Here is a 137,400-nt window from a genome sequence, read left to right as displayed (position 1 = left end):
CACTGGAATTGAGTAGTGGTGATGCTTGCACACCTTTGTGAATGTACTAAAACCCTCTGAATTGCATACTTTGAAAAGGTGACTTTTCTGATATGTGAATTGATTTCAGTTAAAAATTGAAATAAACAAGCTCATACATTCTGTTTGCAAATCCATTTTGTGTCAATATTCTTTTGCTGCTATTTTATAGAGTCTCAGAGATGGAAGGGACCTAGGTCTTCATCTGGTCAATCCCAACCCAGGTGAAAAAAGTCTCCTCCATAATAGTTCTAGTTTTGTTTTTGTTTTCTCCCGGCTGGGTGGATCACAAAGTGAAACTTTTAAGACCCACAGGGAAAAACTCGGGTTCCTGCCTGGAACAAGTCCATATCCGATCTCATTTTAAGACTTCCACTGGCATTGTTCTCCCAACCTCTACCAGAACACACCACCCCTCGAGCCAAGCCCAGTACCAGGGTCATCCTGACAGGCTGGGATTTCCAGAGGTTCAAGCCTGAGAGTTCCGTATGTGTACTGTTCGTCTTAATTCCCCAGTGGATGGGAGCAACTCCAGCCAGCATGCCACAGCACGTAAACAGAAGGCTGAGCCCCTCCCTCCCTGCCTTCCACCTTTTTACCACGTTAATAATGAATCGCCCTATATTAGAACTACTCAACCTAGCTAATGCACACCCCCAGGCATCTCTTCAGCAGCCTGTTGTCTCACCTCGGCTTGAAGATGATTGTGTTCAGTATCTGAACTTGAAGTTGACCTGAAAATGCTTTTTGGGGATTCTGAGTCTGTTTGCTTTCCTCATCTCTCCTTCCAGGGCCTCCTTTCTATGACTTTTGTCAAAGGCTGGGATGACCCTGGCTGTCCCCCAAAGTGCACCTTTTTTGTGTGTGACAGAGACAGACAGACAGACAGACAGGAAGGGAGAGAGGTGAGAAGCATCAGTTCTTTGATGCAGCACCTTAGTTGTTCATTGACTGCTTTCTCATATGTGCCTTGACTGGGGTGAGGGTGGGAGGCTCCAGCAGATTGAGTGACCCCTTGCTCAAGCCAGGAACCTTGGGTTCAAGATGGTGAGCTGTGCTGAAACCAGATGAGCCTGCACTCAAGCCAACGACCTCAGGGTTTTGAACCTGGGTCCTCTGCATCCCAGTCTGATGCTCTATCCACTGTGCCACCGCCTGGTCAGGGCCAAAGTGGGCCTTTTATCTGCTTCTCTTAGAAGCTGTTGGCACTTTGCATAGTAGTGATAGTTGCTTATGAAACAGGAACTGGAGTGAGTAGGTGGGTGGATGGGGGTCTCTAATAGCTATCAAGTAACATCCCAGTGTTTTAACAAATTAATTGTTTATTTGCTTCAGTATTTCTAAACCAAGAAAACTTAGTACAGAGTGTCCCAGTATGGGGTGGGAGTGAAAAAGGACAATCTTCTCTTAGTTTGATTCCTGAAATCCTGAGACTGAGGAGTCAGATACCTAGTCAGCTCTGCCCCTGTGGCTCCTCTGCACTCATCCCCATTGCTCCAGATGCAGGGAGGTTGGACTGGGCATTATTTAATGCAGATACTGCCTGCAGGATTTCACTTGGTCATAGATGTTGCAGTTTTGGGGCACCCACCCATTCAACATGCTGCCGCAGACCAGCATGGCTAGTAATTATCCAGGTCCTGAGTGAGACCGGTGCGGAATGAAGAAACAAACTCAGAAAAAGGATGGGATTGGGAGGTCTCTTTGCAATGCCAAGATAGCTTGCAGAAAGCTGAGTCTCCACCCCCAAACCACTTTATTTATAGGGCAGAGCTATACAATACAAAGGAAGTCTCCAATACAAAGTCACATTTCCAAAACAACCCAAAATTCTCCCAAGTGCAGAAAACCCTCCACCAGGCATAACCGAAATCAACCAACATCAGAACAAACAAAGGATGAGAAGAAGGGTATGTAACTTGCTTCTAGCAACTTAAGCAAACAAGTGAAGTGGGAGGGGGGATGGGATGAATACAAATACTCAGCTTCATAGCCGATATGGAGGTGTTGGGGGAAGAACTTAACCTTTGGCTAAGCTTAAACTGGGAGGGCTTTGCCATCTTGCAGTCTCCCACATACACCAAGCTCTACTCTGCCAGATGCTATCTGTCAGATGCTATCTGTGCCAAAGGCCTTAACATGCCACTAAAGCCTCACACAATCCTATAAAATAGGCAATGGGGTTACCCCCCAACCCATTTTTTCAGATGAGGACATGGAAGTTGAGAGGTTTAGCAGGAAGTTCATCTGGACTCAGTTTCCCACGTGTCTACACTATGGCAAGAAAGGGGTCAAATTAAAAGCACATTTAATCCAACCTCGACTCTGGAAGAGGCCAGGACTCAGTTTCTTTGCTGCATCCGCCGAAACTGCTGCTCCATCACAGTGACACTGCTTCTCTTGATTGTGTCCCAGATGCCAGGCCATTTTGTTGTATCAGAACAGCGAGAAACAGACGTTTTGCCACACAATTAAGTAGTCAAATTAAGGAGCCTTTATTTTAAAGCTGGCGTCCGCAAGGAGACCTAAGTCATTCAAATCATGTGGCCTTAAACACATTTTAGGGCTAGCTTTTAAAGACAAAATTACAGTGATTGGGGAATGGGGAGGAGAGGAAGCCTAGCAGTAAAACAAGGCAGTGAAACAAGCTCTCTTACAATGCTTATCTATATGATTAACTCAGGGAGAAACATTCTGGGAACACCTGCAACCTTGCAAAACAAGCCGAAGGCCACAGCCTGGGAAACCAGCCTCAAGGCCAGGGGTAGGGAGTCTTTTAGAAGAATTAAGTTCTGCTAAAATTCTCTTTGTTGTAGAGAAAGTAAGTTCTGCTGAAAATTGCTTATGCCAAAAGCCTTTCTTTCCTACATTTCAATTTAAGAACTTAGATTTGGTTTGGCTGTTTTCTGGGTGTGAGGCTGACCTCTGGTGGCCACATGGTTAATTAACTAACTCAGATCATTGGTTTTTTAAAAAAAAAGGCTTAGAGTCTGGCTCAAGGGAAGTTGCAGGGACAGAGAAGTGAATGAGGTGGTCCCTGCCCTGCAGGAGCTCACAGTCTGGCAGAGAGACAACTACAGAACAGGTGAAAAGTGCTGATAAATGGAAGGGCAGAGGCCATGAGATCACAGGAAGAACAGTATTAAGCACCCGCGATGTTGATAAGGCATCACAACATTTATCTCATTTACTGATTACCCTCTGACACTTATTTTTTTTCTTAATTATTTTAAAGATATTTTTAGTTTTTCAATTATAGTTGACATACAGAATTATAGGTGTACAACATAATGATTACATATTTATATAACATATGAAGTGATCACCCCAATAAGTCTAGTACCCATCTGAAACCATACAGTTATTACAGTATTATTGACTATATTCCCTGTGCTGTCCTTTACACCCCCATGACTATTTGTAACTGCCAAGTCGTACTTCTTAATTCCTTCCACCCAGCCCTCCAACACCCCTCCCATCTGGCAACCATCAATTTGTTCTCTGTATCTATGAATTTGGTTGTTTTATTCATTTTTTTCAATTCCACAAGTAAAGGAAACCATATGATATTTGTCTTTTTCTATCTGACTTATTTCACTTAGCATAATACCCTCTAGGTCTATCCGTGCTCTCACAAATAGCAAGATTTCATTCTTTTTTTAATGGCTAATATTACATTGTATGTATGCATCACATCTTTCTTATCCATTCATCTACCAATGGACACCTTGATTGGTTCCATATCTTGACTATTATAAATAATGCTGCAATGAATATAGGGGTGCAGATATCTTTTCAAATTATTTTTTTGGATTTCTTAGGTAAATACCCAAAAGTGAGATTGCTGGATCATATGCTAGTTCAATTTTTTAATTTTGGGAGGAACCTCCATAGTGCTTTCCACAGTGGCTGCACCAATGTACAATACCATGAACAGTACACCAGGGTTGCCTTTTCTCCACACCTGTTTTAATATGATTCCACACTTGAGAAATGATTATGGTGGTCCAGAGATGTTCGGATAGTAAGTGGAGCCTGGGTGCACACTCAGGTCTCCTGACTACTGCACCCAGCTCAGTGTGAGGGAAAAGCCGGCGGGGAGGGAGACGGGACTCGACTGCATGAGAAGGAGGTATCCAGGCAGAGAGACGCAGGAAGGGTTCCTGGGAGAGGAAAGGGCATGAAGTCTGTGAAAAAGCATGGAGGGTGTGAAGAAATGATGTGAAGAAGGGAGAAGCAGGGAGGAAAGGCCCCGGAAGAGGCGGGGGCTGGCTTGTGAAGGGACTGTACCGCTGTGAGGAAGTCCGCACGTTGTCCCGCAATGGGAAACCACGCGAGTTTTGAAAGGAGACTGAAAGGATCATATTTGGATTTGTACAGCTGTCTCTGTTTCAGTGTGAGGATAGGTTGAGGGGACAACCTGAAGCTGGAGGCCACTCAGGACACTGCTGCCCATGCCAGTGATGCTAACCTGAACCAGGTGTGAGGACGGGTGGATTTGGGGAGCCAGGAGGGGACCCCGTGTTGCTGGCTGGGGTAACTAAGTGGGTGGTGGTCTCAGCACTGGGGAAAGGAAGCTAGCTGGAGGAGCAGATTTGGGAACAAGGTGGTGAGTTTATTCATTTATTCAACAGTGTTTATCAAGCGTGGACCCTTCAGCACCTATGGAAGCCTGGTACCTAGTAGGTGCTCTGCAGAGGTGTGTGGTGGACGGGTTTATGAATGGAGCTGAGAGATTTCTGCCCCCACCCCCACTGCTACTCCCACTTCCTAGTAATAGCAATTTGTACTCTTCCCTCGACTACCAACTGCTCCCTAATGCCGGCAGGGGGAGACTTCTGCATTTGGAGGCTGAACTCAGAGGCAGTCCCTTCTCGGGGAAAGTTCACACCCCAGGAAGGAGACGTCAGCCCCATGGAGCCCAGCGGGAAGTACAGGTATCCAATTCTGCCCTGGGTGATGGGTTCTGAGTCGTGAATTCATTATTGAGCTGCAGGTGCCAGGGCACTTTAGTTTCCCTTAATTAAAATATTGCATAATAATATTTCTCTGATTTAATGTTCAAGAGACCCTGGCAGAGGCTGGGAATGAGGAAATTCATTAGAGGGAATTGTTCACTGTCAACTAATTTGCTTGTTCTTATTAATTTTTCTTGCATCATCCATCCCTAAGGAGGAGAAGAGGGCAATGTTTTTGTTTTTGTTTTAAACATAGGATTAAATGCACCAAAAACCTGATGGTAAAGTCCATTTTGACTAAAATCAGACTTTTCTATTTAAGGTACAAAGTGGGTACATTAAAGATTGGACACTGCTTTTTGAATTATCTTCCTCAAGCCCAGTTATAAGACAGTTGACAATATGACTGAGATTCAGGCTGTCTGCTGCTTACAGAATCAAGTCCAACCTCCCCTGGTGGCATTTAGAGATGTGGCCTAAGCCCTTTCCTCCCTCAACTTGCCACTACAGCTCCCAGCAGCCCCACCGGTCACTACTTCCCATTCACAAACTAAGCTGCACCTCTCTCCCCCTGCTCCTTCACCTGCTGTTTCCCTAGCCAGGAAGCCCCCAGACCCACTCCAGTCTCCAGCTCAGATCCTCCTCTTCTCTTCCAGGAAGTCTTCCACAATCTTCCTCTACTCTGATCACCAAGCAGACATCTTGTGCTTCCCAGCAGGACAGTGACTTTGTCCCACTCATCCCTCCTTGAGTCTTCACAGAGTGTGGGGCCCAGGTCCCACGGCCATTCACATTGTCAGTGTCTGCGCCCTTCTGTCCTCTGGAGAATGCTACTCACATGCATGTGGAAGATGACAGAGGGCAGGTCCAGTGAGTGAATTAAATACTAGAATGTTTATACAGTGGGAGACCCAAGTTCAGGGGCAGCTAGAAGAATCAGGCTGGCAGCAGACAATCAGGACTGGTTAATAACTGCAAGCAAGGTGACCAGATGGGGCTGTGACTACAGCCCAGGTGAGAGGTAAGGAGGGTTCAGGCAAGCAAAAACCAGGCAAGAAGCATAAGGATGATGACGTCTCAGTGGGACCTGGACCACCCACAGCAGCATTCCAAAGACAGAGACCACAAAGACTGTCCTTAAAAACATTTATTTTCAGGGTGCAGGGGTCATGTGACATCATCGCATCTATGAAAATAGGGTAGAAAACACAGGCTCTGGAGGATCACGTTTCCAAAGTGATGACAGCTCACGCTGCCTCAGCCTCCGCAGAGGTCGTGGGCTCTTACCACTGAAAGGTCATCAGGTTGGGACAGTCATGTTCATCTCCATTTTTGGTTATGGCGAAAATTTCAGTCAGTAGCATTTATTATTATCTTTACACATGATTAGGATGCTAACCCCAGCCCGATGCAGTCTTCATGCTCAGCTCCATCATTACGAGGCTCTGTCCACCCTGCTCCGGGGTCTACATCCAGCTCTCTAATTTTGAATGGGTAAATTTGAGGGGATTCAACTGATTTTGTTAAATATGCTTATTAGCAGATGCATGCTATGCTACTACCTTCTCCAGGGCCTCCGCATCCCTATTCCCCCGAGTGTTTCATCACCCATTCGAATCACGGGAATTAACTGCAGACCTCGGATATGGAAATCATCGCAGTGGAGAGGGTGGGAGAGAGGTAGGTGGTGCTGGGCGGGGGATGTTTAACAGGTCTCCCAGCAGCCCCAACCTCCAACAGACAAGGAGAGCTTCCCGTTCGATCAGTTTTGATTTTTTTTTTTTTTTTTTAGGATTTTATTTACTGATTTTAGAGAGAGGACAGAGAAAGGTGGGGGTAGGGGTGAGGGGAATGGGAAGCATCCACTCATAGTAGTTGCTTCAATCTGTGCCTCAGCCAGGCAAGCCCAGGGTTTCGAACCAGTGATCTCAGTGTTCCAGGTCAACCTTTATCCACTGTGCCATGCAGGTCAGGCAGATCAGTTTCAATTCTAACTTTATTCAAAGAAGGTGGTTCCAGTATTTTAAAGTTGAAAACTACTCTTCGTATTCAAATGAAGAACCTGAGGGGCAGAAAGTGAAGGGGACTTGCTCAGGGTCACCAAGCAAGCCAGGGGTGAGGTCCCAAACGGACCTCGTGTCTCGGGATTCCCAGGCCAGTCTCCTGCTGTGTATTATGTCAGGGTGATGCCACCCCAATATTTCAGGTGTGGAATGGCCAGCCTTACAGGCAGAAAATGCAGTTCCAAAAAGGACTCCAAAATGTCATGCCCACTGTGGGCAGCCTGGGGTTGCACTTTAGAAGTTGAGGTGACCCTGGATAAGCACCCCTGAAACCCGTGGAAGTGGAAGCATCTTCCTTTACACAGTTATGAGATTATGCTGAGAATAGCACCACAGCGTGGAGAGTACCAAGAAGGGCCAGGCACCTGCATTCTGGCCCTTCGTGGAGGCCTTCAGGCCTTGGGCCGTGCTTTACTCTCGGAGCCTGGTTTCCTCATCTGTACAGTGGAAGGGACATTGCTACTCACCCTGCCTGCTATTCTGGAGTTGGGAAATGACCACAGATGGCTTCATGAACTCTAAGGACTATCTACATGTGAGATCCCAATTTTAAAAAATTTTAATTGCATAGGATGTTTTGTTTGGTTTTTTTCAGCCCATATATTATATATTCTCCTTTCTTTCTTCATTAAAGGAAAGATAGGAAGCCTCATTTCTGGGTGAGGCCAAAACTTCTCTAAGTAAAACATATTCTATCACACCCTCGTTCCACAGCCCAGAGACAGTATCTGACGCAGTTTTCACAATCTGATGTCCAGAAGCCAGGTCTCCGCTGCCCACCTGGTAAGAGAATGCTGGGCTTATTAATGAGAGGGCATTTTTATCCCCAGACACCAAGCCATAAGGCCTGAGTCTGGTAAAGTATTTCTTTTAAAAGGTAAAAGGGTAGGAACAGAAGAGTTACAGCCAGCTGTCCACAGCCTAGGATGAAGTAATAGCATCGGTTATTGAGGAAATGCCATTTTAGAAAGAATGCTAAGACCACACTATTTCCATAGGGCCCTCTGACTCTAGGATGGCAGGGCTCAAAGGGACACAGATAATGTCCAGTTCAAATGCCACATTCACAGGTAAAGAGACCAAGGCCCAGAGAGGAAAGGGACCTGTACAGGTCACATGGCAAGTTAGAGGTCAGGCAGAGGACAGGGGGACCCTCTTCCTTCCTCCCACAACCCACAGTGTCTGCGTCACAGAGCTCCACTAATCAGTTGTAGACAAATGAGGTAGAGTCCCAGCTGACACATGCCTGGCCCAGCCCTTCAGAGTTACAAATACACTACAACATGCTCTTCCCTGGGAGGGGCTAGTTAAAAAAAAACAACAAAAACTCTCCCAGAGCAATTCTTGTCAAAAGTATAAAAAACTACGTCTAGTCTGTTTCCCCAGGACGTGCCCTGCTAAAAACTACATCTGCACATGAATCTAGTTTGCATCTAGGTTTTAAAAGCATACAAAAGGGGTCATCTACAAACACCATTTTTCCAACTTGTCACAAAGCAAAATGATCCATGACTTGACTCTTCCATCATACTGTGGTCAACGTTTTTAAGACCCTAGAAGAAAAGAAGGAAGAGAGTTAGAGGAAAGAAGCCTGCTCTGTCACAGTCAACTATGTGCTAAATGGAAGGTGTGGGGAATGACCCTTAACTTTAGATCTCTCCCTGGTGAGGGGGGGTCCTGCTGGGGAGCAGAGGGGCCCTGCGGGGGCCCACGAACCACATGCACAGCCAATGGGAGGACATTTCAGGCAGATTCCAACTTAATATGAGAAGAACTTCCAACTATTGGGAAATCCAGAGACGGCTGTCTGGTGGTAGTGAGCGCCGTATCTCTGGAGGTATGCAAGCAAGAGCTGGCCAATAGTGCACAGTGCATGTTGCAGAGGGAACTCAAGAACTGTGCAGTGGCAACGGTCTTACAATTCCATGGTTCTCCATGGCTCCCTTTTGAAAACTCATCTATAATAGACTGTCTTCATATCCTGTTATCATTTGTTTTTTTAAAACAAATATACACATATTTATGCTTAAAAATTATATGCTTAAAACATGACACATATAGATACACACATACATATATATTTATGTACAACATATATACATATACTAGTATACAGGACAAAAGGTACATTTACAATAATAAAACAAAAAGTAAAGTATCAGGACTTTAAGAGCCATGTCCTAACTGAATTTCTGTTGGACGATTTTACACCTTATCATTTGTCCCTGTTCCTAGGAGCCCTAACTGCTTGCATCCACCCATCTTTCAATCCCACAGGAAACCGCAGTGAAATCTTCCTTCATTTCCCCAGGTGTACACAGCTTCTCTGGCCTCAAACTCACACACACCCCATATCTCCTCAATATTTATTGCATTCCCTGTAGTTCAGTGAGGTTCACTTTCCGGCTTTCTGTGCATCCCCTATGGACCTGATGGATGGCCTTGTACACAGAAAGTTCATAACAATAGTGTGTAATTACAAAATAATATGCATTATAACCACAGCAAAATCTCTGCTTCTCACAAACTATCAAACTTGTTTCTAATTGTTCCTGCTCTATGAAATACTTGTCACTAGGCCTTGGTGACAGTGCCTGTTCATGACTGTTCCTCTGATCCTGTAAGAGGGCCATGCCTCCCTGCCCTTGGCCTCCTGTGAGGGGGGCAGACATCCACCCCCCCCAACCCCAGTGGTGGGTATGGCCATGTGCCTTGTTTTGGCTAAAACTTAAGCAGATGTGACAAACGTTGCATCGGAGCAGAAACATGAAATGAGATCGTGCCCGGGGCGGGGCCTCTTGCTCTCTCCTCTGCCCCAAGGACTCATCCCACTCCGGGCTGCCCTTCCGCTGGGTCCCCATATAAGAAGACACGTGGAGTAGAGCCGCAGCCAACCCGTCACCTTGGCATGAAATGTGAGCAAGAGATGGATAAATGTTGGTGGCAGTGAACCAGAAAGGTTTGGAGATTGTTAAGCAGCAAAACCTGGTTAATAAGGAATTTGTTTCCTAAGTTCACAGTCCACCTGTTGGTAGGGGACCAGCTCTCACCCAGGTGACTCCGAGGACTCAGGCCCACCTGGCCCAGGGAGATGAGGTTCTCTGCAGATGTGCTGTTCAGAGGCACAGTGTCGGGGACAGGGGGGCACAGCCCGGAGATGGCAGAGCTGCCGACAAGGAGGAACCGGACACAGACAAATGAGGCGCGCGTTATCTTCCCTGCGGGCATGTTTTCACGTGGGTGCTGTCACAATGACAACGACTGCTCTCTCGGTGCCCTAAGAGCATCCGGAAGAAACAGTCCGTTCAGCCTCCGAAACAGAAAGAAACAACTGGTCTTTTTCAGCTTCTGGACGCCCGTAATGTTCACAGCTCTTGACTGGCATGCTAGGTGGGAAGGCCAGCGTGATGTGTATGTAGAACATGCTAGGGATACTACCTGTTAACTGTAGTACATTCCTACTCTTGTTTCATTCTGGTGTCCTTGATTTATGTGTTTTTCTTCTTTTTTTGTTTATCACAAACCATCTCAATCTCTTGTGACACAGGCACATAAATAAAGCGATTTAGAATGTGTACTTACTCCGTCACATGCGGTCATCTAGAGCTGGGAAGTGAGGGGCTCTGTACAGACTCAGATCGCTAACTGTCACCGTGCCGTGGGACTGGGCCTCCCCAAGCCCGTTGGCCGAATGGCACTGGTACACTCCCTCGTCTTCCTTTCTCAGAGGGTTGATCTAGAAATAAAGCAAGCAAGTTCATACAGCTCCGTATGGCACAGCAAAATCTCCTCCTTACTTAGTCTTGATGATACCGCTGAACCCTTACTCCTTTTCAAAGTGAGCTCAACAGAGCTCTCTCTTACGAGTCTTCTTGCCTTGGCTGCCAAGGAAGAATGAAGTTTCTTCCTCAGTACCTTCTATCATGGCTCCCATTTTAATGTTTCTCGTGCATTTCTGCCTTTTACTGTGAGCTACCCGGTCCTCTTATTGAAGGTAACAGGTATAGATTATATGGAAAACATTGCAAATTAAAGGAACAAAAACCTACTGCCCAAAGAATGGCCCACAAGGGTTCCCAATGGAGGCAGCATTCACAAATTAACACCAGAGAAAACTTTCTCCTCCATACCTCCTTGTAATAAAGTGTGGGCGCTTGGGTGCTGTCCAGTGTAAAGCCCTCTTTTTACAACTGTGGACACTGAGGCTCAGATTTTAAAAACATGGACCCAAATGCATTCTGAGTTTCCGATCTGGGTGCAGAAGGGTCACCAAACCTTGTAGAGATGGCAGCGAAGTGGGGGAGACAGGTGGAGGGCAGCCTGCTCTCCTGCCCCTCCGCGCAGGTCCACACCAGCTCTCTCCTCGCTTGCTTTCTCCTGTTAGAACCACCTCTGTCAACCGTGAGTCACTCTGTAGACTGGGGAGGATGCTAATCACCTTTATGTGCATCATCTCATCCTGAATCACGCCAATCGCAGGTGAAGTGGGAGCATCATTATTCTCATGTTACAGGAGACTCACAGGTAAGTCACAGACTGAGTCACCTGCTTCTTGGACACACTGTCCAATCTGAAGTCCTCTTTTTACAATTATGGACACTGCAGCTCAGAGCAGTAGAGCGACCTGGCCATCCCAGAGCCCTGTCTCGTCACTCCATTGCTCCTTCAAACATATGGCAATCCCTCATCTTAGCAAAACTGCTGCAAGTGGCACGGAGAGCCATGAGAGGACGCAGAAGTGCTGTCTTCCCTCCTCATCAGCCATGTGGTCCCGGGCAAGTGTATTAGTTCCCCATGGCTGCTATAACAAATTACCACACACTTAATGGCTTAAAACAACACAAACTTATTATCTACACTTCCTGAGGTCAGAAGTCTGAGTTGGTCTCGGTGGGCTAACATCAAGATGTCAGCAGCGCAACCTTCTTTCTCGAGGCCCTATGGGAAAATCCATTTCTCGCCTTTTCCAGTCTAGAGGCTGCCTGGATCCCCTGGCTTGTGGCCCCTTTCCTCCATCTTCAAAGCCAGCAATGTAAATAATAGGTCAGGTCTTCCTCACACTGTCATCTCTCTGGCTCTCTTTCTCTCCTGCTTCCCTCTCCACATTTAAAGGACTCTTGTGATTGCATTGGGCCCACCCAAATAATCTGGGGTAACTTACTTATAAAAGATAATTAGCAACCTTAATTCTATCTGCAACCCCCTCTTGCCATATAATAGAAAACATCTGCAGGTTCCAGGGATTAGGACATGGGCATCTTTCTGGGGCTATAATTCTGCCTACCACTGCAGATCACTTGGGCTCGCAGCAGTTATACTACCTGCCCTGTTTTCTTCACAGCTCATACAGGGTCCATTAGAAATGGATAAGAACAGTGTTGAAATGTGCAACATGTTATAGAAATATAAAGGGTGCTTTATAAGGGCCAGTCAGTAATAGCCAGTAGTCCTAAACAAACGAGCTACTCACCAAAATCCAGGCTATAGCCCCATGGGCAGAAGGGCCCCCTCGCACCTTGACGGCTATATTGATATGGTCCCCAGGCAGGTCCTCCAACACCTGGGTGCCCTCAGGAGACTGTGTGACCTAGAGGACAGGAAAACCAGGGGTGGTTTAGAAAAAGTGTTTCTGGATAGGTACCACCTCATAGTCATCCTCACTGTCTCCATCTGCCCACTGACTTGAAGGCTAATATCTTAGTAGCTTTATTAAAATGTCAGTCACTTTTAGAAACTTAAATATATGTACAGACAGCACACCCTGATGGACAGCAAAGATGTGGACAGCACCACAGCCTCGCAGAAGCAGTCCAGACCTTCACGGCCCTCCTGAGGGCTGCTGAGATAGAGGACAGCCTATGACGTCATTCATGCTGGCCTCTCAAAAACAGATCTGCAGAAAGATCTAGTTTTCGAATAGGACTGGGTTATCTGCCACCAGCCAGGTTTTTCTAAAACCCAAATCCAGTAAAGTAGTCTCTAACTTTGTTCCAGCTGATCTAGGCTAGATAAACAGCAGAACTTCCTGGAGAGCTAAGTGGCCAAGATAGCAAATGCCACTGGAAGGATGGCAACTGTCCTCTGGAGAGAGCTTTCAGGTAAAAGTTTTGCGGCACAAACCTGGAGGCAGAGGAATGCTATATAAGGTGTCCTTTTACAATAAAATCCTCTGATCCACATATGAAGGATATACACAGAAACATGCTTAAAAAAAAAAACACACACATTTACCCTGCCCTCCCCACACACACACACCCGTTCTTGGATATAAATACCTTCCTCCACGTGATGACTGGGGGAGGCACAGCTTTCACCTCACAGGACAGGTACACCTGTGCCCCAGTGACATTGTGAGCACTTCGGGGTGGAATGATGACCACAGGAGCTAGAAGAATAAGGGAACAAACCTTCACCCTCCAGGTGCCAAGGACCCACTTCTAGAATTCCCTGCCTGTGGAGAGCCTGCTGGGACAGTCTAACGTGGGGAGAGCAGGGGCAGACCAAAGGAATCGTGGAAGAGAGTTTGCCTTATTAGACCTGGAAGGATGCCTATGTGCCTTCTCACCCATCACTACTGTCCCACCAACGGGAAACAGGGATTCAGAGAGCAAAGGCAACTCCCTGAAGTCACTAGCATGTCTGCGGCAGAGCTCCTGTCTCCTTTCACTCCCTCCCGGAGCCCCAGCTGCCATCTGCTTTTGGCTCACAATAGGGCGGTTGGCTCCTGGAGGGGCTTGTGTTGCTTCACCAACAGCAGAGTCTTCTAACAGATGGGCTTTTCTCCTTCCACGTGGAGGGCATTTCAAAGAATAACGCCATGTAGGACAGCTGCATCCACCCAGAAGCTGAGACCCCCTGCAGTTCATTCAAGACGCTCATTTGCATATCATAGACTCACACTCATTTGCATATCACAGACTCTACACTTGGCCTCCCCCACCCCACACATCTCCCCATCCGTAGTGGCAAAACTGCTGGCCTGGAAGCCACATAGAGACTGAGAATCAGGCATTATGGATCTAGGCTGCCAGAACATTGCAGAAAGGAGAGGGAGGGTGTGGGTCCGCTGGATGGCACTAGAGAGCATGCCGGTATCTGAGTTAGAAATTCTTTTTTTTTTTTTTTTTTTTTTTGTATTTTTCTGAAGGTAGAAACGGGGAGAGACAGTCAGACAGACTCCCGCATGCGCCTGACCGGGATCCACCCGGCACGCCCACCAGGGGGCGATGCTCTGCCCCTCCGAGGCGTCGCTCTGTTGCGACCAAAGCCACTCTAGCGCCTGGGGCAGAGGCCAAGGAGCCATCCCCAGCGCCCGGGCCATCTTTGCTCCAATGGAGCCTTGGCTGCGGGAGGGAAGAGAGAGACAGAGAGGAAGGAGAGGGGGAGGGGTGGAGAAGCAAATGGGCGCTTCTCCTGTGTGCCCTGGCCGGGAATCGAACCCGGGACTTCTGCACGCTAGGCCGACGCTCTACCACTGAGCCAACCGGCCAGGGCCTGAGTTAGAAATTCTTAGCTGTGATACTCCACACTCTGCCCTTCTCTCTGTGCCTGGCATCTGCTCTGCTCACACTGGGGCTAAAAGAATCAAGGCCATTAGCCTTGGCCTTCAGGCCTTCCACTGGCCCCTCAATGTACCTGTCTCTGCATGGGATGGAACCCCTAGCTCCACAAGTGGACAGCTCCCCATCTGCAGGGCTGAGAAGGTGTGTGTTCTAGTCTAGGGCCAGGGTCTGCATCTCTTCGACCTGCTGAATCATAGCCTGCTTTGCAGTCCACGTGCTTTTACCTGGTCTCACCTGCATAAGAAAGCAAGCTTGGCCCACCCTTGTATCTGGCCCCATGGTGTCCTGGGCAAGGTGAAATGTGGTCCCTGGTGAAGAAAATGCTTTCTGCTTTCGTTTTTGTTTGTCTGTAAGATGCAGCAATACCCCCTGCTTCACAGGGCTGTCAACTGATCTTATCATGTAATGAACGTGCAAGTGGTGGTTTAAGTTAACACATAAGCAAGTGGAGGTCAGGAGCAGTTCTGGTAAACAGATGACGGCGCAAGAAACACAGGACAAATAAAAGAGCAAACGTTCATTCTCGTACCACCCAAGGGCAAAATGTATGGACTCCTGGGGCTTTCCTGGTCACTCCAGGACATCCGGCAAGGCAGCCTTGGAGGGAAAGAGGAGAACAAAGGGAGGGAGACGGAAGGCTGGAGGGAAAGGGGAGGGGGCAGGAGTGAAAGGATGCAGAAATGAGACTAGTCTGGCTCCTTCAGACTGGGAAGCAGACTCTGCAAGCTGGTTCTCAAAAAAAAAAACAAAAAAACCTCTGGGAAACTGTCTTAGAACCACAGAGTCTCAAATTAGAGGCAACCAACTCCCCAAGATTCGCTGCCTGGCCGTCTGTGATAAGCTCATCTAGCTTCCACTTGCATGCTTCTAGTGACAGAGAGCTCACTACCCTTCTGGCCAAAAAGCCAGGCCCTTCTCTCCTTGGAGAGTTCTGCTGGTAAGAAAGCTTGTCCTCACTAAAGCTAAAACTCACCTCCCTGCAACTCCCACCTGTTTCTCCCAGGGTTGCCCTCTGAAGTCCCATAGCCCCCTGGGTGCCACACGGGCCTCCAGTGAGTTGAATACAGACCCTGTCCTTGTCCCCCATAGGCTTTCTTCCCCCCTCAGCCTGATCAGCTCACTCCTTCAGCTCTGCCCACCTCACTACCCTCTAAGCACCAAACCCCTACCCACATCCCTGAGTATAATCAACGTTCCCCCCAGTGAGCCAAGGTCCTTAGCTTCTTACACGGCCCGATGCATCCCCAGCCACCTGCCTGGCTTCCACAAAGAACCACAACACCCCTGCTCCCTGGCAGGAGCCCCATCTGCACAGATGACAAAGAGTCTGATTTATTCACATCCTGCTGCCAGCATCGCCTCCCCCAGAGCCCAAATGCCCAAACCGGTCCTCGAATGGCTCACTGTGGGAACAATCGGAACCATGTCTTATTCCAAAGCCCTCAATGGATTCCAAAGGGACACTCAATCAACGTGTTTTACTTTCGTTCATGTAAAGTCATAAATTTTAAATGAGATTTCATCAATCCCTTTCAGGCCTAAATGAATAAACCAGTAAATCACATTTCATCTTTCTCTCCTCCCTGTACCCTCTCCCGTTCTTTCAATAACTATGTACAATTAAGAAAGACTGTTCTGGAAATACTGTCTTTGCCACTGATTTCACGGCAGAAAATTCCATTTCTTTTACAAAATAGCCCCCTGCTTTTGATGATAAAGTGACATTCAAATCTTTATTGTTAAATTTACATACAGTGCGTTCAGTCTTTCTGGCACACGGTTCTAAGTTCTGATAAATGCATGCAGTCGTGCACACACTGCCGCATCCGAGGCAGAGGACAGTTCTGCTATCTTGAAAATTTTCCTCATGTGTGTCTTTGTCACAACAATCTGTTTTGAATGTTAACATATCTGATTTTATTTTTTTAAAAGATTGATTTTAGAGAGAAGGGGAGGAGAGCAGAAGCATCAACTTGAAAACATATCTGATTTTCAATTGAAAATATTTTTATCCATAATAGCTCTTTACAATCTATCATTATCATTACCACCACCACCACCATCATCATCGTAATAATGGTAAGAATGCCACCGGCTAACCCTGAGGGCTTGCTGTGTGCTAGGCACTCTTCTGCTGGCAGGGATTATTAACCCGTTCTGATCTTTCCAGCAATCTCACCAGCTGCCAGCTCGGGAAGCTAGCCAGGGTCACCCAACCTTAAATGGTGGCGAGGCTGAGCCCAGGGGTTTGGCCTCAAGCTTTGTCCACACCATCTTGCCCTTTTCTTACACGGCACTGCCACGTACACTATTCTTGTCATCCTTACACCCACCTTGAACTTATCCCCATTTTACAAATGAGAAGACCGAAGCTCAAAAAGGTGAAGTGTCTGGAGGAGGAGGAACTCAAACCCAGGCACCCTGAGTCCATTAACTCCACACTGATTTTTAAAGTAAAAGTTTTTTTTTTTAAGTGACGCAAACAGAGAGAGACAGAGAGAGGGAGAGATAGGGACAGATAGACAGGAAAGGAGAGAGATGAGAAGCATCAATTCTTTGTTGCGGCACCTTAGTTGTTCATTGATTGCTTTCTGATATGTGCCTTGATTGGTGGGCTCCAGGAGAGCAAGTGACCCCTTGCTCAAGCCAGCGACCTTGGGCTCAAGCCAGCAACCTTGGGCTTCAAGCCACTGACCTTTGGGCTCAAGCCAGTGACCATGGGGTCATGTCTATAATCCAGTGGCCCTGTGCTCAAGCTGGTGAGCCTGTGCTCAAGCCAGCGACCTTGGGGTTTTGAACCTGGGTCCTCTACATCCCAGTCTGACGCTCTATCCATTGTGCCACCACCTGGTCAGGCAGTGAAACATTTGTTAATCTGTATGGATGACATTCCATTATAAGAAAGAATTCCTTAGGGATCGTGTTTGGGGTTCCCAAGACAACCCCCCCAGGTTCAATGACTTGCTAGGAGGATCACAGGACTCAGCACAGCTTTATTCACAGCTATGATTTATTGCAGTGAAAGGAGACAAAGCAAACGATCAGAGGAAGAGGCACAGGGGCGAACACCGGGGAAGCCAGGTGCGAGCTTCCAAGAGCCTCTCCCTGTGGAGTCACACAGGATGCGCCTAATTCCCCAGCAACGAATTGTGACATGTGCAAAATGCCATCTACCAGGGAAGCTCCCTAGACACTCAGTGCCTGCTGGCTTTATTTGGAGGCCAGTTACTCTGGCTCCCCCTGCCTACTGCACACCAAAATCCCAGGCTCCAGAGGGAAAGCAGGTGTGCAGCTACCCTTTGTTCCGTTTGGGCACAGTAAGCCACCATTATCAGTTCCGGGCATGGTGAGAACCCTCAGAAACCCAAGTTCCCAGACATCAGCCAAGGGACCCCTTGCCTGCAGGCCTGCCCAAGGACACACTGCTATGCTGACTCTTTTCTGCCCAGGAATGAAACCCTCCAGGCATCACCCCCAGGGAGCAGCTCTTGTGAAGATACCATTAACTGGGTGACACGTCCTTAATACTAGCAGGGTATTCCTAGTCCTACTATCCCCACACGTCCTTAATACTAGCAGGGTATTCCTAGTCCTACTATCCCCACACGTCCTTAATACTAGCAGGGTATTCCTAATCCTACTATCCCCAAGTGGCACTGGGATGCTCAATGTCATGACTACCACAGGCAGGAGGAACCCAGGTGCAAATCCTGTGTCTGCCACACCCCAGTGCTATGACTTGGCCTCAGCTTCTTCTTTCAAATAGACATGGGAGTCCATTCTCCCTCCCCTCCTGTGCCAACCCTCCCCCCCCCCTATGCTGTTGTGAGGGACAGTCACACGATCCCTTACAAAGTGTCAAGGCTTCCATGGAGGGACCTGAGGACTCAGCAGGTTGTGCTACCCTGAGGGTGGTCTCCTCGAAGATGCCTCTATTGGCCCCGGGGGAGTAGGCCTATGAGTGGGCCCTCAGGGTGGGCTCTCCCCCTTCCCCAGAGGCTCCAGAGGCCAGGCCCACAGCCCCGTGTCAGACGAGCCCAGGGCAAAGCCTTATGGTTGCCAGAGCCGCCACACTCCTGGAAGAGCCAGGGTTTCCCTTCCTACCTGCCTCTGACAAGAGTCATGTGCTTTCAAGAGCCAGGATGGGGCCCGGCTGGCCCAGTCTGTGAATGCGCCAGCTTTGTCTGTCTAGCCTTGCTCAATACTTGTTTCCTTCTGTTCATGCCAGCAACAGCCCCGGACATGCTGGGACAGCACAAATCTACCCATCAGGATACAGAAAATAGTTACCCAGGTGTGCCCAATGAAGGCAGCAGTGTGGTGGGCAAAATGGTACCAAGGGAGTCTCAAATACCCAGGAGTCCGGTCACCAACCACAGGAGCTTGGGCAAGTTGCTGACCATTTCTTCTTCATTTGCAAATGAGGATGAGGCCCCCATCCTCCAGGGCAAAGGGAGAGAATGAATGTGACTGCATTATTAAGCATGTGCATCTGTGCAAATGAAAGGGATCAATATTATTATTATAGTGTGTGGTGATCTGTTCCCCTCCCCACCTGTCAGCTATGTCCTTGATGGCCAGAGTGTAAGATCTTCCCAAATGCCTCTGAGATTTCTTTAAAATTCATGGTACTAGGGAAATAAAGAATATCAAAAGTCATCCCCCAGGACCCCATCTGCCTGTAGGAAAAAGCACACCACCAAAGAGTTTAATGATCAACAAACACACTGAACAGCCCTGATAATTTATGCTAACAGTCACCTTCCGATGCAGAATGAGGAACAGTTCATCCTGCTCCCTGCAGCCTGTGCCTCAAACCCCTCCCTCGGCATGAAAGGCTTTTGAGCATGAGGTGCCCCTTCTTTGTCCCTCTCACAAAGTGGCATTCGCTGCTCTCCTGGTTACCTGGTAACACATGCCTCGCAGAGACAGGTTTCTAAGTGAAGCTGGAATTTCAAGCGAGGTAAATTTTCTAAGATTCAGGATCTCAAGAGCTCACTGAGGCTGCAGGGGCTCAGTGTCCTGGTGGGCACTGGCATGGGACCATTTCTATCTAATTGGGCATTGAAAACAAGACATCAACCTGCTGTCTGCCGGGTCCCACTGCCTGCCAATGTTAGCAAATGGTCAGAGTGCATACAAGGAACAACACATCCTTTTAAAGTAATGATAGCCCCTGCAGCATAACGCCATGCTACCTTACAGTGGAGAAACAGAACCACTAATTTAGTACAGAATGAAGCTTCACCCCTCAGCCTGCCACTTAACACTTGCAAGGCCCCTGTCCTCAACTACTCTGGGCCTCACCTCCTTCCCCAACCGTCCCACTGGGTGGCTGCCCAGCAGGCCTGCCCACTGTTGACATTCACTGTTCACTCCGACCTCTGTGCCTCAGTTCATGCTGTACCTCCCCACCATCTTGGCCCAGGAATTTTCTACCCATCCTTCAAGACTCCTCTCATGTGCTTCCCCTTGTGTGAAGCTCCCCCTGCTCCTCTCAGGAGCCACCACCCAGTGCTAAACCGAGGAACCAGCATCAAGCCTCGGGTGTGGGGACTGGAAGATAGATCAGACTGAGAAAGCCTCAAGACCTGAGAGGAGCCAGTGTATGGCAGCTCCCTAATCAGGTTGCCAGTGTGCTAGAGATGCATGGCCCCATCTCTAAAAGGCCAGAGAAACCCAGGCTGTTGCCCCACCCCCGCTGGGAGCTAGCCAGGTAGCTCCAGGGAATTCCCTCCTGCATGCCCCGGATTTCCCTTCTGTTAAATGAGAGTGAGCCCCCGCCAGGGTAGTTGTAAAAAACGAGTAAGAAGATGGAATGTACATGTAAAAAGTTATTCCTATGTGGACACAATGGGTCTTCAACAAATCTGTGTTGTTGATCAGAGGACTACTCTTCTTATCAGGCATTTTGGGGCCTTCCGGAGCACAGGAGGAAAGGTAAACGTTTCGCCTGAACACTGTCTCCAAATGCTCCTGAGAGGCATGTGTAGAACCCCCCCCCCCATAGCCACGGTGGTGAACTTAATACATATTTACAAGGGCCTCATCCTGTTCAAGTCAGGAGCTTGCATATTGCAGGGCGTGGTGAGACGCTAAGGAGGGTGGCTTTCTCGCCAGTGTTGAAGCAGAACAGCTGCTGCTGTGACTCCTCTGCTTCCCTTCAAGCAGGGTCCCCAGGGGCATTGTTAGGAAGTGTTCCTGCTGTGTCCTTTGAATAGAGGCTAGCTTCAGCGCCGCACAGAGTGAGGGGTTTTTGCCTTAGTCACTAGCAAGGAAAGATCCCCCTGTCCACACTTTCATACTTCACCAGGACACAGGGCGGGGGCCACACAAACATCTCAGGACAGAAAGCCACAGGGAGACAGCACCTGGTGTGCAGCGGATGGCAATTACTAGTGGGAAGGAGAGGTAAATTCCGGGGAGGCCCGGTGCTATCACTAATGGGATCATTAAAAAAGCAGCTTCTGTGTTGCCTCCAGTTGGCTCCGCGAACATCTTCACGCCTGGGGCCCATGCCTGAAGTGCGCCTCAGAGCGCATAGATCAGAGTGGAGGGGCTGTCACATTTACTTGTCATTTGGTAATTTTCAGTGAATTAGGGGTATAGGGTTTCCATCTGCCATCTGGCCTCACTCTGGTAACCATGGCAACCACCACCTGCCTGACTTAACACTATCAAGTCCTGTCCCAAAAGAGCAGAGAAAAAGGGTGTAGGGGACCTGGGAGCTGGTCGGGCTTTACTGATCACCCTGGCCAGTCCCCTGGCCTCCTCCACCCGAGTCTCAGTCTTCTCCCCATAATAGCAGATTTGGTCTAAATATCTTAAAATATCTTCAAGGCATCTCTCTCTTGGGAACAAAACACCAACCACTCTAGGGAAAAATCATCCAAGACTATCCACAGGGGTAGATCCTGGGGACAGGGCCAGCATGTATACCTCCTGCCCAGGGAGTGAAAATCTTTCCTGTCTGGAGACAAAGAGAACTGCCTGTGAATGTAACTGCTGAGGAAAGCAGATCATCAGAGTGACAGGACTAGAAGAAGGAAGGAAAAGGGACTGTTTAGGTGCCATGGGGCAGAAACAAAGGGACCTCAACCATGGCTTCATAGGGGCAGACACAGCCCAGAAGGGGGAAGGGGCCGGCTCAAGGCCACTGAGGGAACCAGCAGCATGGGAAGTGCCAGCCAGCTCTCTTCTCCATGGGAGCCCCAACTAGGAATAGCTAACAGTGACGTTTCTGTGCCCCGGGAGGCTCAGCGGCCTCAAGGAGCTATGCATTGTTCTCATGTTTCCCAGACAGGGGCCTTCCTGCCGCATTTCCAACAACACCGGTCTGCTGGACATGCATCTACCTAGAATGCTTGGGGGGAAATAATAATAAAAATTTCCCAGTGCCCCCTGACTAGGTGGTGACACAGTAGATAGAGCATCAGACTGGGGCATGGAGGACCCAGGTTCGAGACCCTGAGGTCACCAGCTTGAGCGCGGGCTCATCTGGTTTGAGCAAGGTGGCTGGCTTGAGAAAGGGATGGCTCAGTCTGCTGTAACCCCCGTCAAGGCACACATGAGAAAGCAGTCAATGAACAACTAAGGAGCTGCAACGAAGAATTGATGGTTCTCATCTCTCCCTTCCTGTCTGTCTGCCCCTATCTGTCCCTCTCTCTGACTCTTTCTGTCTCTGTCACCACACACAAAAAACTGCAACAAAACAATAACAACAACAAAACAACTTCCCAGTGCCTGCGAAGGCCTTCTCCCACCCCCAAGGCTTCCTTGTTGGAGCTGAAGACATTCCACTGACTTAGGCATTTAGGTCTGGACTTGGTCTCCAGGCAGCATATTAAGAAACAGTTCTCCTAAACCTAATGGGCCCACAGGGGGCTTCTCTGGGCATCTCTTTACTACTGTTTTAGAGGTTTTTTGGGTTTTTTTTTGACAGATCCTGCCTCAGGATTATTTGTGCAAATAGCACAGGAGGACACCAGCTTCATGAAGACAGCAGCCCAGGGGGCATACCAGTTCTTCTGTCCTCACATCAGCAGCCAGTGATCTCTACCTGGAGTCTTCCTGGGGGGCTGGGCACCTTTTGGAACCTGAGCCTGAGCCTGAGCTGCAGCCTGGCGCTTGGTTTGGGCCTTGGCCATAGAGGGTGGCAGCAATTACACCCATAGACAACTTTACTGAATATTAATGAAGCTTAAGTTCTAGGACCCAAGTAATGATTAATTTTTTACTCCTTTACTTAAAGTGCGACCCTCCAAATTGTATAAGCCTTAGTTCCATAAAACCTGGGTCTGCTCCTGAAGGCACAATAATCTTTTCTCCAAACGTCTTACCTGTCCTGAATGGGAGCTCCCTTAGGACCCCCTAAGGTCCAAGCCCTGGTGCTTGGTCCGGTAACTCCCGAGTCTGGTCTGCAGCTTCTCCTCCTCTGGCATCTTTACCACCATCCCTCCCTCTCATTTCAAACAACCCATGAATACCTCCCACTCCCAAAATCCCAGTCTTAGGAAGGCAAACATGCCAGGCCTGAGAATATCTGCATTAGCAAGTACTTAAGTTCCAAAAGAGACAGCAGGCTCCCCAAATTCCGACCAGCTCACTGGCTGGTTTCTCCACGAGGCTGGTAAGGAAAGGTGCAGGCTGTGAATTCCTGCCCCAGTCTCTCTAAGCACCCTGCCAGGTAAGAAAAACTGCTCCTGAGAGAAAAACTGAGGCTTAGGCAGAGCTGTCTGTCCATCATGGTGCAAAGAGGTAGGGAGGAGCATCCTTTGCCCCACACCTTATTGAGTTAGAATCCCTCACTCCCGCCCCAGCGCTGTGGGGAGGAAGCCGGACTCACCAAATTCGCACGGGCCGTCGCGAGCCTTGCGCAGGTGGCCTGGATGCGTGTGGGACGCGTGCCGGGCGCGCAAGCGCAGTGCGCAGACGCTAGGGTAAGAGCGGCCGTCGGAGCCACAGACGGTGCCGCGCTGCGCGCACACACACAGCCCGGTGCCCTCGGGCGCCGCCCCCGCGGCGCGGCTCGCGCACACCAGCTCAGGGCCACAGCGCGCGCCGTCCCGACCCCCGCAGCTTGCGCCCTCGGCACCCAGGCAGCGCGCGCAGCAGCCGCACTCGTCGCGCGCCGGGATGCCGGGCGCGGGGCAGCGCGCGGGTGCTGGACAGCGCTCCAGCCGGCACGGACCGCACAATGGGCGCCGGCCACCGGCGCTGAGGAGCCCGAGGCCTGGCGCCAGCGGCGGCAGCAGCAGAAGCAGCAACGGGAAGAGCACGGGTGAGCGTGGCATGGTCCGCGTCCGGGACCACAGTGGTGCCTCTGTTTCGCTCTCTGCTCCGCGCGCGCAGCGCCGCCTCTCCGCCCGCCCGCCCCGCAGCCGCTGATTGGCCGGCGCTGCACCGCGGGGCGCCCGCAGACGGCTGCCCGGCCCGGGACCGATGCGTTAGAATGGGCGCCCGGCCGCTCTGGTTCGGAGCTCGAGGGATGTCCCAAGATCCGCAGTCTGACATCCAAGGGCTCCTGGGGATTCTGAGACACATTCCGGGCGGGAACTTGCCCGAAGTCGCTATGGTGGAGCCAGTATTGTATATACAATCTCCAGATCCAAGGCTGGCTCCAAATATTACGCCCCTAAATCCTCTCAAAGGGATGGGCCATTTTATTTTGCATTTTGTAGTTTTCAGGGTTTTATTTAAAAAAAGGAATATATATATATATATATATGTTAAAATTTCAGAGTTTAGAAATGGATGTAAGGAATAAAGGGTTTCCCTTCCACTTTGTGTTCCAATGTCCCAGTCCAGCCTCAAGAGGGCACTCGTTATCAGGTTCTTGGCGTATCTTTCTGGGATAGTTTGTATGCCTATGAAAGCACGTATGATTTTTTAGCCCCTCTCTGTAAACCCCCCCACACACATACACACACACACACACACACACACACACACACACTAGCATGTCTTGTACATTATTCTGCACTTGGTTTTTCCACCTATGGTATTTCCCACAATTTCCCCACCTCTTATCATCTCTGAAATCGGGCCTATTGTACAACCAGTTGGAGCACTGTTTAATTAGCTTTCCCTCCCTTTCCCCCCATCTCATGGCCAGGAGTGACTTGGATTATAATGAAATAAGGTGATCTAATATATTTTGGGTTGGTTTTGAACTTTTAAACTGCACAGCATTTACTTACACAAAAACTGCAATTACCAACCAGTTGTTTTTGATCCTTTGGCTACTGTAAATAATGTTGTGTTGGATGTCTTGGCACGCAAATGTCAGCAAATCTATGACTTAGTGAGGGGGTGCATGTTGGAAAGACACTGTGGATCAGGTTCTTTTTTTTTTTTTTTTTTTTTTTTTTTTTGCATTTATCTAATGATTAGTGATGTTGAACATTTTTTCACCTGCCTATTGACTATCTGTATAACCTCTTTGGCCCATTTTTTGCCCATTTTTTGATTGGATTGTTTATCTTCCTGGTGTTGAGTTTTACAAGTTCTTTATACATTTTGGTTATTAACCCCTTATTGGACGTAATGTTGAATATGTTCTCCCATTGTGTGGTTTGTCTTTTTATTTTGTTCATAGTCTTTTTTTTTTTTTTTTTTTTTTACAGAGACAGAGAGAGAGTCAGAGAGAGGGATAGACAGGGACAGACAGACAGGAATGGAGAAATGAGAAGCATCAATCATTACTTTTTCGTTGCGCATTGCGACACCTTAGGTATTCATTGATTGCTTTCTCATATGTGCCTTGACCGCAGGCCTTCAGCAGACCGAGTAACCCCTTGCTCGAGCCAGTGACCTTGGGTCCAAGCTGGTGAGCTTTTGCTCAAACCAGATGAGCCCGCGCTCAAGCTGGCAAGCTCGGGGTCTCGAACCTGGGTCCTCGGCATCCCAGTCAGACGCTCTATCCACTGCGCCACCACCTGGTCAGGCTGTATCAGGTTCTTGAGGCCACTTATTGATTCATGCGGTCCCCATGCCCGCTTAGCTAAGCCAGGTTCTGTCCACCTGGTCCTGGCAGAGGACCCAGACAAGAAATCCAGTGGGGTCTTGATTGCTAGAATTTGATGTGTGGCCAAGTGAAGACAATAGATGGAGGGAAAGACTTGCTGACCAGGCTTCATGGATGGCTTTTCTTGCCTTCATCCCTCAGCCCTCATTTGTCCAGTGTTGTTTTCTTTCTTTTTCTGAATTCCTAGAGATGGAGGAACCCTCTTGGAGTCTAGGAAGACCAGCAACAACATTTTCAGGTGGTGTCCATTTTGCTTTTCAAGCCCAGGTGCTTCCCAGATTGCAGTCTTTCAGGGATCCCCAAAAGAGACCCCAGCAGAGGTTGCTTTATGTGGTTGGCCTGCTCCAGCTCCTCCCTTACTAGCAAAAAAAGGATGGGTAAGCCTCATGGGGTGGAAGGTGATGATGAGGAATAGGTATAATAACGTCGGTATAGCACTCCACATGGGTCTCAGTACTTATTAATGATTGGTTTCATCCAGAGGCTGCTGTCTTGACCTGGAATAGCCTTTTAAAGTACTTACACTTCTTAACTCTCTGTGCCCTTCAATGAATCTCTCCTTAAAGAAGTATCACTGTGAGCCCTGGCCGGTTGGCTCAGTGGTAGAGCGTCGGCCTGGCGTGCAGAAGTCCCGGGTTCAATTCCCGGCCAGGGCACACAGGAGAAGCGCCCATCTGCTTCTCCACCCCTCCCCCTCTCCTTCCTCTCTGTCTCTCTCTGCCGAGGCTCCATTGGAGCAAAGGTGGCCGGGCGCTGGGGATGGCTCCTTGGCCTCTGCCCCAAGCGCTGGAGTGACTCTGGTCACAGCAGAGCGACGCCCCGGAGGGGCAGAGCATCACCCCCTGGTGGGCAGAGCGTCGCCCCCTGGTGGGCGTGCCGGGTGGATCCCGGTCAGGCGCATGCGGGAGTCTGTCTGACTCTCTCTCCCCGTTTCCAGCTTCAGAAAAATACAAAACAAAAATATCACTGTGTGTGAAGATATCATTCTGAAGTTGGTTACTATAGCAAGAGATTGGAAACAGTCTGTATGCCTACTGATAGGTGATAATTAAGTAAGTGATTCAACGATGGAGGATTAGGCAGGATTTGAAAATGAAGAAGGATATGTAGGTTAACTAAAACAAAAAGATGTTTGTAATATATTGTTTAGTGAAATATCAATTATAAGTTGCATGTCATGTGTGATGGCATATTTGTAAATATGTGATTGTACATATATGAAGAAATTCAAGATTGTTTAATAATGTGAAGAAAACACTTAAAGTGTTAAATGAACAAAGCGGGACCTGAAAACAAAAGAGATCAACCCCATGCTGCTTCTCAGGGACAGCCTTCCTAGTGAGTTCAAACTTTCAGGTGGTCATAGTTGTCCAAAGAGAGAATGGACTACTCCAGAGGATGCCTTTTCCCCAAAAGGAGCCCCAGCAAAGGGCACTTTATGTGGTGGTCAGAGCAGGGCCAACTACTCCAGAGGTAGTGAGCTCCCTGTCAGTGGGGGATTTCAAGGACGAGTCCTGGTCGCACTGAGCCACCATTCAGTGCGACCGTGTCTGACCGTGGGGCGTGGGTTGTGCAAAATATGGTCATGATTAGCAGATAAATGTATACAGGAATGATTTGCCTGCTTTTTATACAATTATTGACCTAATAAAGGGTGTCATTATGAAATAACATGTGTTTCATGCTGGTTGGGGTACACAATCATAGAGGCACATTGACACATGATCCACAGTCCCTTTGAGAAGTAGAAAGAGCATTGTGTAAGCATGACTCTGAGAAAATGAGCAGAAGATTCATTTTCCAACCCTGAGCCTGTGGTATCTGGGTGGAGGAAACAGTCCAACATTTTAAAGGTGATTGGCATCCATTTTCCATTTCCTTTTGAAAACTCCCCAAAACCCACAGCCCAGTGAACTCTGGTTCCCCCAATGCCAGTTAACACTGGGCAACACTTGTGGGTCCACAGAATTATGGGGAAAAGTGGAGATGGGTTCCCTCAGTGGAGCAGGGAGTTGAGGCCCTTCTGTCATCTGGCAAGGGTTTTCTGGAAAAGGTGCTTCCTAAAATGAGTCTGGGGGAGACAGTAGGTGTCTGGAAGGAGGGCAGAGAGAGGGAACAGTGTGTCCAAAGGCATGAAGACCAGAGGGAACATGGTACAGTCAAGAGTGAGGAGAAAACTCATGCTAGCTGCAGAGCTGTGAGGGGGTGTGGGAGCTTGGGAGGCGGGAGGTGAGGCTGGAGAGGTCAGAGAGGGCCAGATCCCCGGCTTACCTGGCCTGCTGGATGTGGTAACATCCAGGCTTGGCACTGGCAGCGCAGGCCTGCATTACTGTCTGACAGATACGTTAAATGTAGAGGGGGAGAGGATAACATTTGCCCACCTGGGGGCCAGAGGATAAGTGCAGAAAGTCTTTCCTAGTTCTCCATTCTTCCCTTCCACATCTTTTCCCAGGGCTTCCACCAAAATGCAAAGTTTGAGTTGTGGCCACCCAAGCAAATTGCCACCTTGTGGACAACACAGGGATTACAGATCTAGAAATGACATTCCTCATTCATCAGTTCGATAAATATTTTCTAATAATTCAAATACGCCAGAGTGCTGGGATAAGGTGCTCTTGGTCTGGAGGAGAGAGTTGAAATGTGTACAGATAATCACTGAATGTTCAGAGGTGTGAGTCTGCCTGCAGTAATGGGGTCGGTGAAGGAAGTCAGGGAAGGCTTCACAGAGGTGACATCTGAGCTGGATCAGATAGGGAAAGGGAGTCTTTAGAAACCACCTCCACCATCCTCATTTTACAGAGGAGGTGACTGCAGCAGAAGATAGGCTGGGTCTTGGTCAAAATCACACAGCTCTTCAGGACACAGCTCAAGTAGGTTTCCTGGTGTCCTAGCCCAAGGATGACCTGGTGTAAAGCCAGGAGCCAAGGCCAGGGCCATCATCACGGCAGCCGCCTGGCTCATGCAGGTTCGCATTGGATTCGGACAGTCGGTAAAGAAACAACGGAGCCACAAGCTGGTGGGCCATAGTCTTTAATCCTAGCTTGCACCCGGCGGGCAAGTAAAATCACACACTGGGCTCCAAAACCCAATCACATTCAGTGCTCACAAAGCCACTGACTTATCCAAGTTTCCTAGAATCAAAGGTTTCTAGCTCACCAGCCTTATTCTCCTCAGTTTCCCATCTCCTTCTCTATCTCAGATACAAACTCTGTACAAACTGGCATCTCACTCAGCACTCCGCCATCTTGGCTGCTTCTCCTGGCCTCCTCCACGTGGCCTTTCTCTGCTCTCCTCTGCTCTCTCTTCTAATGATAATCTCAGGAACCAAAAGCGCAAGGTCCCGCTCCGTCCCTATTTTATAGTGTAGAAATCCAAACCCTTAATCCAATATACAAAATAGGAAAGTCTCTAATACAGTCACTTCTCTGAGGCATGATTGGATTGTACCACCCCACATCAAAATGGGTGGGAAAGGCTTAATTCCAAAACCAAGCTCCAGGCTACAAGGATTCTCAACACACATTAATATCACCTGGGCAATGGCCTCTTAAACAAAGAGAGCATAATACATTTTATCTGCCCAACACCTGGACATCAGTTTTATTGGCCTTCAGTTTAGATGAGTCCCCTTCCTGGAGCTCTAGACATGGCCTCTACGGGATCTGATCTGTTGTTCCTGTCTGTCCCTGTGCAGCCCCATCTCAGCAATTCGTCCAGCCCGCCTTCTGGTGCAGTAAGCTCTTCCTCATTCTCTGTATACCAACTGTGAAAAACCAAAAAGCACCAAGCCCTCCCTAGGGCGGACACTATGCTTAAGTCAGGATTTTGGCCAACCTGAGAAGACAGTACAAGATGTGTCCCTAGAGTATCTATCCTTGGGGACTAGCATAGTCTTGGCACATGGGTACCTCATAAATATCTGTGATGTGAATAAATGAGTGAGGGCAGGAGAGGTGCATGGCACCTGAGAGGTCAGTCCAGCTTTCCTGTGCACTTATCCAGAGTTGTGTCCAGTCTGGGAAGATGAATGGGATCATGTCACAAAGGTCACTGAATGCCCTGCTAAGGAGTTTGTCTTTATTCTGCCAGCAAGAAGAGCCAGCCCTGCTTGCGACAGAAAAGGAATAGGATGGGAATATAGGTTAGTTTCATTCTTTTTCAAAGAGAGAAAAAAATGTTCTTAGTCAAGGGTCCCACCCATCCCAGAAAGCCATCGATACTACCTAATGGAGAAATTGCACTAGGTCTCCCATATGTCTAGGTTCTTTTGTTTCTGAGTTTAATAATTAAGCCGTATGTCTACAGCATAAACAGAGGCTGTCCTGTGATAAGCTCCCGACACTTGGGAGACACGCACGGCCTTTGTGATGAACTGCTGAATTTCCTTCTGTCATGTCACAGGAACTCTGAACCCTGCTGGTACAGGCTCACACACAGTAAGCCTTCCTAACCGGGTGCTGGTGTAGTCAGTCGTATCTTCCCTCACTCTTTGCCAACCGACTGCAGCACCATGACATGGCTCCTGGAAAGATGTCTCGAGTGGAGGGCTATAGGGCTCTGTTCCATTCAGTTATTTTCCATAACCTGGACTAATTCAGCAAAAGTATTCCAATGCCCCAAAGCTTTAAAAAGGAATTCATGTACATTGGATAGGAGAAGCAATATTCCAAAATGCTTGCGTAGGTTGCAATGGTAGAGAGAAGTCAAATGTTGACACATTCTCCAGATCCATGTTAAGTTTGACATTGAGATTCAGCACTAAATGGGGAAAGTATGAGAGAGGGAAGAATGAAATCTATCACACGGGTTCGACGTCAGATTCAAAAGGGGTCATGTTTGGAGCATGGTAGCCCCTTAGAAATAGGTTCTTATTACTATGGATGACATTTTGGTGACCTTAAGCATTTTATAATAAGTGTCTTAGTGTTTCTCCCGCTTTATGGTGGCTGCCTTCCCAGCCTCCCCAGGGTGATCAGTAACAATTGAAAATGACTCTTCTTTAATGGTGTGAAGAGAGGAATTGTAGAATTGTGAGGAAAACCACTGTGATAATTCAAGAATTTAGAATATCCATTTGCAGCCTGGGCAGTGGAGCCAGGAGGCACTGGTAGATGGGCACTCCCAGAAGAGAAGCATCTCCTGTGCCCGGAAGAAGCGCTTTACAAGTCTTCTCTCTGAGCGACGTGGCGTGGATGCACCAAGAATGGCTTCTTCTAGGCAAGGAGAGGGCCTGCTTCCAGAGGAAACACATCTACAGCGTTCCTTTGTGTCTAGGCATCCAGGGAGAGAGTTAACGTTGCACTCGGTCTTTATATTTCTATCCTTTTCATTTTCATTTCATTATTTTCAATTTTGAGAACAGGCAGTTATGAGGCCTCCTCTGTATCCCAGACGTCATGCTGAGTCTGACGTAGTCGTGGCTCCTGAACCACTGTGATCAGCAGAGGAGCTGAGACTTGACACAGTGAACTGGGATGTGACTGGAGAGTCGCAGAACAGTCAGAACCTGGCAGGGAACGGGCACCCAATAATAGCTAACGTTCACTGACTGCTTACTGTGTGTCAGGCGCCCTCCTAAGCATTTTATGTGCCTTAGGTCGCTTCTCCCTCACATGTCCACGCAGTAGGTGTAACTCCCCTCAGGTAAAAACCAAGGATCAGAGAGGTTAACCATGTACTTTACCCAAAGTGACACAGCTAGTAAATTGTGGAGGTGGCCCCAAGACCTACTCTCTGAGCTGTTGCCCCAGACTACTTTGCAATAAATGTGTGTTAAATGAACAAATAAAGAAGGCCTACGTATATACCATAAAAGAGATGTAAACCAAAGCGAAGGAAATAAGGTTACACCGTGGTGATCAAGTTGTGCTTCGTGCCAGTTAGTGTCCTTGAGGCAGGACTGAGTGAACAGAAACAGTGGTGGTGGACAGAGGTGGGAGAACGTGTTCTAGGTGGGAGGAAAGGGGTCAAAGTGGGCAAACACCAACGGCCTGAATGTGTCAGTCATGGTGCCTGCTCACTGCCTCCATGACCCTCTCCCACTCCACCGGAGCTGCTTAGAACAGGGGTGTTATGGATAGATGGCATTTCCCCACCCCCAAATTCATATACTGAAAACCTAACCCCTTAGAATGTGACTGTATTTGGAGATCGGGCCTTTAAAGAGGTAATTAAGTTAAAATGAGGCCATGAGGGTGGGCCCTAATCCAATCTGACCCCTGGCTTCTAAGAAGAGGAGAGTAGGACATACAGAGAGAGACACCAGGGGTGTGTGTGCACAGAGGAAAGGCTATATGAGGACACGGTGACAAGGTAGCCATGGAAAGAGGCCTTAGTAGAAATCAAACCCACAAACACCTTGATTTTGGACTTCCAGCTTTTAGAACTGAAATAATGAGTGTCTGTTGTGTAAGCCACCCACTGTGTGGCATCTTGTTAATACAGCCTCAGGAAAACCAATATAGAGGATGTATGATGGAGCCAAAGACAGAGGCTCACACTGGCCTGTGTCCTACCTGAGGGAAAGATAAACTGGACAGATCTTTTCTCTTGGCTGTTAAAACAGGGGGGAACCCTGGGAAAGAGCCAGTAAATTTGGGAGTAGAAGCTGAAAGGATGCCATGAACTCGGGTCAGGACACTGGGGACTTGAAGCCATGGGAAAGTGTAAATCATAAAGAAGCAAATGGACTGAACCATAGGGAGAATAGGTTGAAGCAAAAATGCCAAGAGGGAGAGAGACCAGAGAAAGAGAGACCGAGACCCAGTAGCCACGAGAGGGGAGGAACCATTCCCAAGAGTGGCTTCAGTTTCTCACACCTTCCCAGGTTGGGTCCCAGCCCTTCCCGGAGAGTTATAGGAAGCCCCTTTAACTCAGCGCAAGTTGGGTGGATCTCTGTTTTTTGCTCTCTGAAGATTCAGAGCAGCATGGAAGGCTCTGTTTAAGGTTGAAGAAACAACTTTAAAACACCTGTCGAAGTGTGCAGGAAGCCAGTGAAGATTGGACTGGAAGAGAAGGTTGAAGCAACTTCTCGGAGGGCTTGGATTGGAGTGCTAGGGTCGGGAGTGCAGAGCGTGGGAGGATGCTGGGCAAGGGTGTGACAGGCCTGAGCTGTGCTTCAGGGAGGTGTATGTGTGCACCGAGCCCGGAGCCCGGAGGCTGCAGGGCCAGGAGAAAGCTCTCGCTCAGACAGGAGGTGAAGAGGGCTGGATCTGGGGCGGAAGCAGTGTGAAGAAAAAATGCGGTGTATTGATTAAGGTAAGGACGAGCTGCTGTAGCCAACTCCAAAGTGTCTAATGGCTCTAACATCGTAGAAGTTTATTGATTGTTCATGTAAAGTTTCAAACAGCTATCCCTAGTCTCCTGCAGTGTTGATTCAGGGACCCAGGCTCTTTCCAGGTTGTGGCTCACTAGTCTGAACACCAACTCCGCAATGGCAGAGGGAAAAGAGGAAGTGAACAAGGCACACTACCTCCTGAACCCTCTGACACAGATGGATGGACCAGAACCACTGGGAGACATAATGAATAGAGCAAGAGAACAGGAGGAGCCACAGACATTTGTGGGTGATAAACGTGCAGCGGGGCCATTAAGTGGCCCAGGAGCCGATGGACACAGTGAATTGACAGAAAAGGACACCTGGGGCCTATTTCCCATTGGGTCCCAAAAGATCTTGTGGAATCAGGGTGGGTATTTAGAATCCTTGGGCAATTCTGATAACTGGGACATCTTATCATCTTCTCCACCACACCAGCGAGGTCGGGTTTTGAATTTGTCTCCAGCCCTTTCTCCCAGCAAACGGGCAGCTTTGTTTCCAAGAAGAATCTCAAAGCCAGAGGTTCCAGTGTCCCAGTTCACTTTATTGCTTTGAGGCCCAGTCCTACTTTATTGCTGGTGATGATTTTTACTGCTGGCTAAGGAGGCCTCTGTCGCTGGGCAGAGCTCTGATAGCTCCGGGGCAGTGCTTACACCTGGTGCCTAAAGGTGACAACCAGAGAGAGGAGCCAGGGGGGAGCTCTCGCCCTCGCAGCAGGAGGAGGGGCAGAGGAGCAGAAGAAAAGTTGGCAGAGTCCTGAAACGGAACCGGCCGCCGCCCACTTCCACTCCTCTAATAAATATTTGACTGGATGTTTGCCTTCTCTGTGAGTGTTTTGGGTGCTGTGAACAGCACTGGGCAGAACAGCAGACTCGGAAGCAGTCACAACCAAGAAGCCGGAGGAGATCGAGGAACAACCGAGAGAAGCAGACAGCTCGCCGGAGCTGCGGGCGCTCTTCCACGGGCATGGCCGCCACAGCTGAGAGGTGAGTTTTAGGACGAGGGTTACGGCAAGGTCGGCTGGACAGCCACATGCTTTGGCAGCCGTCCTCATTGATTTGGTGACTCATGGAAGATTGGGAGACAGGCATGGCTTAGTTATTTGTAGGCAGGCTGGCACGGAGGAAGGAACCAGGAATGGGGCTCCTGGGTGAGGGAACAGATGTCCATTCTTCAGTCGGGAGCCACCGAGGGAGTGGGAGGAGCCCCAGCGTGGTGTTAGAGGACCCTGATTTGAATCCTGGCTCTACAGTTCCTCAGTTTCCTCATCCTCATCTGAAGATCAGGAGTAATAACCCCTGTCCTGCCTGGCCCCCAGCTTTGTGTATATCATGTGAGAACAAGAATGTGAAAGGACTCATATGAGAACTCTAAAGTCTTGCCCAGGGGTCAGGAATGAAGACTCCTCACTCAAATATTTAAATGTCTAAGAGCTAAGAACCTAAAGGACTACTCCAAATACAGGCCAGTTAGCACCTTTGCTCTCAGCTTGCCAGGGGCTGCTGTGGAGGACGAAAGGGAGAAGAGGAGTCAGGAAAACATGGACAGGCATCAGGAGAGTCGCTTGGCAGAGGAGACCACGGGAGTCCCAGGCAGAGAGCCTGAGAACCGTGCACAGAGAAGGACATGTGACAGGAACCAGACCAGAGGTCAGCTTGAAGGGCAGGTGCACAGAGAGCTGGGTGGGTGCAGACATGAACTGGAATGCCTCAGGATCTGGGTCTCCTCCTCCCCTCTCTCCGCTGGCCTCCTGGGCTGAGAGGGCTCAGGGCAGTGGTGTGGGGGGAGGTGGACTTTTTAGGAAGGTCGGTCACAGGGTGGAGAATGGACTGGAGGGGGGCACTGCCAGAGGTAGGAGACCCGGCAGGAGGCACTGCAAAGCCCAGGCAAAGAGGACGGTGGCCTGGACTAAGCTGGTGGGTGTAGGGATCAAGATTTGTCGGATTTCGGTAGTGTTTGGAGAGCTTGAACTTACTGAGCTTGGTTTGAGTGTTACTTAAATAGGAGGAAGCTGAGGATGACTCTGGGTCTTTGAGAACCACTAAAGCAGTGGTTCTCAACCTTTCTAATGCCATGACCCCGCAATACTCATGTTGCGGTGACCCCAAACCAAAAAATAATTTTGGTGGCTACTTCATAACTGTAATTTTGCTACAGTTATGATTCGGAATGTAAATACCTGATATGCATTATGTATTTTCCGATGGCTTTAGACGACCCCACCGGGGTCGCGACCCACAGGTTGAGAACCGCTGGACTAAAGGGTGATGATGGCGGTGTTCCTGAGGTGAGGACCCCCAGAGAAGGAGCAGGTTGGAGGGGCTGTTCAGTTGGCACGTGTTGGACTGGAGTGCCGTTGGGACATCTAAGAGGAGATGGCAAAGCAGCAGGCAAGTGGCTTTATGGTCTGAACTCAGAAGAAGAGTCTGGCTGGACCCGAAGAACTTGGCCCACCTGTGGTGCCAGGTGTGGCGTCTGGGCCCCGGACCTTCCTCTGAATCAGCCCCGTACCTGCCGCGGCCTCCATGAGCTTCTCCAGGGCCTCCTCGCCACGGTCATTCCCTGCACGTGGACCACCTGCTCAGGGACGTTCTCACAGGGCAGCGCTCAGGCCTGAGCATGTTCAGATTCGTCTGACCAGTGAACAGGAGGGGTCACTGTCTTCTCTGAGGACCACAGACACATAACGTTTTTCAATGTCTCAATGTAATCTGTGTGTGTGTGTGTGTGTGTGTGTTTCCTTTATAGAAAATAGAATGAGGGATCAAATTCTAGCTCTGCTGCTCTCTGGCTGAGCGGCTTTGGGCATTCACTTTAAGCCTCAGTTTCCTCATCCATCAAGTAAAAGGATTAAGTGAGATGACAACTATAAAGACCTTAGTTTAATCTCCAACATGTGGCAAACCTTTAATAAATGATAGTTATTATTATTATTACTTTATTAAGTGAAAAGAAATGAAAACAAATGTTGCTGTATTAGAAAGTTACACATGGTGAGGAGTAGAAAAGCAGGCACCTGTCTTCTTCAGTCACCATTTTTTTTCCATGTAGCTCTCTCCGAACTTCTCAGACACGCGTGCTAACACCCACGCACGCCCTCTAAAGGAGGTACCTACCAGGGGCTGACCATGTATCGCTGTACAGCAAGCTCAGATGAATGGACAAGGTCAGGGCAAAGGCAAATCACCAGAGATCTGGACACAGAGGAGGAAACAGAGAGGCCCTAGAGAAAAGGGAAAAAAGACAGGCCAGACCCGAAAGGCCAATTAATACCTCACCTCTGAGCCTCAAAGCTGAAGTTAGTACTCGTGTTTGAGTCCACTGTGGGCCGGTGACAGCCTCTCTGAACCTCGCTCTCCCGAGGATTCAGCGAGGCCTGGGAATGAGATGCTGTGTGAACTGTAAAGCACGGTTCTTTCCCACAGTGCCTGTCGCTTGGCACAGGGGACGATGCCCAGCTCAGTCCCAGTGGAGAGCCCTGTTCCCGACCTGGCCGAGCTGATTCCATCTCTCTGAGATGGTTCACCAGCTGGTTCACTGGGCAGTCAGGGCACCCAGACCGGTGTCCAGCTCCTTGGTACAGTGGCCCCTGTGTCTCCTGATGATGCCCATGACACCCGGGAAAGCAGCCCCTGGGTCTGCTGGAGCCACACTGCTGCTTGGAGGCTTCGCTCCCACCTTGAGACATACTGTGTATGGGAGGCAATTGTAGGGAAGGTGGAGACAGGCCCGAAAACCAGCATGCCTAATGCTTTTTTGTTTAAGGTTTTATTTCTTGAATTTTAGAGAGAAGAGAGAGAGATAGAGAAAGAGGAGGTGTGGAGGAGCGGGAAGCATCAATTCATAGTTGATTCTTGTATGTGCCTTGACTGGGCAAGCCTAGGGTTTTGAACCAGCAACCTCAGCATTTCAGTTAACAAAACACCGTTCCCGCCCGTTCTCTAATGATCCAGGGAAGTAATGGCGTCACATCCGTTCTACAAAGTAAGCAAGGTGTCAGGAGGAGAAGGGTTCACATGAGGTCTCAAGGTCTCTGACCCCAAGTCCCAGGCTTTTCCCTCCAGGCAAATCTGAGGACCCACACAAGCACGGAGATACCCCCATGCACCCCTCTGAGGGAGGGGGCTGACCCAGAGCTAACCTTTCCTAGCTGCACAACAAGGTCAAAATGAATAGGAGAAGTCGAGGCAAAGAAGAAAACAGATTTGGACAGAGAGAGAAGTCTCTGGAAGAAAATGGAATGAAAGCAATATCTTTCACTGTAGACCCTTGATTCTCAGGGTCACGGACAGTGACAGAGACAAACCAACAGGCAGTGAGCAAGAAAGGTGGACGGACACAGATGACTGGGAAGACGGTCGGAGGTGGACCTGCGGGCGCTAGAGGAGCTGGGCAGAAACAGAGATGTCAGCAAGGCGGCAGGCAGCCCACGCAGGTCTGATGATAGTCGCCCGTGGACTTAATTTTATTTCATTTTTTAAAAATGTGAACTTTTTGGCCCTGGCCGTTTGGCTCAGTGGTAGAGCGTCGGCCTGATGTGCGGGAGTCCCAGGTTCAATTCCCGGCCAGGGTACACAGGATAAGTGCCCATCTGCTTCTCCACCCCTCCCCCTCTCCTTCCTCTCTGTCTCTCTCTTCCCCTCCCACAGCCAAGGCTCCATTGGAGCAAAGTTGGCCCGGGCACTGAGGATGGCTCTGTGGCCTCTGCCTCAGGCGCTAGAATGGCTCTGGTTGCAGCAGAGCGATGCCCCAGATGGGCAGAGCATCGCCCCCTGGTGGGCATGCCGGGTGGATCCGGTCGGGCGCATGAGGGAGTCTGTCTGACTGCCTCACCGTTTCCAGCTTCAGAAAAAATACAAAAAAAAAAAAAGTGAACTTTGTATTATGAAACTGCAAGTTGATACAAAACAAGAGAAGAAGAGTATAAAGAACACCCACGTCAAGACTGAATTAGCCTGGCACTTGGCAGTATTGTTTTGTTGATGCTCCCGCCTGCCCCCCTCCTGCAGACAGCCTGTCATTGCCTCATGGCACACAGATTTGCTCTTAAGTTCTTCACAAGTCCCTGTGATTCCTGTGTCTTTGTTCCGAGAGAGCTCAGCCTGCCATGCCATAGGAACAGAAAATTACCGTCGACGAGTCATAGAATGTGACCATTGGGAATTACTTATATGATCGTCCACATTGCCAGAGTTTAAGTCCTGGCTACCTCCCATCGCTAGCTGGGTGAGCTTGGACAAGTTTCCTGATCTTTTGGTGCCTCAGTTTCCACTCCTGTAAAGTGGGGTGATAATCGTACCCCTCACAGGGCTGTTGTGAGGATGAACTTAGTTAATAAAAGTATAACCCTTAAGGGTAGCTTGGTGTGCAGTAGGCTCTTGAGAAATGTTAGCTATCATTACATGTCGGGCTAGGAGTTGGGCACATAGAGGTGAATGCCCCCTAGGAGCTCCCCATCCAGGGGGACACAGACACATAAAATACATTTCTAATTTCTATACGGTGGGTTGGCTGCTGTGACAGTGGGCTAAGTCCCAAGCACTTCAACCTTCTCAGTTCCTAAGTGACTGAACTGAGATCCACAGGTCCCCTCAGCCTAAGGAGCCAGGCATGTAGCAGCAGAGCTGGGCGGGACTCAGCTGATTTTCCGGGCAGGGCCTCTTTTCTTGAGGGCAGTGGGGACATTCTGTGCAAGGGTGCCATGTTTTGGGGCCCCCCGCCAGCGGCATGAATGTGGGAGACTGGTCATGGGACCAAGCATGGGCAGCTGCTCTGGCTACTGGTTAACCAAGTGCAGGACTTTAGTCCATTGTGTAGTCAGGGGTCCCAGGTAGGGCCCCTGACATCCCTACACCTAGCAGGAGGGCAGGGATGCAGGCTGGCTGCCCACGATATGCACTTGATTGAGGCTGGGGAGGGTTGCTCAGCCCGGAGAATGGCTGACCCCGGACACTCTGGGGGCAGAGGAGCAAACAGGATCTGGAATCTGAGGAGGGAGAAACACAGCCAGCGAGAGTCCCCTTTCAGCCCAACAAACGGGAAATCCTTTTCTTTGGCCAGAACTATCCAAAAGCAGGTAGGGGATAGGGAAAGAGGATCAATGTTCACTGAACACCGAGGCTGTTTTTCTGGGAAAAAGAAAGTCAAATGACCTCTGGTTCCACCACTGTTCACGACCTGGGATCGTATTGTTTTATAATTTTTTTTCACTCAACAGTGTATGTAGTAAACACACGTTGCCTACCCTTCCACGGACCTGCCCCACCAACCGTGTCCCCCTCCCCTCCAGGAAGCAAGCAGTGTGAGTCTCAGAGACCAAGGAAGTCGTCTCCCGGCTTTCTGACTTGGGCTGACTGCAGTGCATGCCTCACCTGTTCGCTGCAGTGCCTGCTGGAAGTGGAAGCATGCCCAGTGGCCCAGCCTCCATCCGCCTTTCCTGAGCTCACCTGCTCCCAGCTGCTCCCAGGCTAACTCTGGCTCGGCCCCTTCAAGCTGGCGGACACGCTCGGCAGCGAATCTGTGTAGGCAGGGTCACCCATCCAAAAAAAGTCCACTGGGTCTATACATGCTGACATGGGAAGTTTCCTTTCCTTTTTAAAATAAATTTGCTTTCCTTGATTGATTAAATGAAGTTATCAAGTTTAGTCTGATCCCATTTTTGCTTTGAACTATATCAGTTATAAACATTCTTGCTTAAACTATACAGGTTATAATTATGGGAAGAGAAAGGACTTGACTGCTTTATGCATTTGTAAATATTTGGAATGTTTTGCAATGAGCATATATTACACTTAAAATGTTATATACACACATATGAGGAAGAGATTGAGAGAGAATCTTAGCATTCTAGTACCTATCTTCAGACACACCTCTCAGATTTCCTTAACGTATATTTAGAAGTAGAATTCCTGGAAATGGAATTGCTATGTTTTAAAAGTTCTTGGTGTATATATTACAAAATTAATCCTCAGAGTGACTAAACCAGTTTACACTCTGGCGATCAGTAAAGAAATACCAACTTTAGTAATGCTGTGTAGTATTTTCAGTTATTCCCAATTTAATAGATAAGACAGCATTCATCTTAATTTCTACTTTTATTACTACTTGAACATTTAAGAACTTATTGGACATTTGTATTTCTTATTTATTACCTAATTTATATAAATGTAAATTCATTTGGTAACTTTATAAATATATAAATTTCAAATCCTGTGCTCAGTATTAACAGTGTTTTGTTGATTTCTTTGCCTGCTATTGGTTTTTGTACCCTCTACTTCCTCCTAGATCTATTTATTTTTTATAGAGAATTTCCTCTGTTCTATATTAACTTTACTTCCTCAGGAGTAAGTTCCTCTCTCTGTTGAACCTCGGGCTCCCTCTGTGGTGTGATCTTTCCTCAGCTGTGTGGTGGTTCTTGGCTGTGTGCTCATCTTTGTGATAGAGTTTCCCTGGGATATTGGCTTTGGGAGGGATGGCAGCTGGCTGCCAGTACTAAGGCCTCTTTCAGTGCTGTGGGGTGGGGGTGACATGTACCCATACATTGGGTATCTCAGGAGCTGGCCTTCTGGAAACCAGAGCTCCTGGCGCCTTCCAGGTGTCACCTGTGATCTGGGCACTGCCTCTCTCTGAGTGCCCCATGCATCCTGCCCCCGGAGATGCGGACACCACGCCTGCTGGGCAGCAGGGGTGTGAGAACTCCTGGGTGCCTGAGGAGCCCCAGCTCGTCCCTGTGTGGGCTGTCGGCAGCCCTGCCCACTGCAGCCTCTTGCATGCTGGGTGTGGAGCACTCCTTGAGTGGTCCCACAGTCTGCAGCCATGTGGGCTGATGTTTTCTTCTCTTTGATCTGGTCCCGCTCTCCCTCCATTGTTCGGGATCCTCTGGTAGTTTCTGTGTCTCTGATAGATTTCCTCCTTACTTTCAAATATGGCCATGTTTTCTTTCTTTTTGAAAAATAACCTTTGATGTTCTGTATGGGATGGAGAGACTCAGTTGATCTTTCTAAAAGCCAGAGTCTGAGTTCTTCAGTTCTATCATATTTCTTACAGATTAAGCTTCCCCCCTCCTCCCCCCACCCATTCCTAAATCTTTCAGACTCACGGTTAAACATAACTGGGCAGTGCAAGAATTTTATAGAGTTGCGTGGGAGTGTGTCATGCTCATGGACTCCCCAGCAGAGTGCTGTCCCCTGAGACTCCTGAGGGAAAAGTAGGAGCTGGCCATCAAAGCACCGGAGACGGCTGGATGGGTGCTGCTGGGGTAGGGAACAGAGTGAGCAAAGACCTGGCAGGGTAAGAGCGCACACAGGTGGTGTGCTGGAGTCACAGCAGCAAGAACCAAGTGTGGCGAGAGCCCCGGAAAGGAGGAGGCCCCTTTAAAGAGAACTCACAGAGCTGCTGTCACGTGTTTCAGATATGAGACCCAGCGTCCCTGTCCTGCAGACTCTGAAGCCTGGAGAGAACAAAGTCTACACTCTGTAGTCCAGATAGCTGCTGTCCTGCCCCAAGCGCCCAGCCACGGATCAGGAGCGAGCTGAGGCTTCTTGACCTCTGGCTGTGCAGAGCTGTGTGTGAAGCTGATTTTCTGTGCTGTTACTGAAACTTAAGTCTCAGGGCTTCTCCATTGCACAGGCCCCTTCCAAGGCTATGGGGGGTGGGAGGCACCTAAGTGAAGTGTTTACATGGCAATATGTTTTCCTTAAAACATGAAAAAAGTAAGATATTTTAGTAGCTTTATTTGAAAAGGATGTCCAGATTATACAAGCTTTGGGCCCCACAGAACCTGAATCTGTCCCTGTGTCATCAAGAAAAGGAGTTAGATCCAGTTAGCAGGGCAGTGGGTTAGAGCAGTGGTCCCCAATCTTTTTTGGACCACAGACCGGTTTAATGTCAGAAAATATTTTCACAGACTGGCCTTTAGGGTGGGATGGATAAATGCACAAAATGAAATTATGCGACCGGCATAAAAACTGTGGTATTTTTAAATATAATTGTCGAACTTACGATATTTATTGGGCTAAGTTAAAGGAGGAACAAGCATGTCCTCATTATTCAGGCTGTATTTAAATTTGTTATTCTGACAATGTTTCATGGTATTTATTCTTTCTCTGTGGACCGGTACCAAATGGCCCACAGACTGGTACTGGTCTGCAGCCCGGGGGTTGAGTACCACTGGGTTAGATAATCAGGCTGGGGAAAGAAATCGGAAAGATTAATCCTCTTTGGGAAGATATATCACAGATGAGCAGCACTGGCTCTGAGAAAGCAAAATTGACAAAGATCAGATGAACCTAGTGGGCTACAAGCCAAACTCCTGACAGCGATGATGGTCAGGACTGAAGGGTCAATGTCTGCAGCAGTGACTGATGATGCAAATGTGTTATTTGACTGTTTTCCAGGACAAGGCAGCTAAATGGCACCTGTGCCAGCTCGGTGGACATGGAACTCTTCCTCCATTATTCCCTCATCCCGTCAGTAAGTAAGGGCAGGGGAGGGCCGAGGAGGGGAAGGGTGGGGAGCTGAAAAGGTCAGCAGAGAGTTATCACCTAAATGCCCTCAACTTGCTCTCCTACATTATGCACTAAAAACACAGGCAAGAGAAGGCTTATAAGGGCCTTGGGAGGCTTATAAGGGCTTTGGGGGAGCAATGATGGAGCCTAGTTCTGTTGGAAGACACAATAAAGAGCATTTCAGGCAGAGGGAAAAGCACGTGCAAAGGCACTGTGTGTGTATGGGTGGGGAGGGGGGAGATGGGAGAGTGTGAGTAACTGGGAGGGCCGGTATGGCTGGAGTGAAACGGTGGAGCTAGCCAGGGAGGCAGGCAGGGCCAGGCCGGGGGAGCACAGTGGGGCTCTGTGCAGTGGAATTTTGTCTTTATTCTAAGTACAGTGGGAAGTAATTGGTGTGTTTCCAGCATGAGGGTGGTGTGATCAGATTTATGTTTTGTGTAATGTTGGGAGCAAGGTGGAGGCAGGCAAGAGAGGAAGACCAGTTAGGAGGTGGTTGTAGGGATCCAAGTGAGAGGCAGTTTCAGCTCATCCTAGATGGTGGTGCTCAACTCAAGACATTTGAGAGTAAAAATAATTGGACTTGGTAATGGGTTGGATAGAGAGACTCAGGAGAGGGAGATGGTGAGGATACTCGGGTTTCTAAATTGCATAGCTGGGAGAATGATGGTATCCTCCATTCCCCAGTTAAGGAAAATTAAAATAGATCCACGTTTGGGGTGGATGAAGGTATAGGACAGAGAGGAACATCATGAGTTTCATTTATGACACACTGAATTCAGGAAGCTTTCAACACTTCAAGAAGAAATGCCAACTGTGTAGTTGGATGAATAGTTATGCAGCTCAAGGATAAGTTCTGGGAGTCTTCTGCATTCTGGTGGCTGTTGAAAGCATGGACATGGATGAGATTTGCTGAAGAAGAGAGGATCAGGTTATGAAAAGAGTGGTCCAGGGACTGAACTGGGAGGAACTCCAAGTCTCATGGTTGGATCAAGAATAACCTAATAGCCTGACAAGGCGGTGGCACAGTGGATAGAGCGTTGGACTGGGATGCGGAGGACCCAGGTTCGAGACCCCAAGGTTGCCAGCTTGAGCATGGGCTCAACTGGTTTGAGCAGAAGCTCACCAGCTTGGACCCAAGGTCCCTGGCTCGAGCAAGGGGTTACTCAGTCTGCTGAAGGCCCGCGGTCAAGGCACATATGAGAAAGCAATCAATGAACAACTAAGGTGTTGCAACAAAAACTGATGATTGGCCCTGGCCGGTTGGCTCAGTGGTAGAGTGTCGGCCTGGCGTGCGGAAGTCCCGGGTTCGATTCCCGGCCAGGGCACACAGGAGAGGCGCCCATCTGCTTCTCCACCCCTCCCCCCTCCTTCCTCTCTGTCTCTCTCTTCCCCTCCCGCAGCCAAGGCTCCATTGGAGCAAAAAGATGGCCTGGGAGCTGGGGATGGCTCCTTGGCCTCTGCCCCAGGCGCTAGAGTGGCTCTGGTTGCAACAGAGCGAGGCCCCGGGTGGGCAGAGCATCGCCCCCTGGTGGGCGTGCCAGGTGGATCCCGGTCGAGCGCACGCGGGAGTCTGTCTGACTGCCTCCCCGTTTCCAGTTTCAGAAAAATACAAAAAAAAAAAAACCCCAAAAACCCCTGATGATTGATGCTTCTCATCTCTGTTCCTGTCTGTCTGTCCCTATCTATCCCTCTCTCTGACTCTCTCTGTCTCTGTAAATTAAAAAAAAAAAAAAAAGACAGTAATTAGTGACTTGGGCTGTTTCCATGGAGTGATGGGTGTGGGAACCAGGTTGAAAGCACATTAGGAGGTAAATAAATGGAGTCAGTAAGTGTAGACAAGTCTCAGGAAGTTCTAGTAAAGGGGGAAAGAGCAAGGCCTCAAGTACGTGAGAACATGATTGAGTCCACAGGAAAGAAAGCAAAGAAGGATTTGCAACCTGACTGTTATTGTCTCCTTTTTACAGATGAGGAAACAGATTCAGAGAAGTCAGGTCTCCCTCCTAGCTAGTATGTGGGAGAGACTAGATGTGAACTCTAGTGTCAGGTCTACCCAAAGGAAAGCTCATTACAAAACATTCTAGAAGCTCCAGCGTGTGGCCGGCAGCTCAGCGCCTTTGAGGTTTGTGCACATTCTGAGCGCCCTGCTCACTCACACCGGCACCTGCTCTTTCAACACTGGTACCAAGGCAACACTGGGACGAATATCCCCACTGACCCTCTCATCTTTTCTTCCTGTAGCTGTTCATCATTTTGGTCTTGTCCTTTCTCCAAAGATGGGAGCACTGTAGACAGAGAGATGACACTTCTTACCTCCTGGGGAACCACTTTGGAATCATCATGTGAGTTGAACCGGATCTGATCACTATAGCTTGGGGTACCCAGTGATTTTCAGGCCAGGAAGACTCCCAGTTACCTCTCCCACTCCACCTCTACCTCCCTGTGGACAGCCCTGTCCCTTCTGCCCCGACCTGAACTAAGCTCTGAGAGCTCAGAATTGGCTCCCAAGCCCTTGCATCCTAAGAACCCAGCGCTGCCCAGATGTGATTAAAACATCTCAAGGAGGGTCAGCTCACTGTGGGAAAGGCCTTCCCATAGTCAGGACTATGGCTTCCTCAGGAAGCAGGATGGGGAGAGATCCCCGTCCCTGACGGCAGCTAGCCTTCTTGTTGGGATGGCACCAGAGGTCGTACCAGGGGAGCCCGCCGGACCAAGGAGCTTGCAGGATCTTTTCAGCTCCACGATTCTGAGTCTCTGCGCCCCTTACCACATTTTCCCTTAAGATCTAATTGTCCATATATTTTCATCATTATCATTAATACCTACTGCTATTTTTCATAATTATAATAGAGCAGCTAACATTTATTGCACATTGCCTATGAACCAGGCCCTGACCCATTGGCTCCTGCCAGACTATTCATGGTGGAGGGGGTTATCCTCATGTAATGGGTGAGCAAACTTAGGCTCAGACAGGTTGAATGACTTGCCCAAAGCCACACACTAGTAAGTGACAAGAGCTTTAACCCAAGGCCACACACTAGTAAGTGACAAGAGTCTGGTTGATATTTGCTCTGATTCTCTGAGTGTCATAACCTAAGCAGGCTCAAGCATGTCATGTTGAGACCTCAGCTTTGGCCTCTGGAGAAGGAAGAAGAGGCCAGGATGTCAGGAGGGAGGCTAGAGGAGACCTGGGCTTCAGGGCGAGAGAAATCCAACCGCAATGTCCAGGGACCCTGTATGCCAGCACAGAGGGGCATGCTGGCTTTGGATACCATCCACTGGAGGAGTCAGCCCCTCCCAGGACGCGGGGTCTGAGCCACTCTGGCCGGGGCAGAGAGAAAGACTGAGGCTGGTGGCTGAGGAAGACCTGCGGACCCTGCCCTGAACATCTGGCATGTGGGGTCTGGTGCAGGACTTTTTAAGAAGTAGAAGCTCTATATGGGTCATGTGAAACAGCTTTGAATTAAATTGATAATGGTACAATTTTCTTACTCCGTGACCACTTTTCCATCAAAACCTCTGACTCTGAGTAGTTTTGGCTCACCATTCACCAGCCCTCACGTGTGCAGCACTCCACAGTTGATAAAGCAGTCCTTCATCGGCTGTCCAGAATGGTTCCGTGATGTAGCAGAGCAGGGGTTTCCACCTCTGCTTCTAAGATAGGGAAATGAGGTCTCACGGAGCTCCTCAGTACTATAGGTGACATTGACTAGACTCCAACTCAGTTCAACAAAGTGTGTGTCCATGAATGTGCAGTGGGCACCTAATGTTTTCAAGGTCCCGTGCTGGGTTCCCACTGTGGAGGAGTTTAGGATTTACAAAACAAGAAATAACACAAAGGGAGGTGTGGGAAACATAGGCTTTTCTCTCTTCTTTCAAATGCAATTGCTTACTCTGATGCATACAAATCTCTTTTGATTAGAAGAAACAGATATCCAGTAAAGCTTGTTTACATAAAAGATAAAGATAGGATTTAAAAAAATAAAGTAACTGCAAGGATAGACTGATGGGGGCTGGTGCTCTTGAGATGAGCATCTCTGGGACACTGATTCTCTCTCTTTCTGCCTTGTTGTGCCAGTGGGGTGTCCTTAGTGCCATTTTACCATTTTCCTCTCTGCCACCGGCCTTAGAATCTCTGCTTCCCTAAAACTTCAGCTTGCCTTCAGCACTGATTCTGACCCCAAGTTGGCATGACTTTCTAGAACAGAATATTAATAATAGCTGATTGACTCACCTCCTCAGGGCCACAAATCCAAAATATAAGACCAGACATCTGATTGGCCCATCTAAAGTCAGGTGGTTACCCATAGTCCAGTCAGCTGTGGCCATGATCACATGGAAGCAGCACAGCCAATGATACCCCGACCTTCCCAGGGATATTGAAGAGAACTCTGAGACCTTGGCTGGGTGCAGAGCAGATTCCCCCACGCCTGTCTGGATCTACTCCTTGTTTTGGTCTCTCAAGTCATACTACCTGTGTCTCTCATAGATGAAACTCATCCCATTTTGCTTGCTGTCACGGCTACTGGGGTTCTTGCTTGTGTCCTCCTAAATTTGGAGCATCTCAAGGGGAAGACCTTTGTCTTCCTCACTTCTGTAACCTGAATCCATGCCTAGCCCTAGAATTGGCACAGAGGACCTAAGGATATATCAGTTGAAATGAATAATTCACTCGCCAATAATTTGTCCTCAGGTTAGGATTGGTACTTTGGAAATTAAATGTGGGATGTCTTAGAGCCACTTTCTGGCTTCATGTGCTGTTTCTCTTGTTCACAGACCTCTGGACTTCGTGGGCACTTTTAGTAACCGATGGTCCTATGGAATTGCCTTTGGGGCCACAGCCAATAAGGTCATGTTCTTGTTCTTAGAAGGCTACCGGCCCCTGCAGGTCCCACAGTGGGCCCAAGGTACTAGGGCTGCCTCATCACTGCTGGGAATTTAAGCATGGAAATTCTTGCTCTCAGAGACAACAGGGCAGGGGTTCTCTGGGATCCAGGGTAAACTTGTGAACTCAGTGTTCTTCCCAGCCTGTTACTTGTCCAGCATCAGTGTCTAGCCCAAAAAGTTTCAAAGCTTGTTGGCAGGGGGGGATTTCTCCTAGTTAAATTCAGACATCCTTCAGACATAATAGAGCAAAGATTCAGAAAGTAAATTCACCACCACCCACCTTAGAAATCTCTTCTGAGTCGTAGTTGAGGCTGCCTTCTTGATATCAGTAGGTCCTCGGATACTTCCTAAAAGAACAGGTCTTCTTTGGCGTTGGTCTGGGGCCTCTCCCTTCTCCATGGCTCATGCTCTCCCTGAAGTGGTAACTGTAATCCATGGGTTCAATCATCCCTAATACAAGAACTTCCAAACCTCTCTATCCAATCAGCTTTCTCTGTGATACTTATTTGTGTGTTTTGTTTCTACCTATTACACTATGAGCTAATCCAGGGTAGGGAGCAAGTCTTCTTCATCTCAATAGTTAGCCCAGTGCCTGGCATGGAAGGAATACCAGGAAGGGTGTGTTGTATGAATGAATGAAAGACATCCCTGCATTCCTCTTTGTGCTAAGCTGGGACTTGTCCACTCATCTCCATGGGTCCTGAGGTCCATCAGTGCAAGTCAGTACAAAACCCCATCGCTTCCCTGGGACTCCCCTGAGCCTGTGAGCAGAGGCACTCACAGCTCTCTGGCCCTGTCTCCCCCAGCCTTTGTGCTTCTGATCGGAGGCATTGAAGTCGGCCTGTCCCACTTCCCCTTCTTTGCCTGCCTCTCCTCGGAGTTCCGGCTGGTCAGCTCCATCCTGGGCTTCAGCTACTCTCTGATCTGGTAAGATGGACTCTGCCTGCCTGCCCTCCCGCAATTCCTTTGGCCATTGCTGAACTCTGGACAAAGGGCTGGAGGTGACCAGAGAGCTCTCCTTGGGAGGGCAGCTGCTCAGAACATAGGCCCAGGGCAAGCGGAGTGACTGGTCCATGGTCCCACTCCAGCCCTTCCTTGAGACCGCACTTGAGGCTTCAGAAGGTCAGGCCAGCACCCTCTCTGCTTCACAAGAGTTCATTTATGATTTGAGCAGTCCCACTAGTCAGAGGTGTAGAAAAATCCACTTCTATAAAAACTGCCGAGTGTCCCACTGGAGGAAGCAGGAGTCGCGTGTGGACGCTGCTCCTCAGTACTGTGGTGGCTTCCCCGGGGCCCAGGAGAGAGTGCTGGTGCCTCAGTGTGGCACTCAGGGCCATCGGTCTCTCTCCTGTCTCTCTCCACCCTCAGCCTGTCTCTGGCACACCTACAAGTCATATAGAACTGCCACGTTCCCTCATCCATCCGCTTATTCATTCAGCAAACATGCCATGACATCCCCGCATGAGCCCACAGTATATTCCAGGAATAGACTAGACTGGAGAACAAGGCAAACCCTGGTGATCCCGTGTTCTGGCTGCTTTGTCTGGATGTTGCTCTTCCTGTGAGGTTGATCACCCCACCTGGCCCAGCGGTAGATATTTGCCTTCTTTTGAGGGTTGTTGTCCCCACAGCTGGGAGCTCCCGGCCCTTGTTGGGCTTTGTGCCCTCAGCATTGGCACCAGCCCAGCACAGACCTGACCTGGACCCTGGGAATACTTGCTGACTGGAAAATCCCGTGGACAGTTCCACTCTCTGGTCCTGATAGGCCCGTTTCCTTGCCCACATGTCTTTTATGGGCCCTGTGTCCCCTGCAGCGTTTTTTGGGCAGGGATTTCAGGCCTAGAGAGCCATGCAGGGGCTGACAGGTAACCGGCCCACCAATGGCTACAACTCCAAAGTTTGTAAGTGGCTTACTTTTCAAAAATTAAAAGAGAGGGTATTCAGTACTGTGGTGGCTTCCCCGGAGTCCAGGAGAGAGTGCCGGTGCCTCAGTGTGGAGCGATATCTTAGCCTATGGCAGACCTTTTGACCAGGAGAGGACAGGGTGGCAGGAATCACACAGCAGCTCGGGCACCAGGGGAGTATGACCCAAGCATGCATGTGCCCAGGAATGTGTTCAGCAGGAGGAAAGCCTTGAGGCTCGTTCCTCTAGGCAGTATTCCCAGACAAGGCCCTGCCCAGGCTGAGAGAGCCCCAGCCCCAAAGTCAGGAGACCTGGGCTGGTCCTGGCTCTGGGTGTGACTCCACAAATCCCATCCCATCTCTGGGCTTCCGGCTCCTCCTGAGTGCTGGGGGAGGGGAAGGAGCTCTCTCCGGTTCTTCCTGCTCTGCCATTGTGGATTCTGGGATTGTGTTCGAATTGAGGGCATCAATGAATTTTATTGCATGTACATAAGCACTAGCAGGGTGCCGATCTCGGTAGGATATACCCAGAGGCCTGAGAACCAGCCCTGCCAAGGAGGAAACTGCATGCTGGTGGGATCCGGGATGTGGTTATAGGGGCTGTGCTGGGGCTACCCTAATCTCTGCTTCTCTCCTGCAGGTTTGCTGTCACCATTCTTCACATTGCACAGTGTCCCCATGGGCGGGTGAGTCCCACTGAGTTATGTTTAGGGTATCCATTCCTATTACTGTGGCTAACTTCCTGTGTGACCTTGGACGAGCCTCTGCCACTCTGGGCCTCTGTGAATCCAGGGAGTTGGAGCCGCTCATGATGCTTCCCTTGTACAGTATCTTAGTTCATCATGGTGTTCAGTTACAGGCAGACGTTCTCTCAGTTAATGCTCACAGCAGCCCCTCAAGGTGGGCAAGCTCTCAGAGAGCATATTTATTGATTTATTTTTTTATTTTAGTGAGAGGAGGGGAGGCAGAGAGACAGACTCCACATGTGCCAAATGCGCTCCAACCAGGTCCACCAGGCAAGCCCACCAGGGGGCGATGCTCTGCCTATCTTGTGCCATTGCTCCGTTCCTCACAAACAGAGCTAATTTTTTTAGCACTTGACACAGAGGTCATGAAGCCATCCTCAGCGCCTGAAGCCAACTTTGCTTGAGGGAGGGGTGGAGAAGCAGATAGGTGGCTGCTTCTCCTGTGTGCCCTGGCCGGGACTCTAACCCGGGTCATCCACATGCTAGGCCGACGCTCTACCACTGAACCAATCAGCCAGGGCTTGTCAGAAAGACTAATTTATAGATGAAGAAACCGAGGTCCAAGGATATGAAGTCACTCTTAAGCAGGTCTGGGCACTGAAAATAGGTCTGGCTGATCTCACAGCTCATTTCTTTCTACTCCTCATGTAGCCTCAGTTTCTCTGTGTATTAATCGGAGGCTTGGACTAGATAAGTGGTCGGCAAACTCATTAATCAACAAAGCCAAACATCAACAGTACAATGATTGAAGTTTCTTTTGAGAGCCAAATTTTTTTAAACTTAAACTATATAGGTAGGTATATTTCTTATTGAGGTAGTGCCCGCACATGGTATTTTGTGGAAGAGCCACACTCAAGAGCCGCATGTGGCTTGCGAGCCGCAGTTTGCTGACCAGGGGTCTAGAAAAACCCCTTCCAGCTTTTCCATGCCACTGTCCTTCTCAGAATTGATACACTTTGGTCCACCTGTTTAGCCCTATGCCCCAGGAAAAATGTCTCTCTCTCCCTCTCTCCCTCTCTCACTCTCTTTCTTGTGTATTTTCCAAAAGGAGCATTTAATACCTGATCAGAAAAAAGCCATGAAAGCCCTTTGTATAAAATGAAATGGGGAGCCCTGGCTGGTTGCTCAGTGGTAGAGCGTTGACCTGGCGTGTGGAAGTCTCGGGTTCAATTCCCAGTCAGGGCACACAGGAGAAGCGCCCATCTGCTTCTCCACCCCTCCTTCTCTTGCTTCTCTCTCTCTCTCTCTTCTTCTCCCCTCCTGCAGCCATGGCTTGATTAGAGCAAATTGGCCCAGGGTGCTGAGGATGGCTCCATAGCCTCCCCCTCAGGTGCTGAGCAATGGAGCAACGCCCCAGATGGGCAGAGCATCGCCCCCTAGTGGGCTTCCCGGGTGGATCCCAGTCGGGGTGCATGAAGTAGTCTGTCTCTGCCTCCCCTCCTCTCACTCAAAAAAAAAAAAAAAGAAGAAATGGGGGTGCTAGGATTCAAATCCAAGGCTGTTGGACCCCAAGTCCACTGCTTATTGCAATGATGTGTGGTGGGGGAGGAGGGGTCCAGGCACTGAGAGAGTGGGCCTTGGAGGGAGTGGCAGGCAGTTGTTTGTCCACAGCTTCCCCAGGGCCCGGCCCTGCCCTGCCCCATCTAGATCCAGTGCACAGTGCTCTGCTTCTGTTGCAGTTTTTGGGGAGGTTCGAGACGATCATGTTGTACTGGCCCTCACTGCTGTGCCTGTCCTTCCTGCTGGGGCGATTCCTATACATGTTTGTCAAGTCGCTGAGGGTCCGCCTGGGCTGGGAGCTCCAGACGGTGAGTACCGGGTATAAGCACTGTGAATGCCCTGATGGGTTTGATCTTCACAACAGTCCTGTGAGGTAGGTACTATTATTACTCCTCCCATTCTGTAGTAGGAAACTTGGACCCAGAAGGTGAGTTCTGTTGCCCAAGGTCATGCACCTAGTCAGTAGCAGAATCAGAACAGGAACACAGATAGCCCGGTAGTTGAGACTCTTTCTTAACTATTATTCTTTTTCTAATTCCTTAAAGTACAAACTTTGGTTGTTTATTTGAGATCTGTCTTTTTGTTAACGTAAACGTTTACCACTATAAACTTTTAAGAACTGCTTTTGCTGCATCCCGTAAATTTTGGTATGTTGTATTTCTATTTTCATTTGTGTTAAGAGAGTTTTTTATTTCCCTTTTGATTTTTTTTCTTAGACCCATTAGTTGTTCAGGAGTGTACTATTTAACTTCCATATATTTGTGAATTTTTCAGTTTTCTTCTTTTTATTCATATTTATTGATAACTTTATGCCATTGTTGTCCGAAAAAATACTTGATACTTAAATTTGTTAAGACTTGTTTTGTGGCCTAACATGATCTATTCTGGAAAATGTTCCCTTTGTTTTCTTTTTCTTGCAAGGGCATAGCTCACAGCTGAGTCATTAATAATTGTTAATTGATTTCTTCTCATATGTGCCTTGACCAGGGGCTCCAAGGCAAGCCAATGACCCCTTGCTTAAGCCAGCAACCTTGGGCTCAAGCCAGTGACCCTGGGGTCATATTGATGATCCCGTGCTCAAGTCAGCAACCTCGGGCTTTCGATCCTGGATACTCAGTGTCCCAGGTTGGCACTCTATACACTATGCCACCGCCTGGTCAGGCTGTTCCCTTTGCTCTTGAGAAGAATACATATTCTGCTACTGTTGAATAGAATGTTCCGTATATGTTTATTTGGCCTATTTGATCTATAGTGTTGTTTAAGTCAGCTGCTTCCTTATTGATTTTCTGGCTGTATTATGTATCCACTATTGCAATTGTGGTATTGAAGTTCCCTACTATTATTGTGTTGCTGTGTATTTATCCCTTCAATTTTGTTAATACTTACTTTATCTATTTAGTACTCTGATGTTGGGTGCAGTATATTTATAACTGTTATATTCTTGTGAGGAATTGATCCCTTTATCATTATATAATGATTTCTTTTTTGTTTCTTGAGACAGTTTTTGACAAAGTCTATTTTGTCTAATATAAATATAGCTAGCCCTGCTCTATTTTCATTACCATTTGTATGAAATATCTTTTTCCAGTCCCTTTCCTCTCAGCCCTTGTGTGTTCTTAAAGCTTAATTGAGTCCCCTAGAGGTGGCCTATATTTGTATGAGGGTTTCTTAAATCCATTTAGCCACTCTATTTCTTTTATTTTATTTTTTATTAAGTGAGAGGTGGGGGGCAGAGAGACAAACTCCCACATGTACCCAATCGGGATCCACCCTGCAAGCTCACTAGAGGGCAATGCGCTGCCCATCTAAGGCCGTTGAGTTGTTGTTCTATTGCTCAGCAACCAAGCTATTTTAGTACCTGAGTTAAAGCCAGGGTGTCATCCTCAGTGCCCAGGGCCAACTTGCTCAATGAGCCATGGCTGCTGTAGGGAGAGAGAGAGAGAGACAGAGAGATAGATCGAAACAGAGAGAAGTGGGAGAGAAGCAGATGGACACTTCTCCTGTGTGCCCTGACCGGGAATTGAACCCAGGACTTCCAAACACCAGACCTACTGCTGAGCCAACCAGCTAGGGCCCATTCTATGTCTTTTGGTTGGAGAATTTAATCCATTTACATTTAAATAAATTGATATGTAAAAACTTAAAATTGCCATTTTATTAATTTTTTTACTTTTTAAATTTTTTTTTATTTTATTATTTTTTATTTTTACAGAGACAGAGAGAGGGGTGATAGATAGAGACAGACAGACAGGAACGGAGAGAGATGAGAAGCATCAATCATCAGTTTTTCATTGCGATACTAATTGTTCAGTGATTGCTTTCTCATATGTGCCTTGACCACGGGCCTTCAGCAGACCAAGTAACCCCTTGCTTGAGCCAGCGACCTTGGGTCTAAGCTGGTGAGCATTTTTTATTTTGCTCAAGCAAGATGAGCCCGCGCTCAAGCTGGCGACCTTGGGGTCTCGAACCTGGGTCCTCGCCATCCCAGTCCAATGCTCTATCCACTGTGCCATCGCCTGGTCAGGAATTTTCTGACTTTTTGTAATTCCTCCTTTCATGCTTCCTTTGTGATGTGGTGAAATGTGTGTGTGTGTGTGTGTGTGTGTGTGTGTGTGTGTGTGTGTGTATATATATTTGTATGCTTTGACTCCTTTTTCTTGATCTTTTGTTTATATAAAACAAGTTTTTCTTTGTGATTACTATGCGGCTTACATAAAACATCTTATGACAGTCTATTTTAAGTTGATAACAATTTACTTTAATTGCACAGAAAAACTCTGCACCTTTACTCTCACTTTCCCTTATGGGCAAATGCAGGCCAAGGTGGGTCTCTCAAAGCCCTGAGCTGTGCCACCTTGGAGGAGTGACGTCAGTAAAGTGAAACTGTTCTTGTTACCCTCTTCAATGCATCTGTTCTCAGAGCGTCTGCCTGACTGGGGAACTTCCCAGGTGTACTCTTGAGCTCCCACAAAGGGACTCTCATCTGTGGGTGGTTGTCAAACTGGTGTATCAAAGTGGCCTGGGGGCTGGAACCCCCTATTCTCCCTCTTGTTCACATCACTCACCAGTCAGCATTCTAATCAGATCCTTTGTACCCTGCCCAATATCTGCAATATATGGGATTTCATCTCCTAGCAGGTAAAATTTACACACTCAGTATGTGGAGCAAAGTAGGTGACTATTCAAGTTTATTACACTTGAAGGAAACATTGTAAAACATACTGTTAAAGATTTTTATTTATTTATTTTTTGTATTTTTCTGAAGTGAGAAGGAGGGAGGTAGAGAGACAGCTGCATGAGCCCAACCGGATCCACCTGGCATGCCCACTAGGGGGCAATGCTCCACCCACCTAGGCTGTTGCGCCATTGCAGCCGGAGCCATTCTAGCGCCTGAGGTGGAGGCCATGGAGCTATCCTCAGCGCCCAGGACAACCTTGCTCCAATGGAGCCGTGGCTGTGGGACGAGAAGAGAGAGACAGAGAGAAAGGAGAGGGGGAAGGGTAGAGAAGCAGATGGGCGCTTCTCCTGTGTGCCCTGGCCGGGAATCGAACCCGGGACTTCTACATGCCTGGCCGACGCTCTACCACTGAGCCAACCAGCTAGGGCCAAAGTTTATTTTTTAATATACTGTAAAATAAGTAATGAGCAAAAGAAGCTTCTCTTATTTGTAAGAAGTAAAAACACTGGGGTTTGGGGAGTTTTGTTCCTGAAACAGTGTTTTGAACTATGATGGGAAATCACCAATCTCAAAAAGAAAAAGGACTTCACAGAGCAATGGCTGGTGCAGTCAGTAAGCAGAAGAGGCAAGGAAGGCCTGACCTCTGGCATCTCGTGACAGCAAGTGCTTGGTCAGCAGGAGACTAGACCTGGGAATGGTTGAATCTGAAACCGCAAGTTTTACCCAAATCCCCGCCCTCTGTGGCGATAGCCCCTCAGTGAGACCAAAATCCTAACAAATTCTTGAAACCACTGCCACTGCCACTGCACAAAAGAACATGCTCAGAGAAGGGACAAGTCTAATCCAAGGTCACACAGTAGCAAAGCTAGTATTTTTGCTAGAACTACACTTGGCTGCATGTAGCAACAACAAAAAAGCATATACCTGTCCAAAGGCAGATTTAACGGCAGACACACTGGGCATGCACCCTGGGCCCCAACTTCTAAAGGGCCCCGCAAAACCCCAACTTTACACTTTTTTCTAATGACACCAAGTTTGGTTTCATGTGTGCAATTTTAACATTGATAGTACATAATATTTTTTATTTATTTAAAAATATGGTTAACATGTATTTTTATTTTTCCTCTCTCTTTTTTTTTAAGGGGCCCAATATTTTCTTCTGTGCCCCGGGCCTCAACCGACCTTAATCCGCCTCTGTACCTGTCTGTGTCTCTTCTGTCACAGGAAGAAAAGCCTTTCCTGGAAATTCACCAGGCAGAGCATGTCAAGCAGCTCCTGAGGAAGCCACCCCTGCAGTAAGCCGCAGTTCCTTCATTCACCACCAGGCTTTCCCTGGCAGTGTGAGACCCCAAGATGACTGAAAGTGCTCTTTATTAGGACTCTTGTTTGCTAATTACAGAAACTCAGCTCATAGAAAGAAAATTGATGGCCTTATATAATTTAAGAGTCTAGTGGTAGGCAGTTTCAAACATCGATGGGCCCCGGGGCTTTATTGCATCAGAACTAGATCTGGTTCCCTCGTCCCCTCTTGGCTCTGCTTTTGTCTGGGTTAGCCTTCTGGTGAGATGGGCTTCTTCCCCATGGTGGCCCCCAGAATCTCTAAGCTAGTACCCTCCTGGTTTAAGCTCACAGGAAAGAGACATTTTTCTATCCTACAATTCAAACCAAAGTTTAATGAATGTGTTCCATTGAATCAAGTTGGACCAAATGCCATTCCAGAACCAGCTACTGTGACTAGGGGACTGAAATAAAAGGATTAAGCCTGGGTCACATGTTGACCACTGAAACAGAAAGTGGTTCAGCCTCACTTGACCACTGGGACTGATGGTGGGAAAGAAGGAAAGGAGTAGATTCTCAGAGGAAAAACTCATGCCATTACCAATAAAAGAAAACATAGCTCTGAGCCGGGCAAAAGTTAATGATCTTCAGTGATCATAATGGTCACCCGACCCCTGCCATTGCCACTGCACAAAAGAACATGCTCAGAGAAGGGACAAGTCTAATCCAAGGTCACACAGTAGCAAAGCTAGTATTTTTGTTAGAACTTCACTTGGCTACATGTAGCAACAACAAAAATCAACCCCCCACACACACACAAAATAATAATGGCACAAATAAGAAAGATTTTTTTATTTTTTTAAAAATTTTATTTATTCATTTTAGAGAGCAGAGAAAGAGAGAGTAAGAGAGAGAGAGAGAAGGGGGAGGAACAGGAAGCATCAACTCCATATATGTCCAGGAAAGCCCAGGGTTTCAAACCAACAACCTCAGTGTTCCAGGTTGATGCTTTATCCACTGCGCCACCCCAGGTCAGGCCACAAGAAAGAGAGAGATTTTCTTCTCATGTTTTAGAATTCTGGAAGCTGTAGTCCATACTGATCCTGGACTGCTCACCATGGCAGTTTACCAATCATCTGTCTTTCTGCTTTAGTATTTTAGTGGTTTCCATCATGAAGGCTGTCCATGGTCCCAGAGAGATTCCAGGGCTCCTGCCTGGACCAACCACTATGTCAGCATTTCAGGTGGCATGCCAGAGAAGGAAGGGCAGTGCGACCCCTTCCAACTGTGTCAGTTCTATCTAAGCACTCTCCCCAAAGTCACACACCACCCCTCTGGTCACGTCTAATTGCCCTGTGCTTAGTCTTGGTCACTCTTAGCTGTAAGAGAGGTCAGAAACTATAGCCTTTCAGTTGGGTGAGTTGTTATACCAAATAAAACCGAGTCTCTGTTCTTAAGAATAAAGGGAGCATGAAAACTGTGGAATCGACCAGTGTTCCTTCTCTTCACTAAAATCTAAGATGAAGAGGAGGAAATGAGGTTATTTTCAGAAAATCTGGCATTTGTTTACCAACTACAACCTGTCTTTTCTTGGTGTTTACTTATTAACAGAGAGAAAAAAAAGTCTTGGTTCCAAACTAGGATATATGAGTGGGACCCCTGCTTTCAGTTCCCAAGCAGAATGATTGGAACCACTGTGTTGGCTTTCATCTGCCTGTACCTTGTAAGTAGATTGAGCAAATTCTCTTCTATTTTATAAATGGGGTCAGATAGGATAGGGATTGTTCTTTAAAAGCTGGCTCATAATTTAATCTCTGTAAGTCAGATAAGTACAATTATTTGACCCAATGATACTTTTACCCATGTGGTGAATTTTACTACTGTACTACATATAATCAAATCAATTATGAAGACTTCTGGTTGCTGAATCCACATATGAAGAGTTTATGAAATGTCATTCCATCCTAACAACAAATCAAAATCCAAACAAACTGAAAATATCGACAACTCTTCTTAGATCCATAAGAGAAGTGACATTATGGGGCAAATCATTGCCCCTAAGTTGGAGAGACAGTCAGGTGAATATAAAGAATTGCAACAGAATGGAGCAAAAAGCCTGTGGGAATCAGCACTGAGGTAGGAAAATATGAACCGTAATTGATACCATCAATCAATTGGAATTTTGGACATTCATTGACTACTTAATTAACAACAGTGGAATACACATTTTTCTCAAGACAACATGGAAAATTCATCAAGAAAGACCAAAGCCTGGGACATAAAACACACCTTAACAAATTTAAAAGAATAGAAATTATTCAATGTCTGCTTTCACACAGTGGAATTAAACTAGAAATAAATAACAGAAAGTTAACTGCAAAATCCCAAAATAATGGAAGTTAAATGACACTCTTGTAAGTAACTATGGACCAAAGAAAAAATCCTCAAGAGAAATTAAAAATAAACTAAACAAAAATGAGATGAACTAAGTGAAAATGATAACACACTTATCAAAATTTGTGGGAGGCAGCAGAAGCAGTGCTAAGAGGGAAACTGGTAGCATTGAATGTATATACACTAGAAATGAAGAAAAATTTACATCAATTTCTAAGCTCCTATGTTAGGAAAGTAAAAAAGAGGAGCAAATTAAATACAAAGTAAGCAGAAGGATAGATAAAATAAAAATTATAGCAGAAACCTATGAAATGGAAAACAGGAACTTAATGAAGAACATCAATGAAAAAGAAGCTGGGTCTTTGAAACAATAAAGTCAACAAACCTCTAGCCAGATTAAGAAAAAAGGAGAGAGGACATAAATTGCTAATGTCAGAAAAAGGGAGCATCATTACAGATTTCATGGATGTTAAAAGAATAATAAAGGAATAGTATAAACAACTCTATGCCCCAAATTTGATAACCTTGATGAAATGGACTAAGTCCTTGAAAGAGTAAGTTGACAGTCTCAATTGGCCTAAAGCTATTAAAGAAGTTGAATCAATGAGTAATGATCTTTAAAACAGAAAGCACCAGGCCCAGATGGGTTCACTGGTGAGCTCTACGAAACATTTATTTCAGCAGAGCTAAGGAAAATAGCTTTATTGAGGTCTTTTTATGTTACACTAGTTACTTAGCCAAATAAAAGTCATGTCATTTAAATTCAAATAGTCCATCTTGCCTGACCTGTGGTGGCGCAGTGGATAGAGCATCGACCTGGAAATGCTGAGGTCGCCGGTTCGAAACCCTGGGCTTGCCTGGTCAAGGCACATATGAGAGTTGATGCTTCCAGCTCCTCCTCCCTTCTCTCTCTCTGTCTCTCCCTCTCCTCTCTAAAAAATGAATAAATAAATAATAAAAAAAAAAAACAACAACAAAAAAAAACTAAGCTTTAAAATAGTCCATCTTGACAAATAATTTCAGTGAATTAAAAATAAAAGTAGATAAACTTATTATATTTCAAAAAAAGATAAAAAATTAAAATGTCTTCTTTCATTTTGCTCTTATTTAACTAAGTTTTATTTCTCAACAAAAAATCTTTAATGTTGTCATAATGCAGACTTCAGTATTCAATATATTTTTATTAGGCACAGAGTCAAAATATCTCCTGTGGTCAACGATTTCCAAGGTAAACTGTTTGGGTCAAAAGCAGGATCAAAATGGAGAGATAAAAATGGCAAGGCCAAGTGGTCTTCTCATTTTTAGTGTGCAAGGGTGATACCTATGTAAATTAATTCTATGATTACATATGAAGTGACTATTAGTTAGGTTATGCTGAAGTACCTCATCAACCCCTATACTTTAGTGACTTAACACTATATCTAGGTTTTCCTACATATCAATGTTGAATAGATTTGGAAGGCAATAGTCCTCTTCATTATGGAATAACCCAGATTCTTCCATCCTGTGCCTCACCATCCTTGAGAACCCTCACCATCCACATCCAGTCAGCAGAAGGGGAAAGTGCATGGAGAATGCATGCAGGAGCTTTTCAAAGACAAGAATATTGCCATGTGACCATATCTAACTCAAGGGAGGCTGGGAAACGTAGTCCAGCTTTCTGCCCAAAGAAGAGGATAGATTTTAATGGACAACAAGAGTTCTCTGCAACAATGAATGATTCACTTTGAGTTACTGTGCTTCTTAAGTCTTTACTGGTTATCTACTGTATGCCAAGTACTATGCTAAGACCTGGAAGAGAAGAGAGCTGATTTAGCAGAGTCTTGCCTGGGAGAAGCCTATGGTTTAAGAGAAGGAGATATCATATGGTATAAAGTACCTGCCACCTAAGGTGAGAAAAAAAAGTAAGGTGAACTTGCTCTGGAAGTTTAAGGAATTATTCTAGATTCAGAAGCTGCCTGAAGATGATAGCATTTGATCTCAACATTCAAAGGTAAACAAGATTCAGTTGATGGAGTAAAATGGCAGCAGGGACTCTATAAGTAATGGCATGACAAAGGGGACATGGCGGCATGACAATGATAGCATGATGACAGGATGGTAGGGATGAACAAACATGACGTGTGTATAGGAAACAGTATCTTTTTCACTTTGGTTGTCACTAAGATGTGATGAGAGATATGACTGGAATTTTCCCCAAAGTCATCCCTTATTCAACATTAGGCATTCGTCTCACTCTGATTTAATTAATGTTTGAAGAGTTTCTTGAGCCCTGTGGGGCCCGTCTTGTATGCTGTGGGGTGAAGAACAGAGTTTGAGATATCTCCCGTCTACAAAAAAGCCACAATCCCATTCATCTCAGGGTAGCCAGTGTTCAGTTCAGAATCTATTTCAGATGAGTGTTGAATTCAGAGTTTTGACTTCAAAATCAAAGAGGGACCCATATATTATTCACAGACTGGGCAAAAGCTGGACTTGAGTGAGACCTTGAAACATTTGCTCTGTGTTCCCAGTTCATCGTCATGGAGTTCTGCGTGTTCATGTATGTGAGAGATCAGCTGGATGTGTTTGAAGGCGAGTTAGAGAGCTACATCGCCTCCATGAACCAGACAGGGCCCCTGACCCCAGTCATCCTGCAGGTGAAAGAGCTGATGAACGTCTCCAAAGGTAAAACCATCCTTGCATATAGTTTCTGTTTAGCTGGAGGTGGGTCACCAGCCCTAAAAAGTGGCAGTTAGAAGTTCAACCAAGTTTCACAAGGAAGGAAATTCCCTACAAGGTATATACACCATAATTTTCTCTTCTCATTACTCATGGGATTGAAAACATCAATACCAAGGAAGAAGATAGTGCCAGGAAATAAAGTATGTATTTCAAGGGTGTGTATAGTTAGCATGAAACAGAAATATATAAGCAAAACTGTACTTATACAGGAAATGTGTTAAAGGAGTATAATATCTTTTGCCCAGCCCTTTCTGATGTGAGTTTCTGCATTTTGAAAATACTGTTTCTGGCTGGCCTCTCCTGTCACCTATTCTGTTTCAGGAGTCTGGGTGGTCACCATTCTGCCTGCCTCCCTCACGTGCGTGAGCTATCTGTTCCACATTTTGGCTTGTTACAGGTAAGAGGGCTCAGGGAGTTATTTGTGTGTCTTCAGCCAGGAAAACCGCTGACAATTTTCTAAGAATTCCCAAACAGTGCCAGCAGCGCTCAAACTGGCCTAGGAGTTGCATGCAAGGTCCAGGGACAACTATATCTATTGTTGGTAAAAACAAACAACAGCAACAACAAACTTTTGACTTGAGTTTCTACTTCTATAACCTAGACATTGTGCTAGAATCTTTTGACTTTCACCACAACCTTGGGGGTACTTGCATTTTCATGTTTATAGCCCAGAAAGCTGAAACTCCACAAAATATCTTACCCAAGCAATTAGCTGCTGATCATATCTTCCGACTCCAGACCTTGACATTTCTTGTACATTCTGGCATGTCTGTTGGATGTCAGACCTGTCCTGCTCTCTGGGACTCATCTCACTGGGTTATCAGCCGATGAGTGTGGCTCAAGCGGACATCAGAGGGGATTGGGTCAGGGGGACCAGGTGCTTCAGTCTCAAGAACAGCAGTCAGTGCAGGGGAAGGGGTGACCTTCAATACTAGAGAGCGTTTACATGCAGATAGCAGTTAAACTTTAGCGTTTACTCCCACCTCTCCCTGTCTCTCTGCCTTTGTCTCTGCCTCTCTCTGTCTTTCTTTCTCAGTCTCTCTAATTATACTCACTGACTCACAGGAAGCCCAACACCAGTCCCCCCCGCCCCCAGAACATCCTGCCTTTGCATCCTCACCATCCGGCTGCCCACAGGTGGGTCTCTTGCCAATGGCAGCCAAGAGAGAGACTCTCGTGGCACGAAGAGGCCGCAGATCTCCATCCCCGCCCCATCTTGCTCCCCCTCTTCACTCTCTTCTCCCTGGACCCTTGGGTGGACTGGGACTGGACACTAATGTTGTCCCTGGCTCTGTCCGATGAAGGAGATGTCTGCTCCTCTCTTGAGTAGAGTGCAAGTGGCTGGGAGATGTTCACTGAAGCATTTGAGCCACAGTGCAGAGCAGGCTGCGTGGACGTGGGCGGAGGGCAACTGAGGGTACAGGGAAGACAGGGTGCGGGGACACCTTATTCCTGTCCAGGCTGGCACCTCCCTCCCCCACCTGTTTCCGGGGGTGACAATCCTTGCCCTGCACCCTTTACAGAACCATGGGCCACAGGAAGTAATGGATGAGAAAGCAACCGACACACTAGGAAGCACTAGCACGGTGCTAGTATTTTAATTTTTCTTAGAATTATTCCAACTTACATACAAGCTCTTTAAAAAAAAAAGTTACAGACACACTTAGTGTAAAGTAAGTCTTCCAATCAGACCCCACTTTGTTGCCCCTGTGCTAGACACTGTTATTCATTTTCTGAGCATCCTTCCAGAAATTTCCTATGGCAATATACCTGTGTATAGAAACACAGTGAAAGCCAAAGACACAATTTTTAGTTTCTTTTTTTTTTTTTTTTTTTTTTACTTTTCTGAAGCTGGAAACAGGGAGAGACAGTCAGACAGACTCCCGCATGCGCCCGACCAGGATCTACCCGGCACGCCGACCAGGGGCGACGCTCTGCCCACCAGGGGGCGATGCTCTGCCCCTCCAGGGCGTCGCTCTGTCGTGACCAGAGCCACTCTAGCGCCTGGGGCAGAGGCCAAGGAGCCATCCCCAGCGCCCAGGCCATCTTTGCTCCAATGGAGCCTTGGCTGCAGGAGGGGAAGAGAGAGACAGAGAGGAAGGAGGGGGTGGGGGTGGAGAAGCAAATGGGCGCTTCTCCTGTGTGCCCTGGCCAGGAATTGAACCCGGGTCCCCCGCACGCCAGGCCGACGCTCTACCGCTGAGCCAACCGGCCAGGGCCACAATTTTTAGTTTCTAATAGAAACTATTTAAAAAAAGTAAAAAGGGAGGTGAAAACAATTTAATGATATATTTTATTTAACCTAACATAACCCAGATACTATCACTTCTACCTATAAATTATTAATGAGATGTTTACACTCTTTATTTCATACCAAGTCTTCCCAATTTAGTGGTCATGAAATTACAACACAACCTGGAAAATGCCGGGGACAGAATGTTAAGGGAAAAGCGGGACCCAGGTGTGGATTTGGACTGTGAACTGAGTCAAGTTCCACCTAGTCTTCATGCAGAGGTGCAGGCTGAGACTAGCCCGTGGGAAGGGCACGCAGTGATCTCTGGGGGAGCTGGGTTGTAAGGGGTCACGGCCCCTTTGTCATTTCCCTTTATGTTGTTAATCAGGTGGGGGTATCATTAAAAATGGTTTTGTTTTTATCTGTTTTAAGTATTACATAAATAATTTATATTCACTGTAGAAAATTTTTTAAAAATAGAGCAAAATGAAGAAAAGAAAAGCCACATACACAGCCTCAAACATCACATTTAGTCACCATTGAGACTAGGTAGAGATCGCCAGCCACCTGAATAAAGCGCCTCTAAAAACAAACAAAGACTAGGTGACTATATATTATTTTAATAAAATACATTACATAAGATTTTGAAGGCTGATCGGAACCACGCCCTGAGCTGTGGGGAATGCCAGGGGCTCCGCTGCCCGCCATCTCGCTCCACGAGCCTCTCCATTCACAGCTGCCGAGCTCTAAGTGAGTGAGGTCCTGTGAGTATGAGCATTACCCACTCCCCATGAGTATGAGCATTACCTCCTCTCTAGGAAGCACATGAAGAGGCTGTGGGCAGGAAACAAGCACTTTCTCCCTCTGAAGTTCCATAACCCTTCCTCGTCACAGTGTGTGGTAAGCCTACAGAGACCTCTCTGCTCTGAGATGAAGTGATTTTCCCAAACTTGCTCTCCTGTACCCAGACGGGCAGTCCAGAGTCCTCATTCTCGGATGCTGTCCTGCTGGGTGATTTGGGACGGTCCCTCTCCTCGTGCGGCCCTTGGTTGGCTTCCTCATCTATAAAATGAGGGCAGTCACCTGCCTCAGTGGGTTGGTGGGTGAATCTCCAATGAGACAGGGATGCTGGACACATGTCAGAGGTAATCAAGGTTTTGTCTCCTCTAAGACTCTTTTTTCTTTTTAAATCTCAGGTGGCAATTGCAAGGTACTCTGGCTGGCAAATAGCCTACATTTTGTGGGGTAAGTGCCATCACTTGACCCATTTAATTCAACACACATTACCTGGGCACCTGCAGAATCATGGCGTGGGTTGGGGGAGAGCATGGTGTGGGTGGGGGGAGAGAGATGAGGCAGAAGCAGCCCCAGCTGCCTCTGGGTGACCTTCAGGAAGGAGAAAGAAGCCGTGCTTATACAGACCATCATTGCCACCTGTCCTGAGCACGCAGGGTGTATATACCCGGGGCGGTGGTGACCCAGAGGAGGAAGTGACTGTCCACACCCAGGGCACGGCTTGAATACATTCTAGTGGAGTTGACATTTAAACCTCACCTGGCAGGGTGAGCAGGTCAGAAGGAAGAGAAGGGAGGGCATGCCGAGCAGAAGAAACAGCATAAATAAAAGTGCCCAGATCTTTGGTGGAAGAGGAGAGGTTGGGGCTACAGAAAGGGACATGTGTGACAGGACAAGAGGAACTGTAGTGACCACCGGCTCCCTTGGCCCACAGGGTACTTCATTATCCACGTGATGCAGAGCCTCTGTGGCATGGTGATCATGTACAGCCTGGTGCTGCCCATCGTCCACGGCCAGGGCTTGGAGATGCTCCGAGGTCTGGGCATCGGGATGTAAGTGCTCGGAGGGCTTGCTGTCATTGCCCGGGGCTTGCGAGGTGAGCCCTTGCAGCTACTGTTCAAAATGCCCCTTTCCTGCTAAGCTCTCACCGATGCCTGGACCTACACTGTTTGCTCTGAGCCAAAGCATGGGCCAAAACAGCAACTCATCACAATGGGAACCTTGCCATTTACAAAACAGTTCCACGCTCATTGTTCAGCGGGGTCCTCACAATTCTGTGTGTGGCATATACACGTATGTCCATTGGATAGCCGGGAAGGTTGAGGTTTGGGGAGGTGAAGTGAGAGAACAGGACAGAGGAAGGAGAGAGGGAATCTGAGCTAAGGTTTTAGATCAGCTGTATGACTTGGGTAGATTGCTTCTCTGAGCCTCAGTTTACCCACATGGAAGACTAAAGTGAATGCTGACATTGGGAATTCACTATGCCCTTTTCTCTTACGAACCCTTTGAGGTTAGGACTTGTATTAGTTCCCTCTTTTTCAGACAAGGAAGCAGGCACAGAGATGTGAAGCCACTTGTTCCAGGGCAGGCAAGAGGCAGGCCTGGGAGCTGGGCAGACTGAAACCAAAGCCTCATTTAACCACTACCGCACACTGCTGCTCAGGGGAGGCAAACACAAGCTGTTCTCTCTGGAGACCTCCCTGCTCTGAGCTGCTGACTTCCCTGTTCACCCGGAGACACCGTCAGCCTGCCCTGTCCACTCTCGCATGGCCTTCACAAGCTCCTCTAAAAACCCCACTCCCTTCTTTGCTTCAAATGCTGTTAAACCAGTCGTTTCAGTTGCTGCCCCTGGATCCTAGAGTTCTGGTCTAGAGTTAGACGACCTGACCATGTGGCTTTGAGAAAGTTATCTCCCCTTTGGGAGCCTTGGTTTTCCCCTCTGCACAATAGGCATGAGAATGCTCTGTGAGCATAAGGCACGGAGCTCATTGCTACCATTAGTCTGGAAAAGTTATCTCCCCTTTGGGAGCCTTGGTTTTCCCCTCTGCACAATAGGCATGAGAATGCTCTGTGAGCATAAGGCACAGAGCTCATTGCTACCATTAGTCTGGAAAAGTTATCTCCCCATTGGGAGCCTTGGTTTTCCCCTCTGCACAATAGGCATGAGAATGCTCTGTGAGCATAAGGCACGGAGCTCATTGCTACCATTAGTCTGGAGGGTCATCAGTATCTCACTCCCCTTTATCACTGGGCATTTGAGAAGGGCTGGAGGAGAGTGGACAAGGCCACCTCAGGATGGTCTCCCCCTGTGTTTCAGCCTCCCCATATCCATCGTCCTGGGTCTCATGATCCTGCAGGTATGGATCGCCGCCAGCTTCTTCCTGCAGCCAAAGATAGGCGCAGCTGACAAGCAGAAGCCCTTGGCGCTCAACAACAGGTGAGGCCAAAGAAGGGAATGATGGTTGTAGGACTTTGGTCTCAGCAGTCTCTCATTCCTTCCTCTTCACCATTGGCAGGTTCCAGGGTGGACTCGACACTCTCTTAGAGGGTGAGGGGCAATGGTTGAGCAGTGAGCTCGGGAACTAAATTCCCTGGGTCCAAATCCTGGCTCCATCCCTTACGAGCTTTGTGATCATGTGTGACTTTACTGAACATCTATAAATGTCAGTCTCCGCATTTTACAAGTGATTGTGCATACCTGACAGCGGCACTGAGGATGAAGGAACTTAGGACAATAGTGCCTGGCCCGTGGCAGTCCCTTCTGATTCACTAGTCAAAGCCATTCCCTGGTGGAGGGAACAACTTGGGCACTGAGCATTAAGAGCCAGCCCCACAGGACCTGCCTGTGAGAAGCTTATGGTCCCCTGGAGCCGACAGACACAGACAGAGAGGGTCAGTAGACTCCAGAGGGTATGAAAGGGTTACAGCAGGAACATGAGTAATGGAGGAGAGGCAAGTGGTAACTCTGCTGTAGGTGCGATGTTTGAGCTCAGGCCTGTAGGATGGCGGGACCCTTACAGGTAGAGCTGAGGAGAGGGCACGGCTGGCATCTCCCATTGCCGATGGAGGCAGGAAGCCATGAAAGGGCAGGGCTTGTTAGGAGAACAGTAAGAATCAAATATGAAACGAGACTAAGAGACATGGACAAGAGTGTGGCAGTTATGGGGGGGAGGGCGCAGGAGGGAAGGAGGAGAGGGGGAGGGGGAGGGGCACAAAGAAAACTTAGATAAAAGGTGACGGAGGACAATCTGACTTTGGGTGACGGGTATGCAACATAAGTGAATGACAAGATAATCTGGACATGTTTTCTTTGAATATATGTACCCTGATTTATTGATGTCACCCCATTAACATTAATAAAAATTTATAAAATAAAATTAAATTAAAAAAATATAAAAAAAAAAGAATCAAATACGGTGGCCATGCAGTGGCCTTAGAGGGTGAGGGCAAGGAGGGGGCACAAAGTGCCAATGCCAAAAAGGCTCCTTTCAGAGACAGCCCAGAAATTCAATATGCGAAGTTTGGGCTTTATCCCATAGGCAGCAGGAAACCATATGATCGAGTGGTCATTTGGGAAATTTCATCTGGAGGACTTGGAGCAGTTCCAGCTGGGGGCAGGTCACTGTCACAACAGACAGTGGGAGAGCCTCAATCTCTGCTATAACTGTAGTGTCGTGGCTGTGGCCACAGGATATCTTATTGTTCAGGAAACCTCAAAACCCCAAGGTTCTCATCAAACATTACAGTCACTACTAACATCCATTCCGCACTGCGCTCAGAGCCCTCTGTGTTATATCTAAGCCAGTCCTCACGCCAGCTCGTATTTAGAGCACAAGGTCACACAGCTTGGAGCTAGGACATGTGGAAGTGGACCAATGGTCTGGGGGCCCCTGAGCCCACCTGCCCAGCCACTGTCTCATACTGAAAGGCTGTCGCCCCTCTGCCTGCTTCCATTGGCAGGAAAGCGTTCCACAACTTCAACTACTTTCTGTTCTTCTACAATGTGCTGCTGGGCCTGGGCGCCTGCCTCTCCAGGCTGCTCATCAGCTGCGTCCTGGGCACATGGCTGATTGCCCGCATCGACAGGACCATCATGCAGCATGGCTACGAAGGAGCAGACATGGGTAAGTGGCCAGCTTCCAGTTCCACACAGAATGGATGGGGTAGAATATGCTGTTTGGGGACCCTTCCAGCTCTTTAGCCCTAGTTGTCTGGATTCTCAGCAAACACACGGGCATTTTCAGGAGCACAGGGATGCTGCAGTTGTGTCAGAGAGGGCACACGTGGGGAGGTGCTGCGTGGCCTGACTTGCCTTCTGGATTCCAGGCTTCAGCGCATGGATTGGCATGCTCTATGTGGACCATTATCATACCAACCCCATGCTCGTCAGCTTTTGTCACATCCTGATCACAGGCCACAGGGAGAGGAAGCTGCAGCAGGCCATCAAATACGAGTACCTAAATCAGTCAGCAGGTGAGTCTCCTGTTTGAATGTTCCTTGTGGTGGGACACCAGGAAACAAGTACCCTGAGCATTTTCTGGGATCCCTGAGATGTCCCAAGTTCCCCCTTCCCTGCCACCCTCCTTCCACGCTTTATGCCCTGGGAAATCTACCCAGATCAGGAGAGTGAGCCCCCAGCCAGTCCGGCTGTGGGACCCCGAGGCCTGTGTCCTTGTTTTTCTTTTCTTTTCTTTTTTGGTATTTTTCTGAAGCTGGAATCGGGGAGAGACAGTCAGACAGACTCCCGCATGCGCCTCACCGGGATCCACCCGGCATGCCCACCAGGGGGCGATGCTCTGCCCACCAGGGGGCGATGCTCTGCCCCTCTGGGGCGTCGCTCTGTTGCGACCAGAGCCACTCTAGAGCCTGGGGCAGAGGCCAAGGAGCCATCCCCAGCGCCCGGGCCATCTTTGCTCCAATGGAGCCTCAGCTGCGGGAGGGAAAGAGAGAGAGAGGAAGGAGAGGGGGAGGGGTGGAGAAGCAGATGGGCGCTTCTCCTGTGTGCCCTGGCCGGGAAATGAACCCGGGACTTCTGCACGCCAGGCTGACGCTCTACCACTGAGCCAACTGGCCAGGGCGTGTCCTTGTTTTTCTTACTGGCTCCTGCTTTGTTCCCCAAAATGAGCTCCAGTTCTGCTGAGTCCTCCATCCCCCTTCCTTTGGGACCCCACACAGATTCCCGCCTTCAGGCACTCAGCTGGGCGAATCAGAGCTCTCCTGGCCACAAGCCCCGCCCCCTCAAGGCTCTACCGGGGGTAGTCAACCTTTTTATACCTACCACCCACTTTTGTATCTCTGTTAGTAGCAAAATTTTCTAACCGCCCACTGGTTCCACAGTAATGGTGATTTATAAAGTAGGGAAGTAACTTTACTTGATAAAATTTATAAAGCAGAGTTACAGCAAGTTAAAGCATATAATAATAATTACTTACCAAGTACTTTATGTCGGATTTTCGCTACGTTTGGCAGAATAAATCTTTATAAAACAACTTACTTTAGTTACATCTATCTTTTTATTTATACTTTGGATGCTCTGCTACCGCCCACCATGAAAGCTGGGACGCCCACTAGTGGGCGGTAGGAACCAGGTTGACTACCACTGCTTCTATGACGTCTAATTCCAACCCTCCCACCCTATTCGTCTGCTCTGCCTTCTGATGGGAAGCCCCCAGTTAGTCATGTCTCGTCAGCATCAATCTGGACTGTGTCCGTCACTGTCGCTAATACTGCAGATGCCCAGCTCTGAGGGACAGACACATCCCTCCACCCAATCTCATGGCTCTAGGAGACCTGGTCCAGCTCCTTCCCCCACTTTTACCCACACCTCACACCTCCCAGGTAGTTTTTCTTACAGCTTCTGCAAAGGATAAAGACAGCTGCTCCCTAACCCCCCGCCCCATCCCATCTGCCTGCCCTGATTCTATCCTAGGTCCCCGCGTCTCAGCTAGGTCCAAGACAAGATGGCTCCTGTTGCAGACCCTGATCAACAACCCCAGACTGGTCATGCTCCGAAAATCAAAAGCAGGTCATGGCTCCCGGGAGTTTCCTCAGATTCTGCTGACAGGCTCGGAGAGCTGACACTGACTCCCAACACCCTCCAAGGCCATTTCAGGATGACTGCTCCTGAGAGAAGGCCTAGGTGACCAGCAGCTGCCCCTGAGCATGATGGGACACACAGTGCACAGCCACTGTCCACGTAGATGGCGCATGGCACTGGCCCCTCAGCACAGCCTCTGGGCTGAACAGTGAAGTCTCAGATCTAATTCACTATCCTGGTAGAAAGATCAAGAACTAAAGAGAATTTTGCTGAACAGCCTTGCCCAATCATGATTTCACTCCATGGTTAGAAGGCAGCCTTAGGGAGTTATGTGTTGAGAGCACTTAGTTTGACCACAGGGCGGAACTTTATGTCTCTGAAGAAGGTGGGAAAGTTTCTGTATCGGGAGAGTTTAACTGTCTGACACAGTTTTTCTCTGGAAGAAAGCATGGCCTTAGTTCCACAGGGTCCTCATCACATCCTCCTTTCCAGGCCTTATGGTAGTGAGAGCAAAGAAGATCCAGGATCCAGCCTCCAATGGATCCTCCAATGGGAGCAGGCACACGCTGAGCTCTCCCTGCTATGGGCACTGGGCCTTGGTCACAAAGAAGATGTTCAAGTTCTCTCTGGCACAGGTATCCTCTGGAAAAGCCACCTGCCTAAGGAGGTAGAGACAGGTGTGCAGACATTCTAGGTGGGCGACAATAAGAAGAAAGGCATGGGAGTAGGAAAGGTCCACGCATGTTTGAGGAGGGCGAGGCCTCCGGTATCTGCAGTGCAGATCGTTGGGGGCTGGTTAGACCATCCGAGTGGAGGCCTGGGTGCCAGTCTGGGAAGCCTGGGCATTCCTCTCTGTGCAGAGGGCTCAGTACTTACCCAGATCCTTCACACCCAAGCACGCGGTCTCTGATGGCCTGGGATCTGTACAGAGTCTGACCACTCAGAGTACAAGTGCCTGGAGGCCCCACCGACAGGGTGAGGGAAGTCCCCGTCCCCCTCACAGAGCCGCTGCATTTCAGAAGTCATTGCTGAGCACCTACTGTGCACACGGCCCTGCTGCAGGGCGTTTGCCAGACTTCCTTCTTAGTCTCCACAACTAAGCGTTGTCCTTCCGCTCTTAGAAACTGAGAACACTGGCACTCAGGGTGCTGGGATCTGCACACCGCCACTTTTTAATTGTGCAACATGGGCTAAACTACTCTGCCTCTCCGTGCTTCCTGTCCCTAGCACAGAGAAGGGGTAACACCTACAACACCCCAAATATTGTGAGGATAAAATAAATTAATACATACAAACAACCCTAAGCTAGTGCCTGATATATCCTAAACGTTCAATAAATGTCAGTTATTGCTATTTGTAATGTTACACTTTGTGGCAATCTGATTAATGTCTGCCCCCTCACTGTGCTCAGCTCCATGAGGAAAGGGGCCTGCAGTGGTCTCCCCTGAACGAGTTAGTTGCCTTACAAACTACTGCTGGTTCTCCTCAGGACCTAAACCCACCCGCCCTATTTGCTTCTAGACCTATTAGTAAACTCGGCCCCAGAAGTCACTTTGGCTGGCAAAGGAGAGTTGGAGTGGGGGGGCTTTCCATGGCCAAGTATATAGACCCTTATCCTGGCAGAGCAGAACTCATTTGTGATCCATCAGGTCCCAGCAGGGAAGAGTGGCCATGATGTCCCCGACAGAGAGACCAGGGGGCCTCTAGGGAATTTCTACGAAGTTCAGGGATGCTGGACATCTTAGTTCACAGGTAGCATAAATGTTTATGGAACAAGGCCCCACTGTGGCCTTAAAAAGGGCATCACAGATCTTTCCCCTGCGTATGAAACAAGTAGGAAAAGGACAAAGATCACCGACAAGGACCCCAGAAGAATTCAAATCTAGGTAAAAGGGGATCGTGGGGTCCCTAGAGGGGAGAAAGTCCCGCCTGCCCTTAGTCCATTTGGCTATTACCTTCCTCTGGCCTGTCCTGTCCACATGCAATGTTTAATCTCTTTACATTTCCCCCTAATTAGTGCTGATGCAATGCCAGAGAGTGCACTAAAACACGGCAAATTTCTAATATTTGGCCAAATGAAACCTCAACAAGAGAAGCAGAACACGTTCCCTCTTCCTTCAAAGCTGGGGAAAGGAAGCCACTGTCCTGGGGCAAGAAAGAGTCCAGGCAAGTGCTATTTTTAAAGACTCCCACATTTCAGTGATCGTTGCTCTGCCTGTAAAGTACTTTGAACCGTTCAATCCCAGGAGTTCTGAGGGGCTGTGTCTGCGCCTGGCCCAGGTTCACACGGTAATGAAATGAACACATCTTCCTTTCACGGCCAGGGAAGGGGCCGGCCCATCTCCCTTCTCCCTTTCCTACGTACAATAAGCTGATGGCCCTGCAAGATTTTTTTAGTTCAAGGAGGAATGTGAGAGTCTGCCTCTCATTTAAATTAGCATAGGAAGTGAAAAGAGCCAAACCTCAACTCTGGCTGTGAAAGAAAATGGATTTTAATAAAATAATATTCAAATTTAGCATTTACTATTGTTGACAAATAAATATTGCCCTTTCCCCAGAAAGCAGTCAGGGAGGTGGGATGGGGTCTTTTTGTCTTCTGGTCTTCATAAAAGTCCAAGAAAAAGGCTCTCAGTGTCCTCCTTGAGCTCAGAGCAGGAGGAGCGGGTCCAGCGCAGCCCGAGTGCCTCCGCTTCGCCCCCCCTGCTGAAGAAGAGGTCGCACTTGAGCTGGTCTTGGAGTGTGAAATAGCCCTAGCCTTAGGAGTGTGGGGTGGGCTGTGTGTCGGGGGCCTGGTGGCTGGACAGAAGAGGGGTCACCCTCAAGGCCTCCCCCAGGGCTCTGGCTCACCCTCGCCACCCGCCCCACTGCACTCTGACCCAGGCTCGGTGCTGACTGCTTGGTCAGGCAGTACCCTCTTTGTCCCTGCCTTGGGAGTAATCTTTTAGCATCACCCATTTCACAGAGGAGAAAACTGAGTCCCAGAAAGCGGAAGTGAATCCTTCAGGTATAGAATTGGTCAATAGTGGAGCTGGGACCTGACTCTTCAAGCCTATGCTTGACCCGAACCTTTACAGAACCCCGAGGATTCCGCCACCGCCAGCCTAGACACTCACTCGCCCCCTGAGCTCATTGATGGCCAGTTCTTGGCCTTGAATGTTCTATTGGCCGATTAGGACTGGGGCTCCAGCTGGCAGGATAGGTTCTAGCTACGGGACAGAGCAGGACCTGTGAACCACCAGGAGCCACACCTCAGGTGCACTCCTAGCACCTGCCCCATAGCTGGAGTCTGGTTGCCCCCGGGGTGCCATGCAACAAGGCCAGGAGCTGATAAGGGAGCACACTCTCTGGAGCCGGCCCCCAGGGACAGTCTGTACCGGCCGCACCCAGCCCATGCCAGCCTTACCTCTCATTCTTGCTGAGCTGCTCCGTGTCCTGAAGCAGGCCCCACGTTGCTGCCCAGGCTCAAGGTTGTAATGATCTGCAGGCCCCTGGAGCAGCAGGGTCTCTCTCATTACTCGGTATTCGGGGGACAGAAGGAACTGCAGTCTGCAGATAGGGGTGGGGTGGGGGTGCTTCAGGGACCTTATGAGGTGTGAGGAGTGAGTCAGGGGCCCGTCCTGGGCCTCTGCATGCTGAGAACCCTTCTTCCCTCCCATTCCATCCATGTCCAGACTGTTCTCAGCAATGAGGGTAAAGAGCTCTTCCTCCAGCAAGCTGTCCTTGATGCCAGCCCCCACTTCTCTGTTCTCACACCTCCCAACGCTTGTTAGATGCAGGGCATGGATGAAGCAAGGAGTGTCCTGCCCAAGGGGAGGGGGGGTCTCTGATTTCCACTTCCCTTCCCTTTCCCGAAGGGAGCGCCGCAGCTGCTCACCTTATTCCTTTTCTGGAGGTTGATCTGATTCCCCTGGGAGGCAGATAGCCGAAATCCATCACAAGAGCCCCCTAGCCTGCCCAGAACTAGTCCCCCATCCTCACCCGTTCTCATGTTGCACTACCACCAGCTCCCTCCAGGGGGCAGGGTGCACACAGAGAACAGGACAGGGACCTAGGCCAGACTCCGGCTCCAGAGTTGGGGGCACATGGGAGCTGAGGCTCAAGGGACCTTCTACTGAACCCTCTCTGATGACAAGTTGGGAGACTGAAGCCTTAGGCAGTAAGGGACTCCTCAGCCATTCATGTGCTGCCTGACTTGGAGTAACCTGATATCTCTCCCCTCTGTGGGCACCACCTGAGGGACAGGCCGAGTCCAGCTTCAACACACCTCCAGCACCTCTGCTCTCAGGCAGCTCTGCTTTTTCTCCAGCCTGAGGAACTGGATGGCTGCCTAACGGGGAGCCTCCGTTCACTTGTCCTCAGGATGCGCCTGGCGCCCCAGCTCGCAGGGTGGCTGAGAGGGTCTCCAGGGAGGCTTACCAGGGGCTGAGGATCAGGGCCCCGTACAGGGAGCGGTGGAGTGGGCGCTCTCTTCTACCAAGTCTCAATACAGGGAGCGGTGGAGTGGGCGCTCTCTTCTACCAAGTCTCAGTACAGGGAGCGGTGGAGTGGGCGCTCTCTTCTACCAAGTCTCAGGATCCTGGGACCTGCTCTCCTGCCCCCAGACTCGCACGCCTCCTGATAATCGTCCATCACAGTGTCCAGCATGACCAGGTCAGTGAGGAACGTGCCAAGGAAGGGGACGACACCCTGTGTCATTGGAGTGGGAATGGTGAGGAGCCCAACTCTCACATGCTGCCCCCACAACCTCCCCTGAAAACTCCACCCTCAGTCTCCTGGCCCACCCTAGGGTTCCCATGCGGCATAGCCTAGAACCCTTAGGAGTAGCCCCTCAATTCCCCCTTCCCTCACCCTCCAAGAACACCAGGCTCCTCCCAATCACCTACTAGGACCTGCTTTTGGCAAATCACAGAATATGTGGTCCCAGACCCCTCCCCACCCCCCACATCAATCCCGCACCCAGCTCTCCAGGCCCTCCTACTGGTTACTTCTAAGGGAGGGTTTCAGGCACTGTGGCAGCAGGAGGCAGGACTGCAGGAGTAGGAGCCCCCCTCCCCCACTCTTGGTTTGGAGGCCTCCAGCTGGGAGGCTTCTGACCCTAGAGCCCCCCCCCTCACACACAGACACACTCACCTGCAGGCTGTTGCCTTTTCGGGGCTCTCTGGGAGACTATCTCCAGGAGAGCGAACTTGGAAGGCTACCCCTGCCTTCCAGGGATCTAGGACAGGGTCACTGAGGCCATACGCCACCCCATCTCCCCCAGAACCCCTAATCTCAGATCCCGGACACTGACCCAAGTCACTTGGTACCAGTGCTAGTCCCTCCTCCTGCACGCTCTGAGTCTAGAACAATCCCGGTGGGTGGCCTCGGTCCTATGGTCTAGCCTCCCTACGCCTATTTCCTCAGCTGGAAAGAGGATTCTACCTACTTCACAGGGTCTCCGGAGGACTTAATGTCATGTTACTGTAATTGTTGTTCTCCCCTCACACCTCCGGACAGAGTGGGGCCCGAAGCTCCAGCACATTTCTTTCCTCCCTTGAACCTCATCACCACCCTGTGAGGCCTGCAGCACAGGACCATCACCCTCAGTTTTCCTGAAGAGGAGCAGTGACTTTCTCAGAGGCCCCTGAGAAGAGGCTGCTCCCCGCTCCAGCCAGAGACCCTATCCCAGCTGCCTTCACCCCGTCCCAGCCCACAATGACCAGAGTCCTGTGTTCTGGGCTTTCTGTGTGCCCAGGCCCCTAGCTAGGCTGAGCAATGAATGAAAAGGGATGGGGTATCTCAGGAGCCTGGTTGAGCCCCACTGGGGTCTCTACCCCCCAGGCTGGGACCGAGGCCATGCCAAAGGCTTCACCACCTCAGGACATTCTGTACAGCCGTCTTTCTTCATCCATTCAGGAAGGAGACTCCAGAGGTGCATCTCAGACTGACAGGTTAGGGGAGGAGCGGAGCACAGAGTGGTAATACTTTGTTTCCTCGTTTACATGATGCTTCCGACTTGCATTCCGAATGGATCCACTAAGAATCTATCCGTCTCCCCTACTCTTGAAAGCCATCTAGGGCATATGTCACTGGCAACTAGACACCCAGGAGAAATCCTGCGATGGAGCAGCACTGACTGCTATGGGAGCAGAGGTGGGAGTTGAAGAATACACACATCATCTGTCCCTGGTCCAGCCCTTTAGACCCAAGGCCGGGCAGCCCATCTATCCACTTGGCCAGTGGGACTCCCCTACAGTGGCCGTCCCTGGTGCAGGCAGAGTGGCCTTTCATGGAGTGCAGTGAAAGCAGGAGGAGTAGCAGAAACCCGGCTTCCTGAGGACATGCCCTTGCTGAGGGCAATCCAAGTTGAATCAAGGTTAGTAAGGCACACCTGCCCTTCAGGAGACACTTCCAACAGGAGCTCTGAACTCCTGTATTTGACAGCAGCCAGTGTTCAAACACACTCAGAGAGAGAAGTGAGGGGTGAGGAAGGTGATGCGGGGTCAGGCTGAGCAGGTGGGGTACTTGTCACTCATGGTAGTGGACCGGAAGTAAGGGCAGGTTTGGGGTGTGTGGAGGCTGGCAGATGCCAGCAGAGGAGCAGAATGAGGAGGGGAGGGGCGGGGCATATACAGGAAGAGTGAGGAGTTAGCTGAAGCAGGGACAGTCAAGGTGGCAACCAGGGGAGGGGCCTCTGTGGTCACTAGGGGCTGCGTGGATTGCGTAGGAGCTGCGGAGTTAATGAGGGCCTTATGAGCAGAGTGGGTAGGTAGGAGCTGTAGTTTAGAGGTTATGTGGCAGTGGTGGATTGGATGAACGCAACTCAGAGAAGCATCTAAATTAGGCTTTTTATTGTAAATCCATTCAAGCACTAAGGCCTGAGTTCTGAGTCCTTCAACCTCTTTAAAACTGAGAAAGAGGTGGTCTCTTGTAGAGACACTTTGCGCTTCTAAATTACAGCCAATAAATGAATGAATGAAAGAAAGAAAGAATGAATGAATGAATGAATGAATGAATAAATAAATAAATAAATAAATAAATAAATAAATAAATAACAGCCAAGCACTACTCTGTGGTCCTTCCCAGCAGAGGTTGGTTTTAACCAAGATAAAGAAGATAGGACAGATTTTCTTGGCCATAGTTAAGGGCTCAGAGCTACATCTGTCCCCGACTATTTTTCAGAGCATTTATTGTGTGGCTCCGGACACTCCTGCCTCCCGGAGGTCCCCCAGGTACCGAGGAGAAATTAGCTTTGAGGGAGGGCTTGACCAGCGGTTTCACTACTCCAGGAGGGGCGCTCCCGCCGCGGAGGCCGTCCCTCTTCTTCCAAGTAAAGGAAGTTAGGGCGGGGCCAGCGGGACTCCCGCCCCTCCGCGTTGCCCTGGAGACGAAGTGCCTCCCGCTACAGTAAAGGCTGGGCAGGCCTTAGCGGACTTGAGTGGTGCTTTCTGAAGTTGGGGTGAGACCGCGCCCTGGCCGATAGGCCTCCCTCCACTCGGGACCGAGCTCAAAGGGTTATCCAGAGGCTGTCCCCCCTCTTCGGTGACCTGGGGGAGGGGTGGTGGGATGGGGCACGAGAGGAGCCTGCTGGATCTTCTCAGCCCACAGTAGGCGCCTAAACTAGCCTGGCCAGAGACAGGCTGCATCCTCCCTCAGCCCTCCCTGTGTCCACCGCGTTCTGCAACAGGTGTGTGTGTGCGGGGAGGGGTGGGGGAGGGTATTCAAGGTTGAATTGAAATTACATCTGACACCTTAGGTGCGTTGACCTTTCCCAAAAGAGCTTGGGAGAGCAAAGCAAAAACAAAAACAAACAAACAAAAAACATTTACCATTTATTATTCTTCACCTCAAAATGGGATTTATGGTCTGTGCGACTTGGAGAGACAGGCTGCTCTGCGAGTTCAGTTCTTGCCTGTGGTTTATCCCTTTTCTTCTTTGCCCCCTCCTTTTTGTTTAAAAACACTGAGGATGAAGAAGGGCCCATGCTTTCTCCCAGAGCAGAGGATCTGGAGGCCTCAGTCCTGCCTCACCTGTGGGGTCATGTCCTCTGGAGAGGACTTATCCTTGGAATGGTGGGAGTGTCTGTCTCAACCTCTGGTCTTAATGAGAACAGATCCCAGAAGTGATTCTTGGACAACTACTTCCCAACAGGAACGTCCAGCCAGCGGCCAACGTGTCCTCAATGGGGAAGATGACCCAGGTTCCCAATGGGAAAGTGTATCAGCAGATCTTCCAGGCTGAGGTAAGCCTGTCCTTTTGTTCTCCCTCTTCCTGCTCCCCAAACTTTCCTCTGCTCCCCTAACTTCCCTCTCCTATGCATAAGAGCATTTCTAATTTTTCTTTTTAAAAACTGGGTTTGATTCCATACGAGTGTTTTGAAACCTGCTTTTCCCTGTTACAGTATCTCACAGACCTTTCCCGTGTCTGTGGGGATTCATGTACTTCATGAAACTTAGTGGCTGCCTAGTTGACGTAGGACTTCCTGTAATGTATTAAAGAAACACCCTCTTGACAACCATATAGGTGTTAGAGTTGCCTTGTCATCTATAAAAAACTGCACAGACAAAACAATATCTTTTTTCATTTTTAAAATTTACTTAAAAATTAAATTTAATGGGGTGACATTGATCAATAAAAGTACATAGGTTTCGCCTGACCAGACGGTGGCACAGTGGATAGAGCGTTGGACTGGGATGCTGAGGACCCAGGTTCGAGACCCCGAGGTCGCCAGCTTGAGCGCGGGCTCATCTGGTTTGAGCAAAAAGCTCACCAGCTTGGATCCAAGGTCGCTGGCTCAAGCAAGGGGTTACTTGGTCTGCTGAAGGCCCGCGGTCAAGGCACATATGAGAAAGCAATCAATGAACAACTAACTGTCGCAATACGCAACGAAAAACTAATGATTGATGCTTCTCATCTCTCTCCCTTTCTGTCCATCTGTCCCTGTCTATCCCTCTCTCTATCTCTCTGTCTGTGTAAAAAAAAAAAAAAAAAAGTACATAGGTTTCGGTTAAACATCTCTATAGCATTTGAACTGTTGGTTGCATTATGTACCCATCATCCAAAGTTATAAAATGCTATCTTAAAAGAAATACACAGACTCATAAACACTTCCTCTGGAGTTCTGTGCTGCTTATTTAAATTAGATTTGCATTTCTACTTTGACCCCTAAATAATGCTCTCTATAGAAGTCTTGGAAATTATAAAAAGGATAAAGAGACCAAACAAACAAATTACTCACTTGATCCCACTCCCTGGAAACAGTATAACGCTTTGAATGTTTGGCTTATTTTTCTGTGCATTTCAGAGAGCTTTCCTGACTCCTGTACCACCAAAATATTTGGTCATTTTTCTATGCATTAAAAATTTTGAGGCCCTGGCCGGTTGGCTCAGCGGTAGAGCGTCAGCTTGGCGTGCAGGAGTCCCGGGTTCGATTCCCGGCCAGGGCACACAGGAGAGGCGCCCATCTGCTTCTCCACCCCTCCCCCTCTCCTTCCTCTCTCTCTCTTCTCCTCCCACAGCCGAGGCTCCATTGGAGCAAAGATGGCCCGGGCGCTGGGGATGGCTCTGTGGCCTCTGCCTCAGGTGCTAGAATGGCTCTGGATGCAACAGAGCGACGCCCCAGAGGGGCAGAGCATCGCCCCCTGGTGGGCGTGCCGGGTGGATCCCGGTCGGGCGCATGCGGGAGTCTGTCTGACTGCCTCCCCGTTTCCAGCTTCAGAAAAATGAAAAAAAAAAATTTTTTTTGAGAAAATACTGTATAATTTTGGTTATAGTTTTTAATTTGTACTTTTAATTGATGTATCTTATGGTATATCATATCATAAGCATTTCACCATATCACAAAAAACCCCAAATCTCATTTTTAATAAATGCTTAACATTCCATTGAAGGGACGATGTCCCTTCAACTAATCTCCTATTATTGGATAGTTCTATTTTCCCATTTCCTGTGTTTATAAAAAAAAAATGCTGGGATGAACATCCTGGTCTTCATTAAAATTTCTTAAAAGATATCTTCCTGGAAATGGCCGAATGGCTGTTACAGGGAGTGGAGAACCCTCCTCTTTGAGGTGTGCCCTGGGGTTGAAGGCCTTCCTGCAAAGTGCCTTCCTGCCGGCAGGTTCCCACTTGTTCTTCTGACTGCAGTCAGTCTGAGGGTGCTGGGGAGTCTGTGCTCTGACCCTTTATCCCAGCTGGATCTTCTGTGAATGCAGGTGCAGCTGGTCCACTCCCTCGAGGCCTCCAGGAAGCGGGATGCAGAGCATTCCAGGACCCCGAAGAATGGCAGCAAGCCCTTGATGAAAAAGGTGGATATTCCCGAAGGGGAGATGATGTCTCCTCGGCAGCGGAAGTGGATGCACAGCCTGCCCAATGACTGGGTCACGGAAAACCCTGTTCTCTACAGGTAGGTCCTGCCATTCAGGCCACAGGCCCACACCTACTGGTGGTGCATCAGGGCCTTCAAAAGCTCAAAAAGAGCTCACACAAGGTGAGTGCCAGGTAGGAATGAAGTCCCAGGGAGGTGATAACACCTACTTTGCAGGATTCTTTGCTTCTCCTTTCCTTCCTCCCCCTACCCCCACCCCTCAGTGATAACTGATTTGAGTGCCTTGAGCCAGGTCCTGGGCATGGGGATCCTCCTTGAATTTGAGTCCTCTATAGTAAATAAATATGCTGCTCTCCCCAACAGTAGGAGGGCTCCGACCCAGAGGATGGGATGGTGGCACAGGAGTCTGTAAAGCTCTCTGGGGAAGGGTCTCAGTGAAACCCTGAGGATGAGGGCAGGGACGCATGGGGCAAGGCTCTGGGTAGGATGGGCTGGTCCACTGCGGAAGGCTGAAGCAGTAAGTCAGCGGGCCTGGGGAGAGGAAGATGCGGCTAGGAGCGGCTTCCAGGCCACAGTCAATATTTTGGACATTACTAAAGTGAGCAGCTGATTTTCTTTTTTTTTTTTTTTTTTTTTTTTAATTTTTTTACAATTTATTTATTTTTTACACTTTATTTATTCATCTTTTTAGAGAGAGGAGACACAGAGAGAGAAAGAGACAGAGAGAGGAAAGAGATAGAAAGAACAGAGGGAGGAGCAGGAAGCATCAACTCCCATATGTGCCTTGACCAGGCAAGCCTGGGGTTTTGAACTGGCGACCTCAGCATTCCAAGTCGACGCTTTTACCCACTGCGCCACCACAGGTCAGGCTGATTTTCAGTTTAAAGGCCTTCAGGGTGCTGTGTGTGGACTCTGGGGAGCTGCAGGAAGAGGCAGGCGGGAGGCCGCAGCAATGCAGTTACTCTTGGCAGGACTGTGAGAGGGAGAGTAGGGCATGCCAGGCATATTTTGGAGGCAGAACCCATGGACCAGGCGATGGAGCTGGAGAAGAGATGCTCTGCGAGTCCTTGGTCTCTGGCCGGAGCTCTTGGATGGATGGAGAGGTGCCGTTTCCTAAGATGGGAGCAGATGGGGTTGGAGCAGGCCGATCAGTTCTTTCTGAACCTCTAAGTTCAAAAGCTGAACTTGAGATTCCTGAGCATGCCATTGCAGCTCCTTGAGCTCAGACACCTTGAACAGGGAAAAGGAAAGGGAAGCAAAGCTGGGCTTGCATCTTCCTCTCTGGCAACTTGGGAGAATGTAGCAGAAGCTGGGCTTCCTATCCGCTCTTCGAGTTCTGTGCAAATCATAACCCTCTCAGGTCTGGGACTCTGGTGCAGAAAGTCTGTCTTCCTATATCAGCCCTTGTTTTCCCCTTCACCCCTCTTTGGAGAACTCCGGTACTGATCCAATGCTGGATAAAGATCTCCAACGTGATCTGACCTTCAGCTTTTCCCAGGGAAAGTGTCCCTAAGGCTTCTGACTCAACACCCTGAACTACCTACAGATGGGCAAACCCACTGGATCCCTAAGTCCAGACCGGAGGTCAGCCTTCTGTAGCCCATGAATTGATGCCTGACACAGGGATCCAGAGGCACAAACAGCTGGGGCCTGTCCATGTTCCCTGACCTCTCAGGAAGCTGGTCTCACAGGCTGGTTATGACTCTGGCTCCCATAAGAATCCCAGCTATCCAGGTCCAGGGTCTACCAATATCTCCCTGTACCTCCCAAGGGCCTCTTTTTCCCCAGGGTTTTGCCTAGGACCACCCGTCACCCTAATAACCCAATAGGCTCTATTGGCATCCGTCAGGAGCTCTCTGCACCCATAGGACAGTGTTTTTGGAAGGGTATTTCCCATGAAAGTTTCTGGCGTTGTGCTGTGCTGACTTCCTGAGACAGATAGACAAAGCCAGCTCTGCCCTAGACACAGATCTGGAGGATAACTCCCTGCGGCCTGTGGCAGAAACAGATATGCCAGGCCCTGACAACTGCAAAGTGACTGGGGTCACTAATGGCATTGGTGTTTCTCTGGGGTGCCTGTCCTCTCAGAAATTCAGCCAGCTAACGCCAGTCAACTTGTATGCTCGTTCATGTACGATGGGGCCTCTGGGTGGGTGGAAGTGATCAGGGGAGGGATAGATCATCACCAGTGTAAACCAAGCCTCGAGTCTGCTGGGCCAGTGGCCGAGAAGCCACAGCTGTCAGCCTCTCTCAGTCAGAAGCCTCTCTCAGGCTTCTGTGAGGCCACTTTAATCCAGAGGTATTTGGTTGTCAAAACTGTGAAACCCACCTCTGGAGGGTCAACCTGGACCCCATCAGCTGTAGCCCAGGCCCTGTAGTCTCCCTCACTGGTAGGTCTGTAGTAAGAACTAGTAAGAAATGCCCAGTAAGTGCTGCACACGTGTGTGCCCTGAGGCACGGCAGGTGTCACTGAAAACTGCTGCATTCTGGGTGCTGGCACCATGGACAGTGCATTCAGGGATTTTTATTTCAAAGCTAAGGTCATGCCCACCTACCCTGGTCCTCCCTGCTGGGATGGTCTCTCCCGGCACCCCAACTCTCTCCTCCTACTCCCAAACCCCATGCACCATGGACTGTGGTGTCACATGTGTGGGTCTGGGAATCTCAGTTCTGCTTCATACAGTGACTTCTCTAAGGCCCTTCCACCACCCTGGGTGGTGGGCTTACCCCGCTGCCTCACAAGGACGGGCTGCTGAAGGAGCAAATAAGGAGCGTGCTGAATGCCTAGCAGGTCCTGCTCCTGCAGGTCTTCTGTTTCCACACATGGAAAAATGGTCCCTGCAGGAGCGTGCTGAATGCCGGGCAGGTCCTGCAGGTCTTCTGTTTCCACACATGGAAAAATGGTCCCTGCCCACCACCCATGTGTGGTTTGCAGCCAGGTCGGAAGCAAGCTCCCTGAGGGCAGCCCCCAAACTCTTGTCCTAGGATCCATGGTATCCACTGGCAGAAGATGCCCAGGCAGTTTGGTGAGAGGCTGGCACAGCCTCAGGACACTCTGAAAGCAGAGGGCCCAGGCTATTGGCACATAGATTCCCCTATGTGCCAGAGCTGTCCTGAGTATAAGGGGGTTGGGGTCTTATTGTTCTTCTCTGTTTCTTCTCCAGGGAAAAGAAAATATCTGAGAAGAAAAAAACTCAAGAGAGTGAGAGCACCATTGCTGCCCGAGAAGTCAGGGGCCTCATGGACACCATTGGTGAGCCTCCGGGTGGCCGTGAGGGCAGGTCTCCTGAGGTGGCCCTTGGGGGTCTCCTAGGAGCTCTAGTGGAGAAACATGTGAAGCTCCCACTGTGTGCAGCTCTCATTCAGCCTTCTCCCCTCAAGAAAGGTCTCTTAGACCGTCTCCCCAAGCCTTGTACCCTGGGCCTTGTCCCGGGACCTATTCCCTGGGGCCTTCTCCCCCAAGCCTTGTCCCAGAACCTATTCCCTGGGGCCTTCTCCCCCAGGCCTTGTCCCAGAACCTATTCCCTGGGGCCTTCTCCCCCAGGCCTTGTCCCAGAACCTATTCCCTGGGGCCTTCTCCCCCAGGCCTTGTCCCAGGACCTCAGGACCTATTCCCTGGGGCCTTCTCCCCCAAGCCTTGACCCCTGGGTCTTGTCCTGGGACCTGTTCCCTGAGGCCTTCTCCCCCAAGCCTTGTCCCCTGGGTCTTGTCCTGGGCCTATTCCCTGAGGTCTTCTCCCCCAAGGCTTGTCCCCTGGGTCTTTTCCCTGGGACCTTCTCCCAATGCAGGGAGCTGGCAGAGGAGGCAAGGACTGCCTGCCCTGTCAGTATTTACTGATGGAAACCAGTTGGTAAAGGATGTTGCTTGCTGTGCTGCGATTTTACAATAGAATTTCTCAACCCACAGTTTTTTTTTCCTTCATACCACATTGTCTTAGTTGATTTTATCTCAATATGAAGTTTTTTTTTTTTCATGAAGAAAACAGAATGCATGTTCACTACAGAAAAACAAAGGAAAGAGATAAACAGAAAGTAAGAACTCCCTCTTTATGATAGCACCCCTTCTTCGCCCAAGAGTGCCTTCCCCCCATGAAGCCACATGGTGTCCAGCTTCCTACGTAGGTTCAGGGGACAGCAGAGTGGAGTCAGGTGGCAGACCCTAGAGCAGAGGGCCCTGCTCAGACACTGACTGCCTTTGTATTAACCTCCGTGCCTGAGTGTCCTCCCTTGTAACATAAGACCAAAACGTTGGAACAGTATTTATTTGTACATGTTAAGTACTATCTATGTAAGTGTCAGTTGTTCTTATTTGTGTGTGTATTTACTTCTATAAAACTTAAAAAAAAAAAAAAAAAACATAAATGGTCCCGTTCTGTACATACCATTTGGGGCCATTTTGGCAGCTCGTAGCTGCCTGTGTGAGACTCGCTCCCCATGGCTCTTAGGGATCGCCATCGTCTTTTCTCTTCCTCCGTAAACCGACATGACTGGCCTGGTTTGGGATCCATCTCCTGAACCAGGGCGCTCTGTCCTTGCCTTGGAACTCTGAGGGCAGCCCATCACCTCTGTCGTTCTCCCCCAGTTCCTGAGAGGGTCAGCACTGTCACTTTTCAAGGCGACTACAAGAGGAGGAACTATGAGAGTGCTCTGGGGAGTTTTAAGGAGGAGATCGCTCGGATTGGAATGGTGAGAATCCTTACTTTTGCTCCCTTTCTGTCCCTGGGCCATTCTGAAGACGGGCTTGTCACTGCCCCCACCCTCCCTTTCCCGCGCAGCTCTGATGTTCTCAGTGGCCCACCACAGTGTTGACAGAACCATAGTAGCCATATTTGAGTGGCTGGTTGCAAGTACTTGCTATAACATAGTGCTCTATCAGGTTCTGTCATTACTCCCATTTTACAGGCGAGCCCAGGAAGTCTTGTCTGACTTGACATGTAGGGGGCCAAGTGGAAACTGGACTCCAGGTCTGACGCCAAAGCCCAGCCTTAGATCTCCGGGCTCAGTCCTACTCACGAGGGGCCAAACGGCCGGACCCTGCCTGATGCTGCCTGGCTCTCAGGCGCCGCCCTTGGTTGGCTCCCTGTTCCTCTCCAGAGACCTCATGCCTGGCCACACCAGTCCCGAACGTTCCCTAAATCAGTGGTCCCCAACCTTTTTTGGGCCACGGACCGGTTTAATGTCAGAAAATATTTTCACGGACCGGCCTTTAGGGTGGGACGGATAAATGTATCACGTGACCGAGACAAGTGTCAAGAGTGAGTCTTAGATGGATGTAACAGAGGGAATCTGATCATTTTTAAAAAATAAAACATCGTTCAGACTTAAATATAAATGAAATGGAAATAATGTAAGTTATTTATTCTTTCTCTGTGGACCAGTACCAAATGGCCCACGGACCAGTACTGGTCTGCGGCCCGGGGGTTGGGGACCACTGCCCTAAATGACACCCTCCCTAGCCCTTCCGTTCTCCTGAGCCACAGCTCGCAGTCACCACTCTCTTCCTGAGTCTTCTCTGCCTCGTGCTGTACCCCTTGATTCTAGGAGCTGACTCTGTACCCACAGTAGCAATAAGGTGCCCCACTTTCCTAACACGTCCCAACTGGACATGAGCTCAGTTTCACCCAGAAGCTCTGTGGCTTTGGTCACACAACACAACTGAGCCTTAGTCTCATCATCCGAAGTAAACTTGGGATTTTTTTATTGGCTACTTCTTCAGCAAACATTTGTTGAACCCCAACCGTGGGCCTGGCCAGGTGTCAGCGCCTGCTTCACCCCAGCTCAGCAGACAGCAGGGCCTCTGGCTCGGCACATGCCCCAAATGATGGCTGCTCCTGGCGCTAGTTGTGAACTAATGCGTAGATCTTAACTCCTTAAGTCTAGGTAATGGTTATCCTTTTTGAGACAGGACCACAGCTGACTCTTCCTCACCATGGGCCGGGAGCTTCCGCCCACCCTGAGGCTGTTGATACTATAGCCATTGCCCTCATGGCCTATTTTAGGAAATGGAACCTCTCATCATGGAGTCAGGAGCACTTCTTTTAAAAAAACTGGCCGAGTTTGAAGAAGATATCAACTGTCTCTTCACAAAAGTGGAGAATGATGACAACTTCAAAGACTACAATATCCAAGTAGGGGTCCCCCCTGGGTTGGCCCGCCCCACGCTGCTCCTTCTCCTTCCCTCCTCGCCCTCTGTTCCCCTAGCCTGACCCAGACTTCTCGGCACAGAGCCTGTTGGAGCTGTGGGACCAGGTGGCCGAGAAGTTCCTGCTCCAGAAGCGGGGGCTCAAGGAGCTGGACGAGACGCTGTTCGCACTCGAGTTCTCCCGGGCAGATAAAGTGAGTGGCCCGCCAGCAGGCTCTTGGAGACTTCCGCTTAGTTCTCCAGGAAGAGAGAGAGTCACTAACTGTGGGACCTTGTCATTTCTAGATAAAAAATGTATTGAAGAAATATGTGGAAATCATAGAGAAAACGTCCTACCTCGTGCAGCCCGACGTGTACAGGCTGTTCAATAAAGAAGCCATGGTGAGTGGTCTTCATGTGCAAGAGAATCAGCCCATGGAAGAAGGAGCCAGGACCCCAGGGTACCCCAGAGCCTAGTGTCTCAGAAATGATGGGCTTCTCGTAGGCAGCATTTCCAAGTAACTCAGGTTGGCCACTTAGGTTCAGATCCAGAGTCTTAGTTAAGTATTTTCAATAGAAATCTTTCTGAAGTACATTTCATACTTCCCTGCCATCTTAATCCCAGTATACCTAACATAGCATCATCATTCTGAGCACTGACGATTTTCCAAGGGCTTACGGGGCCATGTCTCAGAGACCATGTGCAATACAATAAGTGTTGCACTGTGGAGACTTCATCTCACAGCTGTCACAGTCTCGGGTGGATTGTGCCCTCGGGAGTGAGCCCAGCCTGCTCTGTTTATCTAGTATTCTAGTGGTTCTTTTGTCTCCTGCTGCTGGCTGTCGGTGCCTGTTGCTGGACCAGGCCTGCCCCCGGCTTGGTCCCCACTGCTTCCCCGTCTACAACTGCAGCCTATCCTAGCTGCTTTCTTTGGGGTTAAAAAAAATTGTAGCTTGTTCTTGATGTCACCAAAGTCAGTTAAGTCTGACTCCTGTGCTGCATGAAAGGATGCTGTTGTGGCCCCTCAGAGGCATATTTTGCTTGCATGGGTTTCTGGTCCTGTGCAGAAAGTTGGGCAGCCAGATTATAGTGAGCATCACAGAGGGGCATCAAGCCCGGGGCTATGCCTCTAGGTCCTGGGTAGAGCACAGACAAGGGGCAGGCACAGACATCCCTCCTCACTGCCCAGACATGAAAGCTCCCGAAATGACTCAGCCCCTGTGCCCGGAACTCCCTGTCCATAACAATGGGGATAATAATACTTAACCCCCCGCCCCCCCTACTTGTTGGGAGGATGGTAACAGAGGGCTCAGTAATGGCAGGTCTCATTCTGAGATGAGCAAGGGTTCCTAACTTTTATCTATTTGATCCATTAGAGGAGTCAGAGTTGGCAGTGTCCCGGTTTTGGGTTTTGTTTCACTGTCTGCCTTTTCTTTGTTAATTTATTCACTATAACTGGCACATGCTACTTGCTCTCTGTGCATTTATCTCAGTTAATTCCACAAATTCCCTATGCTGTAAATATCTTCATACATGGCTGCAGAATTGGAAGTTCAGGAGATACCAACACAAGGAAGTACAATTGGCATCAAACCTCAGGTTCCATTGATGAGTGTTATAGGAAGTTCCACCCACTGTGCTTGGCAGGCTCTCACCCTGCCCCAGGGAAGTGCCTAGAGTCTTAGGAAATGTGTGGAAGCATTTTTTTTTTTTTTGGATGCTGCAGTCCCTGGGGGAATGGGAGAGGCTGCTCATGTGGAAGGGGACAGGGTGCTCAATGGAAGAACAGTGCATACAAGGAAGAATTCTCCAGTCACCATGCCTGGGTACCCAGGAGAGAACCTCTGGGAAGACTGCCAGACAATGTTCCAGTTCTGGCCTCCTTCGGTAATGAGGTCCCACTTCTCATCGCAGCTGGACTCTGATGGCATGAGCACTCTGCTTTGGGAATGAATTTATTAACAAAACAAAACAAAAACAAAAAAAACAACCAGTTAAACAGTAAGAGCCCATTGGAGTACTTAACTCGAGTGAAACAAAGTTGGCATTTTTAACAAACAATCTGCAGTGGTTTTGGAGCTGGGTTGCTCACATGGTCACAATTCATTGTTAAGTCCTCAGGAGAGACCTTGGTCACTGTCTGTGGCTACTGAGCCCCAGGCAGCAGCTTTGAGACACTGCCACTACGCTGCCTGGCCATGGCTGCACGGGGCCCCAGGACCTCAGCTTGCACTCACCTGGTCCCTCTCCAGCCTCCCAACACCCCTGTCCAACTGAGCCATTTATTTTTTTTTTTTATTATTATTATTTTTTCTGAAGCTGGAAACGGGGAGAGACAGTCAGACAGACTCCTGCATGCGCCCAACCGGGATCCACCCGGCACGCCCACCAGGGGCGATGCTCTGCCCACCAGGGGGCGATGCTCTGCCCCTCCAGGGCGTCACTCTGCCGCAACCAGAGCCACTCTAGCGCCTGGGGCAGAGGCCAAGGAGTCATCCCCAGCGCCCAGGCCATCTTTGCTCCAATGGAGCCTTGGCTGCAGGAGGGGAAGAGAGAGACAGAGAGGAAGGAGGGGAGGAGGGTGGAGAAGCAAATGGGCGCTTCTTCTATGTGCCCTGGTCGGGAATCGAACCCGGATCCCCTGCACGCCAGGCCGATGCTCTACCGCTGAGCCAACCGGCCAGGGCCGAGCCACTTATTTTTTTAAAGATTATTTTTATGGATTTTACAGGGGGAGGAGAGCGAGAAGTATCAACTCATAGTTGCTTCACTTTAGCTATTCATTGCTTGCTTGTTGTATGTGCCTTGACCAGACAAGCCCATGGTTTTGAACCAGCAACCCCAGGCTGTCGCTCTACTCACTGTACCACCACAGGCCAGAGTCCAATTGAGCCTTGTTCTGACCTTCTAGAGCCCCCCTGACCCATCTAGAACCTGTCTGCCTGTGACCACAGGTCATGAACCAGGCCCTGCTGGGCAACCGGAGGGCCATCACGCAGCTGTTTGTCAATCTGATGGAGGCCACGCTAAAGCAGGAGCTGGAGAGCCGCCGCCGCTGGGAGGGCCTGCTGGACGCCTGGAAGGTGCTCAGGAAGGACGCCCTGGTGCGGAGTTTCAGGTCAGCGGCCACCCACACTGCTCACTGCTCTCCCCGCTCGCACGGCCAGCCAGCGTGGGCAACGGGCTGGCGTTCTCCCTCCCCTCTCATCAGTACTTTAAAATGCTGTTGTTTTTCTGGTAGTAAAAGTAATATGTGCTCTTTTATTTTATTTAAATTAGATTAAAGAGTAAAGAAAAAGTTTTTAATCACCACTGATCTCTCAGCACAGAGAGAAGCACACCTGATATTTTGGTGTCTTTTCTCCCAGGGTTATTAGACCCACGGTGCGTATGTAGATTTGTTTCTTATTTTCTCCGTAAACATTTTCTGCGAGTAGTACAAGCTATCTGAAAATGTTAGTCTGGCTATCTGCCCCCTTCCCAGTCTTGACTCTCACACACAGCCTTGCGTTCCTGGCTCGGATACTTCCCGCCCTCTGGGGGCAAATTTCACCCACCGGAGGGAAGGGAAGAGAGCGCCCATCTCCAGGCCTCCTCTGCCAGGTGACATTCTTGTTAACACTGACACAGCATCCTGGACCTTTTGGCCGACAAGCAAGGCTTTCTTTTGCTAAGAAAGGAACACCTTGGGCCAAGATGTCTGAGGACACCAGAGTGTGTGTCCGTCTGTGCTGCAGGTCTGGCGGAGAGGCCTGTCTGTGCCTCTGCACCCCCGCTGGAGAGCACCCGTCTGACACTGAGGGCGAAGGAACGTGTGCTGAGACCTGGCTTCACCTGTACTCCCCCTGTGAACTGGATCTAGCCCTTGAACATATAGAGCCTTTCTCTCCTTAGGCAAAGCAGGCACCTTGGCGGACTGGTGGTGGGGTTTCAGTGATGGTCAACGTGACGCTGCATGAAAAGTGTCTGGTCTGGGCCCGGGAGCTGGTTACAAATGTCAGTAGTCATCAACGGTGATGGCAGGAGCTAACATTCACTGGCCGCTTCCCATGTGTCAGGCACGGTGCTCAGGGCTTCGCTAGCAATATCTCGTGGGTCTTGATCATCATTAGCTCCGTTCCAGAAGAGGAAACTGAGAATCAGTGACTTGTCTAAGGTCACAGAGCTGGCAGGCAGCAGCAGGACCCTCGCCTGGATCTGTGCCTGCTGGTCCCATGATCGTAGCATCCGAGCCTCACGGCAGTCCCTCGGTTCTCCCCCCCCCCCCGCCCCGGGAGTGGTGTAGGGCTGCTGGAGTTCTGAATGTTCTTACCATGGGTCTCCTCCCTTCTCTCTCCCATCCACCTTGCCCTTCCTCTTCTCTCCGTGGTGCCAATGCGTCTGGGCACCCAGTGAGTTTATGGCCAGTGAGCGGATCCAGACCCCTCCAGCTGTGAAGAGAGAGCTGGAGAGCCTGCTGAAGAAACAGAAATCTCTGCAGAAAAAGCGGCTGAAGCTTCTGCACACCATCTGGTACAGCAGGATGGGTCCCTGGGGTGGGGTGCCTCTGGGGTCCGCGGGGGAGGCAGGCACAGTCCCCAGCACTGGCATTTTTCCTGAGGCATCCTCCAGACAAGGCCATCATCTCCGGGTTCTCTGGTCCTGGCATGGCCACCTGAGTCCACCTTCCCAGGTGTTTCAGCCCCAGTGGCAACACTGAACATGATGCATTCACTGCAGAAAGTTGAGGGTGACTGTGCCAAAGAGCTGGGAAGGAGCCAATGGCAAGAAGTGAGGTGGAGGGAGAGTGGAGGGAGGGGGCAGGTTATGGGGTTGGGCTTTGTCCTGAGGGCAGTGGGGAGCAGAGTGGCTCCATCAGCTTTTGCAGTTTGGAGGGTGAGTTGGAGGGGTCTAAGGCTAGAGGCTGGGAGGTCAGTGAGAAGACTGCTGTCAGGCAGGGGACCTGTTAGAGGCTATGGACACCCCCTCTCAGACCCAGATCCACCCAGCTCTAATGCCATGATAAGCTGTTTGGTGGGAGGTACACTGAATGTTTGGGACCCTGGAAGCCCACTGCCCGGGGAGGATGTAGAATCCGCTCTCAGCAGCAGGATGGAGCCTGTGTGGTCCTGAAGCTGGAAACTCCTAATATCTTCCTTGGTCCTTCCCATCCCAGTAACGCTGGGACTCAGGTTTCTGTCTCCTCACCACAGAGCCTAAGTTCTGCTAGGCCAGGGGTGGGGAACCTATGGCTCGTGAGCCAGATGTGGCTCTTTTGATGGCTGCATCTGGCTTGCAGACAAATCTTTAATAAAAATAATAATAACGTTAAAAATATAAAACATTCTCATGTATACAATCCATTCATTTTCTACTGCTCATGTTCATGGTTGCGGGTGGCTGGAGCCAATCACAGCTGTCCTCCAGGACAACACCAAATTTTTATTGGATAATGCATAAAGTACATAGGTCGTTGTATGGCTCTCACGGAATTACATTTTAAAATATGTGGCGTTCATGGCTCTCTCAGCCAAAAAGAAACAAAGAAACAAAATTATACCCCGTGCTAGGCTATAAATGGCAATTAGAGCCCCACCCGGTCTCCTTGCTAGGCTGGTATCTCCTGTTCCACGTGCAGCCATGTTTTCACACAGGTGTAAAATGAACAAGGTGGACAAAAATCTCAATGCAAGGAAAAGTGCTGTTGCTGTTTTCCATAACTCCACTTATTTCTGACTCTGAGCCCGTTTGTTAAACTGGGTAAAACTCAGGGCCAGGCACCCAAGCCCCTGCTGTGCCTGCACCTCTCCCATCCCCCGCGCTCATGCACAGGACCTCTGCAGGCCCGTGGGCAGTGGGGGGGGGGGTGTGCCAAGATTCCCAGGGCCCCAAGATGGAGTTATCCACAGGGCAGTGAGAATCCCCACAGATTTTCTTGGACCTAATAAGCATATATGCATGTAATTTAAAACTAATTTTAAAATTACATTTGTATTTTGGACTTATGTATGTTAGATTTATAGAAAAGCCACAAAGATGGCACACAGAATTCTTGTTTCTCCCTCACTCAGTTTCCCCTAATGCTGTCATCTTATGCTACCACGGAACGTTTGTCAAAACTAAGAAATTAATTCTGATGCATTGCTCTTAACTGAACTCGACTTACCAGTTTTTCCACTAATGTCCTTTTTCTGTCCCAGGACCCAATCCAGGATACCACATTGCATTTAGTGCCATGTTTAGGCTTGAGATTATGCTGCATATACTCTTGTACACCTACCTTTAGCTCTTCATTACCCCACCATAAGCAGGGTGCCCAAGCTCATCCTGGGTTACACGTCCTGTTCTGGCATAATCATTAATAACACTCCCCCTTTCACTGTCAAAAATGTCCTGGTTTGGACAGTAAATTATATGGTTTCTGTAGCCATATGCATCTTTCCATATTATTAAATACCACACAAAGTTAGTGGCTTAAAGTAACAACTATTTCTTGTTTCTCACGACTCTGTGGGTCAGATAGGTGGTTCCCTGGTCTGGGCTGGTGTGGTGGGGCTAGGTGGTCTAGGATGGCCTCACTCCCATGTCCAGAGCCTTGCCTGGGACAGCTGAGGCCTCTGTCCGCATGCTCTCTCAGCCTCCAGGAGGCTAATCTGGACTCATAGGTATGGTGACTGTGGCACAAGAACTCCCTGCAACAAGTGAAGGCAGGGAACATTAAAGGCCTTTCCCAGCCTGTGCTGTGTCCTGTCTGCTGATGTCCCAGTGGCCTAGCCCAGATCCAGGAATGGAGAAATAGACTCCACCTCCTCATGGGAGGAGCTAATAATAACAGGCCATTTTTCAATCTGCCACACTTTTTTAATGACTTCACAAGACGATTCACTGTATCTTATTTAGACAGTTCCCTATTGTTGTATTTGAAGCTTGTTTGTGATTATTTTAGGTTGATAAACAGTAATGTTAAGTGACTGTCTTAATGCATAACTTTGTATGCATTTTGTGTTATCTCAGAGTCGACTCCTAGAAGCAGCTTTCTTGGTCAAGTGATGTAAGCTTTTTGTTTCTTCCCATTAGGAAATTCAGTTTTATTTTCTAAGGAACAGATTCATTAATATGAACAGACCTTTTCATGAGGTGTGTACTTGGCACCAGGAACCCCCCAGCAAGTCCCTTTGTTTATTCAGTGTTTACATAGAGAGTACACTGGAGCACATTCCTTGAAGAGGCTACCAATTTTGATGAGCGAGCATTTCATTCAAGCATGGCTTACCTGTCAATCTTCCTTCCCCAGTGACCTTCTGCCCCCCAATTACAGCAAAGCTCAGCTGGCTGAATGGTATTCTTCTTTAAACGCCCTGAATAATCGTCTTGGTGAGTGAGCTTTACGGGACTCCACTCAATCTCTCCAGAACTCTGTTCAAGTGGTAGCATTTTAGCAGCTTCAGCCTGTTGGTCAATTATTTACCTGAGAGTTTATTATAAACTCGGGACGTGGGTGGCACGTCCCTCCTGGGGGACACCCTATGGGGTGTGAAGGGAAGCACAAGTCCTGAGGGCGCCAATGGGACCGCCAGGACCTTGCCTGGCAGAGTCAGGAGAGCGAGGATAATTTTGGTGAGATTGGTGGTCCTGATTCAGGCACATGGCTGAGGAGAAGACATTTCCCTTAGTGAAGGGCAAACCGCTCTTTCAATCTCCCCTCCTCCTTTTGCAAGGGAAGCTGACATGTTTTGTTTCTGCCCATGGAGATACCTACCACATGGAATGCATGATGCGGCTCCGCTTAGAGTATGAGAATACCTGGCAGGAGTGCCTGGCCCACGTGCAGACGTGCAAGGTGGGTGTCCCCTCTCCAGCCTGCCCCTGCCTCTCTCTTGCCTGGATCCCCTGCTTTCCTTCCTCCTAGGCCCCAGGACCTCACAGGCGGTGGAGATTCTGAAGCTCTTCCCACCACTTGGACCCCGTCCTCCCCAATTATTCCCACCTGTCCCTCAGGTTGTAGCACAATGTGAATGACCGCCTCCAGGAAGCCTTCCCTGATCTCACAAAGTTTCACACTCTCCGATCAGCTCAGATTTTACCCTTGACCCCTGTATCACAGCACATGACACTCTTCATTCAACTGAAGTCGCATCACGGGGGTTATTCCCAGTACTTCACTTTTTATAAAAAGGGCTGTTGCTGTCGTCACACCCAACTTTCTCTCCACCCTGCCCCCCTCTGCCAGAGGGTGAGCCAGTGAGTTTCCCACAAACCCCTTCAATGACAAGGCCTGGTCTTCTGAGGTACAAGGAAATATTTTGTCAAAATGCCCTCTCCCTGCCCCCTCAGTAAAACTGTTTAGGTGAAAATAACAAAAAGCCCAGTCATTTTGAAGATGGTCTAACCTGCAGGCTGCGGCAGCAGGAGTCCCTGAGCGCCAAGCACCCCCTGTGCCCCCTGGAAGCCCCTGCTCGCCCACCCCTCGCATGTCTGTGCAGCTTTCGCCCAGGACTCTGAGCAGAGCGCTGTACGGGGCCATGCTCTTTCTGTGGGCAGTGCCACCCACTTGCACAGGTTGTCAGCTCTGACAAGGTTGTGCAGAATGGATGTCACCAGCCCCATCTGGAGATGAGAAGACCAAGTGTACAAAAGGCTCAGGGGCTGGCCAAGCCCACAGGGCTGTGCTCATTTGTTCTGTGGCCGTAGGGATAGCCATGTGCCTCTCAGTCAGCACTTCAGGGGCATCAAACCTCAGAAGTAAAGCCTGGAGGGAGAGGAGGGGGTAACCTTGTGTCCTCTGAGAGTCCCCTGCCCCCCAGCACTCCCCTCCCCTCCCCTGCTGCTGCCCAGGACCTCCCCTGGAGCCCATGGCCCTGGGCCCTGAGAGCTGATGCCTGTGTTCATCCTCACCACTCGTTGTCCCGCACATGCAGGGGACGAGTGCAGAAGTTGTCACACGCCCCAGAGAACATAAGGCCTGACAGAGGACACCTGCTCGTCCTATTCAGCAGCATTGGAAATATTCAACTACAGACAAAATTTAATTAGGGGGAGGCTTGTCTAGTTTAGATTTTATGCATAAACCAAAGCTTTATTATTATAGAGAGCCCACTTTCCAGGTGCCATAGCTCAGTGACAGGAAGTGGGAGCCCCGTCTGACTTGTAGCAGCGCTGAGGCGGTGCAGGGCGCTGGGCTGTGCCCGTAGGGGCTGCAGTAGGGCAGTCCTGAGTTCAGATTCTTGCCCCACCATGGGCCAGCTGTGTACCTCCAGCAAGTTCTTTCACTTCTCTGAGCCTTGGTTTCCTCATCTGTCAAAACGGGGCTCATGAGAACACCTCCGGGGAATTCAGTGAGACAAGGCGTGGGCAGCACCCAACATCCGGACACGGAGGGTAGAACACAGGGACCATCTCCACTGCTGTGAGGGTTTCTCCTGAGGCTCTCAGTGGTGGATGGGAGTAGATCTACGGGGGGCAGGACCAGGCCCTGCGGTGAAGGCCCACCAGCCCTAAGCCAGGCTGGGCCTTGTCCCCTCCAGAAGCAGCTGCTGGACTGGAAAGCCTTCACCGAGGAGGAGGCGGAGAGCCTGGTGAGCCCGTCCCTCTTCCAGATGGTGGGAGTGCACCAGGGCAAGGTGGAGCAGGATCTGGAGTCCTTGGACGTGCGTAGTTGGGAACCGTGCCGCTGGGGAGCCGGGTGGGGTCACCCGGGGTGCTGGGCTGTGAGAAGAACGGGACTCCAGGGGCCTCCAACTTTCCTGGTAGTAGGGAGTCCATTTCCCTCCTCATGGGCAGCCCCTCAGAGCAGTCCCCGTACACCGGGCACTCCAGGCTCTCGCCCCTGGTGCCCCAGCCACCTGCTGACACTGTACTACGCAGGAGTTCGGGGGAACAGCCTCGGGCACTGTGTGCTCCCCAAGCTCCTGCTCAGCCTGGGGCTGAAGGGCCACGGGAGCAATAAGCCCCGGCCCCAAGGTGCTTAGAATCGAGTGGGTTCAACAACCGTTTTCCGTAAAGGACCAGTAGTGAGTATTCCCGGCTCTGTGGCTGTCAGGTCTCTGTAACAAATTCTTACTCCGCTGTTGTCACGCAAATGGGTGCGGCTGTGTTTCAATAAGATTTTCTTGGTAGACACTGAAATTTGAATTTTATGTATTGAATAATTTTCACATTATTAAATATCTTCTTTTTATTTTTTCCTAGCCATTTAAAAATATAAATTGTGTGCTTAGCTCCCGGGGCCAAACAGAAAAGGATGGAGGGCCACATTTAGCCCATGGGCCAAGTTTACTGACCCCTCACACTGATGAGAGCATAAGACACACGTTTTTTTTTTAAAAAAGAGGGAAATGTGAAGATTTAACAGTGAGTGTGGCGTTTGGCTCAGATGCAGAGATTCAGGGGATTCCAAAGAAGATGCCCCAGGCCAAGATGGGTGCAGCCACCTGAACGCCCAGGCTGGTTCCTAGGGTGGTTGTTCCTTTCCTCTAGACCCCAGACTCCATCTTCTTCCTGTCAGTGACTTCAGTGGACATGGGACAGGTCTAGACAGGGAACTTCAGGGTCAGCCAGACAAAGGGTATGACGTGGGTGAACTATACTTGCAGTCCCAGGGAGAGGGCCATGAGCTAAGGTGAGACCCAGAAGATGACCTTGAAGGACGGTGCCCAAGCAGTAATGGCCAGTCCTTGGGAAACAGGAGCCCTCCACTGTTTGGTGAGGGAGCCCTGTGAATGGGGCCTCACCCTGGGGCAGTCGGCCCTCAGTGCCCCGTTTCTGCGTCCTGTCACGGCAGAAATCCTTTGAGGCCCTAGCGAAGCGGGCAGAGTGGCAGAGCTTGGACCTCTTCACCTACTTCAAGGAGGCCGTGCAGCTGTGGGAGGCGCAGCAGGGAGTGCTATCTGCGCAGGAGCTGGAGCTGGAGCAGCGGCTGGAGCAGCAGCAGCAGCAGCACAGCCTGGAGAACCAGGTGCGTCTCCGGCCCCTGCAGCCTCCCAAGCTGTGGGAGGAGGGCCACACCCAGATCATCCGCTGCCCAAGGGCTCTGCCCGGTGGCAAAACAAAACAGCTCAAACCTCACACCATAAACAATAATTCATCTCAAATGTAAAACCTCAAGCTAGCTATAAAACTTGAGCCAATGGAAAAATTGGGGCACACTTTGGTCATGGGACCCGATGGGAGTAGAAGAAATTCACCTGCTTCAGGTCTGGGCTGTGCAGTGGGTCCCTGGATCCAAACATGTATGTGAGGGAATGTGCATGAGAGACAGACAGATGGAAGGTGTAGAGCAGGCGTGGCCAACAGTTTTTGCCCCTGGGCCAGATTAGAAAGAAAATTTTTTTTCACGGGCCAAAGTATTAAAATTAAAAAATGTTAAAGGCCCTGGCCAGTTGGCTCAGTGGTAGAGCGTCGGCCTGGCGTGCAGAAGTCCCAGGTTCGATTCCCGGCCAGGGCACACAGGAGAAGCGCCCATCTGCTTCTCCACCCCTCCCCCTCTCCTTCCTCTCTGTCTCTCTTCCCCTCCCGCAGCCAAGGCTCCATTGGAGCAAAGATGGCCTGGGCGCTGGGGATGGCTCCTTGGCCTCTGACCCAGACGCTAGAGTGGCTCTGGTCGCAACAGAGCGATGCCCCGGAGGGGCAGAGCATCGCCCCCTGGTGGGCAGAGCGTCGCCCCTGGTGGGCGTGCCGGGTGGATCCCAGTCGGGCGCATGCGGGAGTCTGTCTCTCCCGTTTCCAGCTTCAGAAAAATACAAAAAAAAAAAATGTTAAATACAGCCTGACCAGGCAGTGGCACAGTGGATAGCGCGTCGGACTGGATGCGGAGGACCCAGGTTCGAGACCCCGAGGTCACCAGCTTGAGCGCAGGCTCATCTGGTTTGAGCAAAGCTCACCAGCTTGGACCCAAGGTCGCTAGCTCAAACAAGGGGTTACTCGGTCTGCTGAAGGCCCACAGTCAAGGCACATATGAGAAAGCAATCAATGAACAACTAAGGTGTCGCAATGAAAAACCGATGATTGATGCTTCTCATCTCTCTCAGTTCCTGTCTGTCTGTCCCTATCTGTCCCTCTCTCTGACTCTCTCTCTGTCTCTGTAAAAAAAATAAAATAAATAAAATATGTTAAATACAAAAATGATTTGTTTAAGTAAACAAAATTTTATTATGTAATTTGTTTATGAATAAATGTGAGTGAAAAAATTAATATACAATATTATTTTAATAAAAATATAATTACATACCATATAAATATTCAAACTGTATCACAATCAATCAAAGCAATATTTAATTAATAGAATGAGCTTGAAGGGGTTATATCACAAATAAAACAATTATTTCGTTTTACAAACAGCCTGGACACATTTTCAGTTATCAGCTGCAGCTATTGTCTATGCTACAATGCCACTTGATTCAGCACACTTGACCACAAAAATAACGAACTGTTTGACCTTGGGTGTGCACTGGCAAACTCCACCTAAAATAATGTGGGTTTCACATCACCGCTAAACGTCAAACAGTTCATATTGAGTACAGACAAGTACAAAAGTTATAAATCTTTATAATGGGATTTTTTTTAAAAATAAAGAAGTATCACGAATCCATTTGACCAATTATTGGAAGTTAACTCTTAGATTAGTCACATGCGGAATTCTTTTCCATGTATCATTATCTTCTTAAATATCTCAATTTCCAATAATCAAAGAAGCTTCCACTTCTGAGTAGCTGAGATTTTAAAGTAGCGGAGAATATTAAAAATTTAATCGTGGGTCGCATAAATGCATTACACGGGCTGGATCCGGCCCGCGGGTCGTATGTTGGCCATGCCTGGTGTAGAGCATCAACATCTGGCAGCGAGCTGGCTCCCTCCGCACCTGCCTTCACACGGAGTAGGAAGTGGAGGGATCTACTCAGCATCTGATTTCAAGTATGACTGGTGAGAGCGAGGAGCAGGTGCCTGGGATGGTGTGATGGGCTAGGCTGGATGGGTGTGAGAGATGTGTCCCTGGGGAGCCTCATCTGAGCTGAGTCTCTAGGGGTATAAAGTGGACAGAGAGAAACAGGCCAGGCAGAGAAAGAAGCTCCAAGGCCTTTTTGTAGAAAAGAGAGTCCTGGGCCTGCCCTGGGCTCCTGGACCTCAGTTCTGGTGGCAGGGTCTCTGCGTAGCACCTTACACTCTGCGAGCTCCAGTAACTCCTGTCTGCTTCCTCCTGTTTCGGGTGGCTGCCAGGCCCAGGAGGCCTGCTTCGATGAGCTGTTGGACCAACTGAGGCAGCAAAGCAATGAGGAAACACTGACGTCTCACCTGAAAAAGGCCAAAGATTTTCTAAAGAATATGAAATGCAGGTAAGCAAACCAGATCCCAGAAGATGGAAGGGGTTGACCTGTAACTTATATTTAAGATCAGAGGCCACCTGCTTTGGAGCTTAGGGGTATGCCTAATAAACTCAAGATTAAATGATACCTCCAGCTTTGGAGAATGTCGTGGTCCTTTGTAGGTCTCCTCTTAGTCAACACATTAACTTCCAGGGAGAACTTTGAGCTCAAAAGTCTATAGAGGAAGGTTTAAGGCCCTGTAGTTTAAAGGTCAAGAGTGTAGGTCCTCCCTCCCCTACCTTTAAAAATTTAAAACATACATGCTTTTTGTTAAAGAAAAAAAAAAGTTAACTAATACAAACATATAGAAAATTTCCCCCCATTCCTGCCCAACTCCTACTTTTTATGGGCATGTATATGTGTGAATATATACGTATATACAGTAAGCATTTTTTTAAAGGTTGGATCATACTATGCAAATTGTTCTCTAAACACAAATCTATATTCATTTTTAAATTACCATGTAGACTTCATTAATATAGTGGCTTCATAATGATTTAATCATCCCCCAATAGCTTTTTAAGATTGGTCCCAGTTTTCCAATGTTAAAAACAGTTCTCTGTGAACCATCCTGTATCTTTGTGCCTTTGTATACAACTAATTCTGCAAGGACCATTCATAGCACTTAGATCCAGAAATATATCTTGAAGCAAATACTGTAAGTCAGTGGTCCCCAACCTTTTTTGGGCCACGGACCGGTTTAATGTCAGAAAATATTTTCACTGACCAGCCTTTAGGGTGGGACGGATAAATGTATCACGTGACCGAGACAAGCATCAAGAGTGAGTCTTAGACGGATGTAGCAGAGGAATCTGGTCATTTTTAAAAAATAAAACATCATTCAGACTTAAATATAAATAAAACGGAAATAATGTAAGTTATTTATTCTTTCTCTGTGGACCGGTACCGGTCCGTGGCCCGGGGGTTGGGGACCACTGCTATTAGTGACCTTCCGAGCCTTGGTCTCCTTATTTGGGAAACAGATAAAAGTCTGGGTCCTGGGGCATTAGAGGGTTTGATGGGATAATGTAGATGAAGTTCAAGGACAGGGTTAGGACAGTGACAAGTGGGGACCCATGTTACAATAAGCAGAGAGCACTCCCGTGTGTGTTTTCTTTCTTTTTTATTTTATTTTTTAATTAAGTGAGAGGCAGGGAGGCAGAGACAGACTTCTGCATGCATGACCAGGATCCACCCAGCAAGCTCCCTACCAGGTGATGCTCTGCCCTGCTAGGCCACAGCCCTGTTGCTCGGCAACTGAGCTATTTTAGTGCCTGAGTAAGGCCATCCTCAGCACCAGGGGTTAACTTTGCTTGAACCATTTGAGCAATGGCTGCGGGAGGGGAAGGGAAAGGTGGGGGAAGAAGCAAATGGTCACTTCTCCTGTGTACCCTGACTGGGAATAGAACCCAGGACTTCTACACACCGAGCTGACACTTTACCGCTGAGCCAATTGGCCAGGGCCAATGTATCTTTTCTAAATGTTCTACAAAGAGTAGGTATTCCTTGTAGGATAAAAAAAAAATAGCAAAACAAACCAAGAACTATTATTGTAAAAAGAAATCTATACAGCATTTCTGTATAGAGGTAAATGCTAATGTCAGCCCACATCCGTGGGGTCAAGGGCTTGACTTTCGGCTGGGGTCTCCCACACTCATCTGAGCCCTTCTTACATAATGGTCTCACCTACCTACCTGACAGATATGGATATTTTCATGTCGTCTTGACACAAGAAGTGTTGAAGTACTCGACGATCATACTGAAAGAACTCAACTCCTACAGCGCCTCCCTCAGCCGACACTTCCATGTCCGTGAAATCTTTGAGCAGGTATGGAGAGGGATACAAAAACCAGTGGTGGGATTCAAATAATTTAACAACCGGTTCTCTTCCCTAATGACTGTTTTAAGTATAAAAAAATGACATACTGAAAGGTAGTTTATTATTTCATGCATTTAATACTTAAATAAGAACAATAAAAGAGGTACACAAAACTAGATTATGTTATAAGAAAGAGTTTTAAAATATTAATGAATAAATATTAAATAATACCTGACTAAATCAATAAAACTGTTATTTAAGATATTTCCAATTCAGCTTGTTACTCCCTGGTTGTTTGACACTTTTTCTCTTTACGTTATATGTTTATTTACTGACATAACAAATGCAAGGGAATTAAAATGTAGTACTTCATCAAACATATAATGGGTTTTATGAAATGGATAAATAAATATTACAAGCTTAGTTCCATCAAATTTTTTTCCACCTATGGACAGAATGAACATTACTACAAGTGCTTAGAATATGCTGTTGCTCAGATGAACATTAAAAATGAGTAAGGAATGTAAATTTGTGATTTCCACTTGGGCGGCTCCCCAGATGCCCACCTTAGAGAGAACCCTGATTGCAAGTACCATTTTAACAACCGGTTCGCCGAACTCAATAATAAATTAGGCATCAGTTCTGCTGAACCAGTGCGAACCAGCTGAATCCCAGCACTGCAAAAAGCCCAGCCACTCGCCCAGAAACCAAGGATGACTTCTAGTTCTGATTTGCTTCAACTTTAAACCCCTCCACTAACCTGTATGGGGTTAGAATCTATGTCAGAACATCAAGGAGTAGAAAGCCAAAAGTATTTGTACAAGAAACCACCTCTTTCTCAGTTTAGAAGAGGTTGAAGGACTCAGAACTCAGGCCTAAGGGCTTGAATGGATTTACAATAAAAAGCCTAATTTAGATGCTTCACTGAGTTCCATTCACCCAACCCACCACTGCCATATAACCCCTAAAATACAGCTCTGACCTACCCACTCTGCTCACAAGGCCCTCACTGACTCCGCAGCTCCTACGCAATCCACCCAGCCCCTAGGTGACCACAGAGGCCCCTCCCCTGGTTGCCACCTTGACTGTCCCTGCTTCAGCTAACTCCTCACTCTTCCTGTATATGCCCCGCCCCTCCCCTCCTCATTCTGCTCCTCTGCTGGCATCTGCCAGCCTCCACACACCCCAAACCTGCCCTTACTTCCGGTCCACTACCATGAGTGACAAGTACCCCACCTGCTCAGCCTGACCCCGCATCACCTTCCTCACCCCCTCACTTCTCTCTCTGAGTGTGTTTGAACACTGGCTGCTGTCAAATACAGGAGTTCAGAGCTCCTGTTGGAAGTGTCTCCTGAAGGGCAGGTGTGCCTTACTAACCTTGATTCAACTTGGATTGCCCTCAGCACAGTGTCTTACACATAATTCAGACACAAAGAATGTCCCTGGGTAAATGCGTGAATACCTGCCATGTTCTGGTCTGACTCTCCCAAAGTTTGACTCTTTCCCACTGACCCAGCCAGAGTCCTGCATGGTCACAGCTAAAATATTTGTGGTTGACACTGAATCTGGCCGAGGCTTTTCTATATGTATGGAGCCCCTGAGTCTTCAGAGAATCCTCCTCTAGGCAGGGATCACTGTCCCAATTGCTCATAAATGCTCCCCGTGGCACCTAGGGAGTGGTGAAGCTCAAGCTATAGGAGGGTTGAGCTCTCATCTGCCCTTTGAGATCAGTCTGGTTGCCTGGCTTAAAGAGTGAGCATTGTCATGGTCTCCATGTCGTGAAGGAGGACACTGAGCCCCATAGGGCTTAAAAGGATTGCCCAAGGTGACCCAACTTGTAAGGAGCTGGGATTTGAATCCAGACCTACAAACTGCACAGCTCACACTGTTCTCTATGACATGTTGTATCTGTCACTTCATCCAGGGAATTGGTAGTGTTAATTAGAGGGCTCCCAGATCTTATACGTCACATTCATTCTGTATGTCGGTGAACTCAGAATGAACTGGACACAGCAGATTCCTGCCCCTTTGTTTAAATCCTTCAGTTTATACTTTCTGGCTCTTTGCCCTGGATCATTACCAAAAATGCGTCAGATTGAGATTTGATTCTACTAATGCCCACTGTGTGATGAAAGGGTTTGCTAGTCTGTTTGGGATTAAGGAAAAGTTTCCCAGGATTGGGAACACCCTGATGACCCCAGTGAAATGCCTGCATTAGATGTGGGGGTGAGGGAGAATGATCCTTTTACTTAAAAGAAAAGAGATGCGTTTAAAGTGGCACTGTGGAGGAAGCAGACAGCCCACTCAGTGTCCTGTGTTTTTTCCTTGTAGAACTTGGATGGGGAGGTCTTTCTCAGACTCAGGGAACCAGGTAAACCTTTCACAAGTCAAGTCTAATTCTTTCTGACTCTACTCTTGTATCCTTTTGGGTTGGGGACACCCAATTCAGGCTACATTGATAACCTGTCTTTCCCTGTGCTTTGGGGTTGGGCCTCAACAGAAGCACATGAAAAGCATTTCCAGGAGAAAATGAGAAAATGGAGGAGGAAGCAAAGCGCTAAAGTGGAAATGAGCAAAAGTGAGGAAAGCATAAGTGGAGGCACAAGTTCCTCCGGGCCAGCAAAGGAGATGGAAGAAATAAAATATCCAGGCACCAAGTTCTTCGTCACTGAAGAGGTGGCAGTGAGCCAGCAGGATGTATCTGTACAGAGCGAAGAGATGGATGAATTGAGAGAGGACTCTCCTCAGGGATCAGAAGAAATGCAGGTTGAAAGAGACAGCTCCTTAAACCCATCCCTGAACCAGGAAAATGTGATGGTTCAAGAAAAGGAGAAGGGAGAGAAGAAAGAGGAGGAAGAAGAGAAGGAAGAGGAGAGACAGGAAAAGAAGGAAGAGGAGGAGGAAGGGGAAGAGAAGGAAGAGGAGAAACAGGAAAAGAAGGAAGAGGAGGAGGAAGGGGAAGAGAAGGAAGAGGAAGAAGACAAGGGGGAGGAGGAAGAGGAAGAGCATGAGAATTTATTTGTGGTCGAGGTAGGTCAGCATGGATTTACCCTTTGGCATAGGGAAAGTGGGTTATGGTCACTGTGTATCATTACTACAAGCTTGAGTTCCCAGTGGCACAAGCTTGCGTCTCCCTTAGGGTTCATATGAAGAATTATAAAGGTATGCACACCTTTTATTTTTGTCAGCAGGGATCCAATTCTTATCTTGCTGCAATGTTTTATAAAAGTCACCTTCCTTTCCTCACATCCCATCCTACAACCTACTCTGAATCATAGGGCTTTCCTCCTTCCTTGGACCTCACTCTTTCCTGGCTCTTCTTTATTGTCTAGGTGATCCTAGCCTCTCTGTTCCTTCACCCTTCCCATTCTCTGGTGTGTGAAACAAAGGATCCACCTCCAAGTTGGCAGACAGAGCTCTGCTTAGAGTGCAGACAAGTAACTCTCATGTTATTAAATCTTATCCAACACATTCAAACTCACAGAACAGTAACTTGAATTTCATAGTGATGAAATTGCAAAAGACTCTTTTCCTGTATTTCTGTGGGATATTTGGCATATGATACTTCTTTCTGAGCAGGGGTCTCAAATTCAAACGCCCACCAGCATGTAATAGAAAAGAGAGCTAGAGACCAAGTGTAAAGTGGTGACAAGTGCTGAAGAGCATTGTCTTGGTCCATTTGGGCTGTAACAGAGCAGCATAGACTGGGCAGCTTAGAGCAATGGACATTTTTTTCCCCACAGTTCTAAATGCTGGTAAATCCAAGAGCAAGGCACCAGCAGATTTGGTGTCTGGTGAGGGCCCACTTCCTGGTTCACAGACGGCCATCTTCTCACTGTGTCCTTGCATGGTGGAAGGCGCAAGGGAGCTCTCTGGGTTTATTTTATAAGGATAGTCATCCCATTCATGAGTGCTCTGCCTTCATGACCTAATCACCTTCTAAACACTCACCTCCAAATACCAACACATGAGGGATATGAGTTTTGGAAGGACATCCAACATACTGTTTATGGCAACTCAACTCCAGCCAACACTGCTGTGTGAGGATGTAGCTCAGAACTGCTAGACTGTCTGATTCTTAAGAAAAGTCCAAAATCCATATGTGGAATTTCCCAATTTTAAAAGCACTATGTGGGGAAAAACAACTATAGATAAGATCTAGCTCACAGATTTATAGCCTCAGTCAAGGAAGCTGTGGTTGGGATCCCCAAGTCTGTTTGATGATGTCACATCTAAAGTCTTGTTTTCTGCTTAGTCCGATGCCCAGGAAGAGAGTCTGGGGGCTGAATCCCAGGAGGACATGGAGTCCTTCACAGTTTCCAGTGGGAACACTTATTTCGTCTTCCTACCCCTGGAACAAGAAGAGGAGGAACACAAGAGGCCCCCTTCCAACTTCTCTGCCATTCTCATCAACGACACTTCCAACGCCAAGTTCCTAGAACAAGTAATAATTTCATCCACACTAGTTTCAGAAATTAAGAAACAGTGAGTAGGAAACCCTTTTATTCTCATTCTCTTATGTCCTGAGTTTTATTAACAAGGTAAACTATTTTATCAAAAAGTAGACCAATTTCAGCTGGAAGAAGGTAATGTATCACTGAGGGTATAGATGAGAAATACAATAAAAAATAGCCAGTGTTCAGGAATTAATTTGCAGTCACAGATACCTCTGTGAGAATGACCCGTCTGCCTGTTCCAGGGTGCCTTGCTGTCTTTGGCCTTGTCCCTAAGACATAATGTTTTCTCTGCAAGATGTTTATGGGTTCTATATCATGGCCTATCAGTAATCTTCAGGGTTTCTTACTTTAAAAAAATTTTTATAGATATAGACCATAGGTACATGTATATTGGTATGGTCTTTGGCTCTGATTGTGTGACACATGTATTGGGGAAAATTAGAAAATTGAAAAAAGTACAATGAAGATTATAGAAATTATTCATAATTCTATCACTGAGAATTTACCTCCCCTAACTCCCAAACTTCTTGGCCTTCATGTTTGAATTTGTACCAAAGGCGGAAATTTGCATTTGGCTTTAGGATAGCATTTCCTTTGCCCTCCTTACTGCACACTGTCGTAGCTAGAACTAACCAGCTGAAGATCACCTGGTTAGTCTAACTCCCATGTTTATACATGGGCAGGGAATAGAAGGAGTAAAATCAAGCCTTTTTACTCTTTTCTCTTTTATCTCAGAATCTTCCTATGTCTTTTTGACTTGAACCTCATCCTCTTCTTCCTCTATCACAGGCCTTTGTCTGTCCTCTGCACACCCCAGACGGATATATATATATATAGAGAGAGAGAACAAAGAAGAGCCAGGACCACCACAAGAGCTAATACTTATTGAGAGAATTTAATACTTCCAATTAGTATAACAAGGTTACAGTAATTAGCCCATTTTACAGATGAAAGAACTGAAGCTCAGAGACTTAGTAACTTGAATAAGAGCTCTGAGGTACAAAGTAGTTAGATCCATGATTTAAATTTTAAACACTATGCCATCTGGGCTTGCAACTAACCAGAAAAATAGTTCTGTGTTTAAATGATTGGATTTGCATGTTGCAGGATAGCATACGTACCAAAAAATATGGAAATCATGAGCATATAGCTCAATGAATTACCCAAAGGGAATACACCTGGTAACTAGTACCCACAAGAAGTGCAACATTATCCAGAAGTCCCCCTCATGCACCTGTCCCAAGTCACTGCCCTCTCTTCCCAAGGATAACAAATATTCTAACTACTGAATTAGTTTTTCTTGTTTTTGAACTTTATTTAAATGGAATCATACAGAATGTACTGTTTTATTTCAGCCTTTTCCATTATGTTTCTAAGATTCATATCTATTTTCTAATGTGACTGAAGCTTATTTTTTATTTCTGTATAGTATTCCATCATAACCCATTTTATTTATCCATTCTACTATTGATACACATTTGTTTCCCATTTGGGAATATGCCAGCCATGCTGCTCTGAACATTTTTGATGTATACATCCTTTGGTAGGCATATATATACATTTCTGTTAGATATATAGTAAGAGTGGGATTGTTGGGACATTGGGACATAGAGTTATATGTGTGCCCATCTTGAGGAGATACAACCAAAAGATACTACTAAGAGTTTTCAAAAGTGGTTTTAACAGTTGACACAGCATGTGAGAGTTCCCCCTGCTCCACACCCTCCCTGATACTTGGTGCTGTCAGGGGTTTTTATCTTAGCCATTCTGGTGTCTGTTGGTGGTGCTTTATTGTGGTTTTCCTTTGTATTTTTCTGATGAGTAATGATGTTGTGCACCTTTTCATATACTTATTGGCCATTCGGTTATTTTATCTTCAAATCTCTTGCCCATGTTTTGCCCATGTGGATTGTCTTTTTTCTCATTGGTTCATAAGAGTGTTGCCTCCCCTGGATGTGAGGGCTTTTGTTAGGTAAATACATGGCAAATATTCATCTCCTCTCTGTGCGTACCTTTTTACTCTCTTAAAGGTATCTTTTGATGAAGAGAAATTCTAATTTGTAATAAGCAGAGTTTTTTTCATTAAGATTAGTGGAATTTGTGTCCTATCTAAGAAATCTTTGCTTGCCCCAAGGTTATGAAAATATTGTCCTATGTTATCTGCTACAAATATTACTGTTTTAAACTTCCACATTTGGTTGTAAAATCTGCCTGGAACTGATTTTTGTTTATGGTGTGAGGTAGGAGTCAACATTAACTTCTTCCCCCAATGGAGAACCAGCTGGCCCCGCGCCATCTGGGAAAACTCTCCTCTCCCCACTGCTCTGCTGTGTCTATTTCTGCTGCTCTGTGTGATTAGCCTTGCATCACCACCTCACCTTGGTTGATTACCATATTTTTTATGCTAGGTCTTAATATCTCAAAGTGTAAATCCTCCAAATCTGTTCTTCTCCGAGAGTGTCTTGACTGTCCTTAACCATTGGCATTTCTAAATAAATTTAAAATCAGCTCATCAGTTTCCATAAAAAGATATCTCCTGAGATTTTCTTTATTATCTCATTGAATCCATAGATACATTTGGGGAGAACTGACATCTTAACAACACGTAGCTATCTTAACAGTACATACATTTAAAAAGGAAGAAATGATAAGCTGGAAAAAATATTTGCAATTCATGTCATAGTCAAAGGACTTCATGTCCCCAATATATAAGGAGCTTCTGTATAAAGAGACTGATAAGAAAAAAACCCAAAAAACAACCAGCTACACACTAGGCCAGGGGTCACCAAACTTTTTACACAGGGGGCCAGTTCACTGTCCCTCAGACCGTTGGAGGGCCGCCACATACAGTGCTCCTCTCACTGACCACCAATGAAAGAGGTGCCCCTTCTGGAAGTGTGGTGGGGGGCCAGATAAATGGCCTCAGGGGGCCGCATGCGGCCCACAGGCCATAGTTTGGGGACGCCTGCACTAGGCAAAAGATATTAATACATAGCATGCATAAAAAGAAATTAAATAGTCTTAAACAAATGAAAATATGCTCAGTCTCAGTCATTATATGACAAAATTGTCAAATTTAAAAGTTTGACAATACACACCGAGGCTATGGAGAAGTGGGAACTATTCCTCACTGCTAATGGGAGTTCAAGTCGCCTTACAATGGAAGCACTTTGGTTGTATCTTCAAGAACCACACATGTAGCTTAGCCTTTGATTTGACAATTCCAGTTCAGAGGATTTATCTTATAGAAATGCTTGTACACTCTACACACATACAAGGTTATTTATTGTCACCTTCTTTGTAAGAACAAATGGTTGAAAACCACCCAGCATCCTCCAACAGGGGTATGGTTAAAGAATAATCGTCCACCCCGATCAAAAAATACAATGTAGTGGGGAAATAAAATAAGCAAGAAGGAGTGGAAGAGTGAAGTACTTTATCAATATGGAAAGATCTCTCTCTGGTCACGACTGCTGGCAGGGATGACCCACATGGTCTCTTCCTCAGACTTCGAGCTGGCTTTTTTGAGCACTTAGAGAAGTGGTTTGACCAACGTGTTCTTGATGCCCGGGTCATCGTGGCCACTAAGATTGATAAGCTGGATTCAGAACTGGAGCTGCGTCTGCACCTGCACCAGCCAAGAGCCCAGCACGTTGAAAAGGATGTCCACAACGTCAGGGCAGGTACAGACCCTGCCTGGGAAGGCTGCCGGGCCCCAGACCCCTGTCTGCACCACCACAGCTCCACATTCACTAATGGCCCCAGTTTACAGCACCACACAACATTTATCTTGTTGTTGTCACACCATGGAAGATAAGTATGAGGGTTTGTACCTCCCAGGCTGGCAGAGAAAATAGTACTCAGAATATTTGTTCATGAATTTTTTTTTTTTTTTTTTGTATTTTTCTGAAGCTGGAAACGGGGAGGCAGTCAGACAGACTCCCGCATGCGCCCAACTAGGATCCACCCAGCATGCCCACCAGGGGGCGTTGCTCTGTTGCAACCAGAGCCATTCTAGCGCCTGAGGCAGAGGCCACAGAGCCATCCTCAGCACTGGGGCCAACTTTCACTCCAATGGAGCCTTGGCTGTGGGAGGGGAAGAGAGAGACAGAGAGGAAGGAGAAGGGGAGGGGTGGAGAAGCAGATGGGCACGTCTCCTGTGTGCCCTGGCTGGGAATCAAACCTGGGACTCCTGCATGCCAGGCTGACGCTCTATTAATGAATTTTTTTTTAAATTGTTTTTCTAAAAAGGACATTAGGGCACTGGCTGGTGGCCCAGTGACTAGAGGGTCAGCCCTATGTATGGATATCCTGGTTTCAATTCCTGGTCAAGACACACAGGAGAAGTGACTACCTACTTCTCTTCCCCTCCTATTCCCCCTTCTTTCCCTCTTCCCTTCCCACAGCCAGTGGCTCCATTGGTTCAAACATCAGCTCTTAGTACTGAGGATACCTCAGTTGGTTTTAGCAAGTCAACCTCAGGTGCTAAAAATAGCTTGGTACTCAGCATCAGCCCAAGATGGGGGTTGCTGGGTGGATCCTGGTCAGGATATGTGTGGGAATCTGCCTCACTATCTCCCCTTCTCTCACCTAAAAAATGGGGAGGGGGGGCATTAGATACTGAAATAAAAAGTATTGTCCTATTGTAGCTATGTGGCTTCCAGATCTGTCCACACCTGTCAGATACACACCTACATGGCAGATGCTCTAGCAAGTCTGTAGCTCAGGAATCAGAGCTGTCAGGCTCAACCACTGCAGCTGTGTGACTGACAGGTTACCTGACCTCTCTGATCCATATCCCACCACAAGGGGATGTTGGTGGTAGTGATACAGTGAGGTATCATGAGCACCTTGTACAAGCCACCGCCTCCAAATGTGGTAGCCATTAATTTCAGCTTAATAATGTAAACACCTAAAAAGAGGTGCCTTTTCTTTCTTAGGCAGTGGGCTCCGTTTGTGGGGGGCACACTCTTAGTTGGCTCCTTCAAGGAGCCCTGTCAGGGTTTCACTTGCGTCACACTCCAAGCTCCATTATAGGTCTTTAGAACTCCCAGACTGCCCCGCGTGATCCCAACCTCTTGCCCAGGCAGTGAAATGGCGGTGGAATAGACCTGGCCTGTAGTCTTATGCTTGTGGCCTTAGGAGACCTGCTTGACTTTGGAACTGAATTGTCTTCATCTGAACAATGTGCATTAACTATAACTAGAAATAAAGATGCTTTCTGAAGGGTGGTTTCCTCCCCCTTCCCTGGCTCCCTGGCCCAATGCACAATGTGGAAATCAAAGCCAGAGAAGCAACGTCTCAGAGTCACAGCACTCATTTTTGACAGAGGGGGAACCACAGCAATTTCAGCACTCCTGGCAGCAAGGGGCTCAGATAGGGCAATCGGGGGCTTTCTGCTCACTCTAAAGGCCTCTGATGGAGCTCGTGAAGCCAAATCCTGGTTCTTTTTACTGCACCTTAGAAGTCCGTTGCAATTTAGGCTCTTTGGGAATGAGTAGCCACTGATCTAAAGAAACAACCGCCAACTGCCCAGCTATGGGCTGGGTGTTTACCTCTAGACCCTCTCGCCAAGTTCTCTGCCCTCTCTAACTCCTCACCCATCCTACCAGCTCCCAGCTTGCTCCCCTGGGACTCTCCATCTCCTGGGCCTTGTTCCCTTCAGCTGCAGGCAGGTGTCTCCGCCAGCAGGGCCCTTCCTGCCCACAGCCAGGCAGCACCTTCTCTCCAGTTAGACACCCGGGGGCAGTCTCAGAGTGGCCTCCCTGAGGTTCGCACCCATTCCCAGGCTAAGCTCTGGCGAGGGCAGCAGGGCCTTGCCCCAAGGGGCACCTGCTCTGCAGCTGGCCTGGGAAAGGCGGCGTCACTGTCCAGGAAAGGAATGCCCCGAGGTGACACAGGACCCCGCGGACCTCAGCTTCTCTCCTGCTTTCCAGCTGAGCTCCTGCTTCATCAAGAGCGGCTGGACAGCCACTGTGCTGCGGTGACAGAGGCACTGAGGAAGGAGAGGCTGATGTTCTCCCAGTTCGAGGAGGAGCAAAACACAAGGACGAAAAACTTCCGCCGCAAGATTTATGACATGGAACACGTCTTCCTGAATGCTACCAGGAGCCAGAAGTAAGGACCCTGGAGTCCCCACCCTGGCCTGTGGGCCTCGAACCCAGCCAGGTGGCTGCTGGCAGAGGTGTGGTCCCTCCCTGGTGGGTAAGGGAGTCATGTCTTCTGGGCCCAGAGCAGCCTTCCCTTTTCAGTTCACCTCTTTACACAAGAGTCAGCATCCAGCTGCACGAAACATTTCTCTAGGGCAGTGGTTCTCAAACTTTTTTAAGTCGGGTGCATTTAAAATCCTACAAATAATTGTAGGCACAATATATACAAATTTCTGAGAAATATGTTATAATAATTAAGTCAAATATTTAAAATATATATATATATAATCTAAGCATTCTTTTATGGTAATTAAATGAAACAAATATGACAAAATTAAATTTGTTTTGACATTATCATTTATTGATATATGCTTCAAGCCCCAATATGCTTTTTTTCTGTTTTTTACAGAGACAGAGTCAGAGAGAGGGATAGACAGGGACAGAGAGATGAGAAGCATCAATCATTAGTTTTTCGTTGCGCATTGCGGCACCTTAGTTGTTCATTGATTGCTTTCTCATATGTGCCTTCATTGCGGGCCTTTAGCAGACCGAGTAACCCCTTGCTCGAGCCAGTGACCTTGGGTCCAAGCTGGTGAGCTTTGCTCAAACCAGATGAACCCGCGCTCAAGCTGGCAACCTCGGGGTCTTGAACCTGGGTCCTCGGCATCCCAGTCCGATGCTCTATCCACTGCGCCACCACGTGGTCAAGCTATTCTAACATTAAAAAACATTTTTATGTTACATTTTTTGAGTTATGCTTTTTAGAATTTGTAAAAAAGAGGGGTTAAAATAAAAAAGACAAAAAAGTTATATATATATACATACATATATATATGTATGTGTGTATGTGTGTGTGTATATATACACACACACACACTTAGTAAGATTTAGTAAATTTGGCAGGTCCCGGCGTGAATGTGTTTTTCATTCTTGTGTTTATGAGAAACATGAGCCTGATGTGTCCTAGCAATTTCTTCAGTGTTTGGGCATATATTTGAAAGGCAAACTCTCATTTCCTCGTCAATACATTGAAGAATTCCTCTCTTTTTACTCTTAATTGTGTTGAGTGCAGAAAACCCCCACCATACATATCATCTTAACTTTACACCAAACAAAGGATAGAAGAAACTTGCCTCCAGTCTTTCCGGGGAACGTGGGGGGTAGTGTAAACAATCCAGCACCACAGTTTAACAGCCTCTTGCAACCTAATCAGGCAGTGAGGTGGAGGGTTGGGCAGACTGTCAGCTTACAGCCAATTCCCCACACTTCTGTCCCCCAAAAATCTAAACTCCAAAAACCCTGTTTGGTTTTTGGTCCCCAACAGGCACATATTTCTCTGGAATACCATAGGGCACACCTGGAAATCTTCTAGGACGCACCAGTACACCCTGGCACACACTTTGAGAACCACTGCTCTAGGGCCTGGGGGCTGTAGGCAGGGGTACAGGTGAGGGTGGGTGAACAGCGAGAGAGAGACAAGGGCATTTGCAGTCAGAGTGCAGGGATGCGAACGACATGACCCAAAATGTCCGTGATGGGAAAGACCGCTTCCATCCAGCACAGGTGGGAATAGTGTTCCCGCAGGAGTCCCGGGGCTGGGAGGCAGGAAGGTGGGAGGTGGAAGAATTCCCCTGACAGGAAGGAGCACTGGCCTAGCTCAAGGCAGGGCCATGCTCAGGGCAGAGCAAGCGGTTCCAGGAGGAAGGTCATTCAGGGCTTTGCAACAGATGCTCTTGTGTGCTCAGGGAGGCCTCACAGGTGTCTGTACAGTGCTCAGGCACCCCGGAGGCAGCTGGTCAGGTGGACTCGGGTGTGGGGAGAAAGCCTGCAGGGCACTCTTTCAGAAGAGCAGGAAGCAGGAGCTATGTTGTTGAGAGTCAGAGAGAGCGTGCTGCAGGGAAGATGAGGCCTAGGAGGATCTGGGGATTCTTTTCCCTATTTGGTGGCAGGGGCCAGGGAAGGAGAAAATGCCCTCTGCTCCAGCACACGGAGTTCCACAGTGTCCTGCACACACCGGCATGTTGAACTTTCTTCTAATGCAGGGGTCCCCAAACTACAGCCCGCAGGCCGCATGCGGCCCCCTGAGGCCATTTATCCAGCCCCCGCCGCACTTCTGGAAGGGGCACCTCTTTCATTGGTGGTCAGTGAGAGGAGCATAGTTCCCATTGAAATACTGGTCAGTTTGTTGATTTAAATTTACTTGTTCTTTATTTTAAATATTGTATTTGTTCCTGTTTTTTGTTTTTTGGGTTTTTTTACTTTAAAATAAGATATGTGCAGTGTGCATAGGGATTTGTTCATAGTTTTTTTTTATAGTCCGGCCCTCCAACGGTCTGAGGGACAGTAAACTGGCCCCCTGTATAAAAAGTTTGGGGACCCCTGTTCTAATGGCTCTTTTTCTGCACAGAGAAGGCAAGCAGTGGTTCTGGCGGTCCCACTGGGCACAGCAGTGGAGCTCAAGCAGCCTCCCAGGTTGCCCTCCACGCCCAGGCCGCCACTCTGCCCCTCCTCTGTCCCCCAGGCTGGCCAGTCTCAGCAGCACACTGCACCAGGAGCTGTTTAGCTACGTCGATGTCATCCAGGTGTCCCTGCGCAGCTTCCGCCAGTACCTGGAAGAGAGCCTGGGCAAGCTTCGCTACACCAACGTCGAGTTCATCAAACACTGCAGGTGGGACCCGCACCCGGGGCCTCTCCGGGCCACCGGGCTTTCTCTGTTGAGAGTTGGTCGCGTCCCACTCGCCCAATTTTTTTTTTTTTTTTCTGACAGAAACAGAGAGAAACAGATAGAAGCAGACAGACAGGAAGGGAAAGAAATGAGAAGCATCAATTCTTTGTTGCAGCTCCTTAGCTGTTCATCAGTTTCTTCCCCCTGAAATTTTTATCGTGACAAAATATACATAACATGAAATGATCCATCTTAACCATTTTTAAGAGTACAGTTCAGGGGCAGTGAGTGCATTCACAGTGCTGGGCTGCCATTCCCACCATCCGTCTCCAGAACCGTTTCATCTTCCCAAACTGAAACTCTGCACCCGTTGAACACTAACTCCCACTCTCCTCTGCCCCAGCCGCTGGCCACCACCACACTATTTTCTACCTCTACGAATTTGACTACTTCAGGTATCTCAGTATAAGTGGAGTCACAGAAAGTTTTTCCTTTTGTGTGTCTGGCTTATTTCACTTAACAGAATGACTGCAGCGTTCATCCATGTGGTAGCATGTGTCAGAGTGTCATTCATTATTCCTTAAGGCTGCGTACGATTCCATTGTGGATATATACTACATTTTGTTTATCCATTCATCCTTTGATGGACATTTGGGTTGTTTTTCTGCTTCTGTCCCTGGACTACTTGCGTTCATTTTACCTTGATCTTGTACTTTTAATCTAAAGCCTTGTCAACCACAGTATTTGGAATGAATGGAAAGTCTCAGGTCTGACCACTGGCTTTAATTTCACCCCAATTATTTTCAGATTGTTTTCAGAGGGAGGCAACTTTTCTTGTGAAGAAATTGACTTTCTAAGTAATCGACTAGAGAGGGAAGCCTCCCGGATAGAGTCTGTTGAAAACTCAATCATGATCAACATGGAGAAGATGGAGAGCGAGTACCTGGACCAGGTAGGTCCAGTACCTGGACCCCACCCTTGGCCTCCAGCCGGGCTCCCAAGACATCTGATTGTAAGATCAGCAGGGCCAGTCAAGCCCCCTTTCCGACCATTAATCGAGCCTGGCCCCCTCTGCTTCCGAAACCGAAAAGTTCCAGTTAACCCCCCTCCTTTATTGTTTCTATTTCTTTACAGGCCAATGATTTCATCAACAAGTTTGAAAGTAAATTCCATAACCTGTCTACGGACCTGATTTTCATAGAGAAAATCCAGCGGTTTATGACATACCTGCAAGTGCGTATCAAGTGTGAGGTAAGGCCAACTGATTCTCCACCTGCAGGGGGGCTACAACACCCCCGGACGGACGTCAGCACCAGCCTAGAAACGGGGCATACCGGTGTAGTCTCTGCCCGTGGGAAGACAGATGAAATTGTCATAGCTTCTAACATTCACTGAGTTCTTCTGCACCATGTGTCCTGCTGACTGACTTATTTTGATTAGCCATGTTAGTGCTCACAAGAACTGTGGAAGGCGAGTACTGTTTTTAATCCTCATTTTTAGAGCTAAAGAAACATGCAGATAGGAAGTAAGTGACTCCGTCAAGAACACAGAGCTCGGCCCTGGCTGGTTGGCTCAGTGGTAGAGCGTCGCCCTGGCGTGGAGGAGTCCCAGGTTCGATTCCTGGCCAGGGCACACAGGAGAAGCACCCATCTGCTTCTCCACCCCTCCCCCTCTCCTTCCTCTCTGTCTCTCTCTTCCCTTCCCGCAGCCAAGGCTCCACTGGAGCAGAGTTGGCCCGGGCGCTGAGGATGGCTCTGTGGCCTATGCTAGAATGGCTCTGGTTGCAACAGAGCGACACTCCAGATGGGCAGAGCATCGCCCCCTAGTGGGCGTGCCGGGTGGGTCCTGGTCAGGCGCATGCGGGAGTCTGTCTGACTGCTTCCCCGTTTCCAACTTCAGAAAAATACAAAAAAAAAAAAAAAAAAAAAAAGAACACAGAGCTCTTAAATGGTATAGTGGAAATGTGAATCCAAGTCAAAGACCTAAAATAAACAGCCTCGCTGTACACCTCAAGCAACTAGGAAAAGAAGAACAAACCACACCCAAAGTTAGCAGAATAAAGGAAATAAAAGTCAGAGTAAAGGTCTGATCAGAAATAAATGAAACAGGTTCTAGAAAAAAGCAGAAAAGATCAATGAAGCTAAGAGCTGGTTTTTTGAAGATAAACAAAATTGACAAACCTTTACCTAGGCTAAGAAAAAGAGAAAAAACTCAAATAAAATCATAAATACAAGAGAAAACATTGCAACTGATCCCACAGAAATACAAAGTATCATAAGAGACTACTATGACCAATTATATGACAAGTTGGATAACCTACAAGAAATGGATAAATTCCTAGAAACATACCTATGCCCTCAACCAGTTCTGTGAGTCATCAGTTTTATTTATAACCTTATCTATTTGACAGTTTTAAAAAATCTTTTAAATTTACATTAAGTTTCAGACCCTGGCCAGTTGACACAGTGGTAGAGCATCGGCCTGGTTATCTGGAAATCCCCGGTTTGATTCCCAGTCAGAGCACACAGGAGAAGCGACCATCTGCTTCTCCATCCCCCCCTCCTACTTCTCTCTCTCTCTCTTTTTCTCTCTCTCTTCCCCTCCAGTAGCCATGGCTCTCTTTGCTCGGTCAGTCGAGGTGGCCTCAGACGCCCAGGGTGGCTTTGTGGCCTCCACCTCAAGCACTAAAAGAATGGCTCAGTTGCTGAGCAATGGAGCAATGTCCCCAGATGGGCAGAGCATCACCCTCTAGTGAGCTTGCCAGGTGGATCCTGGTTGGGGGCAAGCAGGAATCTGTCTCTCTGCCTCTCCTCCCTCATAAAAAAATTATATTAAGTTTCTGATAAGATTGTGCACACCCCCGTTTCATCTTTCCAGTATTTAATTCATCTTTCAGATAATATGTTTTGCTGAACATTTTCCTAATCAAAATAAGTATTCTAAAAACAAATCTTGGAACCTCTGGTTTTCCTAGGTAGCAAAATCCAATTTGCAAACGGAGGGATTAAATTCTTCCCTGGAACAGCTTCAAAGCAAAGTAGAAATGTGTCGAAACTCAAAGGGAGATAGAAAGGTAAGCGCTCAGTAAAGATGCATCCTGCTAGAATCATAAACTGGAAATAAACTTCTGTGTGTGGTCAGTGGCCTAAGAGAGTCTCCATGCCCCCAGGGCCCTGCCAGTGAGGGGCCTTCATCAACCCAGAGGCAACCTCTCCAGCCAGCCCCCATTCCTGAGATGCTGATGGGATTAGCTCGCCCTCCTGTGGCTTTCTTCTTCCATGTTCTCACTAGGTAGTGACTACAGAAGACCTCCTTGGCCTTGTCCAAACCTGGAAAGAAAAACTGAGCCAGAGGATTCAGTACCTCAACTGCGGGCTGGACGGCGTGTCCATGGTTTTTACTGTGAGGAACGGAATGGGGCGGCGGGGAAGGGCGGGCGAGCTCCTGGGCTGGACGGAGTGTCCATGGTTTTTACTGTGAGGAATGGAATGGGGCGGCGGGGAAGGGCGGGCGAGCTCCTGGGCTGGACGCATGGTTTTTACTGTGAGGAACGGAATGGGGCGGCGGGGAAGGGCGGGCGAGCTCCTGGGCTGGACGCATGGTTTTTACTGTGAGGAACGGAATAGGGTGGCGGGGAAGGGCGGGCGAGCTCCTGGGTCTGGGCTCCTGGATGCCTGCAGGGCTCCCCAGAGCCTGAGGGAAGAGGGGGCTCCCAGGCTCCTGCTCGACACCAGGACTACTGGGGTGCCTTGGAAAGGCCACAGGCTATGGAGTCAGATCTGGGTTCAAGTCCGAGCTGGGCTGCTTCCCTGCGTTGGTCTGTTAGAGACCCCTCACCTCCTGGCCCCAGCTTCTCTCCTCCATCAGGTCCCTCAGCTCACTTCACCCAGCGGCTCTCAGGGCAGCCTGACCGCTCAGCCTGCCTCTCCCACCCTGCCATGAGCAGTCGCCAGCTTCTCCCCACTCACCCCTCCTCGACTCTCGCCCACCTGGCTGCCCTTATCTTCTCACTCCCTTACCCGGTCCAGTCCCTGAACCCCAGCCAGACCAAAAGCTAGACAAGGCCCATCTGAACGTGTCACTCTCCTGCCCTCTGGGTAAAACCCAGACCCTTTCAGCAGACTTTATGCAGCAGCCTCTGCAGTCCCCCTCCATGGCCTCTTCATTTCTCTGGGTAAAACCCGGACCCTTTCAGCAGACCTGTGCAGCAGCCTCTGCAGTCCCCCTCCATGGCCTCTTCATTTCTCTGGGTAAAACCCGGATCCTTTCAGCAGACCTGTGCAGCAGCCTCTGCAGTCCTCCTCCATGGCCTCTTCATTTCTCTGGGTAAAACCCGGACCCTTTCAGCAGACCTATGCAGCAGCCTCTGCAGTCCCCCTCCATGGCCTCTTCATTTCTCTGAGTAGAACCCGGACCCTTTCAGCAGACCTGTGCAGCAGCCTCTGCAGTCCCCCTCCATGGCCTCTTCATTTCTCTGGTCTCAAGATGTCACTTTGCCCTAGGCCTTCTGGTTCCCCTGGACTGGTCAGGGTGTCCTGGCCCCAGTGGCCCCTCAGTTTTCCCCGTGAGCCCACAGACTATCCAGTGAGGTCTCTATGTTAGGGCCACCTCCCTTTGACTGTATGCCCTACCATGGCAGAAGAGCCTGTATCTCCCTCCCCCCACACTTATTCCTTCACACCGGGGTTTGAACACCAGAGGCTCTCAACCCACTTCAAGTGGTGGTGGTAGGAGGGAGGGCTATAGTACCAATGGCAGCATAAACAGACACCCCTGGAGTTCTGCTGGTCCCCCTCAGGCCGGGCTCTCACTGCCACGGTTTGAACCAGTCCTTCCTTCTGCGGGGAGGCTCGCCCTGCCGTGCCCCCAACACCACACGCGCACTGTTCCACCTCCACTGCTCCTGCTGAGGTGGGTCTCAGGAGTCCAGCTGCGGCCCCTCCCTCGTATAGTCCTCTGTGGAGCCACAGCTCGGAATAAAACAGGGAGCAGCCTCACTAAGCACTCGCCGCGAACCAGCACTCTGACCCTTTCTCTGGGGTCCAACTCGAGGGAGAGTTGGCTCCTCACTCATCCACATAGTCATTCATTCATTTGTCCACTGATCAAAAACATTGCCTGGGTACATTATAGGCCAGCCTTATAGGTCCATGACCCTCACAAAAGACACTGGAACTTTTCCTTTACAATACTGGTCCCATTGTGACCAAACATTTATTGGTAGATGTGCATATGAAATGTCTATCTCTCTGACTAGACTTTAAGGTCCATGAGGCCAAGGGTCACATGTGACCTCTTCAGCCCCTGTCCCAGGACCTAGGCAGAGCCTTGAAGAGAGCAGGCACTCGGGGGACATTGCTGAAGGTTCGCATGCATGCATGAATATGATTATGGCATGCACCATTGCCATTTTATAGAAGGGAAACAGAGGCTCGGAGAGGTCAGGCGGCTGGCTTCCAGCCCCGGCACCCGAGCAGAGCAGTGCTAGAATGTGCACCCGGCCTGCCTGCTTCCCTGGCACCTGGGCGAGGCCCACTCACTTGGGCGCTTCTCTCTGGACTGCAGAACAGCCTCTTGACCAACGTGGAGGTAAAGAGTGACATCCAGGTATCTTCAGAAGCTCTTGAAGAGGAAGCTAAGGTAGACAGGGGCGCTCCCGAGTCCTTTGCCCAGCCAAGCCGCATGGGGAAGCCCCTGATCGAAGACCCAGCTGTGGAGGTGGTCAAGAAGATTCTGGCGTGAGTGGCTGTGGGGTGCACAGTGGGGTCCAGAACAGGCTCTGCGGTTCCCCTGTGAGCCCACCCCTGGAAGCCTGCGAGCTTAAGCAGGGGACCTCTCCTCTTAGAGCCTCAGTCTCCTCCTCTAAAATGGGGCTCATAATAGGATGGTGTCATGTAGTGTTGTGTGCTAACGGGCTGTGCTGGTGCTTGGCTTGAGCTGTCCTCATGGTCACTGAGAAAAGCTCACATCCTTTCCTTTGGTTTCAGACCTCAGGACTCAAAATGCTCAGTCCCCGCATGTGACAAAGTTCGATCACAGACAGGTAGAGGCAGATAAACCTGCGGGTCTCAGGGCAGCGATGGGGAAGCCAGTGGTGCTGTCTGGCCCATCCTCACCGTGGTCCTCTGCTCTTGTTCTGGGCCATTGTCACCCAAAGGCTTGAAGCGACACCGGAACCAGGGAGAACAATCCGTGAAGGCCTTGTCCAGTGGCAATGCTGACTCGGCAGGGAGGTAGGGGTGGGCTACCCAGGATCTACTCTTCTCAGACCCCCACTCTGTCCCAAATATTGCATGAGACTTACTTACACTAAAAAATTATTCATTGCTTATATAAAATTCAAGTTTAACTGAGCATATTGTAATTTTATTTAAAATCTGGCAAGCCCACTTGTGGCTTAACCTGGTTTTGGGGGGGGGCTCACCACAGGGTAGCAAGGATACAAAGTTTTAGGCCCAAGCACCTCTCCCCTTTCCCCCTTCTCAGTGGCCTTGGGTGGGTTTTAGCGGTAGGGCTTCATCCCCACAGTAAGGTTGTCTCCAGAACTGTTGAGGAGTAGAGAGGCATCTTGAAGGATTTAGCCCCAAACATGGGAATCAAGTTACCCACAGGCAGGTCTAGTGCCTCTAACAACTCAGGTGGGGCTCCCAAAGGTTCACATATGCCGTGTCTGTCCTCAGTCCCCAGAACACTGGCCTGCCTCTGTCTCACAGCATCACACGGTTCCCCAAGCCCAACAGAATGGACAAAAAGTACCAGTTGCCCTGGGACAAGCCACCTCCTCATGCTGAGTAAGTGACAACACTTCTTCCTTTAACTCCATTTTAACATGTGTTCTCCACCTCGGGGCAGCTAAACCTGAGTCAGTTGAGGAGAAAATGGGAGTAAGGGACAGAGCTGCAGGGATTGGTGAAGGGACAGGGAAGGGCCAAGGTCAGTTTGTCTCAGCTCATTTTACCTGAATTTGATGAGATGTATTTTCACCAAAATTTCACATTTTTCAAAGTAGGTATTTTGGCATAGCAGGGCAGCAGACCCCTTGGAGTTTGGGTTTTGTTTTATTTTTAAATGCTTTCATCTCCTTGCCCCCATTCCTCTTTTCCTTTCATTTCAGTTATTAAAACAAAATATATTCTACTTATAGCTATATTTCAAGCAAACTAGCAAAATTTCAACTTCAAAGAATTGAAAGCACTAAGAGAGAGTCTAGCACTGGCTGGTTGGCTAAGCAGTAGAGCATCAGCCCGGCGTGTGGAAGTCCCAGATTTGATTCCTGGTCAGGGCACATAGGAGAAGTGACTATCTGCTTCTCCACCCCTCCCCCTCCTCTCTCTCTCTCTCTCTCTTTCTCTCTCTCTTTCTCTTTCTCTCTTTCCCTTCTGCAGCCATGGCTCGAATAGTTTGAGCAAGTTGGCCCCAGGCACTGAGGATGGGCCTCACCTCAGGTGCTAAAATAGCTCAGTTGCTGAGCAACAGAGCAGTGGCTCCAGACAGGGGTTGCTGGGTGGATCCTGGTCAGGGCACATGCAGGAGTCTGTCTCTCTGCCTCCCTGCTTCTCACTTAATAATAATAATAATAATAATAATTAATAATAATAAGTCTACCAGTGGTTCCCCTTCCCCTTAATCAGACGCCCCACCATCGCAGCGCTCCATATCAAGTCTTTCAGCCCCACTGTTCTTATCACTTGGGCTTTGTGAACATACAAAGAAGGGTGGCTTTTCCATCAGGTGGCCCAGAAGTTGTGTCCAAATCAGCAGCTAGACACTTCCTCGCCCTACACATCCAAAGACATTTCACTTCGTTAAACCTTAACTGTATCTCAGTTTCATATAATTCTGTCATGTTATCCCATATGTAGATTTATGTAACCATCACCACAATCCAAAACCAGAACAGTTTCGTCGTCATCAAAATCTCCTCCTGCTCCATCTCTATAGTCACATCCAACCCCCTCCATCGCCAGCAATAGCCCTGAGTAACAACTAATCTGTTTTCCGTCCCTATAATTTTGTCACTTAGAGAATGTCATATAAATGTTCTCATCCAGTATATGACCTTTTCAGAGTGGCTTTTTGCAATTAACATAATGCTCTTGAGATCCATCGAAGCTGTCACATGTATCAATTATCAAAGTTGTCACGTGTATCAATTATTCATTCTTTCATGTGGCTGAATGGTATGGATGATATCCATGATGTGGAGGCACCATGGCTCTTTAGTGATTAAAAAAAAAAATCATAGGCTAAACAAAAAAAATAAATTGAGAATTTATTAAATCGCTGAAAGGAAGACTTTCCTGGCAAAACACAATGGTTAATTGCTCAGAAAATAGAATCAGACTGGTCATGTTTTGATCTCCACATTGGGAGTTCTCCACAAGCCTCAGTCTTCCCCTTTGCACAGTGGGTAGAAAAGAACCCTCCTCTTAGAGCTGTGGAGAGGAGCGAGAGAGTTCCCATGTGTCACCCATGGGCCTCCTTATAGTAATACAGGATTGTTACACTGAGAAGCACTAGATGAAATCACAATGAAAATTATGGAAATTTATTAAAGTTTCCAAATAAATTTTTAAAGTTCTGTGGGTTAAAGTGCAATGAAAAATTAGATAACCACCAGCCAAGAGACAACAACAGTAAATAAGGACAACAAAGAAAAAAGACCACTTTTAAAAATTGGCTCCCTCCTCCCTCAAATTTCTAAAGAACCCTTGAGAACACAGTAGGGTAAGAGGAGATTTGAAGAGAACATGCCCAAAGGAGGAGATAAAATTGGAACAAACACGTGGAGAAAATACTCACTGGAATGCAAAGAAGTGAAAGGGAAAGACGGTCATTCATATTTCGCCTGAGCTTAATCAAGGTAGAGATAGATTTTAGTGGAAGTCCCCAGTTTATCAAGGGGGTGGGAGATGGTCCTTCCTGAGCACTGAAGGCGGGAGGTGTTAAAGAAAAAATTATTCTGACTCTTGTTAAAACAGTAAGGAAGACTTTGTTCCAGACCAGGGGTTGGGAACCTATGGCTTGCAAGCCAGATGTGGCTCTTTTGATGGCTGCATCTGGCTCACAGACAAATCTTTAATAAAAAAAAATAGTAACATTAAAAATATAAAACATTCTCATGTATTACAATCCATTCATTTCCTACCGCTTATGTTCATGGTTGCAGGTGGCTGGAGCCAATCACAGCTGTCCTCCGGGACAACACCAAATTTTTATTGGATAATGCGTAATGTACACGGGTCGTTGTATGGCTCTCATGGAATTACATTTTAAAATATGTGGCGTTCATGGCTCTCTCAGTCAAAAAGTTTCCCAACCCCTGTTCCAGACTATTGCATTAGGTGTCAAGAGTGTTGCAATAGGGGAGTGATGGCGCTCAAATCAGAATATAACAAGGACAGTGGGGACTTATAGCCAATGTGCAGAGTGAGGAGGGGCAGTGGATGGAAAATTCAAGGGTACTGGGATTCTTGCTAACCCTACTTAACAGGATTCTAGCTGTAGGCTGGCCAGGGTGATCAGCGATCAAGGGTAGGGGATTGTCTCTAAACTGACTTAGCAGAATGCTTGCTGAAACAGACCCGGCAGGCAAGCGACAATGCCCACCGATGAGGCCTAGTTGAAAAGCAGGCTCAGGGGAGCCGAGCCTGTCTATAAAGTTTGGTCAAGGAGAGAATCCTCAGAATGTTCTGTCCATTTGGCTTTCTCCACACCGTTTAGTGTGATTAGACTCTGCCTCCCAGGGACCTGTCTGGTGTATCTTGCAGGGACTTTAAAGGGATCATCCTGACCCTCCTCTGGGAGACCAACGAGCATCTGATGAGCATCGTGGAGGTGAGAGTGCAGCCCCAGACCTCTGCCTTTCCCTCTGCTAGCCGCTGGCCAGAAGTCCCAGGCTGTCTCTGCCTCCTGCATTCTGCTGATCGTGGCCCTGTGGGTGAAACTGAGGAAGAGGGATTGCAGCCCCCGTGACCATGGCTACCCAGCTAAACCTCAGTCATTCATTTATCCATTTATCCAGCCATCAAACATTTTTTGGACACTAATTGTATGTCAGGTACTGGGTGTGCCCAGAGGAACAAGCCTGTCTCTGTCCCTGAGACCTGTGCCCAGCAGGAGAGTGACAGACATGGCGGCACCACAGGGAGACAGGAGGGGCCATGTGAGCCAGCACCTGGGTGGTCCTCCAACAAGAGCTACTCAGTACTATCGCAGCACACTCTGCACAGGGGTGTCTGTGCATTTTCCTGTCTGCCTCCCTCTGAGCTGTGAGTTCTTAGAATAGGGGCTTCGGATCATCCATATTAGTGGCCACAGCCTGTATCCAGCTTGGGGCTCCCTAGTATGCTTTCAATCTGGTCATGGAAAGGAGATCCATTTTGGTCCTGAAGGATAAATAGAATTTTGCTGGTCACTCACTTGTGCCTTGCACAGCCCTGTGACATGGGCAGTGGTGAAGAGGACAGACAAGCAGGAAGAACGTCACCAGCATAGGGGACAGCAGGAGAGAAGGCTCGGAGGTGTAGAGAGCAGGGTGGAGGATGCCAGGAGCATAGACTAGAGTCCCGTGTGAAGGTCCATGCCCACACACTGTAACCCTCTCTTGAAGGAGTTTTACCGTAAAGAGAAGCGCCCAGTCACCAGGCCTGACTGCATGTATGATACCTTCGAGCAGTGCGCGGAGAACATCAGCAAGAAGATCCTGGAGTACCAGAGCCAGACGGATGACTACCACAATTCCTGCCTCATCGGTGGGTGTGGCGGCCACGGGCAGGTTCCAGGGGTGGGGGTGGGGGGCATGGGGCCACTGATTGCACTAGACTTGGGCCTTCCAGTCTGGATATTACCCCTCTGATCCAGAAGTCACCAGGTGAAGCAGAGAGCCTATCTATGAAAAGTCAACATCTTAGAATTAGGTAAAAACCTTGATCAGATTTAACTAGAGGAAATGACAATGCTTCCCCCCACCAAAGGTCCCCTTTCCTTGAGAAACATGGTGATTTTTATAACTAAAAATGTTTTTGTTCATTGTATAGATATTTTTGACAGCTTTATTGAGATATTCACACACACACAATTCATTTATTTGAAGTGCACAATTCAATGGGTTTAGTATAGTCTCAGGGTTGTGCCACCATCACCACTGTCAGGTTCAGCACCCCCTGTCCCTCCCTCACTTCTGGAGCCCTACACAACTCATCCGCCTTCTGTCTCTACAGAGCTTCCTGTTCTGGACTTTCATATGAATGAATCATTTAGTATGTGGTGTTTTGTGACTGGATCCTTTCATTTTGCATGATGTTTTAAAGGTTCATCCGTGTTGCAGCGTGTATCAACACTTCATTCCTTTTAATGGCTGAATCATGTCCCATTTTCTGCATGTACCACATTTTGTTTATCTATTTATTCAGTGATGGACATTTGGAGAATAGGAGAATAGGGACATGAACACAGGGAGGTGAAGGAGCTGTGAAAACATGACCATTGCCCCCCCCCCTTTTGTCCATTTCTCCATATTTCTCTGCATCTTTGTCCACAGCCATGTGTGTTTTATGCAGTTATACGTCATAATTACTCCTCTGGTAAGTCAGAGAATTTGGTGGCCCGTTACAGGCCGACTGTGTTGGGTGAGAGGCGACATGGATAGAAGAGGGAGAGGACTAGGGGACAGTCCTAATTGGAAAAATAAATAATAGAAATTTAAAAATTATAAATGGCTTTACAAACATTATTTTCTGGTGGAGATGAAATCAGTGAACTGGAAGGTAAATCCAAAGAAAATATCCAAAGTGCAACATGAAAAACAGATGAAAATCAGGAAGAAAGGTGAAGAGATGTGGAGGAAAGAGCAGGTCTAACATGGAGCTATTTAGAGGCCCAAAGAGAGAGGAAGGAGACTGAGTCAGGGCAATACTCGAAGAGATAATGGAATAGATAACTGTTAAAGACACAATGTATTTTAGATGAGCTGAAAAGTCCTGCAGAGTATAGAATGCCTTTGAACTTGATTAATCCAGTATTTTCTATACTAGTTGGATCACAGCACCCCTTTTGATGAAATAGCTACTACCACATTGAACACCAAGCCTTTCTCTTTGGGAAATTGCTTTGGGTTTTGGCTGGAAAAATCACCTCAGCAATTTGGCTCTGCTCTGTCCTCTCCCCTGGTCCCCCACCCCCAATGTCTACAGAATTACGAGTCCAGATAAAGAGTTTTGAGGCGCTCCTGCCCCAGGTGTGTTGGCTGGTGATGGAAAATTTCAAGGAGCAGAACTGGAACAGATTTTGCACCTCCTTCAAAGAGATCCAGGAACAGTACTGGGATCGTCAGCGGCAACTGGAGAAAGAGAAGGTGGGTCCAAGGACCAGCCCTTCCTCTCCAGGACCAGGGGCTCTGGGGGTTCAGAAATGGATGGAGGGCATAGGAAGAACTGAGTCCCAGGAAGGCACTGGACTGGGCTTGGGATTGTGGATGGGGGCTGAGGGACACTAGGCATCAGAGAAATAGAGTGGAGGCTATGGCTTCTTCACAGAAGGCATTCAGTAAACTCCTTGTTGAACTTAATGGGTGGGTCAGCTGGGTTCTGTGTGGCCATTGTCACTGAGATCAGCAATGACTGTCTACCTGGTCCTTGCAGCCATGGAATGTGGATACTGTTCGTTTCATTGGACCAAAGCCCTGACTGTGCTGGACAGATACCCAGCTTGCCCTCTCCCTGCCCTCAGAGTGGGCTCCAGCTGTGCCCTATCTTGCCTTCTCTGCCCATGCATGGCCATTCATACACCCTGGTCAGAGCACACATCAGGCTGGCCATTGCCATAATTCACAGAGAACATAGGCCAGGAGTCAGGAACCTATGGCTCGCGAGCCAGATGTGGCTCTTTTGATGGCTGCATCTGGCTCGCAGACAAATCTTTAATAAAAAAAAATGTTAAAAATATAAAACATTCTCATGTATTACAGTCCATTCATTTCCTACCACTCATGTTCATGGTTGCAGGTGGCTGGAGCCAATCACAGCTGTCCTCCGGGACAACACCAAATTTTTATTGGATAATGTGTAACGTACATGGGTCATTGTATGGCTCTCATGGAATTACATTTTAAAATATGTGGCGTTCGTGGCTCTCTCAGCCAAAAAGTTTCCCGACCCTGACATAGGCCAATGACTTTTTGACCCTGACCTCAAAACTGTGTGGTTGAAATCACTGCTGATTCTTGGATTTTTTTTAATTGAAGGATAAAAATGCCCAGAGCCTCCACCCAAACCTTGGACACCCTGCACATTTACAAGAAATGGAATCTCTATGTCTAGTGGAAAAGAAAAGACAGGAGGGTTTGGATGTCATGATCAAGGCAACCAGGGAGAAGCTGGAGGTCAGTGGTGCCATTGACTCCCAAGTCCAGGGCTGAGGGCTCTCTGCCCTCCAGAGAGATTCCCAGCTGACAGCCCACCACCGGCACCGAGCATGGCTTTCTGCCAGCTCCCTGGCCAAACTGGGGGACGGGAGTGGGCAGGGTTTATAGGTGAAGATGGTCATTAGGGCTGTTTTAACTTGCATTTTTTAATTTCTAAAGTAATTATAAAATTACTAATGAGAACTTTATTTCAAGATCCATGTCTAGTTTTATTTGTTCTTTGGTGAATTGTTCCTTGGTCATTTCTGAATCATTTCCTATCTTCAAACCAAGTCACCTCTTGGAAGAGGCCTCCTGGCTGAGGGCCAATGCCAATTAACTTGGATACAGCTGACACATGGCTTTGGTCTTATGTTACCAGCTGACTCCTCAAATCCTCCCTCAGCCTGCTTTTTATTTTTTTAAGTGAGAGGAGGGGCGACAGAGAAACAGACTCCTACATGAACCCTGAGCGGGATCCACCTGGCAACCCCCCCCCCATTGGGGCTGGTACTCAAACCAGTTGAGCCACTGGCTACGAGAGAGGAAAAGGGGGAGAAGGGGGTGAGGGAGGAGGAGAGAAGAAAAGAAATTGGTCGCTCCTCATGTGTGCTGTGACCGGGGATCAAACCCGGTATGTCCACACACTGAGCCGATGCTCTGTCCACTGAACCAACCAGCCAGGGCCTCAGCCTGCTTTCAGAGGCCAGTTCCTCTGCCTCCAGCCCTGGGCTCCTCGTGTTTCCTCCAGGAAACTACCAGGAAGTATGCCCGGCTTTTCATAGCCAGCTTGGCCACCTTCACTGAGAAGTTCCTGCTGCAGTTGGATGAAGTGGTCACCATAGATGATGTCCAGGTTGCAAGTAAGTGGCACGACCCCTTTGTGTCCTCGCCCCAGGGAGTTGGTGAGGCATAGGCTGATGGGCCTGGGTGGGAGGTTTGCTTCCCCCCAACTCCACCAGAATGAAAACAGATTCTCCACTAAGTGTCTATTTTTTAAATTAAAAAAGTAAAATCTGCCTGACCAGGAGGTGGCACAGGGAATAGAGCATTGGCTTGGGACGCTGAGGACCCAGGTTCAAAACCCTGAGGCTTGAGCACAGGCTCACCAGCTTGAGCACAGGGTTGCCAGCTTGAGCGTGGGATCATAGACATGTCTCCAAGGTCGCTGGCTTAAGCAAGGGGTCATTTGCTTGGCTGGAGCCCCACGGTCAAGGTACATATGAGAAAGCAATCAATGAACAACTGAAGTGCCGTAACTGAATTGATGCTTCTCATCTCTCTCCCTTCCTGTGTGTCCCTGTCTGTCTCCCTCTCTCTTTCTCTTTAAAAAAAAAGAAAAATCTCAAATGGGTCAAAAATTACATGTAGAAAATGAAACTCTGCTAGTTAATATTTTTATAAACCTGGGCTAGGAACAGCTTTCCTAAGTTTGAGCCGACAGCCAAAAACCATGAAGTAAATGGCTGGTGCTTCTCCGTGGCCAGAACAAAAACAAGGGAAAACGCTGAGAGATAGAAAGACAAACCACAAAGCAGAACAATATTCCTAATAGCCTAAAGATCACAGAGCGGCCTACTATCCCTGTGGTACAAAGAACCCTGCCAGGTTAAACCTGTACAGAGAGACAAAGGACAAGCACATGCATTTCAACAGAGAAGTCATTTATGGGGCCAGGAAATATGAAAGGTGCTTGAGTTTACTGGTGATGAAAAATGCTAATATGAACAATATGAAGATTTCACTTTTCACCAACAACCTTGCAAAGCTTTTAAGTAGAGTGGCCACCAGCCCTGGTGAGAATGTGAGGCAGCCAGCCCAAAGGCCACAGAGACCTTGGAGAAGTGTACTGTTTGACATTACTCTCTTGGAGAACCTTCTGTCAGTACCTGTTAAAATTCTTAATGTGCACACCTTTGACCTCGCAGTTGTTACCCTAGGGATTTATCCAGCAGAAATATTTGCACAACTTTTCAAGGATATATTTTAAAGCATAGTCATCACAGCACTAAAATTGCAAAGAGCTGGAAATAATACTAAATTCTGGCCTAAACAGTACAACGAATACTGTTCAGCTTTAAAGTGGGGTTAGTAAGTCTCTGTGCTAACGTGGAAAGGTAGGAAGGAATACTGTTATGTGAAAGCACAAGTTGATAGTCAATACTTATCTATGATACCATTTTCAAAAACCACACGCACAATATAAACATGCATACTCATATATATGGAACTGAATCTGCACGAGAGAGGCAGAGAAAGACAGAGACAGGTTCCAGACTGTTGACAATGATCACCTCTGGTGGCTGGGATTATGAGAGACTTCTAAAATCTTTTATTTCTCCAGGTTAGTTGATGCTTAAAGTTTTTATAATGTGCATCTTACTTTTATAGCTATAGAAAGACTCAAATCATATCTTAAATGTTATCCATTTATCGCTAACCTATTAAGTAATTAAATTATTTTGGTAACATTTTTATTACAAAGACAATAAAGATTTGTTATAGTAAAATAAAAGATTCAATATGAATTACAAAGAAAGTTACGAGTAGAGCCTCGTATCTGGTGCATTCAGCTTCTCTGTGAGAGGAGGCCCTGCCTCCTACCGGGGACTCCAAGTGGGGAGAAGAGAATAAGCCCTTATTTCTCTATACGTCAGGTCAGGGGGTGGGCCCCTTGATCTCAGGCTGTGGTGAGGTCACAGTCAATAACCTGTCTCTTGCCTGCCAGAGATGGAGCCCCCCAAACAGAAATTATCAATCCTCATTCGGAGGAAACTCGCCGGGCTCTCCCTGGAAGAAGAGAGTGAGAAGCCTCTGACTGAACGGGGGAGCAGGTGAGAGCCAAGACCGGCAGGCATACCATGAATGGCTGTATTTGCTGGGGGCAGTACAGCCGAATAACACACCTGGTACCCTGGAAAAGGCATTATGTTCTATGCCTGTTTCCTCATCTATGAACTAGGCATGGCAGCCCACCTTACATGGTGTTATGAAGAGAAAGTTAAATGAGACGGGAGTGCCCCTGGCATATACTGAGAACTCAGTGGCTGTTAGGACCCACAAAGGGGCCCACAGAGGAAAGGAGGGCGGTCCCAGTATGAGGCATATTCTCAGGTCGCTAGTGGCACCATGAATGTATGATGACAGCTATCAAAATGCTTGTCCCTGTGTCCCAAGAACGTGACCCTGGAAGAAGTAAGGCAGTGGATTTCCCAGTTAAGTTCTTAGCAGTGGCTTTTACAGCACACTGGAAAACATGGAGCAGGCACCGGTGACTGCCACCAGGCTGGCCAACTGATGGGGAAACGGAGGCCCAGAAATGAGTAGCAACTAGAGGCATTCCTCTTCCACACGCAGAACCCACGACTGTATATTCATGTGGATCGAAACAGTATGAAAATACAAAAAGGAATTGAAGAAGCTTAAGGGTTTTTCTTTTAAGACATACATTTAAGTAAATGCTAATCTTTTCCACCAGGGTTAGTGGGTGCACTGTTAATGATGAAGCCAAACCTATGGGGTGTTTACATGCAAGTTTATTTGTAGGACATGGCCTGGAATCAAACCCACTGAACTAACCATCCAAACCAAGATTCTCCTCCGGAAAACGTCATCATTCATCACCAGCAAAACAACGCTGGGCCACCTGGCTGCTATGGAAGCCCGAGATGCTGTCTACCTGGTGAGTGGAGCGGGTGCTGGGATAGGCGTGTCCAAGGGAGCGCAGGGCAGGAGGGAGCTTCCCATCACAGGTGGCCTGACAGTTAGCCATGGAGCAGATGATACATGTCAGGGTGCCCCAGAGCACAGTGTCAACACTCAGGACAGCCCGTGTCCTCGTACACAAGCATGTGAGCCACTAATCCTGTCCAGTTGCAATGACAGTGTGGGTCTGATGGCATGAGCCCCACTGCTGCGGGAGCCCAGCAGAGGGACTCCTCACCCAGATTGGGGAGGAGGGGTGAGTAAAGGCCTTCCAGAGGAGTAACTGAGTCAGAGCAAGGGGACAGAGTTAGAGGCACGGAGGCCCTGGGTGCAGTGGGTGGAACAGTTGACAGTTTCTGTTCTCAGCATGAGGCATCTCATTGAATCCCTGTGACAATCCCATAGTGAAGGTAGAATTACTTCTACATTGTTACTGATGAGGACACTGAGGCTTAAAGAAAGTGCCCCCTCTATGCCACTACGGAGGAGCAGGGGTAGGCTTAGAATCCAAGTGCCTGTTAAACTCCCATGGGTCTGCCTGAACGAGAGGTTATACCCAGAGGCCACTGGTGGGACCTGTAAGCTCTGAAGATATGTGGACCTTTGGTCCTGGGTCCCAGAGAGTAATCTTTTTCTGCCCAATATAGGCTGACCCTGATTTTGGGAAAGCCTACAGTGCCCAGGGCCTCCCCTCACCCAGCCACCTTGCCAAGTCCCAGGCAGAGGGAACGGCTCTGCCTGCTGAGTTCAGCAAGGGATTGAGGCCTAGAGGGTTCCGCCACCCAAGGAAGCCAGGACCCCTAAGCCCCCTAAGCCTGGGGAGACCACAGTGGGGGGCAGCAGTTAGGAGGACATGCAAAGTCCATAGTCTAGTAGATGGGGGTCCTAGTCCCTGCTTAGTTTCTTTCTAGCTGGGTGACCCCAGACAAGGCTCAGTCTGAGCCTCAGTTTCCCCATCTATAAAACAAGATCAACAATCAGACCTGCCCAGTTGGTTGTTGGGCAAATACATGAGAAATGACTTATGGAACTCTTGCCAGTGCCTGGGGTGAGTTAAAAGCTACCGGTCAGCAGTTTACAGTGTTCTATGAGGGCACAGAGTCTAGAAACCCTTCCTCATATGGGTTCCTGCTGCCTCCTTGCTCCTAGAAATATTTAGCATCATTTGAAGAGAAGTTAAAGGAGATCCAGGACTTCAACATGGTGCAGGTAAAGGAGGTCCAGCGCTGGAAGGACAGCTGGAAGCGCTCTGTGCACACCATCCAGAGCCTGTACGCTGACATCCTCGGCTCATCCAAATAAAGGCTCCTTTTGTATGGATTCTTTCTCGATCCCTCTATCTGTCCATCCATCTGTCAGGCTGGCCGGCCATCCATCCATCCCTTTATCACTCCCTGCTCTGTGCCCAGCAGTGTAGATTTCTTAGTGACCAGAGCACAGCGTGGTCCTTGCCCACATGGACGTCAGTTCCAATGAAGATGACTGAGGTGAAAGGAGGAGTTCCACGTGGTTAGCAGGGATGCTGGGTAACAGGAATAGGCTGGTTGGCTCAGTGGTAGAGCGTCGGCCTGGCGTGCGGGAGTCCCAGGTTCGATTCCCGGCCAGGGCACACAGGAGAAGCGCCCATCTGCTTCTCCACCCCTCCCCCTCTCCTTCCTCTCTGTCTCTCTTTTCCCCTCCCGCAACCAAGGCTCCACTGGAGCAAAGTTTGCCCGGGCTCTGGGGATGGCTCTGTGGCCTCTGCCTCAGGCGCTAGAATGGCTCTGATTGCGGCAGAGCGATGCCCCAAGATGGGCAGAGCATCGCCCCCTGGTGGGCATGCCGGGTGGATCCTGGTTGGGCGCATGCGGGACTCTGACTGCCTCCCCATTTCCAGCTTCAGAAAAATACAAACAAACAAACAAACAAACAAAAAAAAAAACGGTGACCAGTACTTCAAAGGGAATAACTTCCAAAAGTCAGGTTTGGCACTTCCTCTTGGAAAATGAAATAATTAAATCTTCTGGAAAATAGTATATTTTACATTTAACAAAATGTGGGTTATAACTGCAAGCATGCCCTGATTCCTAGAACCAGCAAAGAATTAATCCAGTGTTGATTGGGTATCTGCCTGGCAGCTTGCCTGACCAAATGACAGCCTCTTGGAAAATATCTTCTAGGCCTCCTTAATTTTCCTAAGGGCCTCATTACTCCTCTGAGACTCCGATTGTTCTCTCTGGAAACCTCCATCCTGCTGTCTTCCTTGTCACCTTTTTTTATTTTCACCCGCTAAGCGACCCGACCATTTGTCAGTAGCTTTCTGTGTCACTTGGACAGGCTGCTCACATTCCTTCCGCAATGTCATGCACTCCTGTCTCGTTTACATGGTTGGCATGTGGACTTTGCCTCAGCTCACATTTTCACATGCTTCCTCTCTTTTAATGACACATGAGGTAGGCTCCTATATGCTTAATGTGGTTTCTTTCCACTGCCTTTTCCTTCTGTCACCCCAGCATCTAATGCAGTATGAATTTTGTACCAGCTGATTGATGAACTATTAGGGACTCAGTAATACTAGTTGGTTGCCTTGCTTAAAGTGACAGTTACCCTACCTTCATGCCCCACAACTGGTCCCTTAACCAGCTGACAACTCAATATCTTCATTTGTGGAATCATCCTAACATCCAGGCCTTGTCCAAGGCTGAGCTGTGTAAATGACTCACACGCCGAGACGGGGCAGAGGCAACCTCTTGAACAGCCACGACCCTCCCCTGTTGCTTCTATGACCTCTCTCACAATATCACTTTCAGCTTTTGTTATTCCCTGTTTTCCAGCGTTCTGCGGCTGTGTGGCCTCTACAGCTTTATGGATCAGTCTCTCCTGGGGATTAGCCCCTTTCAGCTGACTCACCTTGGAAGCCTTTGTGGGCCGATTAGAGAGTTTCGCTTGATCAGCACATCCTTTTCTGTACCACAGCCTGGATGTTAGTAGGGCTCTGACCACTTCTCCCTTTTGTTCTTCGTTTTGTTTTGTTTTGTTTCTCCTTACTCAGTTAAAACAAATGCAATTGTCTAGAAATTTCTCTGCATTTTGTTTGTGAGGCAGTAGTAGATAGGAGAGGGAGTGATTGGTGATATTAATGATTAACCAGAAGTAGATCTGCCCAAAAGATCCCTTTGTAAAGGATCTGTTTTTCCCGACCTTATAAGCAAACAGTCCCAGTGAGGCTGGGTTTCATCCACAGATACAACTTTGAACATATTGTTTAGCTTTAAGAAGGAGTTAAAATTATTATTGCTAAAATTATTTGTGATTAAAGAACTCAGAGGGGGAAAAAAGAATAAAATCTAAACTCTTTTCAATTTGTGCACAAGGGAGATTAGACACAGACTCACGTCCTAAATCCTCCACCTTAGGCATGTTTGAGGTGCTCTAGGAGCTTAGCTAAAGGAGGAACCACTTTCCCGTGAGGGCTTCAGGGACGGTTTCTCAGCACAGGAATTACTCGAGACACTGAATAATGCGACAGCCAAGTCCCTGAGGCTCATCTGCTGGTACACGAGGTAACAGAAATGAGAGTTTGGGTTTGGGTTTTCTTTATGAAGACTGTATACAGAAGAAACAGACGAGTTCATATGGGAAGTGAGCTGAGGGCAACCAGAGGTCTCTAACATTGCCTCTAAATTTTGGAGGGTGGAAGAGGCGTTGGTGAAGCTGCCTATGGCAGCTGTGAAGTCCAAGAGGCCCCAAGAGGGAGGATGAGTCTCTTTCTTAGCTGTATAGCAAACACAAAAATCTATCGGGTAAGATAAAAACAAAGTGAGAGACAGGTTCTTAGAACATGATTGTTGTCTCCTCTTCACTGTAAACGGCACTTGCTGAACTGAGAGAAGCAGGGAAGGATCAGAAATTCAACTCAGCTAATAGCTTTGATCCTGTCTGCCTTGTACAGGTGTTTTGGTGTTTGTGTTCAATGTGGCTCTCCCCAAATGAACAGACTCCCCAGGTGTGGACAAAAATGTATGGAGTGCTTTCGATGGAGGTTTCATACTTGAAATATTTCCACCTTTCTCAGCCCAGGATCAGCTGGCAACAAGTTCATCTTCCTTCTTCACATCTGGGCCTTGATTTGCACTTCAGGAGAGGTTAGCATGAAAAGGGAATGCAAAAGTTTCTCTGAAATCACATATCCAATTTTGTATCTCTGTGTTACTTTCACATATTCTGACCTCCTTCCCCAGCAAAAGGTAAGAACCATTGTGTTAACAAGTAACCAGTTTGTGTCATCTCCAACATCCTTTAATTCCCCTGAAATCCAGTTATATTCAGGACATAGGACTTGAACTCCCTGGGCCTTGGACCATTCCCAAAGGAAATAAAAACAACTTTCTAACCTGTCCTCGCTATGTCAGCTACCCTGGAACTTCTGAGAAACATCTGATATGTCTTCTTTATTATTATTATTCATTTTAGAGAGGAGAGAGAGTGGGGGGGGAGAGAGAGAGAGAGAGAGAGAGAGAGAAAGAGAAAGGGGGGAGGAGCAGGAAGCATCAACTCCCATATGTGCCTTGACCAGAAAAGTGCAGGGTTTTGAACTGGCGACCTCAGTGTTCCAGGTCAATGCTTTATCCACTGCACCACCACAGGTCAGGCCATCTGATATGTCTTATTAAAAATATATATCTAGAATGGATGCTTTACTCAAGAATATATATAAAGGGCCAATAAACATGAGAAAATGCTCAGTGTCGTTAGTCATGGGGAAAATGCCAATTCCAACCTCAATGTGACATCTCTATATATCCCCTGGAATGTGTAAAATTAAATAGATGGACAATACTAAGCACTAGAGAGGGCCTGGAACTGGACCGCTCATATGTTGCTGGGAAGGTAAGGGGGAGGGGTGTCCAAAATGGGGCAGCCACTTTAGAGAAGAGTTTGATAGTGCCTATAAAGTTAGGCATGTACTTACATAATAAATAGCAATTCTACTTCCAAGTCTTTTTTCAAGAAAAAATAGGACTACACAAAGATCTGCATGTGATTGTTTATAGCAGCTTTATTCATAATAGCCCCAATTTGGAAACAACACAACTCTGTATCTAATGTGAACATATAAACAAATTGTGATATACCCATGCATACAACAAGCAGATTACTAATATATGTGACAACATGGGTGACTCTAAAAAGCATAATGTGAAAGAAGCCAGAGACAAAAGACTACATACTGTATCGTTCCATTTACAGGGCGTCCTCGGGTTATGACAGTCTTGACATACAATATTTCGAGTTTATGATGCTCACTCCCATAAAAACTTTAAAAAATTGAGACATGTGTG

General features: G+C 48.4%; 3 protein-coding genes and 1 non-coding gene across 6 annotated transcripts; 3 read left to right on the top strand and 1 right to left on the bottom strand.

Annotated features, from left to right (window-relative positions):
* Positions 1-6,118: 6,118 nt before the first annotated feature.
* On the bottom strand, positions 6,119-23,919 carry IGFBPL1 (insulin like growth factor binding protein like 1). 2 transcript variants are annotated; one of them, XM_066367606.1, is made up of 5 exons: positions 23,447-23,919; positions 13,315-13,424; positions 12,510-12,626; positions 10,622-10,775; positions 6,119-8,592 (listed from the first exon to the last, which is right to left on the bottom strand). In XM_066367606.1, exons 1-4 carry the CDS (start codon positions 23,892-23,894, stop codon positions 10,626-10,628), a joined length of 825 nt encoding a protein of 274 aa, XP_066223703.1. In that variant the 5' UTR covers positions 23,895-23,919; the 3' UTR covers positions 6,119-8,592; positions 10,622-10,625. The 2 variants fall into 2 exon arrangements, with proteins under 2 accessions (XP_066223703.1, XP_066223704.1); XM_066367607.1 differs by lacking the exon at positions 6,119-8,592 and adding an exon at positions 10,189-10,316.
* Positions 23,920-33,650: 9,731 nt separating this feature from the next.
* On the top strand, positions 33,651-71,484 carry LOC136394454 (stimulated by retinoic acid gene 6 protein-like). The gene is given in 20 exon segments (XM_066367605.1): positions 33,651-33,815; positions 33,817-33,867; positions 33,869-33,928; positions 42,338-42,413; positions 44,687-44,787; positions 47,222-47,352; positions 48,139-48,259; positions 49,875-49,920; positions 51,660-51,788; positions 55,883-55,953; positions 57,548-57,659; positions 60,844-60,997; positions 61,376-61,451; positions 64,106-64,187; positions 64,484-64,532; positions 65,017-65,134; positions 66,400-66,519; positions 68,043-68,206; positions 68,409-68,555; positions 70,012-71,484. Coding segments are annotated over 20 exon segments (2,019 nt in total). The 5' UTR covers positions 33,651-33,753; the 3' UTR covers positions 70,161-71,484.
* Positions 37,440-37,515, top strand: TRNAI-GAU (transfer RNA isoleucine (anticodon GAU)). The gene has a single exon. It is a non-coding gene; the product is annotated as a tRNA-Ile (tRNA).
* Positions 71,485-77,502: 6,018 nt separating the features above from the next.
* On the top strand, positions 77,503-133,424 carry CCDC180 (coiled-coil domain containing 180). 2 transcript variants are annotated; one of them, XM_066367611.1, is made up of 38 exons: positions 77,503-77,557; positions 78,250-78,340; positions 80,312-80,502; positions 83,589-83,677; positions 85,006-85,109; positions 86,423-86,551; positions 86,649-86,759; positions 86,851-86,946; positions 89,500-89,663; positions 90,938-91,057; positions 93,819-93,898; positions 94,276-94,364; positions 96,049-96,171; positions 97,305-97,478; positions 99,737-99,852; positions 101,584-101,710; positions 104,033-104,072; positions 104,202-104,731; positions 105,957-106,186; positions 109,666-109,841; positions 112,095-112,275; positions 114,829-114,975; positions 115,780-115,924; positions 116,107-116,223; positions 117,947-118,045; positions 118,264-118,374; positions 120,538-120,710; positions 120,960-121,015; positions 121,130-121,205; positions 121,653-121,763; positions 124,743-124,809; positions 125,585-125,726; positions 127,167-127,327; positions 128,216-128,353; positions 129,126-129,237; positions 131,103-131,208; positions 131,921-132,056; positions 133,229-133,424. In XM_066367611.1, exons 2-38 carry the CDS (start codon positions 78,281-78,283, stop codon positions 133,379-133,381), a joined length of 4,980 nt encoding a protein of 1,659 aa, XP_066223708.1. In that variant the 5' UTR covers positions 77,503-77,557; positions 78,250-78,280; the 3' UTR covers positions 133,382-133,424. The 2 variants fall into 2 exon arrangements, with proteins under 2 accessions (XP_066223708.1, XP_066223707.1); XM_066367610.1 differs by lacking the exon at positions 77,503-77,557 and adding an exon at positions 77,568-77,785.
* Positions 133,425-137,400: the final 3,976 nt, after the last annotated feature.

The sequence above is a fragment of the Saccopteryx leptura genome, chromosome 2 (assembly GCF_036850995.1).
Source record: "Saccopteryx leptura isolate mSacLep1 chromosome 2, mSacLep1_pri_phased_curated, whole genome shotgun sequence".
Lineage (NCBI taxonomy): Eukaryota > Metazoa > Chordata > Mammalia > Chiroptera > Emballonuridae > Saccopteryx > Saccopteryx leptura.
This window is presented reverse-complemented; position numbering and strand designations above follow the sequence as displayed.

What these genes read in the sequence shown, in the direction of transcription:
- CCDC180 (XM_066367611.1), top strand. Translation starts at nt 78,281, where the DNA reads ATGGGGAAGATGACCCAGGTTCCCAATGGGAAAGTGTATCAGCAGATC. An exon ending in GGGCCTCATGGACACCATTG is followed by an intron (nt 83,678 to 85,005) that starts GTGAGCCTCCGG and finishes GTTCTCCCCCAG; the next exon opens with TTCCTGAGAGGGTCAGCACT. An exon ending in AAGCTTCTGCACACCATCTG is followed by an intron (nt 91,058 to 93,818) that starts GTACAGCAGGAT and finishes TTCCTTCCCCAG; the next exon opens with TGACCTTCTGCCCCCCAATT.
- IGFBPL1 (XM_066367606.1), bottom strand. Translation starts at nt 23,894, where the DNA reads ATGCCACGCTCACCCGTGCTCTTCCCGTTGCTGCTTCTGCTGCTGCCG. An exon ending in CGACGGCCCGTGCGAATTTG is followed by an intron (nt 13,425 to 23,446) that starts GTGAGTCCGGCT and finishes TTATTCTTCTAG; the next exon opens with CTCCTGTGGTCATCATTCCA. An exon ending in GGGCTATAGCCTGGATTTTG is followed by an intron (nt 10,776 to 12,509) that starts GTGAGTAGCTCG and finishes CTTTATTTCTAG; the next exon opens with ATCAACCCTCTGAGAAAGGA.